This window comes from Manduca sexta, chromosome 5 (assembly GCF_014839805.1).
Source record: "Manduca sexta isolate Smith_Timp_Sample1 chromosome 5, JHU_Msex_v1.0, whole genome shotgun sequence".
Classification (NCBI taxonomy): Eukaryota; Metazoa; Arthropoda; class Insecta; order Lepidoptera; family Sphingidae; genus Manduca; species Manduca sexta.
Genome location: NC_051119.1, coordinates 6,343,856 through 6,488,034, shown reverse-complemented (window position 1 = coordinate 6,488,034; position 144,179 = coordinate 6,343,856). Strand labels below are relative to the sequence as shown.

Genomic DNA, 144,179 nt, shown 5'->3' with positions numbered 1-144,179 from the left:
ATTCCTCTTTCTTCTAGCGACAGTGTCACTTTGACTGAGGAATGCAAATTCCAGCTTACGTGATTCACGGCATCCTGAAAAAAGCTGCAAAATGCACAGCTAAAAGAACGCATCCAACTAGGCGTTCCTCTCAGTCGCCCGCCGAACGTCGTGGCGTACGCACGTGTCGCCCCGAACGCTGTATCGCCAATTTTCGAACGAGAGTGCGTTTTGAAATTGGAATTTTGCGGTAAAAGTGTCAAATGCGTGTTTACGGATTAATAGTGAAGTGTATGTGATTGTGTGTGTGCGTGTGACATGGTAAGTTGCGTTCCGTTTCTGCTTTTTAAATTAATTATTTCAGCTTTATGCATATGATTAATATGCCGTGCGATATTTCTCGAAGTTTTTAAACTTGGAACGTATGAGAGTTTCAAAACATTTCTGAAATGGGGCAGAAAGATGGATTCTTTTGTGCCTCGAAGAAGTGTTTAGGAAATTTATGGCTTACTAAGGAATGATGAAACTTACAGATATTTTAATGATAAAAGGATTGTCAGTATAGACAGTGTAATTACTGGCCATAAGAAGACTTAACATCTCACGTCTTAGGTAATACAATACTTTGTAATTCAAGGTGTTGGATGGTGTCTCTACTGTTTATGGGCTGTGGTATCGCTTACCATCAGGCGAACGGCAAGCTCGTCTCGTCATTCAAAGCAATAAAACAATGGTTGATGTCATCAGTGATAAGTTTTAATAACCAAAAATTATAGAACAAAATATACATTAGTAATTGCAATGAAATGCGAACTACAGTGAAGTGTCCATTTGAAACGAAGCGATTAAACAATTTCAATTTAATTAATATGTAGAGTCTCTATTATTTAGATGGATACAATAACACTGCCAAAATAATGATAATGATTTATTGTCAGATGTTTTAATTATAGTACTTAATACCTTTAAAATACTGTTTATTTTATAACAGTCTATAATTTATTGAGTGAATTTCATTTCATTGTTACATGTCAAATGGAATGAAGTCTTTTAATTTTATAAAAACAATTCGAAAATTACATAAAAATTAGAAGTGCTAACTTAAAAATAACCTGTCATTTATTTCTTATCCAATTAATCCGCATTAGTTTGTTTCTTTTATAAATACCCAAACATTTTATAGAATATTTGAACAATAGTCGAAAAGGAAGCAGTTGTAAGGGTTAAATGAGTCGAAAACGACCCGACGGTCTCGAAACTTCATTGCCGCATGCAGGTTAACGAAGCGCCTAGTGTCATTGTGGTCGACTCGACCCGGGCCCACTTCACTTCCTATCAATATGTTAATTTGACGGCCAGTGCCCAATTTGTGTATGCCCCATACGGTTAACATTTTTCGATATATTTTGAGCCAATATTGGATCAATAGTGCAGATTACGTTTATTCGGTGTATTAATCACCTAATATCAAGTTTGTGTGTTTGGATGTTTGTTAGGAGTAAACGGAGAAACTGCTGAACGGATTTGGATGAGATTTTGCTTACAGTTAAATTATATCTCGGATTAGCACTTAGGTTCCTTTTTATCCCATAAAAGTAGACAGTGGGTCTTTTATCCTGAACTAGCTGGCCCGACAGACGTTGTCCCGTTTTAACTATGAATTTGCAGCGCGCATTCTGTCAATAGCTGAAATTAACTTTTCTTCAATTTCCTAACGTTCCGCTTAACTTCCTTAATTTTTTTCTTTCGTAAGATCCTTCTCCTATAACAATAACAAACACAACAAAAAAAATTTGTGAAATCGGTCCAGCGATTCACGCGTGATGGCGTGACCAAGGGAAATAGGGATTCATTTTTATATAATATAAGAAAAATCAAGGCACTATTAAAACCGATGAGTAATGCTTAAACGTGTGTTGTTCAACTTTGTTGAATGTTGAGTCTTTCAGGTGTTACAGAACATATGTATAGCTTTGTTAGTAGACGCAGCGTAGGCAGGCCCCCCACGAGATGGACCGACGACCTGGTGAAGGTCGCCGGAGTCCGATGGATGAGGGCGGCCCAGAACCGCTCCCTGTGGCGCTCAATGGGGGAGGCCTATGTCCAGCAGTAGATGATTCCGCTGAAATGATGATAGATTTGTCTATTTCTGTACCCGGGCGTAGTTACATTGTACATTCAGCTATGAACTTAAACGTCTAATTTCTTATCAGTCATTATTATCATCAATATATATTTTTGTCCAGTGCTGGTTGGCCTCCTGTAATATGCGCCATTTTACCCTGTCTTCGTAATTTCTTATGAGTACAAGTACGATTTCATTTGGAACTTTGTATTTGAAAGACCTAGGATATTTACGATTAGTTGTATTTGCTATTGGGTAACTAACTTATCTAGTCATTATATTGTACATTCACCGACACAAGTGGTTGAACTAATTCATAATTTCAAATCGCCGCTTTTGTTACCAATTTTTTCTCAGTGAAAATCTTATTACTATTATAAATGCGAAAGTTTGTGAAATATATGGATGTATGTGTGTACATATGTATGTATGACTGTTCCTCTTTGACGAAAAAACTGCTGAACTGATTTGGATGAAACTTTACAGTAATGTTGGCTATACATCAGAATAAAACATAGACAATAATTTATAATAATTTTGTATAATTTGGCCATAATGTAACGATATATATCAAGTAAGTCGGATTTTTTTTTATCCCGTAAAACTCCTTCACGCTGGCGAAGCCGCGAGCAAAAGCTAGTATATTACAAGTATGTGGTTTCATTTAGTAACGCAATGTCAAAATAGCCCCTATATACGAGTTATCATATTGTCCAGCGGAGCAAATAAACTCTTGCAAAGACTAAAGTACTTTGCTGTATTTTCTTGGAAACTCTTATCATTTTCCAGTTACAAACATTCAGGATGTTGTTATAGTGATTTCGATTGGCGTATGATCTTTGTTTCAATATGTTAGTTAAATATATTGTGGTTAAGGTTTATTATTGTAGGATATAATAAAGTTTTGGGTGGAAATATTTGCTTGTGGTAGGATATTTGTATCCGCCTAGACTACCGTACACAAGGTGTTAAAACCCGCCATAATGGCCCACGTAAATGTGTCACGTTCCGGGATTAGCCTGGGTAATTCTGGTTCCAACAGGCCGGCATAATTGTGTCGACAATCAATCATCTCTTGTCAGTCGACATTCTACTGGACCCCACTTCATTTACCATCAGGGTCTCTTTGTTGTGCACCTATAAAAAATATAGCCACCGTACATATGGTATAAAAGCGGCGATAGCCTAGTTGGGTGTGAAACGGACTGCCGAGACGAATGTCCGCAGGTTCAAATCCCAAGGGCACACACCTCTGACTTTTTAAGCTTATGAGTGTATTCTTTGTGAATTATCGCTTGCTTTAACGATGAAGGAAAACATCGTGAGGAAACCTGCATACCTGAGAAATTCTCTATAAGAATTTTGAAGGTGTGTTAAGTCTACCAATTCGCACTAGGCCAGCGTGGTGGACTAAGGCCTAATCCCTCTCAGTAGTAGAGGAGGCTCGTGCCCAGCAGTGGGACAGTATATAATACAGGGCTGATATTATTATATTATATTACATATGGTATAAGACCTGCCATAGTGTCGGGTAATAATATAAAAAAACCGCGATAAAATCCAGAAAACAGTTTTATTTCAATATTGTAACATTCGCCTAAACATTACTATTATTTAAACTTAAAACCTTTAAGCGAAGTAAATTTTTTCTTAAAAGTGGGTTTTAAAGTCCATTAATTTTTTTGTTTCAATATTTTTTATCGAAAGTGTTCACCATTACCGTTGAATAAGGTTATTACAAAATGAAATATTTATTTTTTTACTTAACTTGAAATATTTTGAACTATTTACTTGAAATATTTTTCCTTCCTTCGTAATTCAAGAGGTTGTGGAAAAGCATTTATTCGAAGCATCCTTTGTATGGAGGCTATAAATAAGGGTGACTACACGTTGAGTTAATGCGGATATATTTTTGTATTTTGTTAGGTTAGCTTGTACCGAGGTTCTTTAACTCACGCTTTATCCCTAATAGGGTAGGCAGCAGTGAAAATGTAAAATTCACCGAGCTTTTTGTTGTGTTTAAGCCTTAAGCTTATCGACACGTTTTCTCTTCTAAGTAATGTTTTTTTTTTAATTAAACATCATTGCCTCATCTAAAAATTAAACCTGCCTATAAATGTACACTACGCCTTGCCATTGAACCAATAAACTTATTTGTACTATAACTGTAATTTGAATAATGAAATACATGCAAACGCTCGCGGCTTCGCCTACTTGAAAAGTCTTCTTCACTACAAATGTCATTAAAACACTGTACGATGCTCACGCCATCTATTTGAAAATTAGAATAAAAAATCTTATGGGAGAAAATTAGCGGGATAAAAAGTACCCTATGTGTTATTCTAAGACATGATCTACACGTGTGCTATATTTCATTCCAACCATTTAGTGGATTCTGCGTTTACTTCTTACAAACATCGAAACAATTTCACAGCTTTCGCATTTATAATATTAGTGCGATAAGAAGTAATATAAATTCCGACGTCCCTTTATTATGTGTTGCTCGTAATATTACTAAGTTTATTTGACGTGACATAAGAACATAAACTTGATGTAAGGAGCAAGGACTATAATTGTTTATACCAAATATGTTTTAACTTTTGTAGTTATAGCCTTTAAGTTTGTGGGTCAAGGATTGGTAATCAAGAATACCACAAGAAGTAATAACTACTGTAGATAAGGTTGTTTTGCTTGATAAGTTATTCTTATGCCAGGTGTTGTTTGAGTAGATTTTTTTTAACTTTTTATTCGGACACGATAATATTTCTTCACTACACCTGATGGTCCATAGAGTATGGTTTAGATAGTGTCGAAGGAGGAGAGATGATTACCCGTCGCTAGTCGAAACAATTACGCCGGCCTGTATGAAACTGGATATACAAACTGATCCCGGACACTTACGTGGACCAGTGTGTCTGCAACTGTTACTTTATCTATTTCTATCGCCAGACAACAGTGTAATTACACTGCTGTGTTTTGGTTGGAAGGACAGTGTGGGTTTTATTTGACATTATGAGAGTTATCATATTTTTTTTATTAATTAATAGCTCTGGATACATGTCCTTCTTCTGAAAACTTAATAATAACATGTATTACATTGTTGACTTAACATCTAATATCACAGGGTGGCAAGCGCAGGGCAATGACCAATTTTAGTACAGTTAAATGCTGAGATGAGCCGTTCACCTGACAGTAAGCGATACGACTGCCAATAGATAGGATCATTACCATACAGCGGCGAAACGTGAAATTTTCCGAACCTGACAAACCATATATGTGGTAATATGCATGAATGTGATTTGCAGATCTTTCTAATGATAATTAAATTCTATATAAAGGGTAGCCGGTACGAACGGGTTATATATTTTCGCCACTACCATATACAACTTTGAATTACAAAGTACTGCGTGGCACTCAACTGCACGCGTCATCCGAGACATAAGATGTTATCATAATGCCTAGTAATATAGACATTACGGTTGTATTTACTCAGACCCTTAATACGATACATCTACCACAAGTTCTGTGGTGTTGCTCTTATTAATGGGCAGTCGACTATTGGGTGACTGCCTCGGTAGCGTGGTTGTACTGCATGCGCGGTACGGCAGCGCTCTAAGGTCCTGGGTTCGAATTCTGGATCGGGTAGACTGATATTGGATTTTCCTGCTCAGTATCAGCCCGGAGTCTGGAATTTGTGCCCAATATGGCGATCAGCTCGCCCTTATTACATCATGAGATGGAACATGATTAGCGAAAAGTGGGTGCAATGGTTGTGCCTCTGCATACCCATTTGGGGATAAATACGTGATATTATGTGTGTGTGTCCATTGGGTGAGCGAATTGCTAATTTTTGAATTTGTTTAAACGCTATGAAAACACATTAAACACCACAAAACGCTTGAAGTTTGTCAGTGATATTTTTCTCCAAACACCCCTGAATAATTGCTTCATTTTAGAATTATTTATCTTCACTGTTCTTTGTTACTTTCGGTCAATAAACATTTGTAACCGTTGTGATTGATGTAAAAACTTTATGTTAAAGGTGACTTTCTTTGATTCTTTAATATTTGTTTGTTCTTTGAATACAAACGTTTGTTTTGTGATTACGGTGTTTACTTTTATGCATGGGCGCGTACATGAATTATTGCGTTGATTTTTCAATGTATCGCTATTTTAATCCCTAATGCTATTGTCTTTTGGTGTCATTATGCAATAACGTACAAATAATATATGTAATAAATATCAAGAGAATTATGGGGAAGAGATTTATAACTATTATCATTACTAATATAATTTGAAACTTATATTTTAAATAAATATTTTAATACATATATTTTTAAGGTTCATTTTTCAAAGCCCGTTTTAGGTAAAGGTGTCTTAACAAAACCTCAATTTATATAAAGGCTATTTTAAATGAAGCGAATACGCGTAATACGCGCATTTTATTTCACGATGAACGAACTAATTAAAGCTTCAATTTCGATTCATCGTATTGCAAAAATTTTGAATAGTCGCGAATAGTGTAATTTGGTATGGCATCGACGCGCGTTACTATTGGATTCGCTTCATGTGAACAAATATTTGCATTAATCTTTCAAATGAACAGTACGCGTTGGTAAATATATTAAGATTTGAGATATGAAGTGATGGAATTTTCGGCATTAAATAATAATTATCTTACTAATATTATAAATGAGAAAGTTTGTAAGGATGGGTGTATGGATGTATGTATGTATGTATGTTTGTTCCTCTTTCACGAAAAAGCTACTGATCGGATATGGATGAAATTTTACTGTAATATTGTTTAAACATCAAAACAACACACAGGCTGCAATTTATAACGATTTTGTATATAATAATAATAATATCATCCCTGTATTATATACTTGCCCACTGCTGGGCACGGGCCTCCTCTACTACTGAGAAGGTTAGAGCTTTAGTCCACCACGCTGGACTTGTGCGGATTGGTAGACTTCACACATCCTAAAATTGCTATAGAAAAATTCTCAGATTTGCAAGTTTCCACATAGATTACTATTAAGATACTGTAGGTACATTGCCGTGTAAATTACAATTATTTACAATCCCATAAGGCCCAAAAGTGTTTAAGTATCGTAACTCAAAGCAAAAAGATGCAAACTATTTCAAACCTTAATAACATGTAAATACCACACACATATCCACATTAACAATATCCATTTCTTTCATAAAGTAATCCTAAAATGCGAGCAACATAAGAGCTGTAATAAAACGTCACATAAAATACACATATTAGTTTTTGTCATACCTATTCACATCAGTTTGTGTAAGAGTTTTTACACATTCATACAACTAATTTTGCCGTACATTATAAAGGATAAAGCTGTGTTTTTGTAGAGCCATCTCAAAATTAAACAGATTCGGAAACCTTTTGTAAACACCGGCTGTGGTATAGGAAATTTGTCCCTGGTGTAAAATTCTCGGAATCAAGTTGCTTACATTTACGCCAGCGATTTTCTTTAAGTCCCGTCTTGTGATTCGACGTGGTTTGATTTGATTCAATGAATGAATGGTAAAGAAAATATGAAATATCTAGAAAGGTTTATCTTAATTATACGTATGGCTTTAGTCATCGATTTATTAGAATATGTTTAGTTTATATTTAGAATTCTACTTATGTATTTTTCGAATAATCTCAGAGTACAAATCTACGCTTGAAAGTCAATAATACCTAAGCGACAATCACTAATTTTCAGATTTAAAGTTTCGATTTTAATATAAAAATTCATAACAATTCAATTTTTTATTTTATAAAGATATAGCTTAATGATATTAAAATTGTCCTAGACCTACAAAACCTAAATCAAATGTGCAGAAACATATGGCGATTCTAAATATTTATAGAATGCATTTTCGTTATATTTGTCGCTTAGACATTATTGCCTTGCAAGCATCGAAATATATAAACAGTTTACTCAAGATATGTTATTTATTGACTTTGTAGGTAAACGAGCAAGCGGTCGGTCTGGTAAGCAGCATCAGCCGCCCTTTGCAATACCAGAGGCACAACCAACTCGTTGCTTACCGGGAAGTGAGCACTCCTTTTAAGCCTCGTTCAAAGAGTGAACACTATCGATTGTGTTAAATTCCTACACACAGATACATTTAATATAACATTTAATTTCTAAATAGTTTCACTAAAATAGGCTTTAATACATCGTGTGAAAATAAAAAGTCGTTTACACATTATAAAAACATCCATTAACTCAACGGCTCGAACCTTTTAAATATGAGTTAGATGTCAAATAATGTCTGTCTCGTCTTACATATCAAAGGCTTGTGGAATAAATGGAACGACTTTGAAGATTTTTTATGGCAAATAAGTGAGTTAGTCACGCGGTTGTAAGAAGTATCGCAGGGCCAGAGATCAAAAGATAATGGTCAAACTGGATAAGTAAGCTTGGTTGATTTAGGAATAGCTCTCATGTACAAAATATAATGTTTTTCAAACGTGGGCGGCAAAGGGACCCTACTGCACCTGATGGTAAGTGGAGTAGGCTCTAATAAATTGTCGTTTGACGAGATATGATTACCCCTCGGCAGTCGACATAATTATGCCGGCCTGTTGGAACCGGATATACGCACGCTCATCCCGGAACGCGACACTTACGTGGGCCACTATGGCGGGTTTTAACACCTTGTGTTTGGTGGTTGCTATCCGTGTGGATATAAAATATATTCTATCACCAGCAAACGTCTGGCTGGTTAAATAACATTGCGAAATCTATATCTGTCGCCAAGCATTGTTATAAAAGCGTTGTTTAGATTTGAATTCCAAGGTATCTAAGAACCATTGATCGACGAATTACTGGATTAACTTATTACTTTTAAACACACATACACATCACGCTTTTATCCCTACAGGTATAGTCCGAGATGCAAACACAACACAACAAACTTTTCGCTGTATTGTGTTCTACGTGATATGGCGTAATTTATTACTTTTTTACTGAGTAAAATGCACGCTTTATTATTTTCAATCTGAGATAGACATAAATAGTAAAGTATAAGATTTATTTACCGGTAAAACTCTGGAGGAGCCTGGAATTATTACGAAAATGTTAGATAGCATGCTATAAAGCGAATATGTCGGCTCTACTCGCTATCTAGGATTAGTTGACGCAAACATCCTCTACAGGAGAATATTGCATTTTTTGGCAGTGAATCGCCTTATGGTTTATAATAAGTGAGCTTTTGAACAAGTCAATGCGGCGATAGCTTAGTTGGGAGTGGAACGGACTGCTGAGACGAACGTCCGCAGGTTCAAATCCCAAGGGCACGCACCTTTGAATTTTCTAAAATTATGTTTATTTTTTAAAATATCGCTTGCTTTAACTGTGAAGGAAAACATCGTGAGGAGACCAGAAGCCCTTAGAAGTTCTCTATAAGAATTTCCAGTGTGGTGGACTAAAGCCTAATCCGTCTGTCTCTGTCTGTCAATCTGTGTGCCCGTGTCCAAGAGTGGAACAGTATATAATACAGGTCTGATATTATATTTATATTATGGTCAACTTTCTTTATTTTAAAGGTCTTTTTTACATTTTTACATATACATTTAAAAAAACATACATATAAAGATATAATAAAATAATGACCCTCCGATGGCGAAGCTCAAGACCCAGGCCACCGGCGGTTAGGGATTCAAAATGAGGAATCTCCTCACAATGCGCGCCGTGTCAAGCAATACTGCCTTCTGCATCTGGCCTCCGACCCAACGGCCAATTGAGAGCTTCCTAAGATGTTGGTCGAGGCTCTTTGGTATCAACCCATGCGCAGAAACGACAATCGGGACAATAATTGTGGACTCCACATCCCACATGTCGGTAACCTCATGTACCAAGTCTAAATTATATATTATTAAAATTTCTCCTATAACTTTTATGTTTACGAAGCAATTTAAAAACAGTTTGATTAAAATACATATTAATTTATATAATAAAAAATTCTTAGAACGTATTCCGACTAAGCAAATTGTGTAGTTAGTTATAAAAGACCGTGTCTCGTTAATTATCCGTATTTTAAATTAAGAATCGTATATACATTTTTGTGTACATTTGTCTTATTAATTGCGTGTAGAAGTTGCGTGTCGCGTCGGTTGAATAAGACTTTATATTTAAAATATTGTACATTTTATGTACATAGTAATAAGAATTGAGTATAATTAAAATAACTAATAATATTACTACCTTATTATTATTTTTAATACGAAAATTAGTAGAAATATTTGGATGTTTGTTATAAGTGAACGCAAAAACAACTGAACGTATTTGGATGAAATTTGGCACATCCGTAGAACAGGTCTTGGATTAATTTTATTTCGAAAATAATGGAATATTCTATTTTTTTTAAATAGATGATATTGCGTGGTACGGGAGACGCTGTGAATTACTTTCGTATTTTAAGGACTTTTGTAGCGAGAAAGGCTGTATACGGGGCGAAACCGCGAGCAAAACCTAGTATAAACTATATTGTTAAGACAAAAATATTTATGTGCGGGTATTTGTTGCGTGACTACTTTTTACTATAAAAATAATGAGCATATAATTGATCTAGGCAGTTGGTCACTGACTATCGCACCGGACCATTGGTCCTTTGTAAAAGTATTTTTGTAAATAAGTAGTTGATTTTATTGTTAAATAAGTAGTAGATTAGTCGATCTTTTTTAATTTAATCAAAGCTTTTGTTTCGAACAACATAATATATTCAGATTATTTCATTCTGGTGTATTACAGGGCGTGCATATTTTCTGTTCTGAGTCAATTTAAATACTGCGAAAAACCGATCATATTTTATTTGTGAAACTAAAGAACCCTGTTTATAGAATATGCAAAACGCGCAGAAACTTCTATGCAGTTATTATTCAAACTTATTCCCATTTAGCATATTTCGCAAAGAAATACATTTGCAAAACGAAAAGACAGATTTCGATAATGCGATGACTCCTTCATATTCATAATGCTCTCAACTGAGCTTCGTACTTACAATAGGTTAGAATTTATTTTCCACGCTGTACCGGCAAGCGTGAAAAATTGAATTTTCATTCAACATTTTTGAATTTTGCATTTTAAGGTATATGCGGGTTTTAAAGTTAATCATCTGAAATATTATTTCAAAAGTGGCTGTATAATACCTTCGCCTGAAGAACTACTGGTGGTAGGTCTCTCATATGTGAGAGTTTGTCTGAGTAGGTAACACTGCAATGTTTATTTCTGCCTCCAAGCAATGTGCAGTCAATGTTGTGTTCTGGTTTGAAGAATTTTGTGGCTGTAACTAATGGACATAATAAGATGTCTTAGGATGGAGAGCCCAGAGGAATACGAAGCAATACTTTGTAATTCAAGTTGTTGGATAGAGTTTCTATTGTTTATGGGCTGTCGTAACATTTACCATCAGGTGAACGGCAAGCTCGTCTCGTCATTCACAGCATTAAAATAAATAAATAAAAAGAATAGCCAATTTGGACTTCAAAGGGTCGAGTAAGTTTTGTCATAAGGTCTTAATTAGGTAAAAACTCTTTAGAGTTGGCCTTTTTAAATGCTTTTATGGTAAATTAGGACATTTGGAAACACTCGCTGCGTAAGTTTATTATAAGGTTGTCTGTCTAGATCATCGATGTATATGTACTACGTACTAGATCTGGCGTTCCGAACCTTCATTGTGTTCGACTCAATTGCACTGCAATCTGTACACCTGGCTTTAGTGTGATTTCAACATCGACAGCAGTGTTTATGTACGGAGTGGCGCTCATAATATAAGAACTCGAGTCTAAATGTAAACCTGGATCCGAATAAAAAATATTAGTCAAATAAGTAAAATTATTTGTTGTTCAAGTGAATAAATAGTTAATAACAGTGACGTTTTGGTTGTCATTTTAGTTCAGATTTTGAACAAATAGTTTATATGGACGTTCGCGTCTATAAAATATACGTCAATGTAATCAATCAAGTAAAAAATAAGCAAATATTAAATTTTTTTTGTTATCCACCAAGCGGAGTAAATTTCCCACCTCATTTTAAGACAATGTTGGATCTAACATACCAATTCAGATGACACGATTGCGCAAAATTGTTCATACAATAATTCACATCGCGTCGAGTTATTTATATGAGTTCTGTTGACATATTCACTTATTCGTGTTTTTTACGAGATATTCTTGAGAAGTTTTTTAGGTCACTGGTAACTCAGGTGTTACAGGTGATGTCGTAGTGTTCGCGATAATTTCAGCGTTATATTTTATGTTTGACGTTTGGAGTTTCAAAGTACGCTATAGTTGACGGTAAATTGAACTCAAGTATTAATATTTTATATTTGACGTTTGGTAAGGAGTTTCAAAGTACGCTGTAGTTGACGATTAGTTGAACTTAAGTATTAATGTTTTATATTTGACGTTTGGTAAAGAGTTTCAAAGTACGCTATTGTTGACGGTCAGTTAAACTTAAGTATTGTAATGTGGTGGGTAAAGGTTTAAAGTTTAGGATAGTTTTCCAGGGTCATTTTGACATTGCATTAGTAAATGTGCCAAAAATCTTCCATGAATTAAGTACAAAATATCACGCCAAATATCACGGTTTTGGTTTTTGATTTTTTGATAATTTTCTAGTTTAATGAGAATGTAGTAGTAGTAGTGTGTTAGTGTATTTCTGACTGAAAGTATGATATTGCTGCTCTGATAGTAAATTCATTTTGTGAAGGTAAATAGCCTTAGGGCATGTAAGATTAAAATTACTTTTTGTTAATATTTATTTTGTTCAAAATTTTCACTTTCTTATTTTACATCTATGGTTCGAATAACTTATGGTAAAGGATTATTTTAAGGAAGACAAGTATATGGTTTCATATTTTATTAATGGTTTCATTGTCAAAATGATTTTGTATGTAATATGGTCCTGAAACTACTAATTATTAATTGTGGCTAGAGGCTTCTCTCGGGTGAAAAATCGTTTCCAAAATATGTATGGGTCAAAAGTAGTCCATTTCAAACCGGGTCATGATGTATCAGTGTGTCAAATTTCATCCGAATTCGTTTAGCAGTTTTTACATTTAACTTTGAACAGACGTCCAAAACATCTTTAGACATTTTGACATTTATAATATCTTTACATATTTTAAAAAGCCCCGTGCCTGTATTTATATCTGAAAGCAATAATCTCAAAAACTACCGAACGGATTGTGATAAAATTTGGTATGGAGATAGTTTGAGACCCTGTGAAGGCCCATAGACTACTTTTTATCTTGGGAACATATATAGCGTAACCGATAACGTAACGATGCCGCGAGCAAAAGTTTGTGTAAGAAAATTTCTTTAATAATCAAATGAATATTACCTAGATTTAGTACAATATAAACAAACTATACGCACCACTGCTGGTAGGCTCGTTAGGCTCTAATATTGATTATTAATTACTAAATATGACATAAACTTGTTGCTGACGAATTTTGTATCTCAAATTGTATATAAATAAAATCTATCTGTGATTTCAACGGCTCAAATTTTTTCAACCTATTTGGTCATATTCCTTTTTTAAATGTCCAGACCAATTTTTCGATTTCTATTTTTTTAAACAAACTGTGACGTCACGTACATGTGTTTATATTTATTATTATCTATTGTCACGTAAACCTCGCCTGCATGGATAAAAGTTGACGTACGGAGCGACATAGTCGTGAAATAACGACCAAGCTCCTTAAATAAAGACAAAAAAAAAAAAAAACCTCGCCTTTCAGAACCAGTCGGTAAAAATCAAGTAACATTTAACATCAGGTGCATTGGGGTCACTTTGCAAGTGCACGCATAAAAATAAAATGCTGTCCTCTCTCACTGGGACTGTACCCGCTGATTAAACTCTATACGAATATTCTATATTTGCACACTCCGAAACCGAGAATATTTTTTTCTGTACATTTAACGAACCGTGACGCGTCACGTTTGTTTATCCGTTTGACTGGTTCTCATACATTAGTTAATAGTATATGACGTATCTACCGCGCAGTGTGAGAGTGAATTGGTTTCAGGTTCAATACATTTTAAATGTATTCAAATATTAAGGTCAATAATCGACGATAATCGATTTTAGAAAAATATAATAAAAAAATGATTTTGTTTGTTTGTTAATTGTGTGTATAATTTAATGGAAAAGTTTTTCTCAGGATGTTTCCCTTTATAATTAGCGTGGCCCGTAATGGTATAATTACACTTATCTTATAAGTCAATGGTGTTGTGAACTGGGTTTGAACCTGCAGAATCTTCACACTATGATATTAAAAAATGTAAAAACAGCTGCCTAGTTGAATACAAATTACACCCTTTCATAATAATTACACCAATAGAATTTACATTTACACGTTCTCTGTTCAAAATTGCGAACATGACTGAATTTTTTATCAGGTCCGAATAAGTTCTTGGTACCGGATCGAATAGTTCATACTAGTCTCCGGGCATTAATAGTAATGCCGGGATATACATTGCGATCACGTATCCGATGTTAGGAATTCTATAGCCATGAACTGCGGAGATTTAACGGGGGTCTATCCGAGGAAAATGTGTGAACTAAATCATTTTATTGACATCTCTAGTTTGATGTAGTGGTTGCTAATTTATGTGTAATATTGGTTTGTTTATCAATTAATTTACAACGAGATTTTATACCAAAGATGACGCGAGTAAGCTGCTTGGTGACAGAAATAGACTAGAGATTTTTGATAACTTTATATAAATTGTTAACGGGTACGGTTGGAAACGTTAGTTATTTAGCTCGCATTGAGCAATGTTTCTGGTCATTTCACCGGTGTTTTGTACCAAATTTATGCACAAACTAGTCTTCCTCTTTGTAGTTTAATATTAAAGATTTATATTAAATTATATTTAAATAGTTTCAACAGTTAACAGCAGTTATCAATAAGCGATCATCGATCCGAATCAGCGATCCCAATCTCAATCTTCAATCCGATTCCGAGAATCAAAAAACTCATGTGTAAGCATGTCAAATAAAACTTTGTTCTGATTGGTCCATTTTTGAGATAGATCGCAAAAATCGATTTTGATTGGTTATTGAATATGGCGGTTAGCCGTGAAAACGTTACAGATAGAATTTTTTAAACTTTTAAATAATATTTTTTTTGTTTATCGGACCCTGCAGTCAATCAGTCTACAGTACGGGGGTAACCGGCGTATGGGTTACTGGAATATCCCAGCTTAGCGACTGCAGGGCCCTGGAGGAAAGTTGGGAGAGGATATCTGGGGAAGAAAGTGTGGGGGAAGGAGAAGGAACCCTCATAGACAAGGAAATGTTCGCAAAGCCCTCATTAGCCTCAATGTGAATTGGCAACCATGAATACACACTTAGCTGTGTGCCTAAGGCCGCAAATGTCCCCCCGTGCATGGGCGTGCATTCGGTGTGGAGACCGGATGCCCAAGAATTGCCTCGGAGGGTTTAACCCTTATTAGTATAATAAATAATATCAGCTCCATATTATATACTGTCCCACTGTTGGGTACGGGGCTCCTCTACTACTGAGAGGGATTAGGCCTTAGTCCACCACGCTGGCCCAGTGCGAATTGGTAGACTGCACACACTATCGAAAATTCCTATTGAGAATTTCTCAAGTATGCAAGTTTCCTCACGATGTTTTCCGTCGTCGTTAAAGCAAGCGATAATTCACAAAGAATACACACATATTTTTTTAAAAAAGTCATAGGTGTGTGCCCTTGGGATTTGAACCTCCGGACGTTCGTCTCGGCAGTCCGTTCACAACCAATTAGGCTGTCGCCGCTTTTTATTAGTATGAATCTTTAGAAATTTCTCGAATGTTACTTTAAAAGCCTACATAACAAACGTTCTAGGATAATCTACCTGACATGATTTAACAAGGGACATATTCAAATTTATCATCATGTATTTAATATGGTAATTTCCATATTAATATTAAAATTAAATGTTGAGCGGCCATGTTGTTTTTATTGCGACTTACAAATTACAGTGGATTTAACAAGCGAGTAAGCCGATGGAAATCCATATTAACCGGGATTAGAAGTTGGTACGGGACTCTCCGGTTACAACAAACATGGCGGTTAGCAGATCCTTTGTCCGCGTTGTGTATTATTAAGTATGTATAATTAATAATTTCAACTTTTCTATATTTGATTAAAATAAAACTATTTTCGGATTCTATCGCGGTTTTTTGTATATTATTTTTTCACGACGTTCGGTGTCTTTTTTTTTATTATTTATTTTCTTTTACCTCGACAGTGAATAAAGTCCTTTTTACATCCTGGTTTTTAAATTTTTACACTTTATCATTTATCATACTGTTCCTATATAGAAGGATACTATTACATACTTAACTTATACATATACTTAACTTATTTCTAGTTGTTTACTTATGTATACAACTTTACTTATTTCTTGTATTTACGTCTTTTACTATTTTCTTACAATAAACTGTTCGGTGTCCTTAAATGCTTGTGCCGACACTGACTTAATAGCCTTTAGTATTTACACACGTTAAGTTAGATAGTTAATATAGCCTAGTTGAGTGTGGAATGGTCTGCCGAGACGAATGTCCGCAGGTTCAAAACCCAAGCGCAAGCACCTAACATTTTTTAAAAATTATGTATCTATTCTTTGTGAATTATCGATTGCTACCTGCACACCTGAGAAGTTCTTTATAGGAATTTCGAAGGTATGTGAAGTCTACCAATCCGCACTAGGCCAGTGTGGTGGAATAAGGCCTAATCCCTCTCAATAGTAGAGGAGGCCCGTGCCCAACAGTGGGACAGTATATAATGCAGGGCTGATATTAATATATATATATTATTTACAAAATACTTATATGGTTTTATTAAGTAACGCAATCCTAAAGCGACCCGTATAGGCGACATAAATAAAATATAAAAAAAATATTTTCAAACTATTTATATTAACTTATATTGGACTCGTTCTTAACATCTGGCGGACTTTCGATATAGACTTTCGTGCGCCATTTTTAATAAAACGAAATGAATTACGATTTACGAATAAAATGTTACACCTGCGTTGTAATATACTTGATATGTATTTTTATATATTTTTTATTGCTTGGAATGACGAGAGGAGCTTGCCGTTCGCCTGATGGTAAGCGATACGACCGCCCATAAACAGTAGAAACACGAACACCTTGAATTACAAGTATTGTTTAGTATTTCACTGCGCTCGCCATCCTGAGACATGAGATGTTAATTCATATTATCTCCAGTACATTGGCTATTGTAACAAAGTTTTTCAAACCTAAACACAACAGTATCTACACACTGCTGCTTGGAAGCAAAAATATACATTGTGGTGGTACCTACCCAAGCGGAGTCTCACATATGAGAGACACCTCTAGTAAAATATATGATATGTTCTTTGTTATATTAAAATGCTTGTTCTATCGCTTAAATTATCTAGTGGCATCTACCATCTCCCACATCTCGAGTGTTCGTTTATTTTATTCCTTTTCCCTCTTGCCTTTATTCTCAGTAACGTGGGCATTCATTCTGATTCCCTCTCAATCATTCAATTAAATATTCTACTAATTAACCACTGGAGTCAATAAATAACTCTTTATTGAAATGAAACTTCTTGAGAATCGTTGTGATTTGACAATCTTATTTTATTTTGATTGTTTCAAAAATTTATAATGTCTATTGTTTCGTTAATTTTATAATGAAAATGCCACTAAATTTGTTGATTATATGCATTAAAAAATACACGTCATTTTAATTTACAACCCTATTAGACAGTTTAATAAGGAATATTTTGGTATAATTCACAAAGATTTAAATTTTTTTTTAAGAAATTCTTCGTAAGCACTTCACATAATCGATAACTTGCAAGCCACCACGTATCAAACGAATTGCTCAAGGCCATTTGTTTCACAAAGGGCCTTAAGTAACTTTAATATAGACAATATATGTATGTATACAATGCTAATTATGAAGTTACGTATAGAAACATAACAATGAACATGGAGAAACTTTGTCAGAATTGTGTAGTTAATATAAGTTATAGAAGTACTAGTAATTTTAATTGTTTCAATTATATCTAATCCCTAAAGTCTGGTTTATGCGAAAGATGAAAATTATATAGATATCGCTAGATTTTTAGAAGATATAAATGTATATTTCTACTTTCATACAGGCCGGCATAATTAAGTAAACTGGCGAGGGAATCATCTTCCGTCAGTCGACGACTCTTAGGACCACATCCTAATTACCATCAATTGGACCTACTTATGCAAACAGGAACCAATACACACATGTGCCAAAATCGAGTTAAGTATGTAGAGAGCTTTCAAAATGTACCTTCTATCCTCTCTGTAAAGATCAAAATGATATGACAATTTTTACTGAACAAACCGTTTTCAACACAAGTTTACCAACCCACATAACACTAGTTGTTCAATAAACTAACAAGATCCAAGCCCCATGGTAACCGGAAAATCTAAAAAAATCTACGAAATTGTTTTGTTTTTACAAAGAACCATCCCATAAGACTCACATGATTTTTACGTCAAGCTTGACGGAAATGCAAATATAGAAGACGATCTGGAAGGTTTTTCGGGTCAGTCTGATTTTGAAGTAGAATAATATTTAGATTAAGTAATTTTTGATATTCCACAAAACATTTTAATATAAGAATTTTTATTTTACATAACTATTGTACTACGCTATTGTATTGGGTATTACCTGTAAAATAGTTGTATGTGGAAATAAATAAAAATATTTTTTCAGTAAAATATATTAAATAAATATGACATTTTATATTTTTATTATAGAATTATTCCAAGATAAAAAATTAACAAGAGATCAATCCACACAGAAATAGTTTTGCTAAAAGGAACCATTGAGTTATTTTTAAATTCCTTAATTATGTTAAATGATTTTCATCAATATTATATTTGTATAGATAGAATAAAGTATTTTTTACAATATTGTAAATATTTTTCGTCCAAAATAACAAACAATTGTCTTGTATACAAAAATTTGACAAAAACAGCTTTTTCTCAAAACTATCATTGTGTGGGTTGATTCCCTTTTGCGTAAGTAGGTCCAATTGCAGTGGGGTTTCTTTAGCGAGCCCGAAAAAAACATTTATTGGAAATAGGGTAACGATTGACGAGAGATTTAATTCGTCGCCAGTCGACACAAGTATGCCTTTGCAAACCTGGTATACGTGGGCTGATCTTAGATCGCGAATAACATTAGCCAGTATAGCAGGTTTATGGTACAGTCGGGTGAATATAAAAATCCTAACAATAAAACATCAAAAAATATCTGGCGATTTCAAATCAACCTTAAAGTTGGTAATGATTTAGGATTAGTTTGCATCACACACATAAAACACTAGAATAAACAATATCTACATGCAAAGGTATCACGCCTTCATCGATCGACTTTAAAGGTAGCCTATAAATAGTCTAGACTGAAAGGTGCTGCGCGATAAATAGAAACAAAGTGTTAGAATTTAAGATTTAAAAATACAGCACTAAGGTTTAAGTTGGGTTAATTGGTATTTGTTTTAGGCGAGTATTAAGGACACGAGGTCTGGAGGTAGCTTGTTTGAAGTATTTGCAGTGCGTCTACTATTTCTTTAAGTTCGGCGGTAGTCGTAATAAATAAGGTGAAATAATAAATAAGTAATAAATTTAGATATGACTAGCTTTTGCTCGCGGCTTCGCCTGCGTGAAGGAGTTTTCCTGGATAATTTTTTTTCTGGTTTACTTCATATGTATCGTTATATTATGACCAAATAATCATTATAAATTGTAGCCTATTTGTTACTCTGATGTGTAACTAATACTACTGTAAAGTTTCATCCAAATCCGTTCAGTAGTTTGTTCGTGAAAGAGGAACAAACATACATACATCCATCGTAAAAACTTTCGCGTTTATAATATTAGTAGGATAACATACTACAGCCTAGTGAGGTGTGGGATGTGGAATGGACTGTCGAGAAGAATGTCCGCAAGTTCAAATTCCAAAGCCACATAACTCTGACTTTTAATATTTTTTTTTGTTTTTATGTGCACGGGCTTTATTTGAATATTGGGCAATAAAAATACCTTATAAGTCATAAAATAAAATCAGCTTAACACATCCTTTTAATCGTAGTGCAAAAGTTCACTAACATTACCAGTTGTGCGCGTAAAACGTGCTTACAGCCAGCTCTACTTTACTATCCAAACTGCACCGTTCGGAAATCGATTATAATTTTAGATAAATTTTGCTACCGCCATAAATGAGTTTTTTAATATCGATAAAAGTTAACAACGCTTATCGATAATTGAGTTCGTGGTCTCATCTGTTTCTTGTACTTGTGTTAAGGTGACGGTAATGAGGTTATCATTCCGTTTATATAACTAGGTGTGGCCATTTTTTCGTGTGAATGTATTTTCTTGCAGGAAAGTAATGAAATTAAATATTTTGAACACTGCCTCGGTTTATGCTTGAGTGCGCGGTATGACCGTTCTGAGGTTTCGGGATCAAATCCCGGGGCGGCCGAAATGACATTGCGTTTTTCTTCTCAGTATCAGCTCGGAGCCTGAAATTTGTACCGATATGGCAATAGGTTCTTTCTTCTCAGTATCAACCTTGAAATTTGTGCCGATATGGAGATAAGTTTACCCACATCACGCCATGGGATGAAACACATACGGGAAAAATGGGTGCCCTGATGATGTCCTGCCTATCTTCAGGTTAAAGGTGTAATATATAAATCCATGTGTGTGTTAGCGTGTGTATCTCTCTCTCTCTCTCTCTCTCTCTCTCTCTCTCTCTCTGTCTCTCTCTCTGTGTGTGTGTGTGTATGTATGTGTGTGTGTGTTAGGTTACTGAGGTTTTTTAATTATGAAAAAAAAAATGACTTAAGTTAGTAGTTTCATGAATTAATCACATAACGAAATTTCGTTTTCTCTAATAATGCTTATGAAATGATAGTCTTCTTAAACAACGAAGAAATAGGTAAATTGTATCATAATCATTTGTAATGATTTAATATAATAATTTAAACACAGTGTAGACTTTATTAAATAAAGCGATGTAATGGAAACAGTGTTCAGGGAAAACACGAGAACCAAACAATATTTCAATATAAAATCGTTGTGCCAATATTTCTGAAACTTGCCATTGATAAATATAAATTGGAACTTGTTTTGAGCTGGCTTTAATCTTTATATTATTCGCATGAAAACATTTTCGATCGCATCACCAACTATTGATTTTTGCAGCGGCAAAATTCTATGCAGCATCTATACCATAAACTTGTTTAAATCCAAAGGTATGCACAGCCAAGAAAACTTTCAGAATCATAATAAATTGAAATTATCTGTACAAGAGAAAATACGTACAAATTATCTTTATGCAATAAACATGTTTAAATCCACCAAGAAAACTTTCAGAATCATAATAAATTGAAATGTCTTAATAAGAGAAAATACGTACAAATTAGCTTTATGCAATATACATGTTTAAATCCGAAGGTATCTGTGAACCGCCTAGAAAAATTTTCAGATTCATAATAAATTGGGAACATTTTTCGGGGCATCATCAATCATTACCATAAATCATTAATGACATTTGAAAATCACTTGATATTATAGACATAGTATAATACGTCGACTATTCCAAAACTACTATACTAACTACCACAATTAGTAATTTATGCGATCTATAAACTCATGACTGATGATATCGTTATGCCATAATGATGTACTCGTATTGGCATGCCGCCCGAATAATTATGGTTACAGATGTATCAAAAACTGATTTAGGTTACAATACATGGGTTTTCATTACCCGCTTCTTTCAGTAGTGGGGAATGGTTATTACTTGGTGTGATTAAGATTATTTTGAATTAAAAACTAATTTCCATGATGGTTAAAGAGATTTTTGGAAACCCTTTACGAAAAATATACTACAAGCTACCGCTACTTGCGTCAAAAGTATTTCCCGTTACAAATTTTGTAAAATAATGAAGGATTCCAGTGTCAACTATTTAAAATATTAGATTAAAAAATTCCACGATTTCCCACGGGAGAATATTATCGAAGTAAATGTAGCTTATGTGTTAATCGTATATGGTTTTCCTGTGTACCAAATTTAATCCATAGCCTTTCAGTTTTTTTTACATTTACTTTTATAAAATGTCCAAATATTCTCACCTATTTCCCCATTTATAATACCAGTAAGATTCTTTGTCTGAAATTGTTATTTAAAAATATATCATTACCGTAATTATAATTAAAGGGTTACCTCCTAAACACAAACAAAGCGGTATAACTACCTAGACCTTATCACAGAGAAATAGCTAGCAAATTACATTACTGACCACATCCAAAACACATGTTTTCGATATGAAACACACACATAATGCATAAACTAAACGCATAAATAATTCAACAAGGATTATCTATGATCAGGGCTGCTAATGGAAATCAGATGTACACGGATATAACAACGTCACACATAATTTAAAGATTTAAATGTATCACGCAGTGATTACCATTTTATCTTTACGTTCTAACATGGGGTTGACGTGAAATAATTTTTGTTTTAATATGTCCTCTGTAGTAGGCTACTTGAAGTTAGTCTTGCTAATATATTAATGGAAAATTTTATGCAAGATATGCTTTACAATAGGCTTTTTAACATCACTGTAGTTTAAGTGCAGTTCGAGGTACTTAAAACAAACTAAAATTCTGGTGAAGTGTAATGCAAGGTTTGCTGTGACAAGAAATATCAAAAATAGGTCGGGCTTCATAGAAAAAATCTATAATTTCTAACAGGGTTCAATGACGTTCTAGGGATGATAGATACTACACTAAACTCCTAAAACATTTCGAAAATGAGAGGCACTGACGCTACGTCGTTAGGTTAATCACTACTAATAAATCCTTGAATAGTTAATCATCTGTTACGGTTTGTACATCAGACGAAAAACTAGCAGAAACGCATACTACTGGTAGGTCTCTCATATGTGAGAGTCCGGCTGGGTAGTAACCGCAATGTTTATGTCTGCCGGCAAGCAGAAGTTTGTAGTCACTGTTGTGTTCCGGTTTGAAGAATACTGTAGCCAGTGTAACTACTGGACATAATAAGACTAAATATTTAATGTCTCAGGATGGTGAGCGCAGTGGAATATCAAAAAATACTTTGTAATTCAAGGTGTTTCACACACAACACCACGCATTTTATCCCCGAAGGGGTATGCAGAGGCGCAACCATGGCACCCACTTTTCGCCAAGTGTGTTCCGTCCCATGATGTGATAGGGGGCGAGCCTATTGCCATATCGGGCACAAATTCCAGACTCCGGGCTGATACTGAGCAGAAAAACCCAAATATCACTTTGCCCGACCCGGGATTCGAACCCAGGACCTCAGAGCGCTGCCGTACCGTGCATGCAGTACAACTACGCCACCGAGGCAGTCAAGGTGTTTCATCAGGCGGTATATTACGGACAATAATCTAGTAAGCACTAAGGACGTACGCAGACGGGGTATTTTATACGTGCCGATGACGCGCTGTTGCGATTAGATGATTGGCGATCAATTCGTAGAAACGCATATACAGTAGTATAGTAAGTAATAAGGGCGTACGTAGACGGCGCATTTTTATACGGACACGGATAAGTGACTTCATTACACCTGATGATAAGTAGAGGACGAGCTAGATAGAGTGTCGACTGACGAGAGATGTTTAAAGTGACCTTAGTGCACCTGATGGTAACTGGAATATAATGCAGTTAGAGTTGACTGATTAGATATGATTACCCCTCGCCAGTCGACATAATTATGCCGGCTTATTTGAAACTGGATGTGCAGGTATACATAGGCAAACATTTTGACATATACGCTCTCCGTGTGTTTTCATATAAGACACTCGTATAAAAGTACGCAGTTTCCGTGATGTCATTGATTGTGCGATTTAGTTGAGTCCGAAGAGCGTTGGTAGCGCTTAAAAAATAAAAACACGATATTCTATTAAACTATTCGAGACATACGACGTTTGCCAATGAATAAATTAATATTCATATCGTGAAAATGCTGTTGAATAATAATAGTCTACATGAACAGTATGAAAATATTAACAACCATCTTTTGCTTGTGATATCGCCTGAATAGGTTCTTATCCACACCATACCATACCATCAGGTGCATTGGGGTCATTTTACCGTGTACGTCTTAATAAAGCGATAATTCACAAAAAATAAAGTATTCGACTTTTGTTATAACTTTTATAAAATGTGGACCCCGTATAATTTCTAAAACAGATTTTTTACCGGATTGCAATGATTTCTCATTGAAATCTGGTGAAAAATCCACAACGTATAAGGCATTGAAATTAGGTAGTGGGAGTAAGTATCAAAAAACAGAAAGGGGATGAAATACTTGCATGTGACGTCAGCGGGCATTACAATGCGTGCGAAAGAAAAAGATGGAGCGATTTGAAATTTGAATTACTGAAAATAAAAATATTTAACGGATTTTTTCTCGGTTTTTATATTATTATTTTCTCAAGACACTGTGAGCTCATTCTGCGTAGATCGGACCGTCAACAGCAAAAATTTTAAAAAGTTATATATTTGTAAAATGTAGATATTGTAACTTTGACTTTACGGATGAACAACACCTCAGTCCCCCCCGTGGCCATGAAGGCTGCAAAGTCTTCGAAACGTTGGGAGAAAATAATAATATAAAACTACTGCCTCATTTCTTATAGAATTTAATGCTGTTTTCACGGAAGGACTTCTTTTTTGTATTTATTTGTATTACATATAAAAAATGCACCAAATTAAACATAGTTAGTCTTCTCTCCTGCCAGCCAGAGCTAGCTTATTTGTTTGCTTTATAGTTTTCATTTATTTTATATCTAATATAAATTGTCTTTAGTTTACATGAGCGATTTTAAGTAATAATTAAAGATTCTCATGTAACTTGACTTATAAGCGCAACTATGTTCGCCTACGTGATGAATACAGCATTTTATTTTATGGGCACATATCTTATACCCATAGAAAAGGAAAGTCAAAGGCGTGCCCTTGGGTTCTGAACCTGCGGTCATTCGTCTCGGTAGTACATTCTACTCCCAGCTAGGTTATCGCCGGGGTAAGCGGGCAACGTATCCACTAGCGGACCCTGCTCGCCCCCATCATCATCATTTCAGCCGAAATCGTCCACTGCTGGACATAGGCCTCCCCCATTGAGCGCCACAGGGACCGGTTCTGGGCCGCCCTCATCCATCGAACTCCGGCGACCCTTACCAGATCGTCGGACCATCTGGTAGGGGGCCTGCCTACGCTGCGTTTACCACTCGCCCCCACTTCACCTTTATAGAATCAAGAGCAACATCACTTTTTCACATAATTTGATAAATTCAAACTTACTACTTGGTCCACCACATCGACACAATTTGGGGGTGGGGGACAGACGTATCAAATAGCATAAGCCCCACTCCCAACAACTTCTGTGAAACACAATAGTGATGTTGCTTAAATAGTTAATCGATAAAAATATAAAACTTTAGTCGAATAATATGTCAAAAAAAATATGTTATCGCTGCTCAATCACTAAAGTACATGAATAAAATATAACAGTCAAAGTCAGGGTTTAATAAGATTCAGAGAAACGTCCTGAATTACATACGTAAGGTTTTTGAACTCGTATTTATTCATAGTTTCGTGGAATTGTAATGATCTAACTAGATTTTAACCACTGTAATGAAAATAGCTTTTTGCTGATTCATATTATCATAATGCTTTCCTAAATACATTTGAATTAGGCACCGCGTAGACGCTGTTAACTTGTTACCCTCAAACACTATTGTTAAACCGATAATTGCAAGTCCAATAATTACTGAGGTCATCAATAAGAAAGCGATAGAAAATAATCTCAACAAAATATATTTTAAACTAATTTAAAATAATGGAAACAGTCGCTTTTAAAATCAATCAGGTTATTGTATTTAATATATGATTTCTCATTTGACAATAAAGACTTGCACGTTATTCAGCAATTTTTGTACTAATTAAAATATAGCCACATCAATAATATACATTCAATATAAAAAAAAACCTCTACAAAACAGCTACAACCGAAATAAACCCGATTTAATTAACCCCGGGATCACTGCATTCTGTACCTACCCCTTTAGTACTTTTTCCACCAATTCGGAGTTCGATGGTTCCCGGCGCGAGATTAGCATATTAATGAAAGCAGCTCCGAAACTAACATTCGTAATTACTTTTGTCCTGAGTCGGCGAGTTACGCGAGTTTTTAACGTACATTATGAGAAAAAAAAATGTTAATTGAAAAGGGAACGTTCGTTTTTTAAATTTCGTAACGCATAAGGTTGCATGGTAAACTAGTGAGTTGTACGAGTTTCTAACGTAAATAGTGTGAGAAAAAAATGGTAATTGAATAAGATTTTTTTTTAATTCGTAATTTTTAACGTTGCATGATTATTATTTATTATTTGTTCCAAAAATGGAAACAAAATTTATTTATTTCATTAAAAATAGCTATGATATATAAATACTAAATGCCCATGTACACCACTTTGTATTTTTATATTCGCCCAGATAGCGACTACCGTTCATAAAGTGTTAAAACCCGCCATAGTGGACCACGTAAGTATATCGCGGTCCGGGATGAGCCTGTATATATCCGATTCCAACAGGCCGGCATAATTATGTTGGCTATCCAGAGGTAATCTCTCGTCAGTCAACATTTTAAACCCCATTCCGAGCATAGAGGTCGCTTTGTCGTGTCCCTATAAAAAAAGAAAAGCCCTATTTATACTTAGACTGACATCTCAACTAGTTTTGCATGATCGTTATTTCAAAGTACCCGACATATAGTCCAGCATATACCCAAAAAATATGTATATAAAATATATATTATGACCCACATTCCCCCGTACGGTGGATAAAACAATGCACTGACTCGCCACGTCCCGGACACTGCACGTGAGCGCAAAACCTAAAACTTAATTTAGATTCTGTACATACATCTCGAACGTGGTTAGCGAACTTGGCGCTATTTTAAACGTTATTAAAACTCGGGCTAAATTAAATACATGCTTTAATGCTGGCAATTTTTCATAGTCGCATAACAATTATATTAGGTCCTTAGTCTTACATATAACGATATTGGCGTTTTGTCGTACTGGCCAGTTTGGTCTGAAATATCTCCTCTTTGGTTAAGAATTTCAAATTCAAATTTATAAATGCATTTAACTGGCACATTTGAGTTTTGAAAACATGTATTTGTAAGGACCTAATATTTATTTTTACACAGTTCGTGTGAAGTATAATCTTGAGATTCAGTATCAGTGGATTTTTTATATGAAATGTAGATTAAGGCATCGCGTAGAAGCCATCAAATTATTGTTATTGAGTGGTCATTTCTTTTTCTTTATTATCTCTTTATTATATTATGCACTAGGTGTTTCTCGCAGCGTCGCCCGAGTGAAAAGTCCCTAAAACACTGTACGATGCCAGCGCCATCTGTCTAAAAAGATATGTGTAAAACATCCATTGTTTTCCATGGGAGCAAATTACCAGGACAAAAAGTAGCCTATGTGGTAATCCAGAGCATAGTCTACCCGTTTGCTAAAGTTCATCCAAATTCGTTCAGTTGTTTCTGCGTTTACTTCAAACAAACATTTTAACATGCTATCGTATTTATAATTAGGAGGATAAGTAAGCAGTGGCGGACCTAAACGAGGTGAAGGTTCAGGAGAAAGCAAAAAAAAAAGAACGCGAGGCCCCAGAGAAATAAATATTCCCCAGGTTTTACAGCTCCGTCGGTAAGATTGTAAAAAGAAGTCCTTCAAGGCACTGCGCGAGGCCCCTGTAAGCTCGGGGCTTGGACGGATGCCCGGTTCGCCTCCCTCTTATGCCGCCTTTGTAAGCAAGAGTAAGAAGGAAGATGTATAAAGTACATTAAAGGAGTTTAGTTTAGCAATTTAGTCAAGTCAGTAGCTTACCACCAAGTGACCCACTTACTAGTAGATTCCACTATAATTTACTTTTCTCATTTATTTTTGTGAAATTACTTTCCTCTCGCATTAATATCAGCGAGTCACGTGGCCACTTCCATCTCATAAAATAAAGTGCTTTTAGTCGGTTATTAATTTGACGTCATTTTATAACCGGCTTTTGCTCGCGGTTTTGGCTGTATAATCGCTGTATGTCGCATAGACCTTTTTGCGATAAATTATATTCGCATAGAATTTTTTTTATCATCTACCTGCGAATGAGTTTTGTCTAAAGCGGTTTTGTTATTTAATAATTAGATCAGATCCACAGATAAAAAAATTTTTTGATGTGAAGATCTGATTCATGTCATCCTAATGGAAAGCGATTAATTGTAAAATTAAGCAAAGTCGTTTCTACAATAAACCAGATAAATATATTGCGCGAACGTAATAATTTTGCGCACGGAGGTGTGAGAGAGTTTGTATAAATAAAACTCGTATAGAGAACAGAAAAACGAAATTTATGCATAAGATGTGTTACAAAGATATATAACTAGCTTTTGCTCGCGGCTTCGCCCGCGTGAAGGAGTTTTCCGGAATAAAAGTCCCGCGAAAAAAGGATCCGATTTAATTATATTTATGGCTCACTATCTTGGTCATAGTGGCTTCCACATAAAAGGTAGTCATATGCTGTCGCAGACTTTTATTTAGAACTATTTAAGACAAACAATCCTACGGTACATCATCTTTGTCTAACTCTTACGGTTTAGGCAGCGTACGCCAAGAAGGCAATTTTTTCCGACTTACTAGATATGTATGTATCGTTTTATTATGACCAAATTACACAAAGTCATTATAAATTGTAGCCTATGTGTTATTCTGATTTATAACCAATATTACTGTAAAATTTCATCCAAATCCGTTCAGTAGTTTTTTTATGAAAGAGGAACAAACATACATACATCCATCCTCACAAACTTTCGCATTTATAATATTAGTAGGATTCGACGGTCAAATTCCGAACATAAGTTTTTATATATATTTAAGTAATGACATATAATATTTCGAACAAAAAGACAATTTTATTTATTTGTATAGTTAAACAAAATTCAAATTTAGCCTTCACCGACATCCACCAAATCTCATTAAAATAACGCAAATAGTATCGCAATCACTATGCTAATGTCTAGACTCCATTAAGCACTAATTGAACCTAAAACTGAAATATAGCGTTTAGACTTCTTAGTCGAGATTTTTACTTTAATACAGAGATTTTCAACGTAAAAAGAATTGGTACTTAATAAGTACTATTATGCTAATTTATGAAGAAAGTGCTTTTCGTCGTAGCTTAGACATAAAAATTGGTGTATTAATATTGTTACGACTAGAAGCGATTTTGATAAATATAAAATATATCACTTATTTAAAAGGAATACTTTTACAAAGTTGGTTGGGCGTGTAAATAGTCCAACCAACGAGAAAAAAAAATGAATGATCGAGGGCCAAGGAAATGCAAGGCCGAGCAGGTACTACCTACGGTGTCCCCTCAAGGGAGGAGAGCAAGGGCTACCAGGTAATACTGCGCAAAAATTACTCACCGATCTTGCAGCCAAAGTCAGGAGGCGCACACCGCAGAGGAGGTCCGGGATACCAGGCGATGCTCCGGTTGCCGTCCACGGGCGATGTGGCAGGATGAGGTGCGAGGATCGATGAGGAAGGGAAGAAAATTAAAAGGGAATTAGGATTGATGTGGATAGTAGGAAAAACGTAAAATATTTGTGACGTGAAGAAATTTTCATATATATAAAATTAATGACAGTCGAATGCCCGTTTCGAACAAACGGAGCATAACGGCCAGTAATACATGCAAAGAGGCGGCATCTCCTAACTAAGCTACAAAGGTCGGATGAATAATTTTACGCAAACCGCACCCTTGCCCTTAGCTGATGTTGAGGAGACACCAAGCGGCTCAACCATATCACAATCCAATAGGTACAAGAGTTAATGACCAAGTAGTTGGATATGTCAAAGGGTCAGTGTTTTATAGTGTAAAGTATTGGTCATGCCACACATACCCACACAAAAATATTGTTATCCTAATATTATTATCTATATATATAAAAGAAAGTTGTGTTAGTTACACTATTTATAACTCAAGAACGGATGAACCGATTTGGCTGAAAATTGGTGGGGATGTAGCTTACAACCAGGTGACGGACATAGGATACTTTTTATCCCGTTCCCACGGGAACGGGACGTGACATAAATCGAGGTGTAACAAAACGGAATTTGGTATGGAGATAGTCTAAGACCCTGGGAAGGTTATAGGCTACTATCCCAGGAAAATATTCAATGGGACTTTTATCCTGAAAACTCCTTCACGCGGGCGAAGCTAGTAGATTATATAAAGTAGGATAAATATAAATAAGAGTAAATTCCGTTATGTTTCAGTTCAGTATAAGCATTAAGTACAGTTTAAATTGTCATTAATCTGTATTATAATATAATATAGTTTTAACATTGTCAACATTATAACTCATTTTAATGTTTTTTTCTTGCAATTCTAAGCATGCCGTGGCAACTAAAGGAAATGCTTTTAAAATTTTGTTACTGTTTTGTTGATTCTGTTTGTCTTTGAACAATAAATAAATATAGATGATATGTAGTTAGCTGGAGAGTTTGTTTAAACGCGCTAATCTCAGGAAATACTAAACCGATTTTGAAAACTTTTTCACTAATAGGAAGTAGCACTCTTAAGTGTTATAGGCTAGTTTTGTCCCGGATTTTTTACGCGCGTGGCGATGCAGGCAGAAGCCAGTTATGATTACAAAAAAAACGTTTAAATTATTTCGCTTGCAATATAAAATATTTTCGCCTCATAAACTGCACATAAGTCCCATGATTTTGGTCCCTTTTTTAATTTATCAATACCGAACTATAAACGCGTGCTGAACCCATATAGACGTGTCAAGGACATGAGGGTTCGTCAGTTTTTACATCGAAATAAAACGACAGGTACATGCGTACCTTTCATGAAGATTTTACGAGCGGCCGCTTTTCGCAAAATGCGGGGTCAATCGGTTTTCGATGAGGGCGAATGTCAAATCACTCGACTTGGTCTTAGATGAAAGTATGTTCGGCTAAAAATGGTGAAATCGTGCTTGTAAGAATATTACTTATTGGAAAACCTTTAAGACTTACTGGTGGTAGGTCTCTCATATGTGAGAGTTTGCCTGGGTAGGTACCACCGCAATGGCTATTTCTGCCGCCAAGCAGTAGTGTGTATTCACTCTTGTGTTCCGGTTTGGAGGATATTGTAGCCAGTGTAAATATTGGACATAGTGACACTTAACATCTCACGTCTCAGGATGGCGAGCGCAATGGAATAACAAACAATACTTTGTAATTCAAGGTGTCGGATGGTGTTTCTACTATTTATGGGCGGTCGTATCGCTTATCATTAGACGAACCGGGATCTCGTCTCGTGATTCAAAGCAATCAAAAAAATCTTTCTGGAAAGTAATATATTATACAATCACAAAATAAAACGAAGGCTTAACAATTTATACTAACTTAAATAAATAATTTAATAAAACAAATAAAGTGGCACAATTATTTGCACCCATTCCACAGCAGGTTTCGAAGCGACCGCCCTAAGCACTCTAAGTGTTAATCGACTCAAAAAAAGGAAGTAGTATTATACATGCAATTGTATGTATGTTTTTGTATATTCACCGAATTCTCCGTCAATTTTGGACCGATTTTGAAATATTTTTTTTGACTTTAGATTTTGGTACGTTAGTTTATAAAATAAAATGTTTCATTTATCGCGTAGGCAAACATAGTTGCGCTTATGATAAGTTAAGTACAATGAGAATATTTAATTATTATTGAAATTAAGTCGATCATATAACTACTGACATTTATATATTGGACATAAAATAAATGAAAGACTACAAAGAAATCAGCTCAGGCTGGCAGGAAAGAAGAAAAAAAAAGATTTATAATATAGTCTTAATTCTTATAATTATATATTTCCAACCTTTCCGAAGAGTTTCAGAACAAAAAAACAAAAAAGGTTTAACTGCGTGTTGGCTTATACGCGAATCAATATGAGAAAATTTAAATCATCAAACACTTCTCGATTTAAATAATTTTCATAGAATCCATTATCATCTTCAATAACTACCACAACTAACATTCAAATCTCCAAACCTCAGCCTCCTTCAAAATCACTCGTCGACTCAATACCTCTTATCAAACTCGAACAGAATCCACAATGGGACCTATTGATTAAATTAATGAAATCTGAACAAATGACTAACGCATGCCACGTCCTGTATTTACATACTGATTGCTTTTCAAGATTATGTCGGAGCGATTTCCTGATTATTTCCACGTACCGACTTTTAATTAGCTACTTATCCATTGTTATCTGTTTGATATAAGGGCTGTGCTTAATGGAATATATTTGTTCTTCGATTTTTATTGCATAAATGATGGTGAGATATCAAGCTTGGATAACTATGGGATTTTTGGTCTGTTACTTACGAAGAAATGCTGTATGTATATTAGCTTAGATGGTGACCATCGTGCTCAAGGCATATAACTTGTTGAAGTGTTTCGCGATCAGGGTCAGCCTGTTTATACCCGTTAAACACAGGCCGGCATAATTATGTCAACTGGCGGCGGACAACCATGTCTCATTAGATAATCTTTAATACAGACTCGACTCCACTTTTTAGTACAGAGAAGGTACTGCTGTGATTGTATTAGAAAGTAGTAATTGGGAATACGTACAACAAAAATGTAGATTAATTTCCAAAAAAAAAATATTTATTCTATATAGCGTGGAGGTTTGGTAAATGGCGATGACGTCACAAAGCAACCGGTAACATTTACTGACGTCATAAAAATAAAAATCCGTGGTATCCGGGAGAGCGTTTAATAAAACCGTGATGTGAAATATTTTGCGTACGTTTTGTGGTCAAAATATGATGCTTCTATCTTAATAAAGCAAAATACTTTTTCCTCTCATTGTGGCCAGTACTGTACTTTTATCTAAAAATATTTTCATACAAGCAATGAAATAGTCCCGTAAAATTTGGTTATGAATCTTGTTAAAACAAATATTACAGTGCACAAGTGTTTGCGCAATACATAGGTTCACTCTCTGTTCCTTCACTCTCGTAGCCCGATGAGACAGCAATCCGACATGACCGGAGAGAGATCAGGGGCATGTTCAACGGCTTTACTTGCTGTTCGAGGTACGGAGGTATCACACCGCCAACTTCCTGACTCCGAGCTGCGACTGACAAATTTTTAAGATAGAAAAACAGAGTCACAATCTTTTCTAGCTCGTTCTGCGATTCGAAGCCAGGAGCTCAGCATGGTAGTCGTCTGTGTACGATAACAACTGCGCCAGGCAGTCAGGAAGAGATATTGCCCACATTATACCAACCATATTAAGTCCCATATTTGCGCCTTATAAAAATAAACACACCATTTTTCAGACGCAACCCTAAGTGTTGCTGTCGTATCGCGTTTCACTTTACCGTACATTTCCCACTAAATCGAAGGAAACCGATCCTCGCCAGTAACTATTTATCTAAAACAACTCCATTCGCTAAACTAAGAAGGTCCGACAATAAATCGCTGTTGTGGTGTTGTATTTTAAACTGGTTTGACCGTTATGCGGGTCTTCTATTTTATGTACTTTAGGACTCTCTTGTCTTGGGTGGTTGAACCAAATTGTACTATGGAAGAAAATTCAAGCAATAGGTCTTCTTATATAATTAAATCTATTGATCATATCTGTTAATTTTGTTGAATATAACGGAGACAATTCGACATTAATTATTATTATTTTTTTCCGTAAAAGAGAAATAGATTTTTTTATATAAAGACCTACTTGCCCCTTATTACATCATGGGACGGTACAAGCATAGTGGAAATCTGGTTGCACCTCTGCCTACCCGTTTGGAGAATAAAGGCGTGATGTGTGTTTGTTTTGTATTTCTTTCGTTTCTTGACAAGGCGAGATCGTGCTCATTAAAAACTCCGATAGTTTTATTACCGTTTATGGGAAATTGTGATCATGTGCGCCGCCAAGAATACTTTTAGGGAGGTGCGTCTGTACATACTATAAGTAAGTACTAAATAATATATATTGTCGGTTGAAAGGCTAATTGACTTAAGTAGATTTATTTTCGAATTTTTTCAACTAGGTTTAAAAAACAGTAAAATGTGCTGTTTTTTAATTATGTATGAACTGATGGACGTTGGGGCGGAAAAGTTCTGGAGTGGCGACCTCGAACCGGAAGACGCAGCGTAGGCCCCCACGAGATGGACCAACGATCTGGTGAGGGTCGCCGGAGTCCGATGGATGAGGGCGGCCCAGAACCGGTCCCTGTGGCGCTCAATGGGGGAGGCCATTGTCCAGCAGTGGACGATTCCCGGCTGAAATGATGATGATGAAACTTAGTATCACAAAAAAAGGTCGCTTAAGTTAATTAGCCTTTCAAACGTCGATATTTTTTCCAAATAAAAATCGCGCTGTTATTTGTATATGCTTAACCATAATAAAACCTCTGTGTTCAATAGTTCCCATTATCATAATGATTTCTTATGTTTACACGAATGTTAGACATTAAAATTAAACTATTTTTCGGATTCTATCGCGAATTTAATGTTTTAGTTTTCTCCCGACGTTTCAAAGACTTTGCAGCCTTCGTAGTCAGGTGGTTCTTTAGCCCCCCCCCCCCCCCGTCCCCCTCCGTGACCATGAAGGCTTCAAAGGCTTCGAAACGTCTGGAGAAAACTAAAATAATTAAAACCGCGATAAAATCCGAAAAATAGTTTAATTTTGATCCCATTATCATTTCATTTTTGATTCGTTCCGGAGACGGGGCTACACGTGTACTCCCCTCACAAATGACTCACATGATTGTAATTATCAGACAAGCTTGCCCGTCTCGCCATTTATTTATACAACAACGTATAAGATACCATTGTCGCCGTTCAGGCGGGAATGAATACCGTATCACTCAGCTTCGCAAATAATATTCGAACGGATTTTCTCCGTCACGTGTTACGTAACTTGGGTGAGTATCGGATCACTTCAAGCAAATATACATGCCTCTTACCCATAAGGGTAGGCAGAGATGTAACTAATTCACCCAATTTTCGCCACGTGCATTCCGTCTCGAAATGTCTGTTGAATATAGATAGATTTCTTGGTTAGTAGCTCTATCGAATAATGAGTGGCAGCGAAAACCATATGGTACAATTCGCTTTTAACCTGCTATAAGAGAAAAGAAAAGGTCGACCTGGTGATATAACGGAGACCTCAATAAAGCCGAATTACTAGATGTGACAATCTAATATACAATAACCTTGCACAAACTAGAAACTAATCTTAAATAATATAAACAGTGTTGAACAAGAAGGTAGGTAGGTCTATTGCATAAGAATTGGTCGATCTATTTACTGTCAAGCAGTATTATGTTTTTCAGGTTATTGTAACTAAAGCTATTTATTGGCTATTGTAATTGTATCGTATTGCATGCAGTCTTCACCTATAATTACAATGGCACTTAGCTAGGCTGATCTATAATATTATGATTTAACTATTACTATGTATCGGTGTACATTATGTTGGAGATCAATAAAAAAAGTACTAAACAAAGATGTAACACCTTATTGTTAGAACGAAAAGTTCATAGCATTGGGCGTTAGAAATCTGGTGTAGTGTCTAACATTATAACAGATAAAGGTTGCACAAGTGCCGCAGTGACGTCATAGCATTACGGTTTTGGCGTGTGAGGGAGATAGAAATAAATTACTACGCTTTCACACTTAGTTCATCTAATATTTTAAATATCAGTTATAATAGGTCCGATTTTTTACATTTATGTTTATTTTTGAATCAATAAATAATAATGTACAAAATTAATTTATTGTACGGAAATAGGAGCATCGAGTTGTCCAAAGTACCTAAAGCGAGAAAATACCTTTCACAAATATCTAGTTTGAGTTATTTCAAATGCAAAGCAACATCTATTAGAGCTGTTTGTCTTTGTCAGCTCGAGTTAAACGTTCGCCTGGTATACAAAGAAGTTACTGGAATAACTAGAATAACTTTAGTTTATTGTTGCGAATATATCACTATCTTGCAAAAACGTCTCATGTGTGTCGTTTGCGCTTGGTTCAGTCGTTTATGAAGTAATGCTTTAAGATTAATGGAATAAGGATTGTTTTAGATAAGATTTTGATGATTTTAGACCTTATTAAAAGCGGTGGTGTTCAATTAGATTAGTCGTATCACATTAAAACTAACAAAGCTGTATAACCTTGTCGGATTCTACTAAAGTTTAGATTGAATGTAGTTAGTCACTTGTGCCAGAAAAAAACAATAATTACTTGCTAAAATTATTCTACAAAATGCTATTTTAAACTGTAATTGATGTTATAGTATAGATTGATGTAGTAGTATAGTATCGTCTAATAAATAAATAAATAAAAAAAAAATAGCATAGAAGTTGTCCAGAATGATCGAGTACGATTATTTCTGTACCTTTAAAATGTTTTGGAATATGAAGCAAAATAAAGTTTTAAGTAATTACTTATCCCTAAAAGACAACACCAAGATTAAGGAAACAGAACAGCCATTGAAACGACAAACATTACATCGTAGCGAGTATAACTACTGGATATAATAAGACTTATTTCATGTCTCAGGATAGCAAGCGCAGTGGAACACCAAATAATACTTTGTAATTCAAGGTATTGGATGGTGTTTTCTACTGTTTATGGGCGGTCGCATCGCTTACCATCAGGTGATCTACAAGTAAGTCTCGTCATTCGAAACAAAAACTGGATGAAAGTGGATGAAAGAGTCGGGAGAGGTCGACCGCACCGAAACTTCGAAAGTCAGATATCTGACATTCTTAGTAAAGGCCAGGTCAAAAGTACTCTCATTCGGCGGGAATGTGTGCAAAGATTGATGAAGGTGGAGGAAGTGAGAGAAGTATACCAGAATCGTGCAAAGTGGCAATCCATAGCCCCTACCTGCCCCTGTGGTATAGAGGCGTGATACTATGTATGTAACACCAAAATTAAGGAAACAGAACAGCCATCGAACCGACAAACAATCTGGTGAGAAAAGACCAGATAAAATGATTATCTGGGTATTACTAACACACTAATGGCCAGAATAATTTCAGTGAAGGCGGTATAGCTCGGGTTCTCATCTGAGCAAATCCGCACAGCCGCGTCCCACAAAGCAAACTTCATTAGTTCAGTCGCTCGTGCAAGAAAAAAGTACAAGAATAGTGTTTAACGCCGAGGGTTCCTGATAACAATTGGTTTTGTTTGCAATGCTTTTGTTTGTTTGGATGCCTTCGTCTTTTATACAGGATCATTTTGACATGTGTTTCTAAATTAAACGAGTTACGTATCTTTTTTAAAATGACAGTTTACAATAAGTTTTTCGAACCTTTAAACAGCAGTCTATATGTACTGTTGGGTTCCGATTGAAGGGCATTATAGGCAGCGGAATTACTGGACATTATGAGACTTAAAATCTTGTCTCAGGCTAACGAGCGCAGCGGAATGCCAAGCAGTACTATGTAATTCAAACTTCTGCATGGTTTTGCTATTATTTATAAGCGATCGTATCGCTTACCATCAGGCAAGCGGCATCCTCGTCTCGTTATTTAAGTACAATAAAAAATACACGTGCAATCGAGGAGTAACATTTGTTCTAGTACCTCATTAACCCGTGTTCACTACGAAGATAAAATGATGGAAATATCGATATAAATTGTTTTCTTATATGACATAGCCAAGGAGCATACGGTTCACCTAATGGTAAGTGATCACCGCCGTCCATGAACATCTGCAAAACCAGGGGTTATAGAGATGCGTTGCTAGCTTTGCCATAAGTTAATGGCAAGATGAAACTTGACGAGATGATACTTTTAGGTGGGACTCGGTCTATTTTTGAAGGTCACTACAGATAGCAATAAGAGCACAAAAACAGTTTTGTGCTCTTATTGCTATCTGTATCTTTTGAGGCACCTTATTTTCATCTGTTGGTAAGCATGAAAACCCATATTAACAGAAGATTTAGAAATATGTTAAGAAAAGGAAAGTTGATGGAATGAGAATGGAATGCAACAGGAATTAACAATAATTCATGTCGATTTTTTGTAGGCTAGATATAACTATGAAACGGCATGTTTTTTTTGGATATACCTTAATTTGTACGCTACTAATATAAAAACGGTGAAACGGCATGTCCTTTTTTGGATATACCTTAATGACAAGAAGAGCCATTTGCTCGTCTGATGGTAAGGAACTCGGCTGCTCATGAACTTTACAACTTGAAACTACAAAGCTGAACGTTACTGAATTGCTCCCGCCACCCGAGACATCAGATGTTAAGCCTTATAATCCAGCAATTACACTTGCTACAATATCTGTCAGAAGCGAACAAACATGCATAGTGCACACAACAAACATAATGCATACAGATGCAAATTTACAGCGGTTTTCAATAGACGATCCTAATCTGAATTATCAATCCGATTAAGGCAATAAGGCAAGAAAGCACTCACATATAATATAATACAATAATATCAGCCCTGTATTATATACTGTCCTACTGTTGGGCACGGGCCTCCTTTACTACTGAGAAGGATTAGGCCTTAGTCCACCAAGCTGGCCCAGTGCGGATTGATAGACTTCACACACCCTCGAAAACTCCTATAGAGTATTTCTCGGGTATGCAAGTTTACTCACGATTTTTTTCTTCACCGTTAAAGCACGCGATAATTCACAAAGACTCACTCACATATACATATATTACCTATCTAATATTGAACGTATTCTACCTGAAAAAATATAACAACTAGGTTCTTATCTTTTACTTATTTCATATCACATAGGACGAATATAAGCCGATGACATATTTTCTATCCGCTTGGATAGGGACCACTGTCCACAAGTTGTTAAAAAACCACCATAGGGGCCCACGTAAGTGAGTCGCGTTCCAAGATCAGCCTGCGTATATCCAATTCCAACAGGCCGGCATAATTGTGTCGATTGCCGACGGGTAATCAGCTCTTGTCATGATTTCTTTAGAAAAATGCTAGACATTAATATGAAACTATTTTGCGGACTTTATGCCGGTTTTGATATTATGATTTTCTCCCGACGTTTCAAAGACTTTGCAGCCAGTCCGTTCCGTGACCACGAAGGCTGCAGTCTTCGAAACTTCAGAAGAAAATGAAAATTTAAAAACCGCGTTAAAATAGTTTTATTTTAACATCTCTCGTTTATCCCTTGTCGTGGATAGGGGGAACGAGGGAGGGACGTAGAGTCCCTCAAAATATAAAAAAAAAAAAAAGAAAACATCTCTCGTCAGTCAATATTCATTGGACCCAACTCCACTTACCATCAGAGGCCGTAGGGTCTATATACCGTGCACGTACAAAAATAAAGGCATAATATGGGTGCACGCCTCTGCCTAACCAATTAGGGATAGAGGACTAAGTTTATGTCGATCGATAGTATTGAACTTTAGCAATTGAAGACCAAAAACTAGAACGATTGTAGAATTCGATAACGGAACCCTAAAAGTAAGAAAAATAGGAAGACCGTTTGAACGTTCCTTTCCATTAGGTAGACGGGCACACAGATAGAATTTATCTAATAGTGTTACTCTGTTTTATTGACTGTTTGATCGAAGAAAGTTAAATATATTGCGTGGAAGGAAAAAATTGTTTACTCAATCTATGAAATGAATGTTTCATTCGATATTTACCTTACAGATGAACTTTGTTGCTAAAAATATTTATTGAAATAATAATTACATAAAAAACAATATGCGAAGACCAATGAAACTTTTTTTGAAGTCAGTTACAAACATTATACTAACGTTAATGCATAATTATAGGATTTGAAGTTTACGAAGAGATTTAGATGTTTACAAGTTTGTGTATCTGAATAAAAAAGGAGAAACTGACAGGCCGATCTAATCGATCAACGCACAGTTGATGTTGCTAGAACCATCAATTTTTAAATACCTTATATGTTGTAATTAAACATTGAGAAGCGATTATTGGAAATATTACCCACTAGCTTTATACTATTTCGAAAAAAAATCGAGTCCATATTTTAAATTTTTCCTCCTTTTCCGACTCGGACTTTAAATCTGTTACATTTAAGTATTGTATTGTCGTTAGGTCAGTCAGATAATAAACGCTGTACTAAAAGCACGTCTTTGATTTGTCAGTTAATTGCTTTCTTTGACGGAACCTGTACCTCTCTGCCACTTCGAAAGATTTTGGTTGTAAATGATTCTGAAGGCTTACAGCTTGTACAAAAGTGATGATGGTTTTACTGGACTCACACACACACACATACATTTTTTGTTTGTTTTGATTTAAGTACCTATAGAAAGTTTTCTTTCTTCTTCTTCTTGTAGTGCCTCTCCAACTAGTGAAGATTGGCGGTCAGCTCGGCATACTTTCTCTTGTCCTTTGCAAGGCGAAATATTTCTTCAGCGCTTGCAATCCCCGTCCACTCGCGGATATTCCGTAACCACGATTTTTTCCTTCGGCCGATTTTTCTCTTACCTGCCAATTTTCCCATCATTATGAGCTGAAGGAAAGCGTATCTGTCATGTCTTAGTACGTGTCCCAAATTTGCAATTTTCCTTTTTTTGATAGTATTCAAAAGTTTGCGGTTTTGACCAATCTGCCGTAGGACTTCCTCATTGGTAACCTTCTGAGTCCAAGATATCGACATCAGACGCCTATAAGTCCACATCTCGAATGCTTCCAAACGTTTCCTGAGGTTTTCCTTAATGGTCCAGGCCTCACATCCGTATAGAAGCATTGATTAGAAAGTTTTCTTTACATTGTGGAATACAACTGTCGACTTTACGGAGATGGGCGTTAATACCTGCGACACAGTTACCCAACTAATGCAGATATTTTCGAACATTGTATTTTTAAAAAACAAACAGTATTATTTATTCCAAATAAAGATTTATTATTATTATCTTACTGGACTCGCTAAACTCGACAACAGTTCGTATGTTTCTTCGCCTAAAACGCAAGTCGTGCTGCGCAATACATCCACGATATCAATAATAGCATTAAACCAACAGGTATCGCACAAACTAATCTCCGCAGACTGATGGCCGATTAGATGGATATTCGCGATCGTAACTTACCGGCCTTATTTGGGTTTCAAGTATAATTTATTGTGTTCAATTCCAGTAGGAAAGGTTAAGTAATAAATCGGACGCAGCTGTGTTACGGGACGTTACGTCGGTATTAGGTAACAAAAGATCCCGATTTGCGGATGATACCCCGCGTTTGTTACCGGTTAATGTTTGTCGTTTTTGATGGTATCCTTTTTAAGCTTTTTTAATTTTGTATATTTTATTGTCGCTTTTATGGTGAAGGTAAATATGGTGAGGAGAGCTATATTACTGAATTCTCTATTAATATTTTGAAGGTATGTGAAGTCTAGGCCAACTAAGACCTAAATTCTCTCGGTAGAAGAAGAAACCCATGCCCAGGAATACGAGACTATGCAGAATTGGTTTTATTGCGAAGGTATGTGAAGTCTGTCTACCCGCATTAGGTCAACTGAGACTTAAATCCTCTCAGTAGAAAAAGAAACCCGTGCCCAGCAATGCGAGACTATGAAGAACTGGTTTTGTTACGAAGGTATATGAAGTCTGTCTACCCGCATTAGGCCAACTAAGACGTAAATCCTCTTGTAGCAGAGGCCCGTGCCTAGCAATGGGTTAGTATACAGAATTGGTTGAGTGAAATTTTTCATTTGGTACCCCGAGGTAAAAACAAATACCTTGGTTAACATTTCGCGGCTAATTTAACAGCATACAAAAACGAAGGAAATCTTAAATAAACCTAAAAGAGAAGCCGGTAGGAATCTGGTTGTATGGACGCTTCGCTACAGGTCTACAGAACTCGTTTTAGTATTATTTATAAACTTTATACCGAACTAGCTTTTACCAGTGGCTCCGCCCGCGTGAAGAGCTTTACTCACTACTAAAGTTCCTAAAACACTATAGGTATTTAGATCGCAACTATAACGACGCCAACGCCATCTATTTAATAAAAATAAAAACCCCATAAGGTCTATTATCGGTGTAAAAATTAGTCTATGTTTTAACCCAGGATATGGTCTATGTGTGTGCGAAATTTCATCCAAATCCATTCAGTTAGGTTAGGTTACAACAGTACTACCTCTGCCTACCCGTACGGGGATAAAAGATGTGTGTATCCTATTGGGCTTCCAAAAAATACACTTTTTTTGTTGACAATCTGCGTTATTACAATATAATATTCAGCAACATTTTCAGCCAGTTATCTATTCAAAAGCCATTCCTTTTAATAGACTGGCAGCCAGACCGTGTAGATATCATAGTCATTTGAATATAGAATTCTAAAAATAAAAAAAATAGAATAGTAATAAATTTTTACGTGTTCACGAATGCCACATTTGCCAGTCCAGAATATTGCATGAAATTTTAACGTGTATCAAATGCACGTACTGGCAGATATAAAATTTTAGATATATATCCGGGTCGCTTCGTACATAATTTACATGTATGAAGCACGTGGCAATATTGCTACGTAGCTCTCGTAGCGCATACCTACGTAGAAATCTCGTAGACGGACCGTAGCAACGTCTATTTCAACCGTCAAATAACATGAGTACTAGCGTGGGCGAAGGTTTAACCTCTCTCAGTAGTAGAGACTCATAGCCAGCAGTAGGTAGGATAATATACAGAGTATATCAGAGTGTGGAGCGCTGTGTAATTTAAAAAATATAATTATAATATAATAAAATCAGCCTTGTATTATACTGTCCCATTGCTGGGCACCAGCCTTTATTATTAAGAGGGATTGGGCTTTAGTCCACTACGCTAGCTTAGTACAAATGGGAGACTTTAAAAACCTTCAAAAGTCTTATAGAGAATTTTCAGGTATACCAGTTTATTCACGATGTTTCCCTTCACCGATATAGCGTGCGATAATTCACAAAAAATTCATACATATTTTAGAACAGTCAAATGTGCATGCCTTTGTGTTGTGAACCTGCGGACATTCATCTCGGTAGTCCGTTCCAACCCGAATTAGGCTATCGCCGCTTTTTGAGTTCAGTTTCTGCTACTGTTTCTTTGCAGTGTCGGTTATCATCAGATGAGATATGAAGTAATAAAAAATAGCGTCCTCTAAGACTAGTCTCTCGATTGAAAACTCACTGGCCTTTTGTATCAGGTATGTTCTATGCCGAACTAGACAACGATTACCGTATTGGTAAAGTATTATAGTGTCGTTTTTGTATATTATAGTGTCGTTTTTGTATATTATAGTGTCGTTTTTGTATAATCTATAAAACTTATGGATGGGTCAAAAGAAAAAAAAAACCTGACGGGTAAGCAGAATAATTGAGGGAGTGTCGACTGACGAGAAATATTTCCCAATCGGCACAATTATACCGGCCTGTTTGAAGTGGGTTTTTATTGCAACGTTGTGTAATAAAACATAAGTAAATTGATTGGTGATTTACATAAAGTAACTAACTATAAATCATCTGTCAATCATATTTGGATGAAAATGAAATAGCCTGGCGCCGCAATTTACGAACGTCTGCGCGGTGCTTTATTCTCGGAAATTTAAATTATAACGCTAATGCGTTAATAAATTAAATAGTGTTAGCGTAATATATTTTTTGTGAGGGTATTTGTGCCACTTTTTGCTATAAAAACACTGAGCTTTGACAGACCGGGCAATTGGTCGTTGACAGTCGTACTGGTCGGATGGTTGGTGAAATATTGGTGAGTGTTTCTGTAGTCGGTGATATTTCTTTCTATTTTAATCAAAGTAGCTTCAGTATCCAAACAATTTAACTATAATAAAGTGCATAAGAATTTCCGCTTCATACAGGGTCATTTTAACATTGCGTTACTAAATGAAACCACATACTCGTCCTCACCTTTGCTGACATTGTGCCAAAAATCATCCATTAATAACGAATATTTTCATCAAAAATCCTGATTTTATTTTTCTGTTATTTTTATCATTTTGTAATTTAATGCGAATATGACGTGTGTGTAAGTACATTTCTGACTGAAAGTATGATGTTGCCACTGCTACGAATTCTCTTAGAGTAGTAGTAGCGGCTTTAGAGAGCGTAAAATTAAAGTTACTTTTTATTAATATTTAATTTGTTCGAAACTCACACTTTTTTATTTTACATCTAGTATATTTGAAAACCGAACATGGAACAAGCTATTCCTTTTTTAAATCATAATATCTCGGCTTAAGTATCCAGGATACAGCTTCAGTCGAGCGGTTCATTAGAAAATTCCAGTGGATCTATAAAGGTTTTAAAATCAGGAGCGCGTCGCGCGGCGGCGCGGCTCGTTTCCGATAGCGGCCGTGACTTGGGTTAGATAGATGTGGCGCGTTTAGTCTAGCTGGATGGATTTAGTACATGCTGATAAAATAGGTGGCTAAAAAAATACAGGCACTTATGACAGGTCACAAATTAAAAAAAAAACGTAAATTAAAATTAAATGAATAAAATATTCAGCCACCACGCCTTGGCAAGTCAAAAAGAAACAAACAATGAAGTTGGGAATAAGATTAGAGAGTTAAAGCGGGGAGAAAACTGGTAATCAGTAAGATCGATTTTTATTATAAAATGTAAATATTCAACATCAAAACTTATACTTTTATATTTAGGCTATATTATTTTTAGTTTTTTCTTCGAGCCATATTTTACCATATTATTATTATATTATTATATATACCTATATTGTTGGCTGGTAGAGAAGTTCTCCGGCATTAAGTCCGCCCTTATACATAGATGTATAAAAAGTGTGTAAATGACTAAAAATACTTGGACATTATCTGGGATTGGATTTAGTCAATGTAAATAAGTTTACTACGATCTCATCATCAGTGGCGAAAGGTGAAATTTTCGGAAAGGGAGCCCGACACAACATATAGATACTAATATACATGAATGTGGTCTGCAAATCGTTCTTAAGATATATTTTTTAACGGCTGATCCTGCAGTCAACACCTGGAGGAACCTGCGAACGGTATACTGGTTCCCCCCAGCTTAATGACTCCAGGGGCCAGGAGGAAAGTGGGACGGAAGAATAGGGACAGGAGTGTGGGGGAAGGCAGAGGAAGTACTAGGATGGGCGGAGAGGAAAAGGAGGTGAAATGTTCAACGAGTCCCTGTCAGACCCCCCATGTGAACTTACAACCATGGGGTTGTAGGCATCACTGTTTGTGTGCCTAGGGCCGCGATAAATGTCCCCCCATGCATGGGCATTCGGTATGTCTAATGATAATTAGATTCAAGATAGTTTCTTCATTAAGTGAAGCCAAACAGGAATAGTGTTTTACGGTCCCTTCGGTGTACATAATGATTGGCATAAAATTGTCAACCAATGGGAGGCAAAACATCTCACTTAGGGAATAAATATCAACATCGAATTGATCTTTAAGCAGAGTACCAACGCCATCTATCGGAATTTAACGGAATCATCGAATCATGACGAAAATACATGTAAGCCGACAAATATAACATTAGAATACTACTTATAATTCAGTCCAGTGAAGCATTTAATAGGGTTTGAACAAAATAAGACGGAATGTGTTTGCCGGCTTCCCTTTCGCAATTTATGTAAAATCTAATTATCAGAACGATTTGAAGACCGCATTTATGCATATTATTAGTATCAAGTCATATCAGGAAAATTTCATCCTTCGCCACTAATACAACGCTTGATTCTGGATCCACTTTGGCCGAATTTTCACTCTAAACAGTGGACGCTATCCAACCAGGTAAAAATATTTAAAAAACTCTTATAACAAAGTAAGTTGAGGACTTGCATTGTTAAACTTAGCGTTTATACCTACATGCAGGTCAAGTGTTAAGTGGAGTAGTATTTAGTTCGTTCCAGTTGGTTGGGCGAGTTGAAATATGTTTAATGTTACTTAGCTATTAAATATGTGTTACATTTTTATGTCATGACTACTAGAAATGTCTTACTAAAGAAATATAAACGCGGGAATAGATAATATTCTCCTTTTTTGGAATTTAAAAAGTGTCATATCTCCCGAATTAATAATATCAGCCCTGTACTATACTACCCCACAGCTGGGCACGGGCCTCTTCTACTATTGAGAGGGATTAGGCCTTAGTCCATCATCCTGGACTTGTGCGGATTGGCAGACTTCACGTAAATTCTTATAGAAATCTTCTCAGGTATGCAGGTTTCTTGATTATGTCCCCCGTCACCATTAAAATAAGCAATAATTCACAAAGAATACACACCTAATTCAAAAAAGTCAGAGGCTAGTGCCGTGGGTGCATTTTGAACCTGAGGCCATTCGTCTCGGCAGTTCGTTCCTTCTATCTGACTGACACAAGGATAAACCATGTCTTAGATAACACATAGGATATAATAGATTCTAAAATCCAATTTTTTGACCTTGTTCGTTTTTAAAAGGCGTCAATCTTCAGAATTACTTCTCTAATTCATAATATATATATATATATATATATATATATATATATATATATATATATATATATATAGTATTTAATACAATAAAGCTACATTATCTCTAACTGCTACTTTGCATTAAGCTAGTCAAATAGGTCTGAAATATGAAGACGGAAAGTCTTTTTCCAATTTACATAATGTTACTAGCCTAACTAATGTGTGTTATCAAAAGTCCCCCGAGATTGCTAGAATGGGCACCCGGACGGATAATCTAGCGTGAAATTACCATTTTCAAATCCTCACTGTTGCTCCAAGATGAGACTATTCAGCATTGTTGCATTGTGAAAGGGAGTGATATTTTACTGGTCAAAAATTGTTTAATTTTAGAGTTGTACGTGAAATTATTATGTAATTTTAACTGTTATTATAGTTGAAATATAACTCTGTGGCGTACTTTGGGAAAGGCCTATGTCCAGTATTGGTCTGCAACGGGCTGATGATGATGATGATGGTGGTGGTGGTTATGATGATGATGATGATGATGTTGATGATAATTAATAGTTTAAAGCCTCAAAGAAGTAAGGGAAATCATTGTGATAAAAAAATATAGTTGAAACATTTAGACTGATGTTTTATAGTGAGGGCGTAAGACCGGTGAAAACAACAAAACCGTTCCACTCACCACCTAAGTAGTGGTAGTGATATACCGCTAAAAAAACGGATGGTAAGATTGGTTAATTATTGGACCCAATATATCATTTAGTGCTAGGAGAATGAGTTTAGGTTTACTAGTAATATTGACTTCAAAAATAAAGCTGGTAGAAACATACTTGATGGTACGATTGGTTAATTTTTGGATCCAGTACATCATTCAGTACATGATAATAAGTTATGGTTTACAAATAATATTGACCTTTGTTCCTCTTGGTTAAGTTACAAAATCATTTGAAGAATATTGGTTAATTATTGGATCCAGTACACCATTCCGTACAGGATAATAAGTTTTGGTTTACCAGTAATATTGACTTTGTTCCGTGTTGTTAAGTTACAAAATCATTTGAAGAAAAATTGCAATCATAAACCATCTAGATCATTCAATCATTATCCGTAACCAAATAAAACCCTTATTATTACGAATCAAAAAACTCTTTATACACTAAACTAAAAAGTCGACCATATTTCATTGTACTTGAAATGTGAATAATATTAAGCGGACTGCAAGGAAGCCTTTCATGGCACGAATTTCACCTCATTTCCTCGGCGAATGAATGGCGAATGGTTAAGGCCTGTGGCAAGGGGCCTTTATACGCGGTAAATTCCCTACTTTACACTCGCGCCGCGGGTTTGTTGGTTTTAGCACTTTTAAAAATCATAAATAGACCGTAAGGTCTGTGTATCATGGTTCTATTTAGAATTTTTATATATATAGTACATATACTATTATACATAGGTGTTATATCATAGCTTAGCTAACAGGCGACAGGATTTGCTGGTGGATATATTTTATATCCGCCCGGATAGCGACTCCCTTACACACCGTATACGACACTGTAAAACCCGCTATAGTGGCCCACGTAAGTGTGATGCTGTTGTCGGTATATTTCTGTTGATTGTCGAGGAGTAATCATTTCTCGTCAGTAGACATCTATTGGACCCCACTACATTGAACAGTGGTGCAGTGTGGCCATTTGAGTCATTCTACTTTCGAGTTTTAAAAATCGAATATATTTGTCAATTACTAGGTTCTTAGAGTCCGCGTAAAAGACGAAAAATATACGACTTTATTGTATGTAATGACAAGGTAGTCCAAGTTTTACACGCAGTAAACATTCTTCAAAAACATGTCCGTATTACGAAAACCTAACCTCAAAACCAAATCTTTAATATATCTATCAAACCCCATGTTTTAACCTAGTTCTCGAACGCACCTAATACATTGATATCTGGAAGCCAGTATTGTACGCGGTTCAGTCAAGCAAGGACAATTTTTTTAGATATATAGATTCAATTAAGATAATGTAATCCAATATCAGATATGAAAGAAAGCGTGGCGAAGCATTTTTTTGGGTACGATGGTGCGAATATTATATATTGCTCGACAGAAATATTTACGGACACGATGCCTTTGAGATTTATTTCTTAACTATTTTGTACTATTAATAGTCGACAACGTAATTAAAACAATATTTAATCTGTGATGAAAAAGTGAGATGTAAGGTAGTAGTATTAATGTATGTTTTGTTGTTTTATATTATGGTCCTCGGTGGCGTTGCATTACGGTACAATTGCAATGCTAAGGTCTCGGGTTCGATCCTCGGATCGGTCAAATATTGAATATTCTTCTCAGTATCAGGCTGAAGTCTGGAATTTGTGGCCGAAATGGCGATAGGCTCCCTATCACATCATGGAATACACACGGCGGAAAGTGGATGCACCAGTTGCGCCTCTGCCTACCTTCAGGGATAAAAGGCGTGAATATATGTGATCATAAAAATATGTAAAATAAATTTGTGGAAATTAAGGTGACGTCTCTTGCGTGTTAAAGTCTAGAATGCTACTATAGTATTATTTTTGCCGCTCAGGCGTACTGTTAGCATTATGTTCCAGCTTGAAGGTAATTGTAGCCACAGTAATTACTGGGCATTACGAGACCATATTATATTATTTTTCCTCCATTTAAAATGTTCGTAGTTGCACTATTCTTATAACTTGCTTTGACGTATCATAAGCGCAACTTTGTTCGCCTACGTGATAAATCAAGTAATGTATTTTTACGTTTATATCTAAGGGTGACGAATGCAGAGAAGTGCCATTCACTATGCACTATTTTGGATTGTACTACATATATATTGTCCTGCATTATATATTGTCTCCTGCTGGACATAGGCCTTCTCTACTATCGAGAGGGATTAGGCCTTAGTTCACCATGCCCTGTGCGGTTGGCAGACTTCATATACTCTCAAAATTTCCATTGAGAACGTCTCAGGTAGGCAGGTTTCCTCACCATGATTTCCTTCACCGTTAAATTAAAATAATTCTCAAAAATACACATATAATTATAGAATAATCAGTTACGTATCCTAGGGTTTTGAACCTGTGATATCCGTCTCGGCAGTCCATTCCACTCCCAACTAGGCTATAGTTACTTTACCCGTAGAGCAACTATTATAGTAAAATTGCTAAGTATAGTTACTTCTAAATACTAGAGAAAAATCAGAGTTACGTGTCCTAGAGTTGGAATCTGTAGATATCCGTCTCGGCAGTCTATTCCACTCCCAACTAGGCTGTAGCTACCTTACCCGTAGAGCAACTATTGTAGTAAAGTTGCTAAGTATAGTTACTTCTAAATACTAGAGATACCACGGCTTCTATAGTCAGGTTTGAACTGACTACCAACGTAAACTCCATCAGTGTGAACTCGCGAGGAAAAACTAATTACCTACTTCCATTCGAATCTAACACATTGCGCAAACTTTTTGTCGAAGAAATTGCTAAAACACGAATTTTGTAGCATATGTTAGTGTTTAGTTAATAATTAGCCATCTGCTTATACGGAATAAATGTACTACAGATCCATAAAGAATTAGGGTATATTCAAAGTGCAAAATGATATAAGAGAAATCCAAATGTGTATCAAATGGCAGTACGAGCGGTCGAGTGTGCGCACGTGATGTGAATATTGCTGACTTTCTGGAGTTGCATGGCGGGTTAATGTTTTGTCATTACTTATTGCAGTTCGTCTTCTACATGGTAATCTTAGGCAGATTACATTGTTTTAATATTCGTTGGAAGCTGCACAAGCCTGGGATCCAGTTCTAAATTTAATTAAATCGGAACCCAAAAGACCGGCTGCCAGACTTCAAGACACTGTGAGCTCATTCTGCGCAGATCGGACCACCAACAGCTAAAAAATTTAAATTGGTATATTTGTAAAATGTAAGTAGATATTGTAAATTTGACTTTGCGAATGAACAACACCTCACCCGTGACCATGAAGGCTGTAAAGTCTTCGAAACGTCGGAAGAAAACTAAAATTATTAAAATCGTGATAAAATCCGAAAAAATAGATGTTTAAAATTCGCGTAAACATAAAAAATCATTACATCTGATTTTAGTTGATGCTATTCAATTCAATTTATTGCACTCCACAATTGTTGAAATATAGGTTTTATAAATTAAAGAAAGTACATTATCGTTGATCCTGCAGGGCACGGCAACATAGAAGACAGGGAGAAACTTTTCCTTCAATAAAATATGTTGTTCAAAGAAGTTATTTATTTGTTTCTTTTTAACCACTAATATAAAAAATAAAAACTATGTTATATAGTAAAATAAATGCTAAAATCATTTGTTTATGAATATGATTATTTCCATACCCAACTAGGCTATCGTCGCTTTTTTTCGGTCTGCCGAGACGAATGTCCGCAGGTTCAAATCCCAAGGGCACACACCTCTGACTTTTCTAAAAAATCATTTGTGTATTCTTTGTGAATTTATCGTTCGCTTTAACGGTGAAGGAAAACATCGTGAGGAAACCTGCACATCTGAGAAGTTCTCTATAGGAATTTCGAAGGTGTGTGAAGTCTACCAATCCACACTAGGCCAGCGTGGTGGACTAAGGCCTAATCCCTCTCAGTAGTAGAGGAGGCCCGTGCTCAGCAGAGGGCAAGTATATAATACAGGGCTGATATTATTATTATGATTATTTATTGAAATTTTACGTGCACGGGAAAGTAACCCTACTTCACCTGATAGTATGTCGAGTAGGGTGCAATAGAATGTTGACTGATGAGAAATGATTATTCCTCGGTAGTTGTTATAATGCGGGCCTGTTGGAACCGGATATACACAGGCTGATCCCGGAACGCGACACTTACGAGAACCACTATAGCGAATTTTAACACCTTGTGTACAGTAGTCGTTATTCGAGCGGATATAAAATATATCCTACCACTAGCATATCATAAATATCTATATATATACATACATTGAACGCATATAGAAGAAATTTGGCGTACGCGAAAATTCTTATCATCGAACTCCTTTTAATCTCAGAAATATATCCAATGGGGATTTATTCTAGAAAATATAATTCAGATGGGCGAAGTCGCTTGTTCCTAGTATTAAATAACCATAATAAGGCAATATAAAAGACGCAATGAATCCCGCCATTTAATAGTCGGACAACGCAAAAATTTCCCGCGGTCGCTGCGCAGTGGCCGTGTGTCCGTCACGCATTTGTCTTCATTAATAACGAGTTTTAACTCTATTAACTAAGCCACAACATTCAAATTCCTCGCAATCAGACAACCGCGACTGCGTGGTTGACTACGCGGTTTCAATGCCATTCTCCCGCGCTTGCGCCAAACTGAATAAACCGAAATGGTAACATATCTTCATTTAATTTTGAACAGTTTCTGAGTAAATAGATCATATTTTACTATATAGATACGTGTAGGACTTCGTGGAGTGGCCGTGGCGCGATTTGCTTGCTGTTTTCATGTTTCATGCCAAAGAAACGCACCTTAATTAGTGTCTTCTTAAACTGTAAAAGAAAGAGCATTAGCTAAAAAATCATAAGAATTTAATTAATACTGACGTCATAATTTGGACAAAGTAACAGTAACCTTGACTGCTATTATCCTTAAATAAACTAACTAATGGAGAGGCTAGTTGGTGGAAAGCATTAAAATAAACCTAAAATACACAACAGCACTTTAAAGTTTACGACGCAATAAATACGCGCATAAACATATTAAAAACAGTGCATTACCCATTCGTCGCTCGCTCCCCATTACCGCACGAACATTAGCTCCAATTCATTCCATTATCATTCGATACTCGTTACCCAAACTCCGCTTTTAAACTGTTTACCCGTACAAAATTGAATTCCGCCCAGTTTATCGTCGGCAACATCTTTCCTGCGGAGTGGAATTGAACGGCGTACACACGAGAAATAATACGATTTTTTAATTTATAACCGTACGTTGATTTAGGAGTGGGTTTTGTTTTTACTTACGCCAAAGGTACTATGGTATATGTGGTGTAGAACAAATTTCGATCAACGGGAGACGTTACCTTTATAGATGAATAACCAGAAGTACCTATTTAATTATTATATTCTATTTCGTGTAAAATAAAGCACGAAATCTATCCAAAAATAAATCTAATCGTTTGAAATCAGACGAATGCGTACTGTTCAATAACGCAAAAGAGACACACGTACTTATTCGTGACGTACAAGGCATATCGATGTCGACATAAAAAAGGGATGGCAACATTTCAACAATTTCGCGCTCAATCTTAGTTGATATTCAAAATAAAAATTCCATTTCCCATTAAATGATAATTATACTGTATTCTCAAAAGGGTTTTTTTTTATTATTTACTGTTACATAAAAATAAATTAAGAAATCAGATGTTCATTTACCTTTACGCTTGGCTTGCTAGGATATATTGGATACAAGAGGACTTCGGACGTAACTTCCTAAAATTAACTACAAAAGCGAGCTACTAAGATCGAAATTCATTTGACTACAAAATATTTCAAGTACACCTATCAGGTACAAAATGCATCTATAAATAGTAAATGGTTGTTGTAAATATAATTCATAGAGAACTGCATTCCGGCTCGACTATGAATATTTGAGTATGTTGCATTATTTCTTCCGCGAAGTCTTTGAAAATGCGCTTTAACGCAATGTAAAATTCAAAACAGTGTTTACAAACGAAAATATTGGTGAGGATTTTTATTATTTGCGAGAAAGAGTGTGCCAAGTTGTTTGACTTGTATTTTCTTGATGATCCTGATGAAATGAATTATACTTGCAAATTGTTGAATAAAAATTAATTCTTTCTTCTTTTCTTACTTTTTGTCTGGCATTGTTGCTACTTGGTGCCAAATCTTGTGTTTATATTTACTCTCGTCAATTATTCTTCGAATTTTTTGGAAGTTGGACTACTTGCCTTATAATCTTAATTTATATGTATTCTTTATAATAAAAAAGCGGCCAAATGTGAGTTGGACTCGCACACCAAGGATTTGTACTTTTATGTTGTTAAAGTATGTACTTAATCTGATAAACGTAAATATGTATTTACGGTTATTAGATTTTTTCCTTTATATGTGCTGTTAGCCAAATTTCATGATTCTAGGTCAACGGAAAGTATAGGTTTTGATTCCTTTGTGAAATCACAAATTATGCGTAATTTTTTTATCACTTCGACTGATAGTGTCATTTATTCATAGCTGAAAGAGACCATAGATCAGAGTATTCGATATAAATGCCTTGACAAACAGAAATGAACAACAAAGTGATCGTATAGGCGTTCTTTTTGAAGTACGGAACCCTAAAAAAGTCTGAAAGATAAGACTAACTAAATTATCGCTTTATAATAACAATACGTCATAACAACTCCTACCTTTCGAATGTCCCAAAAAAACTCGACTCGTAAGTCGATGTTTAATTTTGATGTTTGTGATTGGTCGAGAGACCAATGCGCCAGTCACGTGTTAGGCTCTCAACCAATCACAATAAAACGGCACGGAATCATTTTTTGCCACATTCTAAGCAAACAGAAATTGGATCAAATTTTCAACGGATAACACTATCGTTGCAAACATCATAATGCCTACATACATTACAGACATGCCGTGACCCATGCATGTAAAACACCTCCAAATCTGGAGAGCATCCAAGAATCGTGCAAAATATCGAGTCCGTAAATCCTTAACCAATATGAAACATTTGATCAAATTATTTCATTTTGTTTCAGGAGAACTTGGACTGGCGCGGCGTTCGAAACATTAAGTAGTGCTGATTGGAAATTAAAACGATATTATACGATACTGAAATTGTTGATAAAAACGAATTGGATTTAAATTTCGAATCGTACAAGTTTAATTATAAAATAATTCGATCGTAATGAAACCGACAGTACTATGGAAGTATTTACGTGAATTATTAATTCCAAAATTGAAATGAAGTGTCGATCGAATGTTGTGTTAGAAATTGACTTAGGATTTAGACGTGGCTATAATTAAATGTATTGGAAAAGAAAATCGTGGAAAATGCTGATAAAAATAAATAACAGACACAATAGAAACTGATAATAGTTTTCCTTACACACAACGTAAAATATAACGAGTCAATTGCAACAGCAAAAATAAAATTCAAACATAAAACAAAAATAATCCGATCACAAATGTGAACGCGAATGTGATTAACCATACAGAAGTGAAAATAAATGAAGTGGTATTTAATAAAACTTAAAATGTACAATGAGTTGCAACTGATCGCGAAGTATAGGAAGAAGACTGAAGGCATATGATCATGATGTCGCTACTTCAGATGCTGTTGATGTTCACTGCGCTTCTGTTTATGGGTAAGTCATTTACTAGGTTATTAAAGACATTAGTATTATAGTATTTAGTATTCATTTGCTGGTGGTAGGTTATATATATCCGCTCGGATAGCGAACACCGTAAAGAAGGTGTTAAAACCCATAGTGGCCCACGTAAGTGCGTCGCGTGCAAGGATCAGTCTATGTATATCCAATAAACCGGCATAATTGTGTCGACTGGCAAGGGATAATCGTCTCACGTCAGTCGATACTATATCTGGGCTCCACTCTGCTTACCACCATATATAGTGGGGTCACTTTTAAAATAAATATAAGTACTTATTGGTCCACTATGATGCGTTCACAGGCGACTTAGATGATCGGTAAGTTTGTTGCAACACACAATGATAGAAATGTGTATAGGTTATTTCATCCACTGACTGCCTCGGTGGCGTAGTTGTATTGCATGTCCGGTACAATAGCGCTCTGAGGTCCTGGGTTCGAATCCCGGGTCGGGCAAAGTGATATTTGGGTTTTTTCTGCTCAGTATCAGCCCGGAGTCTGGAATTTGTGCCCGATATGGCGATAGGCTCGCCCCCTATCACATCATGGGACGGAACATACTTGGCGAAAAGTGGGTGCCCTAGTTGCGCCTCTGCATACCCCTTCGGGGATAAAATGCGTGATGTTATGTATGTTATATTATTTCATCCAGAAAGATACGCACCATCACTTTTTGAGTAGGGGTGTTGCTGTGTGTCTGAGTGGCCTCGATGCTATCCATCGTAGTGTGCGTGTGCACTCATGCTGTTCACGCATACTGTAAGAGGTCAGAGAAAGTAGTGTGGCGCGTCTTAGTGAATGTGGATGGATGATTATTTTATAAACCAATGAAAAATAAACTCTATCGCTCATTCATAAACGTCTTATTCTAATTTGAAGTTTATATAATCACATTTAATTATAATTATCAATAATATATGGAAATTCTATTTCAATATGTTAACATAACAGCATAGTAATTCAAATTCTCAGCCAAGAGGCCAAAGGCAAACCTTGAAATAAAATACAATTAACTTTGACAACTGCGTAATACTTGAATGCCAAAGAATCATAAAGTCAGATACCTATGTATATCCTTACAGATAGGTCAGATAGTATTCTAAAACATACTGAATAAGGTCACATATTCATTCTTATGTAAAACACACTGCCGAAACTCATTCGCTTATTACTTTATTTTCGTAGTCTGCAAATGAAAAAAGCCACATCTTCAAGGAACAAACACACTTACTATGCTTCATAAACATTGTTATTGCTTTGTCAGTCTTATTAAGGAAAGAGACTGAAAGCATATCGCAATAATGGCAAAGTAGATATGTAGAACAAACAGTTTAATAGTATGTTTGATTTGGATATTTTATCATTGCTAGTAATATTTGTTAGGTGGAAAGTATTGTAGTTCAGCGAGCTATGGAAAGGAATATGTTTGGTGTTTTTCTATGTGATCGAAATTAGGAGATCCTTAAAGAACAGAAAGTTTGTTAACACTGTTTTCTTCTTTATTTTTCTAGTTAACTCTTGAAATTTATAATGGATTCACAAAAATTAAGTAAACTCCTCACGCCACAATTTTGACATCACTTTTTTTAAATCAATTACATTCTCATTTGGAAAAGTTAAGAATCCGATCTCTTCATAACATTATTAAATTACGGTTTCGTTTAAACAAAAACGAAGCTAGGACAGACGAAATAATATTAATATCCAGTTAAATAATTTCTGCGAACATAAAACTTATCAAAGTAAACAATGAAGATGTTTTCGCGAGACACTCTTCCTAATTTAATACAACGCCCAAGGGTATACTTTCATAAAGAAACGTACGGGAATTACGTAAATAACACAAATGAATACCGAAACTGTAATGAGGTACCACAAGATTGCGATAGAAGTTAACAACGAGATCCCTCGTTAAATAAGAAAACAGCGTAAAAAGAGTTACGAATATAATTGTGGATAATAAAAAAGAATTCAAAAGACCTGGTAGCTTCTGTATATTCGGTTCCAACAGGCCGGCATAATTGTGTCGACTGTCGAAGGGTAATCATCTGTCAGTCGACATTCTGTTACAGCTCACTTCACTTGCTATCAGATGCATTGGGGTCACTTTGCTGTGTTTCTATATGACTTTATTCATTTAAAACAAAATTATATTTGTGCAGTACAACTTTTCTTTTTCTGTAATAAATGCATTTGTAAAGGAGGGTCAAAAGGAACAAAACAGATGATTTGATCATCAACGCCAAAGAAAAATCATTTAAAATATTACAGGAATAAAGGTGTGACAAATTCGACAAATTGAAAGACACGACGCTTTATAGCTTATACAAATAAACATTTCCAAATAGATAAAAACTTAATGCTTCAATTTGACGTACGGCTAAAGCCAAAAAGTGCTATAACAAATTTAATCAAGCACACTATGTATTTTTGTTAAAATTCATCTATAAATTTATCATACACATTACACACGCTCACACATTTTATCACCCACTTTCCGCCGTGTGTATTCCGTCTCATGATGTGATAGGGGGCGAGCCTATCGCCATATCGGGCACAGATTCCAGACTCCGGCGTAACCCTGACTACAAAAACCCAATACATTGCCTTATCTCCAGTCGTACTGTAACACAACTAATTACCAGTAGCGAGGGATCCATATAAACCGATTCCTACCGGCTTCCTTTTATGTAGAATCTAATTATCATTAAAATGATTTGCAGACTGCATTGCATATTACCTATATGTTGTATCGAGTTCTTTTATTAGTTCCTATATGTTGTATCGGGTTCCGTTTAAAAAAATCACCTTTTGCCACTGCTACTTACGCCACTTAAGTCTTATTTATCAGAATATAATTTTGACCTATCCAAAAACAACCACACAATAACAGCAATATCAAAAAGTAATTATTTTGTTTTTAGGTTTCGCGGAGAAAGTATCTTATTACTACCGTCCATTCTTCATGTGGGGTGACTGATCGGGTATGTTGGGATCACCGTGCCTTAGAGATTGCGTTGTCCGGGGAAATAACGTCAGGAGACCGCCGGGCTGAGTCCTTAACGCTATATTATACACGATATGCAAAGCCTATCAACTAAAACTTCGCGGTGGCCGTCTTCGGCGCATTAGAGACTGCGGGCTTTCTTCAACTAGGGTCTAAGTTGTTGCTGTTTTTTTTAGGGAGAGAGGGGGGGACTCCGAAGCCCCCACGCACCCAAGGACGGCTTAACAGATTTTATTAGAGTTTGAGACCAAAAACAGCTAGAACACCCAGATTATATCATCGGCGGAGCGCAAATTTATCGTATTATCTTTAATGGACCCCTAATGCTCCCGTTTAATCTGATTTCGCGTCGAGGTTAATAATAAATGAACTATGGAACTTTCTACATACACGTCCCCTACTTTAGACTTAACGTTTTATATAATTTAATATTAATGAGTAGAATGTAAAGTAACAAAATTTCCATAAATCTAAGGTTGGAAAATGCACGTTGTATTTAATTGTTTTCTACATACTCTTATCCCAGTGTGGTAGGGTCGGCGCAACAGATTTTTTATTGGTAGAAACGATTTAATTACGTTCTATAGTCCATTATTATCTAAATATATAAAAATGAATCCCTATTTCCCTTGGTCATCGCATCACGTGTGAACGGATGGACTGATTTCATTATTTTTTTAGTGTTGTGTTTGTTATTGTCAGGAGAAGGTTCTTATGAAATAAAAATTCAAAAATTTGCGCGGAAAATTTGAAAATTTAAGAAAACTTAACGAAAATATTAATTTTATATAACTGTCAATTGTTTGAAATAGCTGACAGCGATTGACAGAATGCGCGCTGCAAATTCATAGTTAAGACGGGACAACGTCTGTCGAGTTTGCCTTCAAGCCTCAATCCCGAGTCAATCAAGTTAGAAAACTCGTACAAAATTTTGCTCATTCTGGGAATTAAAACTATGATGTCCCAGATCAAAGGCCAGCCAATAGACCAAGAAGGCGAAAATAGTGCCATTTAAAGTGTACATCGCTTCCATACAATTAAGGGCCAATTTATTTTGATCATCAGATAAAAGTAATTCGTACGATAAAATGAAACTCCGCCCTGTGGATTGGGTGCGTTTGGAGAATTCCACCACGGTGTCTCCTGTCTGTCATAAAAGGCGACTAATTGGGGCCATAAGGGGCTCGCGGGCGTGTGGCAGGAGCCCGTCTGCCTATAGTTTATGGTGACCTCTGGGATCGACGGCAACGTGGACGGTAAACCTCAAGCTGCTCTCGACGCTGAGAGCGTTCTTCGGTGCGCGGAGTTTTAAGCACTACCCGCGAAACCAAAAAAGGGATAAAATGAAGCTAATGTAATTATATAAATAAAGTTCAATTGTGGTAGCGTGGAAGGTAGGCTTCATGCTAATATCAGCCATCGAAGCTGACAGCGTTGTTCAGTGTGTGGAGACTTCTGAGCACTCCTCGCTAAACCAAAAAAATGGATAAAATGAAGCTAATGTAATTATATAAATAAAGTTCAATTGTGGTAGCATGGAAGGTAGGCTTCATGCTAATATAGGCCATCGAAGCTGACAGCGTTCTTCAGTGTTTGGAGACCTCTGAACGTTCCCCGCGAAACTAAAAAATGGATAAAATAAAGCTAATGTAATTATATAAATAAAGTTGATCAATTGATTTTTTTACGGATATCCGCACACATACTCAAGCCTTTTATCCCCGAAAGGATAAGAAGAGTAACTGGTGCACCCCCTTTCCGCCGTGTATATTCCGTCCCATGATGTGATAGGGGGCGAGCCGTCAGTTTTTTTCCGTCAGGTTATGATTTATTTTACTGATCAAATTTAAGTAAATGTTGAAAAATGAGTCCCCTACCATAAACAAATATAAAAATTTGGTGCTAAAATTGCGGTCATATCTTTCGGGCTAGAATCGGTCTGATAAATCGCAATATAATATAAAATATCGTACCTCGCAACTCCAACGAACATTACTTAATCATTTCACGTAGATATCAATTGTCAATGATGATTGCAGCAACAAGGCTTTCACATAAACAAAACTTTGCAAAAATATTTGTACAACAAAACAATATTTTATTCTCTATAAATTGTGTTTCGATAGCTCCAACAAAATTAGTTTGTATTTGTAAATCCGTTGTTTCGGATTTTATTTTAAATGTATCGGATTGCCCGGCTAGCTTTACGTTGTTATGTTGTTTTAGCTAATGGTTTGAGTGGCGAATAATATGTACGTAATTGTATTAAAATGTTAGTAACAAAACGTAACATTTGGTAAAGTGTTTAGTCCTATTTTAACCAGACCTAAATAGAATGATACGTACAGTGAGTAATAAATAAACTTCTAGACTAGCGTGTGCTCGTGGCTTCACCCGCGTGAAAATGTATTTCCGGTTTAAAATTAAGCTTATATTTTAAGTTAGATTTCTAGCAATACATTGGTGATAACTACATTTAATTTCATGCAGTAGTTATTAAATGATGCAATTACAAACATACTGACAGTCAAAACATCTTCAAAATGTATTTGGCTTCTATTCTTTTAATAAAGACGCACTCATATTAGTTATACTTCAATAAAATGTACAGACATCGGCCTGTAACAATTCTATTACATGTATAGATTATAACAAAGGACTTACAACACATTGAAATGTTGCGCGAGTGTAGTGTCTGTGAATAAACTACGTCAGTAGTCATGGCAACGCACTAACAGTCAATACTCACGCATTAACAGGCTAGAAATATAGCATGATGTTTTTTTTTATTAATTATACTAATATGTTTTTTTTAACATATTGTGTAAAAATTGTGCGACCGCGCATTTTATGTGCAGTAGTATATTTTTGAATTATTACCTTAAGTAAGAGACAATACAAACTGGAGATATTTTCAATCGCTAATGATGATCCACAGATGTAACGAAAAACAACACAGTCAAGCCTGTATTCTAGCTTGACCGCGCAAAAGTGTGTGTTTAAAAACGTCATGCTCACGGCAGTTGCTCTTTTATATAAAAGGTTTTTATGTTTGGCAAAAACTTCTTTTCATACATAGAATATAATACATCGATTCACTTCTGACTTATTTTGCTATCCGTACCAGAAGTAAGTTTCTTATACAAGAATTAACTCAGATTTTATGCAGACCATACCCTATCGTTTTATCGTAATGGAATATCAAAATATCTTCTCTTTTCTATACTTCAGAGATATTCTTGAATCTATATTTTTTGCAAGCGATAGGGACTGATTTCGAAAGCTCCTGATTTTTCTGCTAAAAATAAAACCGTTTACAATGTAAATTGCGTTTCGCATATTTTCGAAAATTTTTACATTTTGTTTTATTTTCCTGTAACCAGTATATGGTAATACACTAAACTGCGAGGGATTAGGTCTTAGTCCACCACGCTGGCCTAGTGCGGATTGGCAAACTTCATATTCTTATATAACATTCAATATTATTATAGAAAACTACTCAGGTGTTCAAATTCTCACAATATTTAACCTATACCGTTAAAGCAAGCGATAATTCACAAAGAATACTCACATAATCTCAGAAAAGTCATAGGCGCGAATTCTTAGATTTAAACCTGCAGACAATTGTCTCGGCAGTCTGTTCCACTCCAAACTAGGCTGTCGCCGCTACTTTATAACTGAAAGTGCTATACGACAAATTACCGAATACAGCAAAAACTTCAGTTAATTTCTTTTGGTTTCAATACAAGCTGAGACTCGTTCTCACTTTTTAGCTACTATAGCATGAAAGGCACCCGTGTATCCATCAATCAGAATGTGACACAGGCGATACACATTACCGTTAAGGATGACTAGCATCAATATTATAAGTGCAAAAGTTGGCAAGCTTTTTTTGTATCAGAGTAGTCAACACCGGGAGAAACCTGTGAATGGGATACTGCAATCCCCTGGAATAGTGGCTGCAGGGCCCTAAAGAAAAGTTGGGAGGGGACATCTCGGGAAGGAAGTGTGGAGAAAGGAGAAGGAATCCTATTAGGATGGCAGGAGGGGATAAGGCCAGAAAATGTTCGCGAGCCCTCATAAGCTTCAATATGAATTGGCAACTATGAGGTATATACACTGGATTGTGTGCCTAGGACCGCGGCAAATATCCCTCCGTGCAATGACATGTATTCGGTGTGGAGACAGCGCGCATAAGAATTGCCTAAGTTTGTTAGTAAGTGCAGAATCTACTGAACTGACGGAATGCGGCACACAGACTAGTATGTCTAAAATTGACTGTCCTAGGATAAAAAGTAGCCGCACTCAAAATAACAAAAAATATTGGGAATTTATTTATTTCCGTTAGGTAGTCCAATTTTGTAAAAAGGTGGTCAACCCCTTGACAACTCGTGATAAAAACCACATAACGATTTAAAAATAGAATCAAAAACATCTCAGTCTATACAAGTAACTAGACAAAACAGGTGATAAAAGTTGAAAGTATAAAATAACAATTTCGCTTTCCAACTGTTAAAGTGCTAATGTAATATTTAAAATAATGTATTTAAGCTCCTTTGTTAATAAGATATTTTTAATATGTTTTCTATTTATATATTTAGTCAAACAAGTGATCGTTTTTCAGTCTTGTCAATTGCTTTGGTTACTCTTGTAATAAAGTTGATATTAATGAGTAGTCCATTGTTGGCACATTAATCTAATTGTCTTTTAAAAACAATACTTGATGTGTTATAGCTGTATTTTGTGCTCTTTTCTTTCTTTCTTTCTTTCTATTATATTTTGCTGAACAAAAACCGGCTTTAATATTTCACCACTAACGGTGCTGATCGTGTGTCACGTTTCTCTAGAATTTGCGTGCTTTTTACGACGTTAAAAACGCTTTTCTAATACATTTTCGGCGTTAAGTCTCTTTTTTTCTGTCATTTGTCAATCTTTATTTATCGTTAAAAAGCTTTCATCGTTTATTTAGTGATACGTCTCGACGTCACAACTAAATTACATAAAATAGAAGTTAAATTAAAAATGCAGGATCCTTTTAAATTATTCTTTGGAAATCTACTATTACTTTTTTATTTCATTAATCAAGGTTTTAGATTTAATTTTTATTTGATTAGGGTATTGGAGATTATATCCAAAAAAAATTGTGAAGTCAATAATAATAATTTTAAAAATCTGAATTTGGCAAATATTTTTACATACACTTACAAATAACATTATACTAATTACTACAAACGACTAAATTTAATTTTGATTTAAACTTCGAAAACAAAGCTATAAGCAGTGTTGGCCTACTTTTTGTGGGTAATCAAGCATCAAATAAACGACATTTACACTTCATTCAATAAAAATCTCCTATCCATAAGTATAAACAATAAAAATTGATCAAACAATAGGCATTCAACACAAAAAAATAAACCAACATTTAAAACCGCAAGCAAAAAGGTCGGCAAAGCCATAGAACAAAGCGAAAGATCAAAGCCGGGATCAAACACGGGAAAGCCGAAAAAAATAATTCCATGTATTAGCGAAATTTAGTGCTGATATAAAAGCAGTATGTCGCTGACCGGGCGAACCCATAAATCCACCTCCTTACCATAAATCAGTTGGATGAATCGTTAGTTGGATTCGCGACGTCGGAATCCATTCCAACGTGAGGAAGTCTTCAATAAATAATACACGTTTTTATTGACGTTTTTTTATTGTTATTGGATTGCGTTGAAACTCGAGGGCTTTTGATGTCGTATCGTCCGTTTTGCTCGACGATAAAACGGTTGTGTAATAGAAAAGTTAACTGGAAGTGGAAAAAGATTGTTAACGGCTTTGTTTTATTTCTTCACCAGTATTGGAAATGTTTAAGCTAGAGTCTGATAGGTTTATAGGTTTTGAACTTCCGCTTTTGCGGTAAGTCGTTAAGAATTATACATATATTGTTGCCAGGATATTGTTGCTAATGTAAATTGGGCATTATGAGGGTGGACAATATCTTAGAATTACAAGTAGTGTCAGTGCTTTGTATATTTTGTTGCTTTGTATTTTTTGTTATGCTCTTTTATGAGCAGTAGTGATGCGTGCCACCAGGCGAGTGGCTCGCTCGTCTCATTATTAAATTGTAGATAAAAAACACAATTATATATTCGCAAGACTGAATAGAAAATATTATAGCTTACAAAAATTACAATTGTATTAGTAAAGGCAAATTATTTTAACCATTAAGCTGTTGAATTAATATGCATAAGAGCGTTTAATATTACCCAAAACATTCTCTGGTTACTACAAGATCTTACGTAAATTTTTACTTATGTAAGAAAAATAAGATTTTTTTTCCTGTTGGTAAAAATTTGTAAAAACAATTCATGGTTCCCCTGTATTTATCTTGCCGGTTATTTGAGAATCTCTGGTATATTTTTCTGTACCTTTCTTATATTTAAATAAAGATTTTCATTTTTAACTTTTGCATTTTATTGTATTTTTTCTGCAAGACATTGAATAATGTTCTATATATTTCAAGCAAAAAATTTAACATCCTTGGTCCTTGTAATATTAACCCAGCGAATTAAGCGTTTGATCAAAATTAACTACTCATATACATTAACACGGTGTCATCACTAAACGCTTATACAGCTGAGCGTAAATTATCAGAATTATTCAGCCTACCCAATTCTACGCTGACAAGTCACCTTACATCGCTGCACGGCAGTCTGCCGCAAAACAGCAATCCTGCTTTAGTTCTGCAATTATTGGCAGGAGTTCAAATGTGTTGTGACAATAGCTAGTGTTATGTGGCCTTTAGCGATATAGGTATAGGTGGTAAAGGGTCATACGATTTCTACTGATTTGCCTTGTAAGACTAGTAAATGCTATGAATTAAAATCCTATGTAAAAACTATGTGTTTGCATTATTCATGTACCTGATTGAATAAAGTAAAATAAAATAAAACTAGGGATTGTTGCACGGCCAAGTGACCCCGCTGCACCTGATGGTAAGTAGAGTGGGGACCAAAAAATGTCGATTGACGAGAGATGATTACCTCTAGGCAGTCGATACAATTATGCCCGCCTGTTGGAATCGAATACACAGGCTGATCCCGGAACACACAATTACGTGGGCCACTATGACGGGCTTAAAGACGTTATGTATAGTGCACTAGCAAAGTTTTGCTCGCGTTAAAGCATTTCACAATTCAAAATTTTCTAAGTCATTGTAGCGATCCATTGCTCCATCGGAATGACGCTATCTACGTAAAAAATATAATATATTTAAACAATTCCTACGAGAGCAAATTACCAGGATAAAAAGTAGTCTATGTTTTTATCCATTAATAGTTACATGGTCTATCCGTGTGCCAAATTCCTTCCAGATCCCTTCAGCGGTTTCTGCATTTACTCCTAACAAACATCCACATATTATCACAAACTATCACATTTAAAACAATACTAGATTTTGCTGGCGGCTTTGCTCACGTGAAGGAGTTTTCTGGGATACATATTTTTTCCATCTTACTTGATATGTATCGTTATATTATGACCGAATTAAACAAAATCATTGTACATTGTAGCCTATGTGCTATTCTGATGTATAGCCGATATTACTGTAAAGTTTCATGCAAATCAGTTTAGTAGTTTTTTCGTGAAAGATGAACAAACATACATACATCCTCACAAACTTTTGCATTTATAATATTAGCAGGATTAAGAAGATGATAATATTTGTCAGTCTACGCGGCGCCTTGTCCACACCATCCGACATGATGGAATATGTTGACATTTCAATAATGTTCACATGTAATCAAGTAAGAAGGGGTTTCCAGAACGTTCGCACTAATAGAATTGAGTGGTTATTGCTACCGACAAGGTTTACGACTGTCGTAAACCCGATTAGAATATTAATACAAATATGCATAAATAGTTTGCTTTGTTGCTAACGTTTGCGATTCGTCTAGTGGGAATATAAAATATTAACGTCAGGTTTTTGGGACTGATAAGACACAAAGAAAGGTATTTGTTGTTGGAACTGTTGAATACATGGTACGATAGACTATTGGAATAGAATGGACTGCTGAGACGAAGTTCCGCATGTTTAAAAAGCACACACCTCTGACTTTTCTAAAATGATGTGTGTATTCTTTGTGAATTATTATTTGCTTTAACAGCGAAGGAAACATCGTGAGGGACCTGCATACCTGAAAGTTCTCTATAGGAATTTTGAGGGTGTGTGAAGGCAACTTATCCGCACTAGACCAGCATGGTGGACTAAGGCCTTAACCTTCTCAGTAGTATAGCTCGCGTCTAGTATTCAGTACAAAAGTTCCGCGGTTTCACCTACAAAAAATAATCCAGAACGTGATCTATTTGTGTGTAAAATGTTATCAAAATTCGTTCACCAGTTATTTCATAAAAACAAAAGTTGACCAAGATTAAAGGAGAATGCCCATTTTTGTATGAGAGTTGGGCTACGCTTGCGTCTGTACAAAACCTTCACAAAACTATAGGGAATATATCCTAATTTTTATACAAATTGAAAACAATTCGATATTCGATGGGAGTTCGGAGTAATCAGACTTTTTATAGCGCGGTTATTTTGAGGTTAAGTATGGACTGCAATAATGTAAGGTAGAAAGTACCTACGTGCCTGATTAAGTTCAATATTGCAGTACCTACTTGTTATTGCTATAAGCGATTAGTGGACGGTCTTTTCACCTAACTTCAATTGCCCTCATAAGAACTGATAGATACTAACATACCTGATAAGACGAAACTCCAATAAAACTTCAACATAGTATGGCGGAATATTAGTTTTTTCACGGAGCATAAATATGTTACTTGACCTTTTGTGTATATATTTTTCTGACTTACGACTTATTCTATTACATGGATTACCTAATCCTTATTTCCACCTACCATTATCTCACTCCAATATGGCGTCAACACATATTATAGAATAGATTCAGCTTAGTTTTTATGACCGGCCTTATGCCTGACGCCAACCATTTGCAGGATTCCGATCCCAGGCAACTTATGCTAAAAATACCGAAATAAAATGTTGCTTGGCCTGGAAATCGAGCCCAGGAACTTACTTCACAGCCTTATTAGGCTAATAGTTAATTATCATAGGGAAAGAAAAATACAGCCAGAAATACGAAATCCGATGCATATTTTTATATAGATGTATATATTTAATAGAGGTATATATTCTTGGCATCCCAAAATAAAAACAAGAATTTAATATAGCTGCAGCACGTTTATATATACTCCTGAAGTGAGTGAATGACTTCTTGCAGCGCCGGTCGGGTCATGTCATGTTGTTGTCTGTGAACTCTATTAGCTGACCTCCAGCAGGCAGCATAAACTCATTCCAGCCTTGAAACCTAAAATATAATGTAGAAGTTGAGTAAACATGTTCAGATTATGATTATTGTTAAACTGTCATTTTTAACTTTGGCAAAATATTTCCCACATTGTGGGTATGTTAATAATAATCTACATAACTTACAAACTAGACAGCTCGTCCAAGGAATATACTTGTCGTTGCTGTGGCGCCGCAAAGGTGCAGTCAATACACCGCCGGGATATGCCGTCTCGATTAACTGTCCTGGGTCTAGGCTCTAGACGACATTGTGTTGCTTACTAAAAGCCTTCCGTCTCAAAGTTCGAAACGCATATTATACACGTTGTTTTTAACAGAGGATTTTTCGACTCAACATTAAAATACATAAGAAAAACACTCCGATCTTGAGTAAGATAAAATATTTTAATGATTTAACATTCAAACAAATCTGAAGTGTCAAAATGTCATTAATTTCAGTTGCCAGTGTAATAAAAATCTGTACCCATATATTAATTAATTAAAAATAAAGTCCAGACATGTTTTAGCTGACTATTGTATTTCTGTCAATGCAAGTACAAGTCGCCTTTTGTTTGTTTTTGGAACAATTAATATTTTCTCTTTTTTTTACCAGCTATTTGGAGTTTGGTCATAATTATTAAGTAAAATATATTATTTTATGACAATATATTTGAGATGAATAATATATTTAATACATATATTATAGATTCAAGTACGGGCATATTTATTGTACTTAATATTTACTTTTTATTCCATTCAAAAGGGAATTTGTTATGAATTGGTAACAATTCGCCATAATGGCAGTACATTATCCGGTGTTTCATTTGCAACAATTAAACAACATTTATTTCCATATCTTTTAAACCCCCATTCGCTTATGACTGAAATAAATACAAATGAAGTAATAATTAAAATGATGATTTTTCGTGGATATTTGGTTAAGACGCATGACTGACGCAAAGATAGCCTGGTTTTGGGCATTGTCCTTTGTGGCAGGCAACGCTATTAGATTATTACATCATGTTAAGGAAATGAATATAGATGTCAGTTTCGTCTGCTTACTACTCGCCCCGTAATAAGAGTAGCTTTTGCCTTTGACTCCGCCTGCGTGTAAAAGTTTTTCCGGGAGAAAAGTAGCGCTTAGCTCTCCGGGATAAAGCCTATAGCACTAAGAAGTAATGTAGCTTCCTATTAGTGAAAAAATTATCAAAATCGGTTTAGTAGTTCCAGAGATTAGCCCCCCCAAACATACAAACCAACAACCTCACAAACCTTTCCACTTTATAATATTAGTCTATATACCTTTTAAAATCGACTTATATAGGAATAGGTTTCCCCTCGAAATCGTTCAACCGATTTTCTTGTTAGCTTGAATCTTGAGAAAGATTATTGAATATTTTTGCTGTTGAAAAATATTTTTCACGCAAGAAGTGCATGTAATACGTCAAACATGTTAAGCTCGGTTCACATCATGTCAGTGAAGTTTTAACATTGCTTAAGTAGAAATAAATAATTTTTCGAATTTTATCGCGGTCTTTTATATTCTGATTTTTCCGACGTTTTGAAAACTTTGCAGCCTTCTTGATCACTTGACTGAGGACTAAGTTATTGAAAAAAAAAACTCAATAAAATCCGAAAAATAGTTTTATTTCTATGTCTAACATTCCTGTAAACAGAAGATATCATTATTGCGTAAGTTTTGTTTCACTCATTTTACTTTGAAATTCGAATAGCATAATATGAACTATAGTTGCAAATTTTCTTTTTCTCTTTTCATCCGTGTAGAATTTATACCATAATAATTAAAAATAAACTAGGCAAAGTATAACAGTATTTTTTTTTTACTTTTTTCCGTAGTATTTATTACATAAAAATAAAAATACTTTTTATGAATCAGTTGCGTATACTTTTTCACAACAATAACCTTATTTAAAAGAACGGCACAAATACGAATGCAGATTTATTTTTGATTACAAAAAAGAAATTTATGTTTTCTTTTTACGTTCCAATACTTAATACGATACAACATTTAAACAATACGATAATTCGCATAAAATCGTATGATAATGAGACATATAACCCCAGCTTTAAAAGTGATAGCTCGCCCTAGTTCACTTGGTAATTCAATTAAAATATACGTATTTTGTAGCGCTATTTTCAAGTTAATTTAGCTTCGCATAATATGGTTAGGAACAAACGTCGTTATAACAATCCAATGATGAATAATTTAATTTATTGTATTATTGTTATACATGTAATATAAACCGCTATATTGTATAAATTACTGTCTATACTAATATTATAAAGTACAAAAGTATATAGGGGTCACTCTGGAACTAAGGAACTAAGTTTGAAAATTATTTCTTAATACAAGGCAAGCTTACTGCCATATTAGACAAAAATTCCAGACTCCGGGCTAATACTGAGTAGGAAAACCCATATCACTACCCAACCCGGGAATCGAACCCCACACCTTAGCTCTACAATCGCACTAACAGTCTAAGAAGTCAAAAATCTCAACAATCTAGTATAAGAAAATAGGCTAAAGATACAAAAAACTTTTCAAACTCAAAATTTTCCCGACCCGAAAACCGAGACTAGAACTTTCCACATCCCCACTAAACCCCTATTCCCTTTACGAGTACCACTAAATTCAGCTAAAGCTTTACAACTAAGATAAACAAGATATATTATCCGGCACGTAGTAGTGGTTTGAAGCTATCTCAAGCTGGCGACGTCATAAAAAACTAATTTACTTTCTAAGATAAAATTTATGCTCTATAAAAAACGAATAAACATTGTAAGGGATGTCTATTTTTATCTTACAAATAAACTACTTAAATTTATAATTAACCTAAAAACTTATTTATTATATATAAATACTTTTGTTCGCGGCTCCGTTCGCGTGATACATATTCCACTCTTAATAAAATAATGTCCTATTTCAAAATTGTTAATTTGTGTCGTTAGAAAACTAATTTTTGTTTGCTACCGTTTTTTTGAAGTTGCTATAAAATTGAGCTGATTAAAGATAGGTTAAAAATTAAACATATAGCATGAAAAAAGGGTAAAAACTAAAAGGTTGCAAACAAAAATTGGTTGTTTGACGATTCCCACAAATTGGTAATTTTAGAATGGATCATTATTTTATTAAGAGTGCGATATTTTCTTTTTCAGAAATACATATTTTCCGTATAAATAGTGGTCTAGCATTCAGGAGTAATTTAGCTTCCTATTAGTGAAATAATTTTCTAAAGCGGTTCAGTACTTCAAGAGATTTGCCCTTACAAACAAACGGTTACAAACTTTTCTCTTTATAATATTAGTATAGGTCATTTCAACATTGCGTTACTTTAATTTTTACATTAAGGAATTTAATTGAAGCAACTCTCAAATCTTCCAGTGTTTATTAATTTGGAAAACCTAAAGTCTATGGATATGACGATAGGCTCGCCCCCTATCACATCATGGGACGGAACACACTTCGCAAAAAGTGGGTGCCCTGGTTGCACCTCTGCATACCCCTTCGGTGATAAATGCTTGATGTGTGTGTTTAAAACCTTCAGGGAAGAACAGTGGTCCGCAATGGACTTCCTATAGCTGATTTTAGTACTTAATATTGTCATAATAACCTGCCAATATACCATATAAGAGGACAAATCGATCAATTATGAACTATATTGAGGAAACTCAAAACCAATCAATCAAAAAGGTTTCACGATGCATTCAAATGATTGCGAACATTGAGTGTGTTGCCATTTGTCCAACCGTATCATTTTGAAACGCACCAAATTATTGACGGCTTGTTACGAGGTAATGAACAATTTATATACACATGCATATGGGTAGTAAGTATTAATAGTTCATGACTGTTTTTAACTTACTAGTCAGTGGTCAGGGCACCGCTCGCGTTATAAAGTTTTTCTGGAATAAAAATCCCGCTTTTCATTATCGCAGGATAAAATGCAGCTTATATTTTAAATTTGATCTCTATCAATACATCAGTAAAACCTGCATCAAATTCCATGCAATAATTTTTGCGTGATGCATGTACAAACATACTGACAAAAGTTCTAAAAACTTTTGTTTTGTCTTCTGTTGCTCTAATAAAAACTTTCCATATTAGTTTTTATTCATATATAATGTACAGACATCGGCCTGTTAAATTTTATTATATGTAAAGATTTTAGTTATTAGTAATTTGTATTTTGTACTGCCTACTACTTAGCACGGGTCTCCTCTACTACTGATGGGTAGGCCTTAGTCCACCACGCTGACCTAATGGTTGCCAGAATTCACATACCTTCGAAATTCATTTTTTCGTTATTATTTTTTTACTGTTTCCTTTTCTTTTTATACGTGTACATTTTGATTTGTATTTAATTTTTAACTGTTTCGTATTATTCTTAAATGATGTACAATTAAAGACAGTTTTTCAAAAAGCATCTTTTTGCGTACTTATCTAATTGTTTCTTTACATTCCCTATAAAACCCTGTCTCAATATTGCATTTAGAAGGGCGTCTTCGGCGGGTATTAAACTCGCATCCGTATAAACCTTTAGTATAAATGATAAGGGGGTAAATATTTAAAACTCTTTCTAGATTTTAGAGGAAATCCGCAACCCGTTGAGAAGTCTTACTTTGATTGCATTCGATTCAAAATGAAACGTTTTAGCGCTGGAACGTCTGGAAGCTATCTGAGTGCATACGTCTGAACCATTTCTCTCGATAAGTGAACGCACTTGAGACTTGTGGGCTCTTCTTGGAAAAAATACAATACATGGAAGTTAAAACAATAGCGGTATTGAAACAATAACAATTCAGTGTGTTTGGTCTGTGTGATATTTTCGGGTAACTTTAACAACAAATACTTATGTAGCTTCAGATTATTTGTACATAACTTTCATATCTGTATAATTGTTATTTTTCGTAGATCAACGTTCTAGATGCTAGTAAATTTCTATTAAAACTCGTGTGACGTGAGTCAGGACTGCTCAAAAACTGTAGCAACCTCGAAAAACTTTTATAAACAAAATTATATTTGGACCACCACAAACGTTAACACGCTAGATTATTACCGAAATCTGATATATGTAAGACTTAACAATGCTATTATATCAATAAATACTGCTTGACTAACTGGAGAGTTAAAGGTACAAAGTCTAAGAAATGGTGAAAGATCAGACGGGTGTAAAATAAAGGCAGCTGTCTTCGAAACGTCTGGAGTAAAAAATTTACAGAAAACACGTAAAGTAATTTAATTTCAAAGAATAATAAAACTCAAGACGATTACCCAAGTCGTTCAGAACTAACTTCATCATGCCAGAAACAATTACAGCATGACAATATACCAGACAGTGCAACAGCTGCACTGTCCCAAGTCCTGATCGACACTCTGATTAATGCACTCAACTTCCCAGGTTATAAAACTTTCAAATTAATTGAGTTTTACACTTCCTAGACAGACATTACCCTAACGAGGTCCAAGTTCAGTAATACAAATTGCGTTTCTTCAAAGTAATCCCAGTTCATTTTTTCCATCCGTAGATGATTCTTATTCCTTTGTTGAAACTGCACCGTGCACAAAGATAGTGGCTTGATTGAAATTCTACGTTTCACCAAGAAAAACTTTATTGAATACCGTACCTGGATAAAATCGATACTCTAGATGGTAGTAAGCATTCCAATATACGCTTTGGATTCCACAAAACAAATTCGAATAAAACATTTTGTATTGGGGCAGATATTTTGTAAGATATCACGTTAGGTCTGTTACGATATTAATAATGGTGCAGGCTTCTGGAATTATTATTAGTTATATTCGTGAGTGTTGTGTTGTGCTGACGCTGTTAGCTAGGTGCTGAGAAATGGAAACTGATGATTGATTCTACAATTACCATCAGTTTTTTCAGTATAGTATTTCCCGGCAACAAGTTGGCTGTTTGCATTATGCTTTAATGTACAGTCACCTATATAAATAGCTGAACAAATTCGAAACTTCAATTCGCCTATACACTTTTGTGTACTTACCAAAAAAGTTTTTCTTTATAAAAGGGATTTATTCTACTTCACGCAAAGAAAATATAATGTTCTGTATGTTTCTTTTTATTTTTTCAAGTACTTTTGTAGCTACGAATATTATTATAATCATGAAGTTCAAAGCTTATTCGATCGACTTACGAAATTCGGTTATTATTATTTCACATCTATAGATATTAGATACGAAAACGAAAGGGAATGACATAAAAAAAATTAAAATCGCATTGAGAACCTCCTCCTTTTTTGAAGTCGGTTAACATAAGCACTACTTAATTACGGAGAAATAAACTACTTATCAACTTCTTCAACAGCATAACTTATTGAGTTTAACATTTCGTATTACAAATATCAGACATTAAAATCACTTAAAGCTAGAGATAAAATGAAATCTGTATTGATTTGCGACCCAGTAACGGAAGGTACTTCATTGAGAGCTACGCGGCACACATGTCAGATTGACTCATAACCGGGTTTTTATAGAATGTATGAAATTCATTCTGATTGATGTTAAAACTAGATACCACGTCTCTCTTATACGGAATTTAATGTACTGTTTTCCTGAAACATATGTCAATATTACTTCTTAGTAATATTATAAATACGAATATCTGTGAAATTGTTTGGATGTTTTTTTAATGCTTTGTATGACGAGTGGAGCCCGCCATTCGCCTTATGGTAAGCGATCGACGGACCGACCGCCCACAAACAGTAGAAACACCTTCAATTACAAAGTATTGTTTGGTATTCCTCTGCGCTCGCCATCCTGAGACATGAGTCTCTCTATGTCTAGTAGTTTCACTGGCTATAACGTCCTACAAACAGAAACACAAGAGTGACTACACACTGTTGCTTGACGGCAGAAATAGATATTGCGGTCGTACCTACCCAGGGGGACTCTCACATATGAGGGACCTACCACCAGTCGCCAGTTGTTAAAAGTAACGTAGAAATAGTTAAACAGATTTGGATGAAATAAGCACACGGATAGATGTCCTGGGTTAACACATAGGTTACTTTTTGTTCCGGTAATTTGCTCCCATGGAAAATAATGGAATTTGGTATAAATAGCAATGGCGTCGAACGGACAGCATTCATGGATACATTTTTTAGGGACTATAGTAGCGGGAAATTTTTTCACGCGAGTGAAGTCGGTAGCAACATCTGGCAGATATTAAAACAATTCTGTAGCGTTTAGAAAGCAAAAAATCACAACAATTAGAGATATCAGACGTTTTCTATGACATGTAATTTACTTCATGCCGCCTTGTATATTTTTTGTATTTTGCAATGCAGATTTATTGTACGAGTATATTGTTGACAGAGTACATACGTTTTAGTAACAGTGAAATAAATGAAAATATTATAAAATGCTTTATTCATCACGTAGGCAAACATAGTTACGCTTATGATAAGTCAAGATACATGAGAATATTTAATTATTACTTAAGCTTATAGCTTCAGGTCCATTTTTCATACATTTTGTTTCACCTTTAATCTGGGTAAAATTTAATACGACGAAATTTTAAGGCCGAAATATCCATGCATATTAATTATTTTTACGTTTTTCTTCCAACTGCGAGAACTAATCACTAACTAGACGTGAATTTAAATTCTTTACTTGTCAATACTTGTTTAGTTACCCAGATTAAAGGTGAAACAAAATGTATGAAAAATGGACCTTAAGCTATAACCTTAAATAAAGTCGTTTAATTCCACTCTGTATAAGCGACTAGATACATAGTTTTGTGCACCATTGTGAATAAATTGAAAGCATCTTACATCCACTATTAATATTATGGCTTTCTTATGTCTGAAAATAACAAGCAAACTGCACAGTACAACTTTGTAATACAAAGTTTTGCATGGTGTTGCTAGTGTTTACGTGTTCAGGTGAGCGGCGTCGTCTCAACTTATTTCAAAAGTCGGTATTACACTAAGCCAATCCTAATGCAAAGTAAATTATTTACCTGCACGTTAAACACCTGACGAAATTTAACACAATTTATTTTTATAATAGACTAGTTTTTGCTTGCGGCTTCACCCGCGTGAAGGATTTTTCCTGGATAAAAGTCCCACTATATATTTTCCCGGGATAGTAGCCTATAACCTTCCCAGGGTCTTATATTATCTCCATAACAAATTTTGCTTTCTTATACCACGTCTTATGTCACGTTCCGTTCCGGTGGGCTACGGGATAAAAAGTATCCTATATCCGTCTCCTGGTTCTAAGCTACCTCTCCACCAATTTTCAGCCAAATCGGTTCATCTGTTCTTGAGTTTACTAACACCACTTTCTTTTATATATATAGATTATTTTATCCACGAAGACGCGCCCCACTATTTTCCTTAATCGATTACAGTACGATGCATAGCTTCGGGGCAAGTGCTTGAATCACTCACCTCCCTTAGTTCCCTTCACATAGTCCCCTTACCCCGCGACACCCCGCAACACCCTGCTCAAAAGGTGGTGGGAAGCGTCTTCGTTGATGAAATTACCTATACCATCATAACAAACGTAAATGTCATACCTTTTATTTTTAAGCGAGACAAAAATCGTAAGTCTTCCAAACGGAAAGCAAACCTTCGCTTCCAGATTGCTAATTTCGTAACAGTCGATTGAATTACGAATATTATTTCTGTCTGATTGGCTCTAATCTGGAGGCGTTCAGAATTTCCATTCCGAGAATTCTTACGTCTTTAAAAATTGCCGAAGGAAAGACTTAATTGGTACAAATGTTCCGGTCACCTTTTTATGGCGGAATTAATTTTCTTTCTCAAGTGACAAGTGAAATTGCGTAAAAATTAAACAATTATGGACATTACGAGAGATGTAATGGTTAGTTGTTAATATTATACGATCAGTTGTTATTTCTCAAGGAGTTAAAATTAAAACCTTGAACAAACATTGCCGGCTCCGGTAGTTGACAACTTTTTTTAAATACATTTATCAAACATGTATTTCATTCAAAACCTATCGGAAAAAGAATTTTCAAAAACCACGCAATAACAAATAAGTTATAAAACTTTGAAATTTAGTGGAAAAAGAAGCTGTCAAATGACAGTAATAGTGAAATGTGACGTCACCCAGTGCCACCGGCCATAACGTTGCGTGGGTGCGAAAATGACAGCGCGATAACCCTACCAAGCCCCTACTTTTGCTCACAACAATATTTCTAATATGAATAAGTGCTTCATTTTTCAACCAATTCTGATGCTTATTTTACAAAAGAATTTCATATAATCTTCTGTTCTAACATATATAAAATAATAAACTAAATCAAACATCGGAAACTACCTTATTACGGCCTGTAGGTCATTATCATCATCATCATCAGGTACATTAAGTCCACTACTAAATATAAGCATTCCCTAAAGACTTTCAGATCGACCTGTTAAGCAGCCTGTATCCACTGAGTTCCTTCGAACTTTATCAGGTCATCTATTAAAATAAGTTCATTTTAGTTCAAAAGCACACATATAAAATACAATTTAAAGAACGATTTACCCTCACAGTACGACGTCAAAGTATCCGTACTAAAACATTTTCAGAATTTCTCCTACATAAAGTGCTTACCGCAAACCCCAAGATATTATCCTTTAAAATGTCCCGCGCACGTACGCTTTTTACGCTTAAACGTACGTTCGCGGCGGTTTTCTCAAGTGAGGTCCGGCCCATTATTTTCCGAAGGTATCCTGGCATTTAGAGGGTTTAATGTCGAGGTCCGAGTAATGGACACTGATGACCACGTTTTAACTCGTGATAAATGAATTTCCATGTGAAAAATAACAATATCCTTGCTAAGGTATTTTATGGCGGTGTTTTCCTGTTTTCGTCGTTCCTTTGTTCAATTGTGTAAGGTTTGTGGTGAGTTCGAGATTATCTTTATCGATGCTTTTTGCGATATTGGACGATTCTGTTCGATTTATATCAAGCCATTAATCATACAAGTCCATAAGTAGGTACAACACTTCTTGAAAGAATTATACTCTATTTGAATCTGGTGAATGAACACAAAACTGTCAAATTCGAAATTCAAATTAGCATAGCTTTTGTTTTTTCCGAGACAAAGACACTTGAATAAACGGCCACAAAAAAACAAAACAAATAATTACTCCATTATAAAATAGGCGCATAATCTAGTAAAGTTTGAAGCGAAAAACTCTGCTGTTGATATTGCCGACGGCTATAAAACACGAACGCTCCCGTATCATGTGTTTACACTCTAAGCGGCAGTTAAACTTCTATGACGTGAGAGGCACCCTCTCGCTCGTATACAGGGCATTACAAATGGATGACAATTAAACGCGAAGGTATATCGTTAAATTGTTGACAGGCAATGTGGTTTAGTTGGAATACAATTGTCTTATTTTGAACAGCCTCTTTGCTACAAGTTATTCCTCCCGGCTTCCTTCGTATGAAAGAAATAATTGAATATAACTTCACCGTTCAAATATCATACGACTGGAAAAAATACCAAATCGGAAAATCCTTAGATCGGGTCCTAATCGATAACTTATTTTACCCAGAAGATAAAATATTGTGATCATTTTGTATCCTCACATTCGGGAACGCGAATTCCCAATTGCATCTGTGGTAGTGTTACAAGAAATGGAACGTCATCGATCGTTGTCACGAATCGCAGATTTGTCATACGAAATGTCTATCGATTCTGCATTGCTATAACAAGATTTGTCGAACGAATCACATCCTACTAATATTATAAATGCGAAAGTTTATGAGGATGGATGTATGTTTGTTCCTCTTTCACAAAAAAACTACTGAACGGATTTGGATGAAATTTTATAGTAATATTGGTTATACATCAAAATAATACATAGGCTACAATTTATAATGATATTGTGCAATTCAGTCTTAATATAACGATACATATCAAGTAATTCGGAAAAAAAATTATCCCAGAAAGCTCCTTCACGCAGGCGAAGCCGCGAGCAAAAGCTAGTTTATAATAAAGGCACAAGTCCTAAGAGTAATGGACGCAGTCGCGTATGTACAAATTGAATGGAAATGTATAGAAGCTGCATGGCACATATAAGCCGTAGACAACGAGCGAAACATTTATAGAGAACTTCTCAGATGTGCAGGTTTCCTTACGATGTTTTCCTTCACCGTTAAAGCGAACGATAAATTCACAAAGAATACACACATGATTTTAAAAAAGTCAGAGGTGTGCCCTTGGGATTTGAACCTGCGGACTCTTGGCAATCGATATTCCATTTGATCATGATTCCATTTTCATTAGATATTGTGCCCGTACAAAACGCTATCTATCTCTTCCTCTACACATCTTTGCCCACGTATTCTAGATACAAACGAGACAGTAATTATTTGATCCTAACCACATAACAGTACAGAACGTAATACAAATATAAAAAACAGTAATTTAAATTGTTTTCCTTCGTCCGTTTCACCACCTTTTTGTACTTGACAGTAATAAATTGTAAATAATCCCAGGTTTAAATGTACCCCTGTTTTGGCACGGTTGCGTCAAAGACTAACAGGTGTAGATATGCCTGACTTAGATTTACAGAATGGACAATAGAGAGTGTAATAACATCGCTAGTTATTTTTTCAGGCTTGATATATAACTATAAGTAACGGCTTACCTTTGCGTGAAGTAACTATGTGTTATAGCAGTTTGATTGCGATAAGACTGGATTCTGGATTTAAAAACCAAGCCGATATAAATCTGATAGTTTAGATATCCATTTTTAAAGCCTTTATTTATACCGGCTTCACCTGATGGTTAGAGGTTAAATAAATAAATAAAATACTTTATTTATCACGTTGACGAACAAAGTTGGACTTATGATATGTGAAAACAATGTATAAGAATAATTATTATTATTTCTAAATAACAATTAAAATTATTTACATAACTATGCAGTTAGGATCCAAATAGACTCGACTGATGAGAGATAATGTAGACACAAATATCCTATTATTATAATTGGATTACATTTTAGTCAACACACATAATACGTACCAGTATTTTACTGTCAACAAGTCGTCGCCGCACCAAATAAAAAATTTCTCATGCGTAAATCTCATTTCCTGGTTTTGATTTGACGTTGAGTATGAAATTCCGAGGAGAGAAGTTAATGTTGAAATCATTTTTTTTATTTTAATAAACGATAATTGAAGTCGGTCTCGTAGACAAATATTTCGACGAGTAAATCAAATTTGATACCTTTCTATTGTGGACGGAGGCACGAGTCGTGAGCACACTTGTGATTGGTCAGTTTGACGTCATTCAAGCAGACGTTTGTCACGATTGGTTGCATCGTTGTGTATAGGACTTACATGTTCCGTGCAGCTACTATACTTTTGCTGGTGGTAGGATATATTTTATATCCGGTCGGATAGCGATCACCGTGCACAAGGTGTTAAAATCCGCCATAGTGGCGTAAATGTGTAACGTTCTGGGACCAGCCTGTGTATATCCGGTTCCAACAGACCAGCATAATTGTATCGACTGTCGAGGGGTAATCATCTCTCGTCAGTCGACATTCTATTAGACCCACTCTACTTACCATCAGGTGCAGTGGAATCAATTTGCTGTGCTAGTATAAAAAAATACGCTTTCGTTCCATTTGTACATTTGCTAGCTCGTTCTACCATTTTTCATTTGTGCTCATGCCTTATGCCGGTTATTGCGCTAGGAACTCATATAAAAATGAACATCACGTTTTTTAATATTAATTGACATACGTTTCAATAGTGGACGTCAAAATCCAAGTGATTTTATTTAAATAAATACACAATAATTAGGCATATCAGTCTGTTTGTCGCTACTCTGTGTTCACTTAAGCTAATTTGTCTTAATTTACTCTTAATAATGAAATTTTCCGACGGACTCGCGCTGTTTACGATTGTAAATTACAAAATGCTCTCAAAGGGATGATCATTTTTCATACTTTATCCATTGACTTAGGAATAAATGGACTTGGGTCCGAGCTCAAGTGTCCGCGCTCAGAGTTGTTACGCACAATGAGTTGTAATAACAAAACATCCTTCTTTGATAGTATGCATCGATATGTACTACGTACTAGATTTGGCGTTCCGAATATTCACTGTGTTCAACTTTATTGAACTGCAATCCATTCAAACTGACTTTAGTGTGGTCAATAACGACAGCTTGTTGTGAAAACAATGGCGCTCATGATATAAGAACTCGAGTCTAAGTGTAAATCTGGATTTGAATAAAAAAAATAGTCAACTAAGTAAAATAATTTGTTATTCAAGTGATTAAATAGGTTATAACAGTGACGTTTTGGTTGCCATTTTAGTTCAGATTTTAAACAAATAGTTTATGCGGACGTTCGTGTCTATAGAATGTACGTCAATGATGGATGAGACTAATGAGAGACTGTTCACTGGACTTCGTACTAGTCGTCTTCTTCGTGATCTGCGACATTATAGGTATAGTATCATACAGATACAACATATTCTACTTCTTATATCACTGATTACTTGTATTGCTTTGAATAACGAGACGAGCTTGGACTTTGCCTGATGGTTAGCGATACGACCGCCCATAAACAGTAGAAACACCATCCGACACCTTGAATTACAAAGTATTGTTTGGTATTCTTACTATGTTAAGTCTTACTATGTTCAGTAGTTACATTGGCTACAATGTCCTTCAAACCGGAACACAACAGTGACTACACACTGCTGCTTAGCGGCAGAAATAGACATTGCGGTAGTATCTACCCAGACGGACTCTCACATATGAGAGACCATCAGTAACGTACAGTACTGTTACTTGGCGACAAAAATAAAAAATTAACACTAAGCTCTTACTATACCTAATAAATTTAAAATAAACGCAAAGGATTCTCAACTCTCATTCATACTAATGCCCAACATAATAGCCTTAAAATCAATACGCACAGGGTTCAATAAACAAGATTGTACATTGTAAAATTGTCTAGTTCCTCACGACGTTTCTAACAAAGGCGACGTAATTCAAAGACATGTACAATATCACGTGACGGCAGATAAATGTAAGGGTCAGAACACAATGGATCAACATCTGTTAACGGACATAATAGCACAATGCTGTACACGGCTTATACTTGTATGAAGGTAGTAAAATAACAATTTATGTTTTAGTTCTTATACGAAGTATTGCACAAAATATTGATTCGATTTTTATTTCCAACTTCACAATTTTTATCTTGTCAAGTTGATATTGATAGCTTACTATTGTATATTAACTGGACTGCCTCGTTGGTTTAGTTGTGATGCATACTCGGTACGAGTACAACTACCACGTGAGGTCCTGGGTTCGAATCCCGAGTCGGACCTAAAAAATAATTATGACTGGGTTTTTCCATCTTAAAAATTACTCATCGCAGCTCGAAGTCAAGAAGTTAGCGTTGTGATACCCACGTGCCCTGTTAAGCACGTAAAGCCGTTGGCTCTGCGTCTGATATCTCTCCAGTCATGTCAGATTTCTGGATTGCTGTCTCACTGCACTTTGACGATGAAGAAACAAAGATTGCAATTGTGTATTGCGCACACACTTGTGCACTATAATATGTCCTGCGTGCTTGGCTGATCTCCGTTGCGATTGGCCGCCGTGGCCGAAATTCAGCTAGGAAGGATTCGCTCATTAATTCATATTAAATGATACGATAAAGTGATTTTACTGAATTCGAAATTATGTAAAAACAAACATCATTTAACATTATACCACAAAACAGAATCCAACTTTCCCATAATACGTTTATTACTAAATGAAAACGATAACATTGATTTCAATCAGACTAATGCGTAGATTGCAAGTTGCCGATCACGGCGAGTTTTTCTAATACCACCAAAGCCATCAATGTAATACGTCTATGGAAGGTTTCAGCTTATTGGCTGGCAGTAAATGAAATGCACTTTTGTGGCTCGCCTTTGAGCTCGGAAATGAAAAGTTCATGAATATCTACTTATTTTTGCCCTATGAACTGATCTGGTTGTTTTTATGGGTTCTTTTTAGTCTACGGCTTTGATATTTAATTATTGTTCATTCAGTTATTAATATCTCATTCTTGCTTGTTGAGGTTTAAGTTCATCTTTGTCATTAATTTGGTCGTGAACATCTTCACGGTAATACTTCGTAGTTTCATTTATTTCATTAACGGATCTACAAGACGATAGGGGTAATATTGTCGAATTACTGATTTCCCGAAGACCCACTCTTTTCTTTTAGTAATCAATTTATGAGGATGATTTTGCATTTCATGCTGTATTAAGGGTTTCGAAAATATAACTATTTTGTATTCAATCAATTGTAGCAAACTCCTTCATATTACCCCCTGGTGCTTGCCTATGGCTTCGTCCACATGAAGAGTTTTATATTTCTTCTCTCTCCAGTGGATCCCTCATTACTGAGGATCGTGACTCTCAATTATCTTCATTCTGATATTTCTCCATCGGCTTCAGTCTTTTGCCTGATGAAATGCTGTATGAATGGAAATATTCAACGTACTGGAAATCTGGATAGAATCCTGGTCTATCTTTTGGGGTTACGTCCTCGTCGATTATATTTCTTATTCCAACCAAATTCTATCAAAATCGTTTCAGATATTTAGCTGTAAAGTGTAAGATAGCTACTTTCCATCTATATATGAATGGATTTAATTAATAGAAATCCAAAGTATAACAATGGGTAGAAATGTAATATCTCGTCACAGTAAACCAGAAGCCACCCTCGTCCCCGATGTACGCTGACACGTAAAAACGCAATGGGAATTAATACTACTGTATATCCAATTAATTTGTGAGCCGGTGTTGATTGTTTGTGTATCGACCTTTTTCGGGATATGGAGTAGATTACCACATACATGAAAAGCATTGCCAAAAGAATTATTTGAAAAGTCAACATTACAACATAATAAATATATATAATAATCTGTATATACTGTCCTAGTGGTGGTCACGGGCCTCCTCTACCATCGAGAGGCTTTAGTCCCTCACGCTGGCCTAGTACTGATTGGCAGACTTCACATACCCTCAAAATTTCTTATAGAGAACTTCTGAGGTATGCAGGTATTGAGAATTTCTTAAGTACGCAGGTTTCCTCATAATGTTTTCCTTCACCGTTAAAGCAAGCGATAATTCACAAAGAATATACACATAACTTTCGGAGACAAGTTTTTACTTGCTTTTTACAAGATGTGTTGGAAAATTTGCAATAACAACCTCATATATGAACAAGAAAAGCTCTAGAAGATAATGATCAACTAGACTAAATAAAGAATTTTGGCGCCCGTACGCCCCTTCAACGCTATTTACAAACGGACAAAGACTTCCAACTACAGGCAAAAAGAACTCTTCGCGAACGAAGTACACGGATTTTTTAAATCCTTGTTTAAGGTTTTTCGTATCTTACGGATTTATTTAGTAGATTTACTATCTTATGGTTTAATAGATGCAAGTTAATTTCGTTCTGTAGTGCGACGCTGAGACACAGTTAAGATACTGGCTGTATCTTAAGATTGTCGGTATTTAATAAACAGATAACTAGATTTGGCGTTCGGAACATTCACTTTGTTCAATTGAATTGAACTGAAATCCATTCAAACTAACTTTAGTATGGTCAATATTGACAGCTTGTAGTTGTGTACGGAGTGGCGCTCATGATATAAGAACTCGAGTCTGAGTGTAAACATGGATTTGAATAAAAAATATTAGTCAAATAAATAAAATTATTTGTTGTTCAAGTGAATAAATAAGTTGTAACAGTGACGGTTGCTTGGTTGGTTGCCATTTTAGATCAGATTTTAAACAAATAGTTTATATGGACGTTCGTGTCTATAGAATATACGTGAATGTTTACAGCTAAGTTTTGTTCATTAAATACTTCAATTAACATCTACTTAAGATCCTACTTAAAGATGAGATTGAGATATACTGTCCATAGTTTAGTTGACATTTATTAAACAGCGAAGTAATTTATATAAATTAAATTCTGAAATTTTATTATACCCTAGCTATAATACATTGATACCGGTTTATGTTTATGGTTACAGTTTTAGTATTTGCGACAAACCCGACCTCGCTTAGTACGATAACAAAACAGTTTATTTAGGCACTAAAATGTTAGGTTTATTTAGGATCATCAACGTATAATAAAATGTAAGAGAAACCGCGAAAACAAATTTCAAACTCGACTTAATGTCTCATAGTAAATAGAAATATGATAATCAAACATTGTTGGGCATGGGCCTTTATTACTGAGAGGGTTTAGGCCTTGGGACGGTATTAATAGATGCAGCTCAGTTCCACTCTGAAGTATGGTATCAGCTGAGATGCTCTCAAATTAAAGTGGGCATCTTAAGATAGTCAATCTATATATATAAAAATGAATCCCTATTTCCCTTGGTCACGCCATCACGCGTGAACGGCTGGACCGATTTCACAAATTTATTTGTTGTTGTGTTTGTTATAGTTAGGAGAAGGTTCTTATGAAAGAAAAAAATTGCCCAGAAAATTAGAAAATTTAAGAAAACTTAACAAAAATATTAATTTTTATATAACTGTCAATTGTATGCAATAACTGTCAGCGATTGACAGAATGCGCGCTGCAAATTCATAGTTAAAACGGGACAACGTCTGTCGAGTCAACTAGTATTTTATAATAACATCTGATATGATGTCTCAAGTGTATATCAGCATCAAATTAGCATAATATAACGAATTTTGACACTTGAGTTTTGTTTATTAAATACTGACTCAGCTGCGAAGAAGCCCTTAAATGACAAGTCATGCTTTGTTTTTAAAATAGATCAATGTATTCAATTTACTTAAGGTGGTAGCTCAAGGTCCATTTTCATACATTTTGTTTCGGCTTTAATCTGGGTAACTAAACAAGTATTGGCAAGTAAACTAATCACTAACTAGACGTGAATTTAAATTCTTTACTTGCCAATACTTATTTAGTTACCCAGATTAAAGCCGAAACAAAATGTATGAAAATGGACCTTGAGCTACCACCTTAAGATCCTTTGTAAAGAAGAGATTGATGTGTTAATACGGCCCTTAGTCTACCCCATTAGCATTGTGCTGGTATGCAGACTTTACATAAATTGAAGCTGAGAGCGTCCTTCGGTGGGCAGAGGCTTCTGAGCTTTCCTTCCCCTCCCCTCTCTAGGAAGCATCGCGCAGAGGCGCCCCCGGACTACAACCTAGACGATTCCGTCGCAGGAAGGCCGTAGTCGTCTCTAATACGTCGAAGAGGGCCACCATGGCAAGACTTCACATACCATCGATATTATCAAGGAGAATTCTGAGTTTCCTCTTAAGTATTCCTTCATTGTTAAAGCGAGCGGTAATTGATAACTTATAAGATGTGTGCATTGGGTTTTGAAGTTGACATTCTCAATAGTCTAAACCATTCTTAACTACACTCAAATAGAAATATTGCTCTGACAAAAAATAAAGACTAAGTCGAGTACAAAAACACAGCGAAGTTGCCCAACTTTCTGAGGTCACCAAATGGTAACGCAGAGATCTTGAGATAAGCTGAAGCGCATTTAAACTTAACAATGTGCTAAAGTTAGCTAAGCAGGCCAGATAGTGTGCAAGATACTGTCTGAATTAATTCGGTGTACGTTACACCACTGTTTTGCAAAATTTGCTTGGAGAAAAATTTTTTGTTTAAAGAAATTCGCTGGGTTTATATTTGAACAGACTATTGTTTGAATAACGAATAAGCGTTTGTCTGAATTTGCTTTTTGACGCCTTAAAAGTACAATATTTTAATATCCTACAATGGAAGACCATTGTAGGATAATGAAGACATTGGGGCCCTAAATTACAGACTGATCAAAGTTGCAAGGTGTATTGATGGCTGCCACTTTTTGCCTATGTGGTTACGCCTCATGAAGTCCCATAATCATGAGAAATGGTGATCACAAAATGCAGCAAAATTCACTTCAAAATCACCAATCAAGTAAAGGTAACAGCCAGTACTAAAGAACCATTTGAAAAATTACCGAAATGTTCGACCATGTAAGATACAAGTCCACGGAAATTTAGTCTTTGTTACTAGGGATTTAAGGGCTATGGTAGCTTATGTATTTCAGACACTCGTTGATATTCAATTGCAACTGGACGAACAATTTATGCAACGCTTGAGCTTCGTGTCATTTGGAGATCGGTTGGTGTCTTTCAAAACTGATGGGTTTAACATCAGAAATGACTTGCTTCGTCTATTGTAGAAGAGTTAAATATTTTCCATAGAATATTTTACTACATTATGATTCATTTAGTTTAAAATGTATTAAATTTGGCTGCAGGTTTTAACATGTAAAATTCTGAGTATATAAGAGCCTAGCTTACACTCTGAAGTCTTATAATTGCCAATTAAAGTTCAATAAAAATCGGCTCAGTTGTTACGAAGATTATTCCAAACATAAAAGCAGACAAAAGTAAAATTACTGTTGAGATTTTAGTATAATAAATACCACTTAGAAAAAAGGATTTGTTTTAAAATCACTAGAATTTTATTTATTTGATCTCGTTTCTTAAATTTTTCCATAATCACTTCTTTTAAGTTTTAATCTTACCTACAACTTCTCTGACATGAAACCGAAGAAGCAGTTATTTATTTATTAAAATCCACAGCCCTTAATACTAAAGTGCTACAGTCTGATAGATATATCTTAAGGCAAATAACGGATTTACATCTTGTTCACACAAGTAACAGTCAAAACTGAGATAGTATTTTTAAGAGGAGTATGTGTGTGTATGTATACGTGTGTCTGTGTATGTATGTAATTATAACTACATACCTACATTGTCATAATTAACACTCCGATCTGTCTCGATTAAAGCTTACGTAACCGAAAAAGAAATTAGAAAGCAGCTCACAACCGAAACGATCGTGGAGCGCGTGCCAAATTCCACCAAATTTGCTTAACTAACATACTCTTTACCGGGTATCATGTATTCCAGTTTGTTACTCGATTATACTTCGCAACGTCTGTACGTATTGCGATGTACGCTTATTGATTTTGGCAGCGGTTCGATACTAAACTTACGCTGTTGAGTTTGCTCATCAATATGTGGCTACACAAAGAGCGTTCCGTACCATGTGAATTGTTACAATCCGATGTTCTGGTGTTTTGGTTTTACAATCATAGTTTTAGTTTGATGGGTCTTTGTAGTCTATTGTGAGTAGACTGTTTAGGTGGTGTGCGATTGTAGTGCTGATGTCTTGGGTTCGATTGCCGAGTCGAGTAAATTGATATTGTGTTTTTCTACTTAGTATCAGCAGGAAATTTGAGGTTGGGTAGTAAAGCTTGCCACGAACACTTGAAGTGATGACCATGACAGCACTGTCAAGAGTGATACCGGCAAAGAAGAAGTGATTTTGGGTTTTTGTAATCTGAGTCTGGATTTCTTTCCCATTATGCTGATAGGCCCTTATCACTTCAAGGGACGAAATAAATACGATGGGAAATGGGTGGACCAGATGTCCCTCTGCCAACCTCTTTGGGGATTAAAGGCGTGTCTGTGTGTTAATGAGTACAGTCTCTTGATAGTAAGAGAGTATTTTTAGAAAGGTCTGAATGTTGAGAAGTGGAATTTTTAGTCTCCAAACTCAGTGACCACGCAAAAGACAACAGAAAATTGCTTTGCGTCGATTTTCAACAAGATTGTTGTACGATCGGGCAAGCCAACTCATCATATTGTCAACTAAAATGACAGCGTTTATATAATCAAATATTTATATAACAATTAAAGTGTGATATCTATTAATAGAATTCATACTCTAACCCAATAAACTTATAACCTCCACATCTCAAACGTAAATTAATTTTAACTTTCAACTCGCAATACAGCTAACCAAAACTGACGCTTCACAATTAATATTCAACAAAAGCGCGCGAGGCCATCACACGAGGCGCTATCCGCCCAAATTACGTAGCCCGTTCCAATTCAACCTCGTATAGAATTTAGCTCATATTTAATTTGGCAGCGTACCCGCTGGAGACCACCCAGATTATTGTTATATGTTAATGTTGTAATTGCTTGCGTTTTCTTCGCGCGAAAGTGACATAATATTTGATATTTTAGTTTCATGAGTTAGTTTAAATCACTGGTTTCTTGAGCATGTATTTTTATAGTATAAGATATTGAAATAAAACAATAATTCGGATTTTATCGCGGTTTTTTATATAATTATTTTCTACCGAAGTTATATAACGCACCCTTAGAAATAAGGTGACCTAACTATAAAGACGATTTGTCATAAATAAAAAAGATATGAAAACAATATAAAAGACAGTGAATTGGGCGGTCACGGCGAAATGGAGAATCAGTTTCTATTCTACAATTTTGTCTTTCTCGTCATAGGGTTATAGAGCATGCTTTGGAAGGTCGTGTTTTAATGAAAGCAGAAAATATATAAATTGTGAGTTAAGTCACTTTAGTTCTAAGGGTGCGAATTATCGATTATAACAATATGAGTTAATGTAATGACTCTTCCTTCAACATTAGTTCTCATACTCTCCTTTTGAAAACAATCCTAGAGGTGGCCGATCTGGTTTAAGGGCAGTAAATATTTTATAAATACAAATAGATTTCGGGAACCCAAATGCGTATAGAAACATACGTCCTTAATTGAACTACAAGCTGCACATTGATTTATGCGTACAATACGACATAACAGTGCGTCTTAGTGCCAACAATTCCATTGTATCTTGATACGGAAGACATTCAGCATGAGATTAGGAACTGTCTCTTGAGGTGTTGTGAGACGATTATTTATTTATCCCCTTTAACTATAGATGCAAGGAAATACGTGATATGTTAACAATATTATATAATACTAATATTATAAAGAGGGAAGGTATGTGAGTTTGTACTACATAATCTCTGAAAAGAGACTTAAAATTAGAAGAAAATACATAAACTAGTGACATTTTAAACTGTTTTGTGGGCGTAGTTGTACGACTGCAGTACTGAGGTCACGGGTTCAATCCCGGGTCGAGCAAAGTGATATCGGATTTTTTTACTCAATACTACCCCGGAGTCTGGAATTTGAGTCCGATATGAAGATAGGCTCGCCCCCTATCATGGGACGGAATACATTCGACAAAGTGGGTGCACCAGTGGCTCCTCTGCCTACCCCTTCGGGGATAGAAGACGTGAGTGTAGTGAGATTTAAAATGAGAATCATAGAGATTTCGTGACAGACTGATACTTTTTTATTGCCTTAGTAGGCAAAGCAGCAATCCGTCCGCCTGACAGTAAACAGTATCTGCCGCTCATGGTCTAAAGCAATACCAGAAGCACACCACCATCCGCGGCCCAAAGACTCGAGCAATGTCAAAGGCAAAGCTAAGCGGTTGCCTACTGGGTATACATGACTTACATACATACATACATAACATCACGCATTTATCCCCGAAGGGGTATGCAGAGGTGCAACTAGGGCACCCACTTTTCGCCAAGTATGTTCCGTCCCATGATGTGATAGGGGGCGAGCCTATCGCCATATCGGGCACAAATTCCAGACTCCGGGCTGATACTGAGCAGAAAAACCCAAATATCACTTTGCCCGACCCGGGATTCGAACCCAGGACCTCAGAGCGCTATTGTACCGGACATGCAATACAACTACGCCACCGAGGCATACATGACTTAGTCCACAAAAGGCCCTGAGAGTACATAAAAGAAGTTCTAACTACTAATAATCTAATAAACTGTGTTGGCAGCAGTTTCCGTTCACGTAACAACACTTATTTCACCAATTTACAAGAACGAATCACGTAAAAGCAGCCCCGGTCTCTAGTGTGCTATCCCTACACATTTATTTACTTCAAACATCTGAAGTTATAGGTTGTAGCGATTGCGTATGGCTTCTTTATAGGCTTTTGGACTGGCTACAATGTGAACTGAATATTACAATGGAAGTTATTCGTTGAGAATTTATATAACCCCTTGTTTTTGATTTTTTGCTTCTCTAAATTATCTTTATAGGCTTTTGGACTAAATATAACTTAGAAGAAAATTATAAAAAATGTATAATATTTAATTTTTGGCTTCTCCAATTTGTGTATAGTAAATATAGGCTTTTGGATAGAATATAACGTAGAAAAAATAATAATATGTATTTTAGATTTTTTGGCCTTCCCTATTTAATGTTTTTTGGTATTTTAGTGAAGTTTCGGAGCTGTTTTTAACGTTGTGGCCGGAACCAACTAGCATTATTTTATGTGTGTTTACTTAACTCATTTTCTCCGTCACTTAGACGATGTTATTATCATATAAATTGCAACATTTAACGGAAATTATAATATACATAAAAGTAAATAGTTTATCTAATTCATTATAACAATTATCCCTCACATCCCTAATCATTCTACGGCATTCTAGAACCTACTAAAATATATACAAACACATCAATGTACAAATGTTCTCCACAACTAATCTCCGGAGACTTAGACCACCCAAATCCCTCACATATCTCGTCCGGAGTCCAACACTCGAATCAACGCTTACAAATTGCTTGGTTTATCACCAATATAAAGCTGTCTTGAATAAGCTCTCGCTTCGATATATACCTACATACGCCTATATAGCGGTACTAATTTGATAGTAAACAAGATTCCGGTTACTATATAGCTTATTAGTATTATATTTATGCTAATTTATATGATTTAGAAACTGCTGAATAGTTGATGAAATTTTACATACCCATAAAGCATAAAATCTTTGAATAAGTTATAAGATGTAGTAGTATGTGCAATTTTATTCCGAGCAAGGATTTTCTCGCAGGCGAAATTCAACAAAATCTAGCTTGATAAATGGCCGGATATTTGATTACATTACAAAGACCTAGTTTTGTATATACAATGCTCTTTGTAGAATACTTGTATTCGTCCGGATAGAGACCACCGTACACAAAGTGTAAAACCCGCCATAATGGCTCAAGTAAGTGTGGCGCTTCTAGGATCGATCTATGATTGCGAAGGCCGGCATAACTATCTCGACTGGCAAATTACTTACTTCTTGACAGTCATCTCATATCTCATATCTCATCAGTCAACATTCTATCTAATTCCCATTACACTATCAAGTTTAAAGGGTGATTTTTTCGAGCACGTATAAAAAATAGACTATCTTTTGTCGTATTTAATAAAAAAAATACAGCTTTCAAAAACCACTAAAACCAAAAATAAATTTTACCAATTTTGGAATCTGTGACTAATTAAAATTGCGAAACGGAAATAAAATTTCCGTGTATTTGCTCATTTATTTATCTAGCGTAGCTAGCATTTTTATTTGAAAATTGCGATTTACGAATTGAAAACCTTCTTTTTTTTTAAATTCGGATAAAATACATCCTAATGTCGACCTTTCCGATCTCTTCAAAAATATAGGCCTATGATTTCATTGAAAACATTTTTCAATTGTCACCCTTTTCAGTCGGGAATCGAAGGGAAAATACAAGCACTTAATGTGTTTATAATATAGCAGGAGAGAGACATTTTCGAGCACATTACAGAGCGTATCGCTGTATCAAGCCACCTTAATGCAAGTTGCTTTTAACCTACATCGGATGAAAGCGGGAGCATTGTAATGCCGGCTTTAAAGTGGCAAACAAGACCTTTTGTTACACCGTAACCAAATATTGCGGGTTATTTTTGCATAACGCTGCTTCTATTTTAGGGTTAAGTTTACTAAAATATGGTATAGTGTATTCAACTTAATAAATAAATGATAATGCAGTTCAGATTATTATCAATTATTTTTCCTGAATGTTGGTAAAGTCCTTGAGCAAAAATTTATGAAGATATGGCATAATGTGCTCTCATGTCTCATATAAGTTTTATTTTTTGGGTATCGGATCCCGCAGTCAACACTGGGGGAAACCCGCGTATGGGAAACTGGAATCCCTCAGATTAGCGACTGCAGGATTTGGATTTGGAGGAAAGTTGGGAGGGGATAATAATAATAATAATAATAAGAAAAGCCTTTATTCACTGGCCAAATGTACTACAATTTTTAACTTATTCTACAAGAACCAGTTAATGCAAAAAAAAAAGGGAGGGGATAGCTGGGCATAAAGTGTGGGGGAAAAATAAGGAAACCTCTTAGGATGAGAGGAGGGGAGAAGGCTAACAACTGTTCGCGAGCCCTTATAGGTCTCAATGTATACTGGCAACCATGAGGTATATATACACACTTAACTGTGTGCCTAGGGCCGCGACAGATGTCCCGCCGTGCATGGGCGTGGATTCGGTGTGGAGACCGGGCGCGCAAGAATTACCTAGGGGGCGTCTCATGTAAGTTAATAATAATAATATCAGCCCTGTATTATATACTCGCCCACTGCTGAGCACGGGCCTGCTCTACTACTGAGAGGGATTAGGCCTTAGTCCACCACGCTGGCCTAGTGCGGATTGGTAGACTTCACACACCTTCGAAATTCCTATAGAGAACTTCTCAGATGTGCAGGTTTCCTCACGATGTTATCCTTCACCGTTAAAGCGAACGATAAATTCACAAAGAATACATACATGATTTTTTAGAAAAGTCAGAGGTGTGTGCCCTTGGGATTTGAACCTGCAGACATTCGTCTTGGCAGTCCGTTCCACACCCAACTAGGCTATCGCCGCTTCATGTAAGTTAACTAGTAAATAATAATGCACTTCTGATTATTATCAGTTATTTTTCTTGGCTGGTGAATAAATCTTTTGAAAGTAATAAGGGTGTAAGCACTGTTGGATTCTAATTTGTGCGCCATTGATTAGGAGAATACAGGTGCTATGTAAAATTTCAAATAAATAAATAGTTATAGCTTAAGTAGAATCAAACACGTAGGGCCATGTTAATAAATGAATCCCATCTTTGAACATAATCTCAAGTAGATATTTAATATATTGAACTATTTAATAAACAAAGCCTGAGTTATCACTTAAGAGCTTAATCTCAGCTGATTCTGTTTTGTCTAATAACAAATCTCAGCTGTCAAAATCCATCATACGCTGTAACTTAAGATATCATTTGAGATTTTGTTAATATTTCTTTATTAAATAGCGACAACCTTCAGATGCCGACTTAAATTAAACAGCATCTTAACTAAAATAGGGAAACTGAGTTGTTTGTTTTAAATAATTCTAATTTAAGTCCGCCACAACATATAACATATGTGGAAGGTTATAAGCTACTTTCTATCCCGGGAAAATATATAGCAGGACTTTTATCCCGGAATCCTTCACATGGGCGAAACCGCGAGCAAAAGCTAGTATATTATAAAATGCATACCACACCAGCTTTTAGAAACAAGTAATTTGTCGTACATATCTACAATATTGTATTAAAGATGTGATTAATCATTACGGACACTGAGAATCCTTTTCAATCAAAATTTTCTCGTATAATATTCGTTCAAAAATCAACTTTATAATATCCATATGATTAAGGTGTGTACGGTGTGATACGGTCGAAAGCTGAAACACATCATACGAGCAAAGTTTACTTTGCATATTCATTAAGCTGTTCATTTAAGCGAGCACCTCTGTTAAATTCATTTTTGTGCCAATCTTGTAGGGAATTAACTTCCCTTTAATATATCTCGTGATGTCTTTCTAAGCAACATTGCACGACTTTTGTTCTGGTTTGGGATTAGAGTCAGTGTCATTACTGGATATTATGAGACTTAAGATCTAATATCTTTTATTATGGCAGTAGCGTACTTACTATTCTGACGTCTCAAGTTTGGCATGGCTGGGTCAAATTTTATTTTTTTCTCATTATCATCGATAAGTCTGCTATTAACGGGACCTACTATACTTGGAGAAATGTTAGTTACAGCTCTACCTACCTCTAAAAGAGGCAAAAGGCTTGATATTACATTTATGTAAAATGCTTATACATCTCTCACTAATAAGCGCTGCATAGGTCTATTGTAGTTATACAATTTTTTGTCTCGCTTCTGCTAATGCTGAATGTTACACTATATAGCAAAACAAATCACTGTACAACTATAACAAAAGTCTATAACGTTTCTTAAGGCCGGATTAATAGATAGCTCTCAGGTCTCGCTCTGAAGTGCAATATCAGTTGAGACGGTGTCAAGTTAGGTACAGCGTCTTATGATCGACGTTATTTAATGAACAGATATTAAGAATATCTCAATTGCTATTTTAAGTCTCAGCATGTGACGAATTTTGACAGTTGAGTTTCGTTTATTGTACAGGACCAACTCGGCTATTAACACGCGCTTAAATAGTAACTCAAGTTGTTAAATATTCAATACCATAAACGTCTACTTAAGATACTACTCAAAGGTAAGATCGATTTATTAATATCGATTTAGTAAGGCGGGTTATCCGAAATACTAGCATATTTAACCCAACGCTACATTGAAAAGATTCCAAAAGACAAGTTTTTAGGCAAAGTAAACTTGAAATGTACTGCGAACACTTTACTTAACCTGTCAATGAGTCGAACAGTCTCCGGCCTAAGCCAGTTCCAAACAATTCACAGCCGATTTATTTGAAACCTTAGTGAATTCCCTGTACGCGGTAGGGATGTTCCAAACGTTTGTAATTAAGATACATTTTTGTTTACGTTTTTTTTTTTATATAGTGCAGTGTAGTAATTGGGTTTCAATCAATGTTATAATATTGCTGAATGTAGGTCTTGTCTAGTGAGAGGCAACCATCCCGATTTTTGTTTTTATCGGAGATCGGCAAAGTAACTGCCGATGTTAAGCGAAGTCAAGCCCAAAGGAAGTACCGACTGGCTAAAGATACATGGGCACCGTGAGAGGGTGCAAGAGGGTGTACGTGCACCACCTGTCCGGAACAAATTACAATAAATATAACTTAATGACAATAGGAACTATCGACTTCAGAGCTTTTCATATGGTTTAGCATATGCAAATACCCACGAGATTTTAATTTCAAAAAAAAAATATGTACTACTTATGTATGCAGATGCACCTTCTTAAAAGGAATCTTGGCGACGTCCATGGATACAAGCATCTCCGGACGGTCGGAACAATTATATAATTTTGAAATAATATAGTACAGTATGGTGAACAATGTAAAGTTATAACCGTCAATTCCTGAAAATAGATCTCTCCAAGTGAGCGCAACTGTTCCGGTTTTATTATAATAGTACACACACACTCATGCGTTCTAACCCGAAGGAGTAGGCAGAGCCGTCACTACAACCACTTATCGCCATAATGTAATAAGGGGCTAGTCTATGGCAATATCGGACACAAACTCTAGACTCCAGGCTTTTAATGAACAAAAAAACTCAATGTCTCTTTGCCCGACTAGGGACTTCAACACAGCAGTCGCACCGTAATACAAATACGCCACTGAGCAACTATATAACAGCATATTATACTAATAATGTATTATAATTAGTAAGTCTCTTGTCTGAGAGAACTGGTAGATATCTACAGTTCGTTATATATTTCTGACACCAAGCACAGTATGGACGTTGCTGTGTTCCGGTTTAATAGGCATTGTACCAGTGTTTTTAAAATTTATGTTAAATAACACGATGTCAAGCGCATTATTTAATTGTTAGTTCGAATTTCAAAATTGTGTTCACATTTATGGAAAATGTTAAAGAACTTAACCATGTTGTTTTTCATTACATAACAAATTGTTGTTTATTTGAATTGTAAATAATTTTACTATGCTCGTTCCAAATTCGAATTTATCGATGCATATTTAAATTGACTACCGTACGGTCTCAAAATGGGTCATCGAATTCTATAGTGTTTTGCTGAAATTCCGAAAGTGATATTTCTCATGGCCTATACGAAGATATTATATTACGTATACTGTTGAAAGTATTGAGCATGTATATATAGATTGACGGACTTAGAACAATAAATCTTCTTGTATAGCTAGCAATCATTTAGAAGCAGCATCTAACACTACTTTATAGGCATGCGGAACAATAATTTTCTCAAAGTACAAGGTAATTTTAAAATTAAACTAGTTCCGGATTGTATCGCAGTTTTAGTATTTTAGTTTTCTCCCGACATTTCGAAGACTTTGCAGCCTTCGTGGTCACGGGGGGACGGAGGTGTTGTTCATTCGCAAAGTCAAAGTTACAATATCTACCTACATTCATTCGGAACGTCAGAAGAAAACTAAAATATTAAAACCGTGATAAAATCCGAAAAATAGTTTAATTTTAATATCTAACATTCGCCTAAACATAAGAAATCATTATAAGGCTACTGTAAGAGACACACTGTTAGCTTTTATGCGAAATTTTCGGCTTTGATATCAAATACGCTCTCTAACATTGCATCTACCAAATTGCGTTCCCTTCCAAGCCACACACGTAATCAAAATCCCAACAGATCTAAAAAATTCTCCACATTCCTGATTACTATTCCTCTTCATCAAAATATGATAAGCCACCATTAATTGACAGTACAGTTTCCATGTTTGAATAAGATCACCTACCATAATCATCAGGTCATCTTATTTCCCTTAACAACAGTTTCAATAGATAGCCCCTCCTCCCTTCTAATCTTCATCAATCATCAGCATCATCATGATTTTCTAGACAGTTTACATGATTGAATAAGATCATCGACCATCATCATCAGGTCATCTTATTACCTTAACAACAGATTTGACAGTTACTCCCTCCTTCTTTCTTATATTATATTCTCATCTACATAAATAATCAGCAGCATCATAATTTGTACGATTTGTACGATAAAGATCACCTACTTTCTCATTCACCAACATTTCGCTAAAAAACACCCCAAAATATTTAAACGATAAACAAAGGGGCAACACTAATGCTCTTCTTTGGTAGTATCAAGTCTTAAGCCCGTATTTACTGGGATTTATTGCCTTCTACGATATTTCGGCAACTTCCCCAGTTACTTATACTGTTTCGTTTTAGTTTCTTTTGAATGTTTTCACAGTTAAAACAAAGGATATTGAGATATTTAATGGGTCATAAAGTATGTTAGGAGACTGTATTTTTAAGAGTTCTTCACAGTCGCTTATCTTCTAGATCCTCCTAGATTGTTACAATGGCAAAGTTAAATAATATATTTATCTTAAATCTTTTAAATAAATATGTTGTTGGTAGGGTATATTGTATACCGGCCCGGATAGCGACCACCGTACACAAGGTGTTTAAACCCTCCATAGTGGCCCACGTAAGTGTGTCGCACTCCGGTATCAGCCTGTATATCCGGTTCCAACAGGCCGGCATAATTGTGTCGACTGTCAAGGGGTAATCATCTTTAGTCAGTCGATATTTTACCCCACTTTACTAACCATCGAGTGCAGAAGGGTCATTTTGCCGTGCACGTATGAAAAAAAAAGAATTAATACACATATTATTAAGTAGCCAATATCATGACGTAGAACTGAACTTCGGTTTATAAAGATTATCTCGTTACGAATAATCGCATTTCGTAAGCGATCCGTATCTTACCAAGGGCGAATGAGATTATGAATTTCATTTTAAGATTAAATTCTTAACAAAATTAGGTTGCCAAAAAGCCTTATTGCCTTTCTATAAGTTACAAATTAACATAATTCATCGTGATGCCTCGGATTTTAGGCAATGAAATAATATTGACTAATTTGGGTGGACTGATTTTGATGATTATTTTTTTATTTGAAAGCTGGTGCTTCCCGTGTGGTTCCATATAAATTTCATTGTTGTTGGACCTTTGACTTCGGAGATACATTAGAAAACTCTTAAAATAATGTCGTCAACTATGATGTTTTCCACATATAGTGATTTTTACTAAGACAAAAAGTAAAAAACAAAATATTTTAACAAAAGATTATACCGCCTTCAATTTCAAGTTATCGTATATTTATCATATACCATAACTAGCAATTTTAATTAGTCACCGCCTCCAAAATTGGTAACCAATATATTATAGGTAATATAAAATTATTTTTTGGTTATAGTGGTTTTTGAAGGCGGAATAATTTTTAGTTAAAATGTTTTTTTATTTCATTGTAATTCTTTTATGCGTACTTATGTTAATGAGTTTGCTTTTTTCTTATAATTTCCTTTTTTCTTAATTTTTTTTTGTATCATGGTATTGTGCGAATAAATGATTTATATTCTAACAGAAAACATAAATTAATAAAGCATATAAATTGAAATGAATTCAAACATGCAAAAGGTTTTAATAAACAAGTTGCTAACATAGCTGAACGTGGCCGTCGTTAATGCGACCATATTATTATCGCAACCTGCGCTCTGTGATCCAGCCGACGGCTATGGACTAGTGATGTAAGCATATCTATAAAATTAATCGATAAATTTTCATATTTATAAAAGTTTAAAAATTAAATGGCGGTCTCCAGTTCGAGCCATTAGCAGCTAAAGAAATAATACAATTGTGGTAATTATAGAAATTCTTTAGTAATAATAAAAATGTACATTATTGTACAAGATTATTGGAATAAATGAATAGGAAATGAAACACTAAGCAATATAAAATATCAGTATAAACAAGTATATATTTTTGTGACGATAAAATATGATACAAGCTAATCAATCTAACCCTTATACTATTGCATTTATGAATAAAAATATAATTACGAAAAGAACCAAGCAGATCACTACCCGACTACGGAAAAAAACCTTGCTAATAAATGAAACAGTAAATGTATGTACCGATATTCTACGTTTATTATAAAGCATTTAATATGCAAGTACTTAGAAACATGATGGAAATGTACACCAATTTCTTATACGTAAACCAGTACATTACATATTCTGTTAGAGTTAATATTGAAATTTTACAAGTAATTCCGTGTTCTACCTTCCACCTTCCCCACCCGACCAGACAGTTTCTTTGAAGATGTTTTCATGTGGCGCCATGTTATATTATGTTTAGTTTTATTAGATTTTATCCTGGAGAAATGAAAAGAAAACCCCCAACGATAAATATCATCACGCGCGATTCCGCGGGTAACAAATGAGGACGTTTGTGAAAATTTGATCTCTTGTAAGCAAAAAATTCAGACCTTTTCCTCTCAGACGATGGGTCGACGACAGAGAAAAATGGTTCTTAGTTACAATGTATAACGTTTCAATAAATTAGCACTTATTTAAGTTGATAAATAGAATACTTTATTTAAAAATCGAACTGTAAAAATATGTATAATATTAAAAATTACTAAGCTCACAACAAAAGAAAAATGTTAAATAGAATCTCATTAAATCTCAGCGAATTATTTATTAAAAAAATCTAAGCAGTATTTTATTAATTAGTGGATACCAGATAAATATCTCTGAGAACAGTAGATAACCACATTCAATATTTTGCGGCTGTACAAACGTATAAAGTACATCTGGTTTTCCAATCTCGTACCTCCATTACAGACAAGATTACTTTTCCCTTTAATAATATAATTTCTATGTACCCCAATTACAACGTTTTGTAACAGCCGAATCCCGATTATCTCTAATTACAAAAAAATCGGGTTTCGATAAATCGACAAAACTTTTCACAGCCCTATTACGGTCCGGTCCGATAATTGCCAACGTATTCGGGGCCGTCCACTAAATATAGATGTCAGCATTTCCCGGCTTATTTCGAGCTGTCTTCTTTTTAAGTGTGCAAGGAGCTGTTAAGTTTGGAAACTTATGTTGGAAAGTATGCTTGACCGCTTTAAATGGAGGAAAAATTTAAAATGATTATTATTATTATTATACAATAGAATTTTTGGTTGAACGAATTAGTGCAATAATTATTTTACTACATTTCCAATGGTTTCAAACTTTTGAAATATACAAGTAAAATAATTTGACAGTATTTTACATAGTAAAGTTTTTGGTTATCCAAATCGTAATAATTTTATTAAGTGCGCAATTAGTTTTTGCTGTCCGCGTGTGTTTTTCTGGTATAAAAGTTCCGCTTTATATTTTCCCGGGATAAAATGGACCCTATATTTTAAGAAGACCTTTAGCAACACATCGGTGAAAACTGCTTTCAATTCCATGCAGTATTTTTTGCGTAGAGCATGTATAAACATACATACATAGAAAAAATCTATTTAGGCCTATATGTTAAAAAGATTTGAAACTAACATTAACCTGGCAAATTCATCAGTCTTGCGAACCCTCCCCGACTGTCCAAGAAAATGTTTAAGCAAGTGCAACCTCCGGTGCTGTAAATACAACCAATTAACAAACTTGAATTGCAAATTATATAACCAAAGTAATGCAGGAAGGATAACTTTTATTATAACCACAATTTGCAAACATAGCATTCCAACTTGAAGATATTATAAAACTCGCGTCTTGAGGCTTTCATTATTCATGAGAGACCATGACGTCTTGATTAATGCTTTAAACAAAGTTGAAAATTTTATTTCTTAGTTGAAATGGGATGCTTAACTCTCACAACTATTATTCATTGCGCGAGCGCTCAACGCGTTATTTTAGTAATTGAATTAATATTTGAATATTAATCTTCAAGTGGATCATGGCCTTTATTCTATTCCCCTTTTTTCAATGTTGATTTTTTTTTTATGCGCCCATGGCAAAGTGTTCCCGCTGCACCTGATGCTAAGTGTCCAATAGAATGTCGACTGACGAGAGACGATTACTCCTCGACAGTCACAATTATGCCGGCCCGTTGGAACCGGATATACGCAGGCTGATTTCGAAACGCGATACTACGTGGGCTACTATGGCGGGTTTTAACACCTTGTGTACGGTGGTCGCTATCCGGGCGGATATAAAATATATCCTACCATCAGTAAAATGCGTTGTTAAAATTACAACTTTAAATGACTTACTTTAAGCAATAAAATAAAATATCTCATATGTTTAAGTATTTTAAAATTTACGATCAACATTCCAATATTTTTACCAAGCAACATCTATTCCTCAAAAAATATAACAAATTTGAAACTTAGTTGAAGATACCCCGGATTAGCAAAATGAAGCGACAGTGGCCATATGTGCCTACCGAAATGGAGTGTAGGTAGAATTAATGAGGGACGCGTCCGAGATAAATGGAGCAATGACCTGGCGACAGCTGGGGCTACTGAGCAAGACGCACCAAAAATCCACCACGACTTAGTCAATCTATTTAATGAATTTGACTCACTATCGGCAGATTTTACTTACTATTGTCAAGCAACTGCTAGACTTAAGTGTTTTGGTTTGAATGAGATTATAGCCAGTGTAATTACTGACCATTATGGGACTTAACATCTCATGCCCCATTGAAGAATGCAGTGGTAACGCAGTACCTTGTAATTCAAAACTCCGGGATAAATGGAGCAATGACCTGGCGACAGCTGGGGCTACCGAGCAAAACGCACCAACAATCTACCACGACTTAGTCAATCTATTTAATAAATTTGAAATACTATTGGCAGATTTTACTTATTACCAAGCAGCTTCTATAGTTGTGTTCTGGTTTGAATGACATTGTTGCTAGTGTAATTACTGACCATTATGAGACTTAACATCTCAAGTCTCATTGAAGAATGCAGTGGTAACGCAGTACCTTGTAATTCAAAGATCGGTGTAATGTTCTTGCTTTATATGGGCAGTCGTTTCGCCTACCATCAGGCGAGTGGAATGCTCGTCTCGTCATTCAGTCGCAATAAAAAAACTGGACTAGTGCAAGTTGAACTCGCGCACTGAGAAATAGTTTTTTTTTTATTAATGTACATATTTACTGTTACCATATTTTTTTTTACTTGTGCTGTAAGATTATATTGCTTCTAGCCTAATTGTGTGATTTAGGTCAACGGGAAGTACCATTATAGATTTAATAATCTTATGGACTCGCAAAATATGCAATATAAACAGTCATATCATCTTTTAATCTCGTAGATTTACATTTGATTTATTCATAGCTAAAAGAGACTGTAGGTCGAATATTTGATATAAATACCAATTTGTTACCTCTACGTGTTCATGAGAAAAAGGATCTTGACAAACAGATAGACGGACAACACAGTTTTCCAAAGGCTTTCTTTTGAGGAAATGTAAAAATGTTTAAAAGAATTAACTTGACCTCTAAATTAATCACATAAAGTTATTTTAGGCCAAACAAAAAGTAATCCAACACAATCATAACAAATAAGGCGTCGTAAACTTCATAAGAAATATAATAACATCGTTAAAATAAAGCGAAAACAGTCAAAACAAAAGCTTTAAAGTCTATTCAGGCTTAAAACAGTGCGAATGGGGCCCTTAACACTCGTAATTATGGAAACAAAGGGGCAAAGCCTCAAATGGTTGAATGTTTTAAACAATGTGCTCTCAAAAGTGTCGCGTTCTTGAACGTTGTTATTAAAGATTACAAATAGGCTAGAGGTAATTGCTTACTAATTTTAGTAGTGGATTTAATTAAGATTTGCTGTTTATCGCATAGTCTTCTATTGTAGAAACTTCTTTATCTATTTAATCCTTATTGGCAAACTCGGAGCTGTTAGTTCATTTGTGTTTAGTGGCTGATCAAATGCTGGCTGTGGCACTAGACTTTGCTTCTCTTTAAAGTCTTTTCTTGGCTTTTATTACTAGGCGACCGTGTAGATTATTAGTGAGAATGTATTTTTAACCTGTTCAAGGATTAATTAACTAACAAACTCACTTCTACCTTTCTTCTAAATAACATTAGAAACTACATATTGCAATATATATTTACAAAATTACTTTGAACTTGGACCATCACATTACTTATCTTTTTTTTTAATCCTTTGTCTGACGAGACGAGCATGCCGTTCGCCTGATGGTAAGTAACACGACCGCCCATAAACAATAGAAACACCGTCCAACACCTTGAATTGTATTGTTTGTCAAAAGTATTGTTTGTTATTCTACTGGGCTCGCCATCCTGAGACATGAGATGTTAAGTCCTATTATGTCCAGTAGGTAAACTGACTACAATGTCCTTCAAACCGGAACACAACAGTGACTACACACTATTGCATGGCGGCAGAAATAGAGATTGCGGTGGTACTTACCCAGGCGGACTCTCACATAATATATGAGAGATCTGTCACCAGTGTACCAAGGACTAATTAACTAATAATTCTCTTCTACCTTTCTCCTTTAAGTATAATATTAGTAACGATAAAAAATAAAAAATAAAATAAAATACTTTATTTATCACGTAGGCGAACAAAGTTGCACTTATGATACGTCAAAACAAAGCATAAGAATAATAATTATTATTTCTAAACAACTATTAAAATTACTCATATAACTATGGACATTTTAAATTAGGGATAAAATTTATAATAAAGACAAGGTACAAACCGAAGTAACCAGCACGGGCTGGCAAGTAGGGGGAAATAGAAGTGTAACGCGTCGCGATCCACACCGGCGAGGACATGAGCCCTAACCTAGCTAACCTACCAGCCTTTCACTAGCTGTATGTAACAATATATTTTTATTAAATTACTTTGAACTTGGACCATAGCATTACTTATCTAGATAACTGCATCGCAGTGGCGAAGGTTCCATATAACCCAATTCCTGCTGACTTGCCTTTCCTATTTTATGTAAAATCTAATTATCATTAGAATGATTTGCAGACCGCATTTATGTATCTATATTATGTTGTATCCGGTTCCATTTCAACCACTGATGCATCATCATATCCTAATTTAATTGTTACCAGCCATCACAATAAACACGTCTACCTCAACAATAACAAAAATAATAAAATTCACACCAAAACTGAATCGTAAATTCTGCTCTCATTCATTTAAGGGGATAAAAATTTGAACTTCTTTACAACATTTATCAGAACGTCACGCGCAAAGCTTTTGAATAATAAAACCTTCGCAAGAACTCAAACGACACACTTCCCCGTTTTTATAACTTTATTGTTGAGAGTAATTTCTTACATTTATTATTATTGTCGTAATCTCATTTATCATTATGTCAGCACCTTGATAAATAGTTGTGTTTGTAACGTTATAAGCTATTTTTGTTTGGAGTTTGATCATTTGGTACGTATTAGTGTTCGTCATTGGGTATAATGTTTTGCAAATCTCATACAAATTGGCGAAGTCTTGAACCTTTAGATCAGTATGGAAAAATGTTGAATTTGCTTATCAAAAAGGTGGGTAAAAGGCGTGTGAATTGAAATGAACCAGCTAGATAGGATCAGTGTAGTTGGAGAATTTTTGTCTGCCTATCAAAAAGTTAGAAGACATTTGAATTGAAAATACTGGGTGATTACGTAATTAAAATAAATATGGTTCCAGAAGCATTGGAACAAAATAATTTTCCCAGACGTTTTATTAGACGTAATTAAAAATTCGATTTAGAAGACCAATTTTCTAAATAAATTTCTCTATATCCACGAACCCGTCTCACAAATTAAAATCGTACGCTGGATCTACATAATTCTCATACCTAACTCGTATAAGCTGATACAATATCTCTTTGTTTCATAATTTTACGCGCAAACAATAAATTGCCACACATCTAACGTAACTTGGCCTTTGTGTGAAACATTATCGAAAACTTAAGTGATTAAGTGTGGCAAAGTTACGGTTTGTGAAGCGATGTGAGCACAATGGAAAAGTTGCCGCGATCCGCATATTTCGGTGCGCTAATGTGATATTCTTAGGGGACACTGATATTAGGCCATGATTGGTTAATATACGGACTGAGCAGAATTTTATTTATGAACAGACATGACACGAATATATAACTTTTTAGATACATGACTTTGCTTTACTGGTAGGTCTTTCATATGTAAGCGTCTGCCTGTGTAGGTAACACCGTAATTTCTATTCTTGCCGCCAACCAGCAGTGTGTAGTCACTGTTGTGTTCTGGTTTGAAGGACAATGTAGATAATGTAACTATTGGCCATAATAAAACTTAATATCTCATGTCTCAGGATAGCGAGCGCAGTGTAATTCCAAACAATACTTTGTTATACAAGGTGTTAGATGATGTTTCTACTATATATGGGCGGTCGTATCGCTTACCATCAGGCGAACGGCAAGCTTGTTTGTCATTGAAAGCAATAAAAAACGAAATTGTCCCTAAATATTTCTACCTACTCCAGTAACAAAATGATTCACCTCCTTCACAATGATTTACGTACTTTGTCATTCAAGCTGAGTTATTGTGTTGAAATATTCTGCAGAATTATTTTAAATATGAAAACGTACGTTATCATTCCAGCTACCTGCTTGGTGTGAAGTATTCTAAAATAAAACATAGACCATCTAGCTCACCTTTAAAGCCTCACTTTTAAGCCTTAGATCACTACCGTATATTACTGGTTAATCTCTTTACCATCTAGCTTATTTATGAAGCCTCAATTAGTATCATGGTCAAATATTACTGGTTAATCTCACAAAAAAGATTTTAAAAGCGGCGATTGCCTAGTTGGGATGTGGAACGGACTGCCAAGACGAATGTCTGTAGGTTCAAATCACAAGGGCACACACCTCTGACTTTTCTATAAATCAAGTGTGTATTCTTTGTGAATTTATCGTTCGCTTTAACGGTGAAGGAAAACATCGTGAGGAAACCTGCACATCTGAGACGTTCTCTATAGGAATTTCGAAGGTGTGTGAAGTCTACCAATCCGCACTAGGCCAGCGTGGTGGACTAAGGCCTAATCCCTCTCGTAGTAGATTAGGCCCGTGCTCAGCAGTGGGCAAGTATATAATACAGGGCCGATATTAATATTATTATTATTATTATAATCTCACAAAGGGACACTTCTGGTTTCGTCATCAATTATGGACCCTATAAAACTAAACGGAAAGAAGTAAAAAAGATCTTATATCGGGCAAACAAAAAGAAATATAGGGACCCGCGTAAAAGAACATATAGCTGACGTGAAACACCGACGCTCGACGAAGTCTGCAGTCGCTGAACACTCTGAAGGAGGCGCCAATCATTATCTGCGACTAGACAAGCCACAAATCCTCGCCAAGGAACACCGATTCCTGCCCAGGATGATTCGCGAGGCTATTGAAATTAAAAAACATCCTAATTTCAATAGGGAAGATGGTTGGAAGCTTGCACAAGCCTGGGATCCAGTTCTACATTTAATTAAATCGGAACGCAAAAGACCGGCTGCCAGACTTCAAGACACTGTGAGCTCATTCTGCGTAGATCGGACCACCAACAGCTAAAATTTTAAAATTGTTGTATATTCGTAAAATGTAGGTAGATATTGTAACTTTGACTTTGCGGATGAACAACACCTCAGTCCCCCCCGTGACCATGAAGGCTGCAAAGTCTTCGAAACGTAGGGAGAAAAATAAAAAACAAAAAACCGCGATAGAATCCGGAAAATTAGTTTAATTTCAATGTCTAACATTCGCGTAAATATAAGAAATCATTAAGTAAAAAAGATATTGGAAACATGACTGCAGTAATCGTACTTTCCCGTCACAGGGCGGGAGAAGAGATTTTACCTACAGTGGTCATTAACGACTTTTATAAATGAAAATACAGTTAAAGCCATTGGTTAAAGCAGTTTCATGGAGTTTATTCCAGACATAGAAACCGCTGATCTGATTTAGATGATTTAAGGCATCTGAAATTTTCGGATTAACATAATATGGGTCATTTAATAACAATATTTTAAATTTGCTAGCTGATGCTGTGGCGTAGTTGTATTATGGCACGACTGCAGTGCTGTGGCGTAGTTGTATTATGGCACGACTGCAGTGCTGTGGTCGATCTCGGAGTCAGGCAAAATGATGGATTTTTCTACTCAGTACCTATTTGGCCGGAGTACAGAATTTGTGCCTAATATTTCGATAGATTGGCCTATAACATCATGGGACGGAATATACACGGCAGAAAGATGCATCAGTTGCTCTTCTGCCCACGCCTTCGTGAAGGCCTCTTTCGTATGTAATTTAAAAATTAAATTATAGTGACAACATTAAATTATAGCGAAGTAACTTTGACGTGTAACAATACTGTTAGATTAATTCCGGGTAAGGCTAATAATACGAAGCCACACGCAAAACACACATACACATACGAATTTATATTTTAATTTTACACACAAAATACTTCACTCAAGTAATTACGGAAAACATTCGAGCAAGAAAAAAACTCGTTCACTAATGCTATACCAAAACAAAGATCCGAATAGATTGAAATAACTCGGCACAATCGTAAAGACAGGAAGTAAATGGGGCGGATCATCGCAGCGTTTAAGTAATCGGAGTGGAAGGCAGATAAATTGGGCCGGACCACTCGGGACCGGTGCGTTGAACACGAGTCTGTTATTGTTAATGTTATATTTTATTATCATTTTATCGCATTATCGGTGTATTATATTCGAGTCGTAAAGGTTTTGGATACGATTCACAGTTCAGTAGAATATGATTATCTGAACTTGAAGTTTATGCTGTACTTTTACTCGCAGCTTCCGCGTAAAATATTTTTTAGGATAAAAGTCCTGTTTTATACTTTCCCGAGATAAAATGTACCTTATAGTATCCTGAAGTAATGTAAAAAAAAAAAAATGATTTAGTAGTTCTTGAGATTAGCGGGTTTAAACAAATACTTCAATGCTACCATGACGAAATCTCTTATCTATTTAGTACAAAGGTACCCTATATACGAACCTATAGTATCACGCCTTAATCCTATAGTGGTAGGCACTATAGATTGCCACTTAACTCAATATTAATACACTTCTACTTCGTCCACTTCTACATTGAAATATGCATATATTTTCTGCGGTACGAAGGTGGACAATAAATAAAATTAAACGAACGTGCCACAACGAATGAACAAACCGCAGCTGTAACCCGAGGCGCCATCGATTAATGCTCGACCAAACTATTGTTCAATATCGCAGCTCCACCACACGACTCCGTGCGAAATTAATTAACACTTACGGTATTGCTTTTTATACGAATGAAGAGACAAGTCTGATTGGTTATAAACCATTTGTTTGTCAAACTTTACGTTTTTATCAAACAACCAATATACGAAGTCCAACTTGCCCGTAGCTGTCTTTTTTTAATTGTGACGTGACGTTTTTTGTCGAGTGATTATGTATCTAATGAGTAATAGATAAAGTATTTTTGGCGTTTTCTGGTACTGTGTATTAAGACGACGACTGAGACATTGTTTGGCAAACATCGCCATACACCTTCAAACTTGTTTGTCAAACACGTTGTCAATCAAGATTTCGGTCAATGACATCAAACACGTAGAGTGCTTGACAAACGTATCAAACAAGGATACTGTCAAATAATTTGACAAACAGTTTGATCGTTTACAAATTACTTCAGCGACCCAACTGTTTATGTACTGTTGATCAATAACAAAATTATAAAGCACTATACAGGTGGAAATTGACAATGCTTACATCATCGCCCTTAAAATTCACATTTCTAAAATATTCGTGGATGTTTTCTAGTTTTAACGGTAATAGGAATTAGAAAAGAAGGGAATCGTTAGACCTCCAGAACTCACGCGCCATACGAAACGCTAAAGCTTGCCATTTTTTTACAAATTGCCACTACCCCATCTGAGCTCATTTATGCTAACAAACATTTGACCTCTTCAAAAACCCGCTTTTCCATACAGCGTGCTACTGTTGCCAGCGTTATGGGCACCTTTGCACCAGGTATGGTCCTTGGCGATCTCTTCGATTATGTTTTAAAGTAATGTGTATGTTTACAATTAGTTAAAAATAAACCTGCAGATAACTTTGTATATGAAATACAAACCACATGCCAACATTAAATATAATTACGTATTTTCTGTATTCATAATGATCTTAAACAACATTGAACAAGAACAAGGGAATAACAAAAATGTTTTCACATTTAAAAGCCCGCATGATCTCCAACAATAACACACTTGGAAAAGCATACGAAAAAACCGTGCAAAAACCATACAAGCCTGCCGAAAATAAGGCAGCACAAACAGCGTTCCGAAAAATTCTTTTCTGAGCTAATCAGTAACGGAACTTCCTGTGTGGAGGCAGTTTATCACAACTTCGCAGCAAAATTTCTCTTTTGTGACACTTGTCGTGGGGTGGATACATTGTACGAGTTTTTAGGATTGTTATATCCCAACTTCTAATTGGCGTTGAACTTTTAATCTGCGATTTTCGCTGTTCGAATTGAAACTGGAATTCGACGTGTGCTTTTTTTAATACTAATGATGTTGATTAGGTATATTTCATTAAATGAGGAGATAAATGAATGAGAAAGTTGTTAACCCGGTATATAATTACCACCGCCTCTTATTTGTTTCTATAGTTTTGTGGCTTTTATTGTTTTATTTGTGTTTTTTTAGGTCGTGGATAATTTCTCGCTTTTTAGAACCGATATTTATATTTAGTACTTGTGTGATTATGATTTGGTTATTATACGTCTATACTATTAAAGACGTGTTTAGCCGAGATTTCTTCGTTAAGTATTACTTAAAATCCTATTTTTTATGAACATGTATGAACATTTATATTTAATGAACATTATATTTTATAAAAAGCGCACCAGACCTTAATTACACGTGGATCCATTTCATTCCATCTGATATATAATTAATCCTTTACCCAACTGTGAATTCGAAAATCCCGCTTTTTTTTTAATTAAAACGGATATCACAACTCAGTTTCTGTTTAACAACCTAATTGTTATTATACCCGGATTATGATTATCCTTTAATTCCCAGAATTGCGTCCACCCGAACAATGAGCCGGCGTACTAACAAATAAATTGTACAAAAACTGACACACACTTCCTGCGGGCTTATAATTAACGTGACGCGAAAATATTGTCGGCAAACTAGCCGGCAAGACGTCGGATTACGTCTGGTGTTGTGAAATTTTTATCGACGTCTATAAACGGTCTTATGGAACTAGTGGTTGCGTCTTCGTTAGTTTTAGGTGTAACATGGTGAGAAGTTGATGCTGCGACTACAAAATTTGGTGTTTTTTTTTAAATATACAAGCATGACACTACATCGGATGGTAAATAGAGTGGGGTCCAGTAGAATTTCGACTGACGAGAGATGATTACTCCTCGGCTGTCGATACAATTATGCCGGCCAGCTCGAACCCAATATACACGGAACACGACACACTTACGTGGGCCACTATGGCGGGTTTTAACACTATGTATGGTGGTTGCTATCCGGGCGGATATAAAATATATCTTAACCAGTCAAGGTGTAGTAAGATTTTGTGTTCAGTTGAAATTTTCTTGGATTTCAATTTGTACCGATGGCACGCCCGTTACCATTTTTATATCACTAGCTTTAACTCGCTGTTTAGACCGCATTAAATTTGGTTCTTGCAATAAAAATATTGCACATAGACATAACGTTGCCTTCTATTAGTGCAAATATCTTGAGTAGGTACCAACAATTCCTGAAATTAACCTTTTCCAACAATAGCTACGGTTTTGATTAGGCGTAAATTAAAGCATTTACATCTCATGGTCTTATTCATAATAAAACCCTTATCGAAGGTATAAATCGCAAATAGTTAAAACGTCCTCTAAGCTTATCGAGCCTTCGATAAAATTTCTTATTCATAATGGTTTCGTAAACCTCCGATAACAAAAAGGCCTTTAAATGTGCACAATGTTGCCATTTCGTAGAAAAAAATAATTTAAATAAGTTCTACCAATTACTACCAAGTCTTGTCTCTGGAAACAGACAATAAAAAAAAATTGTCTAGTCATTGTCACAATGGCGTTTGTCAAAAAGTAAATAAAATAAATACAGGAGGAAGATTTATTTGACGTTCTCTAAATTCTTTGTAAAACTTGGAAGAACGCAGGCAGCAAATTGCGATAAAATGGAGAGAGATAAAATAGAGAAGTGAAATGTAGTTGGAGGAAGACAAGGTTGGTGCAGCTCTTTTCTGTATTTGAACGTTTGCGCTATGCATTCCTGCATTACTAACTATTGCTTTTTTTACAAGATTTTGTTGAAGTAATTGATTAGGGACCGGGTATGAACCCGCTCCCTAACCAAAACCCTCCCTAAAAGAATATGAATTCTTGAACGTGAATGTCGACACGAACTACAATTTCATATAGATGTCGTAAATTCATTTGGGGAGCTGTGCTAACTGAAATGAAATATTGCTACTCTTGCAATACGCACTATGATAGCCACTCTTAAAATATTCATATAAATAAAATATTTGAATAATATACAATAGTGATTATGTACCCTGGTGGCATTTAGCACAAATAATAAAGTTAAAACAGCACAATTAAATATAAAAGGAATAAATCAATTTTATTTTTTAGATCATGCTCATTGTACCTCCTCAGAACCCACTTCCAATAGAAAATATAAAGGAGATATGTATGTATCCATTTTATGCTATAATCATGTAGGACATTGTTGTTTTAGGTAGGTCATAAGTAAAACATTTTTGAGGTCTTTATTAGTTAAAATAACAAATAAAATAAATAAAAACCTTTATTTATCATGTAGGCATATATATAAAAGGCTCTTATGACAAGTCATCATATAATCAAATATGATTTACAATTTGTAAAGTACACAGATTAAGGCATGCATATGATGCATTAGTATACTATACTCGTAATCCACCTCCACCTGGAAATATAAGGGAGGTATTAACAAATCATCATTAAGTAATTTATAATTTATACTATAATCCTGTGGGATACTACTGTTATATATTTGAATAAACATTTTTTTATTTCAAATTATGTTGAATTCTTATACATTGCATAATTTCAGGTTTGTCCCACATCTGCAGAATAAATTGTAACAGTAGAAGTGCAACATGCTATTCAGATGGACAATGAGCACCAGTGAAATAAAAAAATCAAAATTGATATATATTAATAAAAGAAAAATATACATTTTATTAAAATAAATGACAATGACTAACTTTAATTATGTTGTATAATTAGTTACCTTTCAGTGTGAACAACTTTAATCTAGATTTTGGTTCAATGATGATAATAATTGATTCTGACACCTCTTCAATATTGGAAACATTGTTCTGTGGCATATATTTCTCTTTGAGCAATTGCAATGTTGTGCAACACTGCAAGAGCCACAACAGTAGTCTTCACATTGCCAAATTTAAGATATGCCATGTTACAGACATTGAAAATGCTGTTTCCACACACCAAAGTTCTTGTTGCAATATCCTGGAGTTATGAGTGCTGCTTTGCCATCTAACAATCTCTCTGATCTGAAGATTAGCATCACAAGTCACCTACAACAAACCTTTAAATCTTATGAACAACAACATTGAGGAAATAATATCCTTTTCTATATAATATTAGGCTGCATCACAAACCATATTTTTTATTGTATATGGGTGTAATAAATACAACCAATTATAGATGGGAAGTCTTTTACGTGGTGAAATTCCAGCCTTAACAAGGGTTCCTCTGAAAAGAAGTGGGGCATAGTTATAATCTGCAACATGTTATAAGTACAAGCGCACGCTCCACTTTGCTACATATACCACTGGTAGTGGCTTAAGATAATCCATAGAGGTCTCCAACATCTTACATCTATTAAAAAAACTAATCTAAAAGTAGCTCATCATTAGGTATACGTATTTACCGAAGTCTGTATAATATGGAATAGAATTAACTTACTTCATGACGATCGCAACATGTCAATGCAGTTAATTAATACTTGCAATTCTGGTGATCTGCCACAACCTATACGGTGAAGCTGCAACTCTTCGCGGACTATCAGTCACTTATAAATGCAGCCGTATGTTTGGAAAAATAATACCGTTTACGGAATTCATCATTATCCAGAGAAAACCGATCGAATTTCTGACGACACATTTTTTTACCTAAAGCAGCCTGGCTTGCATTTTTAATACGTAACTAAATAAAATTACTACTTGAAACGAAAATGATCGAAATGTTGTATACTTCTAAGTACACACTGACTTTGGCAACAAGCGTCAAACACGAAACAGCTGACCGACGTCAACCATTTTTTTTGCTATCGAACGCTTAACATAGGTGTAAAGACGGGGGTTAGGCTCGATAAATTAAAGCATCTTTATCGGAGACTTTTAGCGCAATTGAACCATTATGAATACCAATTTTTTACATGCCTCCGATAACGCCCAGATAAACTTCCGATAATTCTAATAGTTTTATTATGAATAAGACCATCAGTCTAAATTATTAGAAAATGGAAGAAGCTATTTTTAGTACAAAGAAGCTGGTACGATCAGCAACAAAAGTCGATGAACAAATACTAATTTACAAAACACCTGAACATTGAAACGGACCACAAATCACTTACCAAAGACGAGTACAGATTAAGGTTATCATTTCAATGTTACAAAAGTCGCTAAACATTTTATAACTTGACAATGCATTAGTTGATGAATCTCAATATTGAATCTATACTTCTATACTATTATATAAAGCTGAAAAGTTTGTTTGTTTGTTTGACCGCGCTAATCTCAGGAACTACCGGATTAGACTGCAAAAATATTTTTATGTTGGATAACCCTTTGTTAGTGGAGTGCTATAGGCTATATTATATCATTACGCTATGACCAATAGGAGCGGAGCAGTAATGAAACATGTTGCAAAAACGGGCAAAATTTATTAGTTTTGAGAGCTTCTGTTGCGTGCGCTGCTTAAACGGTTAAAGTTATGCAATAATGATGTATGACGGGATTGTTCCTCTTAAAAAGTTCTACATAAATATATAATAAAACAAAGTCCCCCGCTGCATCTGTCTGCCTGAACGTGTTAAACTCAAAAACTACCCAACGTATTAAGATGAAATTTGGTATGGGGACAGTTTGAGACCCTGGGAAGAACATAGGCTTACGGGAAAATATATAGCGTGACTTTTATAAGGGAAAACTTTAGCCCGAAAAACTTTATATCGCGGGTGGAGCCGCGGGCAAAAGCTCGTACATCATTAAAAATATGAAAAATAAACTGACGTTTACGTTGAAACCTTCGAGGAGAATCTCCTGTCAGAATAATTTTGAATTTACACATTTGTTTTTAAACCGGCCAGTGCTCTATAAAATAGGATGTTTAAAATGTAATTAACCTATTTCTATTAATGTTATAATATTACTTTCTAATATATTATGATGTTTTGTTCATACTTAAAAATTTATAATTTTGGTTATTAACTTCAATATATACTATTATATAAACCTAAAGGGTTTGTTTCTTTGAATGCGTTAAACTCAGGAACTACTTAACTGATTTTGAAAATATTTCACTAATAGGAAGCTACATTACTCTTAAGCCCTACACGCTACTTTCTATCCAGGGTAAATATAAAGCACGACTTTTATCTTTGAAAAACTTTTTCACGCGGGCAGAGTAGCGAGCCAAAGCTAGTATGTTATAAAATAACAATTTAAATAACATCCTGGACTGTTGTATTTATTCGACAATGTTTTGATAGTAAAAAACGCGGTGCGCTGCGCTTCGCGATATTGGTGTCTTGAAGCTTGATGGGTTTAATTTAACGAATAGAAAAAAAAGCTTGTATATAAAACAAAGAATTTGCTAATTTCAGCCACATTTGTATATATTACAGATCATAAAAATTGTCGCTAGTAATGTTTAGCAGTTAATGGTTTGACAGCGTTCAGCTACTTTTGTAGTTCAATTATGACAAGTTGTTTTGTTTTTAAATTAATCAGCAACTTATGGTAAATGATAATGATTAGGAAATATTGGAAACAAATTATGTTCAACGACTTCTGTTGCTGACTGTACAATGTTGATCCGACCAACGTATTGGGATGTACAATAACAGCAAACGCGCCGTAACTCGCAACTAAAATAACAAAACGTGTGGAAAACTCCTTTCCTCACAAGTAATGGTTAAACTATTGCTTTTGTTCGCGAGAAATTACAATCCTATTTCAACCGTGTGAGATGTTATTTTAAAACGTTTTTAAAGTTGCTGTGTGTCTGTGCCGTTGGTAGATAATTAAAAAAAAGGATTTGCGGATATGCTTTTTGCGATTGACGAGCAGTTTTTTTTAAGAACCTTAAAAGTAACAGCTAAAGTAAGAGTGATAAGATTTACTACTATAGCGTCAATAAAAGAGCTAGGAGCTATCACAAAATATAATAATGTAAGAAATAGTAACAGTAACATTTTGCCATAACAGTTAATTGACATAGCCGTAAACTGCTATTTAATATAATATAAAAAATTATATGATTTAAAAATGTCACTGACAATAAAACTATAAATTGGGACTTGAGCGAGAGTGCCATAACTCGACAGACGACATAATTACAATAGAATTCTTAAATTACAACTATATTTGTCAATTTTGACAGGAGTATCAACTACGACTAGAACGAGGATGATTTAGTCATAATAAAAAGTAACATTAAAATATCATTTAAATTTATTTTGAACCATGTGAATCAAGAAAGTGGCGATAGCCTAGTTAGATGTGGAACGAACTGCCGAGTCGAATGTTTGCAGGTTCAAATCCCAAAGGCAGACGCTCAGACTTTTCTAAAATTATGTGTGTATTCTTTGTGAATTATCGCTTGCTTTAACAGTGATGAAAACATTGTGAGGAAACCTGCATATCTGTGAAGTTCTCTATAGGAATTTTCGAGGGTGTGTGAAGTCTACCAATCCGCACTGGGCCAGTTTGGTGGACTAAGGCCTAATCCCTCTCAGAAGTAGAGGAGGCCCGTGCCCAGCAGTAGAACAGTATACAATACAGGGCTGATATTATTATTGTTGTTATGTGAACCAGCCATGACTCCTGTTTGTAGCACTGCCTTATGACACGAGTCAAAAACTAACATTTGATAGCTAAGGAGAACTCTCTTAAGATTACGCAAGCCATCCTAGTATCCATCTATTTAGATTTACCTGCGCTCGGGTCATAAAAAAAACTTTATTGCATTTAAAACTACATTTCAGCATGTTAATGAAGAAAAATGTGACAACCATAGTGAATAGGAAGAGATTTTGCGAAGTTTATTCCAGGAGATTATTCTTGGAGAATTTAAAGTTTTTTAACGTTTCGTAAACTAGAAGAAATGGCTTATTCCGTGGTGGAAAATCTAGTTCAGTGATTTTGTATTTTGAAATGATATTACTAGGTTTGAATAATTCTGCGCAAAAAAATCAAGCACCAAATGGACTGGAAGTAATCGGAAGCATTTACAGATCTAATTGCATATAGAGACATCTAATGATCTATTTCGTTACTTTAAGTTTGGTATATTCTTAAAATCATCCTAAAATATTTCCCCGAAAGGAAAGACTATTGTAAAAACAATTCAAATGATTCGATATCAGTGAGTACATTTAATAAATTCCGTGTATTAATTAGTCAGCATTGTCACGAAATAATTTAATAAGAATTTCGTAGTTATATCATCATCAGCCCCAAGATGTCCACTGTTGAACATGGGCCTCCCCCAAAGATTTCCAAATCGACCTATGCTATCCTATGCTATGGATGCGGGCGGCTTAACGCCCGCATCCAGAGACCTCTTGCCTTTTTTTATTAATATATAATAATAATAAAAACTAATCGGTATATGAATTCTGTGAACCTCCACAAAGCTTAAATAGAAGTAGAAAACCGACAGTAGAACAAAGTATAACCAGAGTAGGTATTATTACTATTGTCAGCGATGAAAATAGCATAACACAACATTTAGCTAACAAGGAAAATAAAAATGAAACTGCCGTACCAGAAGTTCGCGGCTCATTTCACCACCCATACAATTCTATGTAAATTGTGATGTGATCTTGAATAAGTAGAATTTATAAGTTGCGTCACAAAATACACGTTATTCCAAACAATAAAAAATTTTACTGAATTATAATGAATATAATTTTTCGTCTGTTCAAAGTTATTGTGGGGTTTCTATAGATATGATCTTGAATAGGAAATTGTCATATATTGTGTAACAATACGAAATTGTAACTTTAAACAATACACAATAATTTATAGTAATAATATTATAATATCAGCCATGTATTATATATTGTTCCACTGCTGGGTACGGGCTTCCTTTACTACTAAGAGGAATTAGGCCGTAGTCTACCACGCTGGCCTAGCGCGGATTGATAGACTTCACACACCCTCAGAATTCCTATAGAGAACTTCTCAGGTATGCAGGTTTCCTTACGAAATTTTCCTTCACCGTTAAGGCAAGCGGTAAATCACAAAAAAATCACACATCATTTTAAAATAGTTAGAGATGTGTGCCTTTGGGTTTTGAACCTGCGGACATTCGTCTCGGCATTCCGTTCCACTACCAACTAGGCTATCGCCGCTAATCATAACTTGATATTTCTTAATAACAATAAGTAAATTTTTGGTCTATTAGAAAGAAGTCGTCAGATATTGTGTGGTCTATTTTTTTACAGTGTCAAAGAATGACATTTTCTGAAAAGGAACTCATCACATCGTAAGGTGCAACTAATTGTACATAAATGCAGTGTGAAAATCGTTCCAATGATATGATGAAAAGGAAGGCAGTAAGAATCGGGTAACATGAAACCTTTTCCACTGGTGTATTGTACCTTAGATATTACTGTTGGAAACGGCTATAGTGTACATTCTTACATCCCTGAGAATATTATATACATGACTGATATTTGATTTGCATAACCTCAATTAAATCTCTCCCTTTTTAAGACCCATTCCTTTTTTATAGACTGTCAAGCATTGATGATTCTACTAGTACTGTGTGTATTTAAACCCTCAAATTCAATTTACTAAATAAATATGTTTTCAGCTAAAACAAAATGTCTATATCATATCGTAACAAAGTAAAAACGAAAATCATCTTTATTATCCTAATAACAAAATTCAGTTTACAATACAGTCACGGATAACGTCGATACGCAAACAAAATCTCATACAACGTTAGTAGCATTACAAAACGAGTGAAAAAAAAATCCTAAACGAATCCATCAGGCCGTCGCCACTACACCGCTGACAATACGCCGAAACACCGCATCAATTTTAACGAGACTTAGTCCGAGAGCCAAGCTATGTGTTGCACTGTTAGAATAATTTGAGTGAAATAAATCTTTATACAATTGCTTTACAAGAATTTGAGGCATTAATACATACATACACTTCACACCTTTTTACCGGATAAGGTAGACAGAAGTGCAATCAGAAACCCCACTTTTCGCCACTAAATGTAAAAAGCAAGCCTATCACCATATCGGGTATAAATTTCAGATCCAAGGCTGATTTTGCGCAGAAAAAAGGTTCCAGGTTCGAACCAAGAATCTCAGAACGCTATCGTATTGCACATGTACCTAATACAATTATGCCACCGAAGTATTATAGTATTATTATCAAGAATATTACATACATTACATTATTATACTTGATAATAACAGTAACTTCCTCCACATATTGAAATAATCTACAATTGAATAAGCTTTTGCACCAAATAGTACAATAGTCATCGATAAATATCGATAACAGATGTTTTATTAGTTTTTTGTTGTTCTGACATTCATAAATAATCAAGTTAGAAACAATCTCACATATTTCTTGCAAACCGAAAATATCACATTAAAAGTCCTCTGACACACACAAATCAATACGTTATAATAGAAATTACACACCTCCGTTAAGTTCTAATCAAGTTAGGAATCAAGGTCCGTAACTTACGCCAATATTTGTCTTTCAGCATCGAAATCCCATGAGAGCAGAAGTCCCCAACTCCGCGTCTATTGTCAAATCAGAGCAAAACAAATGTAAACGTCACACGGCTCAAAAGTGGAAACCAATTTCGCGTCGCCATGCGCGAACCGAAACTCGTTGGAGATACAACTTTTAAAATGAAAACTAACAAGCTGTTGCGTTTTCAATCACATTTCTGTTTGTCGCTCCGGTCGGAATTGGAAATAAATCATGTGCTGACATGGTTTGGGATTGGAATGTGAAGTTTTGATCGATAATGAGTTGGTATGTTCGAAAAAGGTCCTTTAGACTTCGCTTTGAACGTTCGTAATAAGTTCTGCAGGATATGCTAGGCTTTATAGCAGTCTCGCTGAACATAACTAGAATTTACCATTTTACCTTAGTCACCATTTTATTTCATCAATAGTATAGAAGCATATACTAATAATATAATAATAATAACTTTTAGGTATAAAAGTATTCTTGAAAACGTAAAAAGTAACCGATACGTTAATTCAGGACAGTCAGTAGATGTGGTCAATTCATCTAAATCAGCGCGTTTCTGCGTTTACTTTTACCAAACAGACAGATCTTCTCAAAATTGCTGGTGGTAGGATATTTTATATCCGCCCGAATAGCAACCACCGTACGCAAGGTGTTAAAACCCGCCTTAGTTCGTTTCGGGATCACCCTGTGTATATGCGGTTCTAACAGACTGGTCGACTGCCTAAGGGCTAATCATCTCTCGTCAGTCTACATTCTATTGTACCCCACTTACCATCACGTTCAGGGGGTCACTACGCCGTGCAAGTATAAAAAGAAATCGCAATGTAATATTATTAAGGTTGATTTTTTAATGACATCTAATCCCACGATACGAAACATTTCCACTCACTACAAAATACAAACATTGCTAAAGTAACTCGGATAATTTTTCATCAAAAGCCGGCACTTTGAAAACGTAAAAACGTTGCAAGATTTATCTTGTTCATTTTAAAATCCACAGATCTTTGTTTTACTCTTACATCAAGAGTTTTCGGTTCACTGGTGTGCAACCGAATTATATATCTCGATTGTTACTTTATCCTCATGTGGAATCCTTTTATTCATATTATTTTAACTTAATCAACCTCGCTGTTCAATTGGTTCCTAAGAGTCTATAAATAATATTATCAGCCCTGTATTATATGAAAAAAATGAATCCTCCTAGCCGAATTTCGAATATGGCGGCCAATCTAATCAGAGATCAGTCAAATACACAGGAGATATAGTGCACAAGTATGTGCGCAATACACAGGTGCACTCTCTGTGCTTTCATTCTCATAGTCCGGTGAGACGGAAATTCGATATGACCGAAGAGAGATCAGGCGCAGGACCAACGGCTTTACGTACTTTACGAGGATTGGGCGTATCACACCGCCAACTTCCTGACTTTTTTTAAGATGGAAAAACCCAGTACCAATTGAAATTAAACTAATTTTCGGATTCTATCGCGGTGTTAATATTTTATTTTCTCCCGACGTTTCGAAACGAAACAAATGTCTAACATTCGCGTAAACATAAGAAATCATTACCCAGTACCAATTATTTTGACCCGACCCGGGTTTCGAACCCAGGACCTCAGCGTAGTAGTCATACTTGTACCGTGTGCAATTACAACTACGCCAACGAGGCAGTCTGTATTATATACTTACTGTCCCAATGGACATGGGCCTCGTCTACTACTGAGAGGGATTAGGTCTTCTACTACACTGGCCTAGTGCGGATTGGGAGACTTCACACACTCTTAAAATTCGAGTAGTTGTATTCCGGAACAACTGCAGTGCTGAGGTATCAGGTTTGATCATGGAGTCGGAGGTAAAGTCATATTGAGTTTTTCTACTCAGCATCAGCCCGGAGTCTGGAATTTGTGCCCGATATAGTCTTGCTCCCTATTGCGGCATGGGACGGAATACATACGGAGGAAAGCGGATCCACCAGTTGCGCCTCTGCCTATACTTTTGGGAATGAAAGGCGTGAGTGTGTGTGTGTGTGTGCATATAAGCGATGAAAATTACTTAATATCAGGTTTACTATATTTAACTCGTTTGTTTGTCTAAGCTGTTAAAATATACAGCAAATAGATTAATATTTATTATGCTATAATAATACGTAATTGTTAATTATATTAAAACTTTACCAGTATATTGGTGTATTCCCACGCTGTAACCAAGTACTTAAAATTGTATATTATTTCCTATGATTTACCAATATGCGTTTTTGTGACAGAAATATACAAGAACACCCAACAACCAAACAAAATTCCACGTCAAATTTCAATACATTATTTAAATATTCAAAAATGTCAGCAATATTTACAAAAGAATCCCGATTCAGCGCCATAACCACATCAGAAATGTAGAGTTCCGTCGTAAGCTTTTACGATACTGTACATTTTTACCCTGGGAACCAGGTAAATATCGAGTTTATGACACCTCGTTAGAACTTTTACTGTAATAGTACCAACCTTTGCTTCAAGTCTCACATTAAATACTTTTGATATAGACTAGTTCGTGACTCGGGCACAGGAGTGATTCTGGTAATTCCATTTACTCCCCCCTTGGGGGTTGTAAAGCTGAAAATGTCGTTTTACTACCTTACTGTTTGTTCGGGTTTTAAATGTTACTCATTAAACGGAAATTAATCTTCACCAAACGATTCCATCTTTGTTCGAATTGGAATGTTTGTGGGTACGTTCGTATTAATGAATTATCTGCCACTAATCCTTTTTACTTATGTTATAAAAAAAGTATTATTTATTACATACTAATAGAGAATCACGCCTCTATTACATAGGGGTAGGCAGAGACTATGGATTACCACTTTGCACTATTCTGGCATATCTATTGCTTCCTCATTCATCAATCTTTCCATACCTTTGAATTGGACTTTTCTAAGAATGTCAGATTTATTTATTTATTAATACAATCAATACAACAGATATATTAATACAACAGATATATTAATACAACAGATATATGACAATCAAAAGTATTATCTATTATGTGTCTTTATACATTAACTGCTGAAAAAATCATAAAAGTATATAGTTATTATTGAAAACTATGACATAGGGTCTGTTATAACTCATTACTTTCAGGTAGATAATGATCAAAGATTAAGTAATATATAACTGTATTAAAAAGCATATACTTTAACAGAAATGATTGTAAAAATATCTTAGTTTTATATTGAAAGCATCGCAACTATGCATTATAATTCAGCCGCATTGACGAGTATCACTAATGAGGATGAATGAAATATATAAAGTGCGAAGTAATTGAAATAGAACTAAAAGGTGTTCCCATTATGTTACTGGCAGTACGAGGGGAAAACCCTTGAGGAAATAAAGTTTTTATTAGTATTATTATTATACTAAAGGTGGAATAAAACTATTTTTCGGATTTCATCGCGGTTTATTTATTATAATTTTCTCCCGACGTTTCAAAGACTGCAGCCTTCATAGTCATAGGTGGGACTGAGATTATAGTCGTCCGAAAAGTCGGTTACAATGTCATTTCACAGTTATACAAAATGTTTTAATTGTTTTAAAATTGGCCTGTCTAATCTATGCAATCTGGCAGCCGGTCTGTGACTTCGTCTTAGAACTTAGATCTATTTGAGCTTAAAAAGTAAATGTAGTTTAAAGTAAATTGCAAAAATTAAAAAATTACGATACTTTCCCATATCCTGTATTAAGCAAACAAAGCCTATATTCTACTCTTTATTAATTCTTTTTCTACCTGTAAAGAATTACATGAAATTTCATTCATTAGTTTTGGAGATGTGCGCTAACAAATAGTACAATATAGTTTAAAAAATCGCTTTGCGTTCTATTACTCTTGTTTAGATTCTCTTTCTTTTTATTAGTTTTCATTCAATTTACAGGTACACCGTTTCCTGCTGTTTTATTACAAGTAGGTATAGATCTCTAAACAAGAAGGTGGAGTCACCTGATATTAAATTTTCATTCCAAAATATTCGCGAATACCGTCATTAAAGAAAAGGAATACAGATAAGAAAAATAAGTTCGCACCTAAGGAAATCAACATTTGCAATAGCAAGCTATCACTTTATACCGTGATACAGCGGTACATTTGAACCGACCTATTCATTCTGTAGACAAGTATATTTACATAGTGTTTAAATAACCGAGTCCTAATGTAATAACAAAAATAAATAGACGTCGAATTAACAACCTCCTCTTTTGAAGTTTTTTTTTTATTATTAATTTGAATGCCGAGACGACGTTGCCGTTCACCTGACGGCAAGCGATACGACCAATCGTAAATAATAAATAAACCATCCAAAACCTTTAATTACAAAGTATTGTTTGGTATTCCACTGCGCTCGCCATCCTGAGACATGAGATATTAAGTCTTATGTCCAGTAGTTACACTGGCTACAATATTCAAACCAGAACACAATAGGGACTACACACTGCTGCTTGGTAGAAATAGACATTGCGGTGGTATCTACCCAGGCGTACATTCACATATGAGAGACCTACCACCGGAATCTAATTCTCAAGTCCTCTCAATATGTAAAATGTGTGTGCAGTGCAAGTGAAGTCAGTCATAAATAAAAAAATGAAATATATAATAACTCTGATTTAAAACTAAAGATATCCAAGATAAATTCATTGTTACCGTACGAAAAGCCAGCAAAGAAAACATAACCGTTATTGAGGTATGATATTTTAAGCGGCACTTTTATATTCAACACCCGATATTGCCAAACAGCCAGCAAACAAAGAGATAAAAGCTTTTAAATCTCAAAATTTATGGTCTGTTTGCGCAAACGGAATACTATTTTGTAAATCCTGGATCACGTGTTCCGTATTATTTTAATGGGATAGGTGGAGCACACTTTATGCCCAGTCACGTTTGATCGCTCCAAAAATTTGGACGAGTGTTTTTATTGCATACGTGTGAACTCCGTTCGAATTTACTTAGATGGGGTCGCAGTGAAATATTTTTTATAAACGGAGTTCGGACGCTTAATCATTTATAGTGATGTTTTTTTATGTATGGATTGATTTTAGTCTTTATTCTTTTAGTATAGAGTTGTTGTTGAATTTTTCCGGAACTATTGCTCCATTTTTTACAACTAAATAAAAAGTCATACATTATGTTAGGAATCACATTCCGCCTTTTGCATTTATTAAGTAAATTATATTAATTATCAGTTAGTATATCTATAATTACGTAATATTTTATATTATAAAGGTCAGGGGACCCTATTCCGATGACAGTTTCTTTTTGGCGGACAGCTTGGATAAGCTTCAGAATAGTGAATTTTTGACTCTTTTACCAATAAGTCTTTAAAAGCTATCCTTCGATTAGAACATCTGTAATTACAAAAAAAGGATGCTTCCCCAGATAGCAAAGGGCCCTCTGATTTTACCTTAAGTTCATAGCTATTGAAGTTCCTATTATTTTATAGGATTTGAAACAAAACATGTCAATCATGAAATGATTCCAATTAAACCTACTAAAAATCGTAAAAAATCGACACTACTTCTGAACATCTTTACTTGTCTGTTTACACTACACTTACATTGTTTTATTTCTATACGTTGAAGGTTACTGGTTGAGAATACCTTCGACATTTAGTCTATTTTAAAGAAGTATATAATTATGACCACAGTGAAAGACCTAAAATGAACAAAACATCTCTTTGTATCGCAAACGGTTCAGTACTGGTAGCAAGATACGTGACAAATATCCTTTACAAAGTATTAGCTATGTCCAATGTTCTGCAGATTCGAGCTCGCAGTAAAAAATTATTGAAATAGTAAAACTTTTCAGTTATCTGCTTTATAGGTATATTTTCAAAGTCCATTTTTGTGACAAACACTTTTGCCGTGTTCTCTTTATTTTTTGTAGGCACTTTCATAAAGATATTTAAAGTCTATATTCTAGGTTGCAGACTTATTAAAATTTGTGAGAACCAATTGAAAATATTGTCACATATTTTAAAATCACAAGCAAAAATTGATATTTTAAGATTTCTACAATCAGCGAAATATATAAAATACTAGTTAACCCGACAGACGTTGTCCCGTCTTAACTATGAATTTGCAGCGCGCATTCTGTCAATCGCTGACAGTTATTTCAAACAATTGATAGTTATATAAAATTAATATTTTCATTAAGTTTTCTTAAATTTTCTAACGTTCCGCTCAACTTCCTTAATTTTTTCTTTCATAAGATCCTTCTCCTGACAATAACAAACACAACAAAAAAATAGTGAAATCGGTCCAGCCGTTCACGCGTGATGGCGTGAACAAGGGAAATAGAGATTCATTTTTATATATATAGAAAAGCAATGGTACTTTACTGAAAACAGATTACTCATTTTTGAACTACAGCAAGACAAATCAATCACAATTGTGCAAGCCAAGACAAAAAGTACTTTAAATCTTTAAATAAAGTTTCTTTCGCAGGTACAGTGAACACACTCAAGTCCCTGCAAATCCACGTTCCCAAAGCGGTGCTGACGGGAAGAGACGCAGAACTGATGTGCACATACGAGCTGGAAGGGGCGCAGCTGTACTCAATAAGATGGTACAAAAACATGATTGAGTTCTATCGGTTTGTACCGAAGGAATCGCCAGCGACGAAGGTGTTTCCAGTGGCCGAGATCAAAGTTGATGTAAGTGTTTTAATGTTAGTAACTTTTATTTATTAACCGAATTAAAAAAAGCAAATGTAATCAGTCTTTTTATTGAAGTTATATTTCTTTTGGCGCGTTAGGGAAAAATGATGACAGATTTTATTTTACTGATGCACGCGCACACCGTCACCATGAAATTAGCTAGTCATTAGTTAAATTATTACATTATTATTTGATAATTGTACAACTAAATTAATAATAGATACAAATAATAAATATTAAATGCCGGAAAAATAAAATTATTTTATGATATTTAACTAGCTAATGAGTTATAATAAAATTTTCTTTTAATGTGTTAAATACTAGGATTTTTATCTTGTTACGCCAAAGTATAACTTCTTACGTGCGTACAAAATTACACAACCGTTTTTTTTTTATTTTCACGTTTTCTTCTGAGATTTGTTAAGTGATTTACGTGATTCCTTTTTTGTTTATTAAAGGAAGTTCTGGCGGTGGTCCCATTAAGGAGATATTTTTATGTGGTGTTTATTTATAAAGTTTGTAACTAAAAAAGTTTCAAGTAACTTATAGCGTATAATAATAACAATTGACACTTCTAAATGCTATAAAGATGGTTGATGCTTATAATGCTGACTACAAATATATACAGTGTAAACTAAATACATTTAATACATCACAATATTATATAACATTGAATTAAATTATTAATATGAATACAATTATATAAAATTGAGAACAATTCGAAAGTAGGAATACAACAAATTTGTCCCGAGTAAACAAAATAGATATTAATTAATATTAACCAATTTATATTGGAATACATTTTCACTTGAAATGTAATTTTATATGCAGATTTATGAATAAAATAAACTTTAAGAGCGACTTTAATTATCCGCGTTCAAGTATTATATTATAAGTTAATATTTGAAATGAACAGCCTTAGGGACTTAAAAGCGAAAAAATTATTAATAAATTAAATTATCAATAGATTTTTTTCCAGTCAAATTATACTGAAGATAAGTATCCTTATTTTAAACAGCATAAGAATCAGTTCTGACTTTTATTTTGGCATTTCTTTTATCTAATTTTATATCATATTATAATATAGAAGATACGCATCCTTATTGTATTAGCATAAGAATCGATTCTGACTTCTGTTTTCGCCCTTAGGTAGCAGCGTCAGATCAAAATCGCGTGGTCTTAACAGAAGTGGACAGGACGTTGACTGGAGAATATCAGTGCGAGGTTTCGGCAGACGCACCACTCTTCCATACAGATATCAAGTCGGCAGAAATGGTTGTTGTCGGTGAGTGTAATCCGTGTGTTGTCAGTGCCTGTCAATTTTAATAATCTGTATTAATATACAGGGTCATTTTGACATCGCGTGACTAAATGAAACTACTGCTTATCTACTTGAAAATAACACTTTACAATAAGTTACTTGAGCTGAAGATGTAAAATAAAAAATGTTACGTTTCGAACAAAATAAATATTAATAAAAAGTAATTTTAATTTTGCGCGCTGTAATATCAATACTACTATTCTAAGAAAATTCGTCGCAGCGGCAGCATCACACTTTCAGTCATAAATAAACTCACGCCCACGCCATACTCGCCATATACTGCAAAATGATAAAAAAATTAGAAAAATAAAACCAGGATTTTTGGGTGTAAATATTCTGAATGATTTTTGGCACAATGTCAGCAAAGGTGAAGACGAGTATGTGGTTTCATTTAGTAACGCAATGTCAAAATGACCCTGTATAAAACTGAAGATATTGTTTGAATGCGCCTATCTTAGGAACTGTTAAACCAAAGACATTAAACAGAATAGTTATATACCAGACATTAGAACATCATTTATGCTCCAAAAGTTATTACCATTTGATAAGAAGTCGCTGTCTTGTTTGAATTGATCGTGTAACAAGATGTCATAGCGTCCCTAGATATTAATACAAAAATAACATATTTACAGATAATATACTAATGTACTATTAAAAACGTGTAAATCACGATATGGGAATTATACATACATAACATCACGCATTTATCCCCGAAGGGGTATGCAGAGGCGCAACTAGGGCACCCACTTTTCGCCAAGTATGTTCCGTCCCATGATGTGATAGGGGGCGAGCCTATCGCCATATCGGGCACAAATTCCAGACTCCGGGCTGATACTGAGCAGAAAAACCCAAATATCACTTTGATGGGAATTATACGAAGTGTTTTACATTGGTGTTTTGCTATTTGACGGTAGATTGTGTACCCGTTGCATGAGCGCAATATTTTTGCATGGCAATCTTGCCAGTGTCTGCTCTATATAATCTTAGAACTCTTTGTACTCACTGATTTAATATGTACTACGTACTAAATTTGGCGTTCCGAACATTTACTGTGTTCAACTGATTTGAACTGATATCCATTCATACTGACTTTAGTATGGACAATATTGACAGCTAGTGGTTGTGTATGGAGTGGCACTCATGATATAAGAACGCGAACCTAAGTGTAAACTTGGATTTGAATAAAAAAATATTAGTCAAATAAGTCAAATTATTTGTTGTTCAAGTGAATTAATTGGTTATCACAGTGACGTTTTGGTTGCCGTTTTAGTTCAGATTTAGAACAAATAGTTTATAATATGGACGTTCGTGTCAATAGAATATACGTCAATGTTTGTACTAAACGGATTTTATCACTTTTTTCACTAAGCTACATTACTCCTGAGTGCTATGAGCTACTCTTTATCCCGGAAAATATTTATCCCCGAAATACTTTCTTGCGGGCGGAGCCGCAGCCAACAGCTAGTGCTTATCGACAATCTTCACTTGACTATGCTTGCAAAGCAATCATATCTAAGCGACAAATACACCGAAAATTAATTATATAAATATTTCGAATCGCCATATTTTACTGCGTCATTTGATCTAGGTTTTGTAGGTCTACAAAAATTTAAATATCATTACGCTGTATCCTTATAAAACAAAAAAAATATTTTTAATATTAAAATCAAAAGTTTAAAGCACTCTACTCAAATATTTATTGATTGTCGCTTAGATATTATTGCCTTTCAAGCGTCGTTATAAAAACACAGGACAAAATATTCAACTCAGTAGAGTCCAACCTAGACATTTTAGTATTGATTTTATTTTTACTGAAACCGTTTAATAGTCTATATTAATAATGAAAATATTTCGTAATCTTCAAAAAAAAATCATTTTAACAAACATTTTGCATGTAAAATGCTTCCAGCGTCGATTTAACGAATATTGTATTTTGATTCCCTTAGGTATTTAATAAAAATACTCACTAGCTTTAATTAATTTCGGTGAAAATATTCTATATTGTAAGTTATTTACACTTTCAGGTGTTGTGAACAAATAATTTATTTAAGTTAATTGGGCTGAAGAATTAAGAAATAACTATTTTAATAATAATATAATAAATTAAAAAAGATAATTATAAAATTTTGGCACAATAAAACTAACACTAAACACTCATAGTACCTTTATTAGTTTGGAGATAATATATTATACTTTCTAATCATAGGTCCCCTCTTTCTAAGTTCTCTAAAAGAATTTTAAGGTTATGTAAAGTCTACGAATCCGCATTAGGCAGTGTGGTGGACTAAGGTTTTCTTTCTGCCTTTCTTCTTTGAGTAGTTGTGGCGGTACAATCGACGCATACACCGCCATCTCGTCAACATCGCCGGAACTGCAAAGTGATCGATGCAGTGACACAACTGTCGTGATATCACACAGCAATCACGATAGATGGCGACATCGATCCTGAATCACGCTTGCACAATTTCCCAGTCAGGCGCAACATTTGCCTGACTGGGAATGTTCCCCTTCCATAGAGGAACGTAACCATCTGTTCCTCTACAGCGGCGTCAACCTTTACGCCGCTACATAGTCATCACTTAAGTAGCTAGTGAAACGCTGGTAGGTTGATTAGGTCAGGGCTTATGTCCTCGCCGGTGAGGATCGCGACGCGTTATCCTTTTATTTCCCCCTACCTGCCAGCCCCAGCTGGTTACTTCGGTTTGTACCATGTTTTCATTATAAATTTTATCCCTAATTTAAAATGTTCATAGTTATATAAGTAATTTTAATAGTTGTTTAGAAATACTAATTATTATTCTTATAAATTGTTTTGACGTATCATAAGTGCAATTTCGTTCGCCTACGTGATAAATAAAGTACTTTATTTTATTTATTTTAAGGCATAACCTCTCTTAGTAGCAGAGGATGCCCGTGCCCAGCAGTGGGATATATATTACATACAAAAACTATGTAATTCATGAATATATTTTGTCACAAATAAAATGTGCATTGTAAAGTTCATTATGTATGACTATCGCACGTACACAGTTGTTATTCATCACAGCGCACTCGCCATCTGCTCGCATGCCAATATTTTCACCCTTTGCCGGAATCTTTTATTAGGATCGGTGAAATATTGCATATTCACAACGCATATGGTATTTTGTCTCGCAAAAACAAACCCTTGCGATTCCACGCGCTCCTTTTCAAACGTGGGCTTTGTTCTAATTTTTGGAATTTTCAAAATTGGCATCTGCGTTCGAGTTGACACGATACACGGTCGTTGCGAAGTTTTTATTAAAAAAAACTGTTCATTCCGCGCGTAGGTTTGTTCTGGTGTCGCTTCAATTACAAAGGTTGCTTTTATTCAATTTTTAGGATGTCCACGACGTTTGTTTGAAAAAATCGCATTATTTTTGTTGCGCGAATGTGGAGAAAGCGTTTGAAGGGTTTATAGTTGAATATGCGCTTCTGCTTTGTGCTAAGAAATATTTAATGGCTAAGTAAATAAAGTTTAATTAAATATGTTAATCGCCGCAAAAAAAGCGGCGATAGCCTAGTTGGGTATGGAACGGTCTGCCAAGACGAATGTCCGCAGGTTCAAATCCCAAGAGCACACACCTCCGACTTTTCTACAAAATCATGTGTGTATTCTTTGAATTTATCGTTCGCTTAAACGGTGAAGGAAAACATCGTGAGGAAACCTGCACATCCGAGAAGTTCTCTATAGGAATTTTGAAGGTGTGTAAAGTCTACCAATCCGCACTAGGCCAGCGTGGTGGACTAAGGCCTAATCCCTCTCAGTAGTAGAGGAGGCCCGTGCTCAGCAGTGGGCAGGTATATAATACAGGGCTGATATTATTATTATTATTAATGTGTTAATACATAGTCTGGAATATTCTATTTTCTACGTGACAGATAATAAATAGGATTTCTTACTTTTTTACCTATACGACTATCAACGCTGTCCATAGATTAGTAACTGTAATATCAAAAATACGAATATTGCCCATGCCCCTGTTGATGGAATATGGCTCCCTGATTTTACATTTTTAATACAATTATATTTTTTTTCTGATGCAAAAACTAACAAAACGTACCGCTTTGCCCGCGTGAAGGAGTTTTTCGGGATAAAATTCCTATTATATATATTTTGACGAGATAGAAAGTAGCCTATAACTCTCCTAGGCTCTTAAAATATATCGAACAAATTTCATAAAAATCCGTTCAGTAGATTTTGAAAAAATCGATCACATACACAGACAGAACAGCGAAATTTGTTTTATAATATGTATAGATAAATTGCCTCCTTCAATACAAGGTTTCATATTTAAAGTACCAAAATCGTCAATACCAAATCAAATAACATGTTTATATTTAAAGTACCAAACACTTCAAATCCAAATCAATGAACATGTCAAATCCAAACCAAATCAATTTAACAGAGCCGCCGCTCACCGGGCCCAACGTGACGTCAGATCGTATGTCGTACGTCGGTGGTGACCACATCAGAGCGAACTGCACCTCACCACCGTCGCTGCCGGCTGCCAACGTCACGTGGTACGTCAACGAGCAAATGGTAAGAGAATTCTATTTAATTAATATTCAAGTATCGATATATGTACTACATACTAGATTTGGCGTTTCGAACATTCATTGTGCTCAACTGAAGTGTACTGCAATCCATTCAAACTAACTAGTATCGTTGATATTGACAGCTTGTTGTGGTGTACGGAGTGGCGTTCATAATATAAGAACTCGAGTCTAAGTGTTAACCTGCATGTGAATAAAAATGTTAAATAAATAAAATTATTTGTTGTTCAAGTGAATAAATAGGTTATAAAATTTTATAAATAAATATGTAATATATAGGTTATAATTTTGGTTGCCATTTTAGTTCAGATTTTGAACAAATAGTTTATATGCACGTTCGTGTCTATAGAATATACGTCAATGTATTCAAGTATACTAGAAGGGTCACGTAGTACGTCAATGAAAAAATGGTTATATTGGAAATGGTAATTCTATTTAATCGCTCGTGTTTGTAAGAATACTAGAAAGTTTTGAACAATGGATTCTGGTTCAACAGAAATACTGTGAATGTTAAAAATGCTTAGACAGGAAACTATTATTATTCAGGATCATTTTGATATTACGTTAAGAAATTAATCCACATACTTTCTCATCTTTACCTCTGCCAACACTCTTCCAAAAATAATCTATGAATAGCCAATTTTTCCACCAAAAATCCCAATTTAACTTTTCTAATTTTTTAACCATTTTGTAGTTTTGTGCAAATATGGCCTGTGCGTCAGTATTTTTCGCATCAAAGTATGAAGTGGCAACTGCGACGAATTCCGTAAGAGTAGCAGTGGCATTGCGTCGCGTAAAATTAAAATTCCTTTTTACTCTTTTTTTATTTCACAACTATGGTTCAATCTGAATCAATCTTTGGTATTGTAGTGTTATTATCAAGACAGCCCTTCAAAGAGATAAACATGCAATTTTAATGAGTAACATGATGTCAAAATGACACTGAAATTGAATGTCTTGACTAATATTATATTATCATAAAATCTGCTCCAAAATAAAATATTAAAAAAGTAATAAACAAAATCACAGCGCATAAAAATAGAAAAGATAAATATGCCAGCTAATTAATTTCAAAGAGATCTTGAGTATATGTTTGTTGACTGTATCAATCTAATCTTAACAGGTGCCGGGCCTCACAGCAAACCATGTGTTAAACTTCAGCAACGGGTACGCATCCAGCTTAGCAACTTTGGAGCTGGAGGCAGCCGTGCTGTCACCAGTGCCGACGCTCATGATACGGTACGCGATATTGTTTATAATATCAAAGGACTAAAGTCGAGGATTACGTGCATCATCTGATGAAGTTGCTGTTAACAAGTTTAATAATGTTTAGAGAGACATAAGGAGTATTATCGCAACTTTAGAAATATTTATAGAGGCTGATATTATGTCAGCTGGTTTTCGCACCTTTAGAATTACAATGACGCATACAAATAGCAGCCGAATAATATCAGCCCTGTATTATATACTGTCCCAATGTTGGATACGGGCCTCATCTACTACTGTGAGGGATAAGGCCTTAGTCCACGACGCTGGACCAGTGCGGATTGGTAGACTTCACACACCCTCGAAAATTCCTATAGAGAACTTCTCAGGTATGCAGATTTCCTCACGATGTTTTTCTTCACCGTTAAAGCAAACGATAATTCACAAATACTATACACTTATTTTTTAGAAAATTCAGAGGTGTGTGCCCTTGGAATTTGAACCTACGGACATTCGTCTCGGGAGTCCGTTCCACAACCAACTAGGCTATCGCCGCTTATATGACAATATTGATATTATACAAAGAACGTCGTGTAATTACCCGAAAGTAATTTAGCATTCGATAGTTTGACACTTTTAAAATTTTGTCGATTATAAAGTCAATTTAATGTTTTTTTCACTTCCGTTATTATAATTCTAAAAGTGCGCTCTATTAATGATAGACCGGCTGTTCACGGAACGCTAGTTTTTTTTTTAATAACATCCCAGCGAGCTTACCCCACCTGATGGTGAGTTGAAAGGGCTTCAAATAGCCTCGACTGCCGAAATTATGCCGGCCTGTTTGAACAGAATATAGACAGACTGATCTCGAAATGCGTCATTTATTTGGGCCACTAAGGCGGGTTAGTACCTTGTGTACGGTAGTCGCTATCTGGTACAAAATATAACGTATCACCAAATAGCTGATGGTACGATCAGCAACAAAAGTCGATGAACAGATACTAATTTACAAAACACCTGAACATTGAAACGGACCATAAATCACTTACCAAAGAAGAGTACAGATTAAGGTTATCATTTCAATATGGATACTAAAGTAAAGGATTGGCTGAAAAAAATATGAAAAAGAAACTGACGTTTTCGTTGAATCCTTCGAAGAGAATCTCCTGCTAGAATAATTTTGAATTTACACATTTGTTCCTTAAACCGGCCAGTGCTTTATAAAGTAGGATGTTTAAAATGTAACTAACCTATTCCTACTAATGTTATAATATTACTTACTAAAGTATTATGATGTTTTGTCCATACTTAAAAATGTATAATTCTGGTTATTAACTTCAATATATACTTATATACTATTATATAAACCTGAAGAGTTTGTTTGTTTGAATGCGCTAAACTCAGGAACAGCTTAACCGATTTTGAAAAAAAATCACTAATAGGAAGCTACATTACTGTTAAGCGCTATACGCTACTTTCTATCCCGGGTAAATATAAAGCAAGACTTTAGTCCTTGAAAAACTTTTTCACGCAGGCGGAGTAGCGAGCCAAAGCTAGTATGTAATAAAATAACAATTTAATTGATATTCTGGACTGTTGGAAAAAAAGCTTGTATATAAAACAAAGAATTTGCTAATTTCAGCCACATTTGTATTTATTACAGATCATAAAAAATTGCTAGTAATGTTTAGCAGTGAATGGTTTGACGGCGTTCAGCTACTTTTGTAGTTCAATTATGTCAAGTTGTTTTGTATTTAAATTAATCAGTAACTTATGGTAAATGATAATGATTAGGAAATATTGGAAACAAATTATGTTCAACGACTTCTGTTGCTGACTGTACAACGATATCCGGGTAAATACAAAATATACCATATGATCAGCTAGACCATGGAACAAGGCATTTTGAAGGTTTCTCATCGAGCAGACGTATGCTATCCAGCATATAACATATTCAGTGCCTACCAGCTCTCCTCAACACTTCAACTTATATCTTGCATATTCCTTATAAATTGGCACGCATCTTGATGCTCTAATTTGCAAATGCACGTCTCAACCAAACACTATGATTTCATAAGATACGTTCTAACTTTGTGCTTAGCTTTTCATAAGCATTTACATAAGCATAAACTTCAAAACGTCAATACTACAAACTTGTTCCTGAATTTATGGTGAAATCCGTCATAGTTATTCCATTCGTCTTCTGCGATTTGTAGACGGTTATTTTTGAATTTGTAGTTAGCGACAAAAATATCTATATAAATTTGAAACTTAGATCGTTTATAATAATATACTTTCCTATTAACTCTTCTTTTTCTTAAAAAAATCAAAACTATTTTATATAAGAAAATATATTATTTTCATTAAACTTTAAATGCAGGGGTATATAGGCAAAATCATTAAATTTGTCTTACTGACACTGAAGAAACTTATTAGATTGCACCTTTAAAATAACGCCTGGTGAATTTTTATACATTGTCATTTTACAATGTGCCATATTTATTTGGATGTAAGGTTGCAATTATAAAAATAGTGTAACAACGAGATGTAGACAAGAATTGCCGTAATCAAAAATTTCAACAATTCATTAGTACTAAAAATGTATTTGAAACAATAAATTACGGTACAATTAATAATGAATATTAAAGCAAGATATAATGGTTTAAATTTTGTTCTAGATGTGAGGCGTCCATTTTTGACGTGTGGAGAGCGACCAGCCACACTCTAGTATTACGCGAACGGAATGCTAATCCCGCATCTGCGTTAGGAAGAAGTTTCACAGGTAAATAAATACTAAACTTAGTGTAGTGTTTTTTTAAGCAGATAATAATTTCAATGTCTCTCAAGATACAGGCTTGCCTAGTTTGAGAGGCAGGGTTAATTAATTGTCAATCTAGAAATATTAGATTCTTCTACTATTGTAACAACGAGTTGTGAATCTTTGTTTTTCTATTTTCACATGGTCCTGTACCTAATCATTAAGGAATGATTAAATAAATAAATAAATTTAATTTAATAAATAAATTCTCGTACGATCTGATTAAAAAAAATGTGGATGATTAGTAACGCAATGTCTAACTTACCCTGTAGAGAAACTTCAGCACCTACCTCGTGGTAACAACACAGTAAAACAATAGTATGACGTCATAGTGGTACCATTCGTAATTTCGTTCGTGCGTAACTCGGCTATCGGTGCAGTATATTTCTTATTAACACAAAAAGCGAAAAAAAACTTTTGGGCAAAAAATTTTACTGCCTTCAAAATCCACTATAAATCAAAAATAATTTGATATTACCTATACACTGGTTATTAATTTTGGAGCATATAAAGTAGGTATATAAATGACAAAGCTGTGACGAGATAAAATTTTTGTTTGTTTTTTTTTGTCATTATGTCTTCAATAACGGTACCTAACTACTATTTTCATAAATAAAGACTAATGTATTTCATTTATTATCTCCATATTCCATTCATGTGCTGTCAAGTTTCTGTCAAATAAATTCCACTTCAACTCATACAACTATTATACTCAGTTTATTAAAATTCAGAAATATAAATGAAATCCCGGATTTTTATTTGTTTTTTTATTGCTTTGAATAACGAGACGAGCTTGCGTTCGCCTGATGGTAAGCGATACGATCGCCCATAAACAGTAGAAACACCAACACCTTGAATTATAAAATATTGTTTGGTATTCCACTCGACATCCTGAGACATGAGATGTTAAGTCTTATTATGTCCAGTAGTTACTGGCTACAATGACCTTCAAACCAGAACACAAGTGACTACACACTGTTTGGCGGCAGAAATAAACATTGCACCTACCCAAGCGGACTCTCACATATGAGAGACCTACCACCAGTAAAACTATTTAAGATCGCGAGTATATGTTGTTGCTATGCACATCATAACTGGCAATAAATGCGAGATTGCCACACAATACGCAGAGCTTTAACAGAAGCGAATTGAATGTTTGATGGTCACAAAGAATCTGAGATGAACGCATCCGGTTGCGATTTTCGCTCCATTGTGATTCTGATGTATACATTGTTTGTGCCAAGTCTTTAACTTCTTTATCGGGATATACTTAATGTTATACGAGTGTGATATTGTCTTCCTTATTAAATGGATTTGAATCATGATATTTTTTCACCAGTTGACTTGTTGTAATGATATACAAATATTATTATCGCCCCATAATTATCATACTAACATATTAAATATAAGTATCGTTTTCTTACCCAAATGAGTTTATGTTACTTAATATATAAAAATATCATTCTAGGATCTAGGAAATTTTATAAAAGAATTTGTTTAGTTTTGCTTAACTTTGTAAGCGCACTATCTCTCGGACATTAGCATTGAACTAATAAGGGGTTAATTATATTGTCCTTGTTTAGTCACCATTATCAGCCAGATTAAGTCCGATATAGGCCTAACCTACAAATTCCCAGACGAACCTGTTTATTTCTCAAAATAAATACGTAACTAAAAAGTTTTGACGAAATATATTTTTCCAAATTTTTCACACTTCTTTTTTTTGTTTTTCTGAATACATTTCTTCTATAAAATAATATATAGAACGAATGTATTAACAAAAAAAGCGACAAAAAAATCCCAATACTATTTCGTTACATGCAATTATTTTGGGAAGTACTTACCTATCAAAAGCGACCTTTTTATAACGAAATATCTTTGTTTCAGGTGCGGGCACAGAAAAATGTCTACCAACCATCATGGTGTTACTCCTACAAATATTTTTACAATTCCTATTACAGAGCTACACTGAGACTTCTATAAGATAGCTGACGCGGTTCCTTCTTTAATTATATAGCCTTTACTTTAACATTTAATCGTTCTGAATTTAATGTTTGATACGTTTGTAGCTATGAATTTATACGCCCAATAATAAATCAACCTTATCAGAAATTAACAAATAAGCTTTCAACTGATGGTAAATTATTATCATCGCCATTAACACTCACAAAACCAGAGATTTATACATTTATCTATATAAGGCAACGCGCAGACACGTATAGATGGTAATGATCATAAAATAATTATTATTGTATTTAAACTTTATTTTTTACCTATTTTGTCAGTGCCTCGAAGCGGCAATATTGCAAAGTTCCATTTTTAAATATTACCATATATTTAAAAATCGTTCGAATTTTAAAAACCATGTCCAATAAGAATGAATAAAAACGGACAAATAAGATTTATATTGGGCGTATATTTACAGCAACGAATAAAATAATCAAGAAATATATAAAAATCGAATTCAATGTTTTCAACGCTTGACAAAACATTCCTTGTTATTCCTAAAACTCAAATGAAATTGTAGAAATATAATACGAAATTAAAATGGATACGTTAAATTTCCCTCTTTAGGTTAATTGTTAATATAGACTGATTACATAGAATAATTTGTGTTGTAAATAAACGATGAATGTTTGTAAGAATACAAACAAAAATGTTTGTACTAAATAGTATAATTGTTAGTGTGAGTAGAATTAAGTGAAAACGTTCCGATATTTATTTAGTTTAGTATTAATGAGGGGAAATTTGAGCCCTAATTACGTCTCTGTATTGAGAACAAGTATATATGCTCTTATAGTATCACAATGAGAACCTTAATATACATATTAATACGAGCATATATAGCATATAAATGACCCTCAAAATCGAAAAAAAATTACGTAAAAATATCTTCAATTTGTTTTTAAATTGCATCACAATTATTTAAGCAATAAATCCTGTGATTAAACTCTTAAAATATCACCAATTACGCCAATCAAAAATAAAGAAAAATTAATAGTTTTCAATGTGAAAGGCCATTTAAATGAGCATTCGATAAAAAAAGAGATAGTTTCATATTTAACTACAAAAAATATCATTCTATTCATTTATTTACATAAATCAGATTAAAAAATACAAATCATTAGGGAAACGCGCAAATTCTACACAAACAATAATTCAATTTATACCAATTAATTTCATACGCATTTAATTACCATTCGAATAATTAAATCACGGATCATTTTCCACTAATCGGTAATTTATTGACATAGACTAAAAATATAAGCTCGAAATAGGATAACGATTCGAAAGACATGTAAAAAATTGTTACAACAGTCACTCCATTTAGGCTTACGTAAGCCGAATCAAAAGGAAAGAGTGCCATATTTCCTTATTTACAGACAAGAAGGGTAGACGGAACTAAGGTAACAAGAATATATTTTCGTCTCTCAAGTTGCCGTCGCTTTTTGAAAATCTTATAGTTCACATTTGTCTCTGAAGTTATGAACCCTTATATAATTTTTGTGGCTTACATCCGCACAATTATGATTATACTTATGGAGAATTTCTTTACGTTTAAGTTAAGGCTCTCTGCGCAATAAACAATATTACAACTTGGACAAGACAGGCTAAAAAGAGACAACTGATGGACAGGCGTTCCGTCCTTTATCGGTTTTCTATATGAAATGTTATTGCGTATTTTTTGTTTTATTGCGTATGTTTATACAAAATAAGCCCTTATCTATAACAAAACACAAAAGATAATCCTAAATTCTTTTCTTGGTTTCATAGACAGTATAATAGCCGCAATCTGGAATTCGTAGTTTAATACACAGGTCAATGGCTCCTAAGTAAACTGTCGTATCTGAAAAAATAGCGATTTTTTGCGTTTCGTTAAATAGGTAGGTTCAGTTACCCATTAAAAAACGTTAACAAATTAAGATTTTATTTACTATTTACTCCCAAATTCATAGAAAAAATAATAGATTTTTTAATGAGTTTCATAGTAAACAGTACTAAGATAATGAAACGCTAAAAAATGAAAATCATTATTTTTCTAGATACGATAGTTTACTTAGGAGCCATGGAGGCTTTAACGAGCTGACTGAGATTTCTTCTTAATCAAGTTGGCTAGTGTGCGGAAGCCATAAATTTGCAATACATTCCACAAGAACATTTATCCAATTTGTCATATAAAATGCGTAAATATTTGTAAATTTTACCCAATGATAATTGTCATGCTATAAAATTGTATGAGTTTAAAATCACGTTGTTACTGCAAAATATGTTATTTTATTATTGTTGACAGATAAAAACTTGTACCTACATTTTTAGCTTAATAAAGTTTGGTCACACACTCACGTGCAGGGCCCGGGCCGTGGTCCAACCGCGTACAAATAATATATTATTTAACTTGATTAAAATTAGGTAAAATTGTGAAGTAATTTTATTAGTAATCCTCATACCTCTTCTACATGCTGGTAATAGGAAATTTGTATCCACTCGAACAGCGACTGCCATATATAAGCTGCTAACCCGCCATAGTAATTAACATAAGTGTGTTCCGAGATCAGCATGTATTTCTCGACTTCATCAGCTGCCATAATTATGTCTTCTTGCAAGGGGGAATCGTCTCTGGTTAGTCGGCGCTCTATACGAACCCCACTCTATTTACTATCAGCAGGTCATTTAGTCGAATAAAAAAGTCCGACAGCGCATCTATCTCCTAATGTTGTACAAGTTAATAAACAATTACTTAACTTCTTACTCGATTCATGCTTTAATCACACAAGACCGACTTCACACCATTTCAAAGGCATGCTATTGTTTATTCATATTTGCTTTTATTTACATCAGTGAGATTATCTGAAGCTCGGTAAATCCCCCTCTTTCTCAATTCTGATAGCCCTCCTTAAAGGCCAGCAACACATTCACATTATCTCTATGTGGATATTATTGACCGTGACCTTCAAAAAAACACCAGAACAAGACGTGTGAACTGGCTTTTATTAATAACATATTTATTTGTCAACCCTGACGCAACACGTTCCACTGCACTGACACTGCACGTCAATGTGTAATCAAAGCATTAAGTTTTTTAGCTACATTTATAATTAAAAAATGATGGTGCATTTACATGAATATATTCGATAATAATGTTACATGTTATAAAGTTGTAACTATTAGAATAGTACATGTATATATGTAAGTTACTATGTTTTTAATTGTAAGTAATTTTAAAATGTATACAGATAACACGTGAGATGACGTAAATATAAAGGATTAATGAACGTTCCGGTCATTTGTACTGAATTTAGCCGAGTCCAGAGTTATTTTGAGCAAATAAATCATCTAGCATTAACTAATCTCCTCCACCGATAAATGCTTATAATTCTAGAAGCACAGATGCATGGATTATATTGAAGGAAAGGAATGAGAATCAAACAGGCTTCCGACCCTGAGACAATGAAACGAAATCTATTTATTTTATTTCCAATCAGTAATATCTCATTACTAATCAAAATTGTTTTTAATTATTTTACTGTCAAACCATTCAATTTAACATACCATTACGCACGTTTTGATGGCCAGTATTATTTACCATGGAGGGTAATGAGAAATTATGCATTAAGAAATTGTATGCGATGGTAATGAATAAATACATATAACTATAAAATATTTTCGTGTATAACTCTACGCTCGGCTTAATTTGTTCAATGACCGTACAGAAATAATAATTTCATTTAATAACTACTTTTAATTTTTAATTTCTTTTTTAAGTATAAAAAAAATTAGGCGAGTCATTTTGTACATTACACGGTTGACTATGTCGATATTATTTAGATAATTTAATGAAGTTACTACATTTGAAACTAATCGTTATGTATACGATCTTAATGACGACGATAGAACGCATTTCATAATCAGGAATAATTGGAAAATTTATCATTAATTGTTTTGTGTAAAATCGTCTGCAATACTCTCTAAAAATCAACAAATTAAATAAAATGTACTTTATTGCGTTCTTTTTAAGATTTTTTTTCGACTGTTAATACTGGAGATATTTTACTGTTAGTTACTTACTAATTATATTTGCCTAATTGTGCATTAAAGCAAGAGTGATTTTAGTTCGTAACATATTTGTAAACGAAAAATTTAAAATAAAGAGGTAATAATTGTATTTGATGTTTTATTTAAACACTAACTTTTGCCTGCGGGTTTACCCGCATGGAAAAATGTTTCCGGCACCAATATTTTCCGCGATAAAAGCACTCAGGAGTAATGTAAGTTCCTATTATAAAAAAAAATCGGTTTAGTAACCTGAGGCCAGCGCATTCAAACAAACAAACTCATCAGCTTTATACCATTGAGTAAGTAATGTTGCTTTCTATTACCGACAAAAAAAATCAGTTTCGTATTTTCTGAAATAAGCGCATTCAAACTCCTCATCTTTATATTAGTATTGATTTTAATAAATTTCATCAGTCATGAATCTTAAATTTTGACAAATGCTTTCTACAACATACTTGAAAATATGTTGCGTCGACCCTAAATGGCTTATGTGCCATGCAAGAAAAGATCGTGAATAGTCTGTCTCAAAAAGAATCCTGTTTTGATTGTGAGATTTGAATATCTCGCCATGTTTTTCTTATTACCTTGACACCATGCAATGTCGCTGTAATTATGATAAAACCTTGGAGGGATGGAAGTGAGGAGAATAAGACCTCTACTATGAAGCTTATTAAAAGGTATAGTGGTATAATGTTCCCGAATCAAATTTATAGAATACTAATATAATACACTTTTTGATAAAAAATATTAAACCAAAGCATAACTATAAACCAGAGACATTGACTAAAAACACAATATTTTTGGAAATGTAAAATGTGCCTTGTCATTGGGTACAAGATGCGTATTACCCCAAGGTAAACCGTAAATGTATGGCATAAAGACTCCTTCAAACATAGCGGTCGATTCCGTCCAATGCGATTATGCGACAAAAAAAATACTTTTTATTGCACACACACGGAAACACACTTATGCCACTTATGTTTTTACGACGTAAAGGAATATTATTTTCAAAATTTTACAAAGGTTATATTAAAATTCTGATTATACGGTTATATATAACCGCAAAACTATCCTAAAAAAAAGAAAAGAAATTGTAAAAAAATGCCTAAAAGAATTTCTAAAAAATGATCTATCTAACAATTACAGTTCTATTAAAATCGATTTAGCCATTATGGAGATCATGCCAGTAAAACTGACATTAAAAAAAAACAATACGTTATTGTAGGTTCAATTTAGTAGGTTTTATTCCTTAAAGTTATGTTAAAATTAATATTTATCTTACATAAAAACCAAAGTGAAGAATAAAATAAATAAAATTGAGAGCGCTTAACAAAATATATCCTTGATAAAAAATGGCAGTCATAATAAACGGTTTGCATAAAATGCATCCACATTTACAACTCTTTTTGCAGTACATCTGATTTACAATTTGAACGCTTTAATAGAAACGTTCTAAGACTGGAAAATACTTCAAAAAACATTCACACAAAACCTCTTTTAAACGCGTCACGTTCAAAAATTCAAAAAGAGAAAACAATGGCGGGCATTCTAAATTCAAAAACGCCACTTTTTGTCTAAAGAAACAAAACACGGTCGGAACAAATCACGACGCTTGCGGCCGCCCGCGGAGCGCCTTTTGAATTATTCATAATTCACCGGAGCAATAATGGCGTACAGGTGAAAAATATTTTTTTTTTCATTTTTCGTACGAGGTGCGTCAGTGAATGGAGTGCTGCGAACGAGTGATAATAACTCATCGATTGTTTACTAGCTAACACTGGCTATGAATAAAGCTGTATGGAGGTTTTATTCGTTGATTAATTGAGGAGAAAAATGAACAAGGATCGAGGAAGGTTAACGAGTTTCATAGATTGTTTTTTTTAGTTTTAATACTTTTTTTTGTTTTAATTTTTTTAATCGGATAAAATGTTAGTTAGCTGGTCTAGTGGTTGCGTAACATCGAATTACCAGATACTAGGTTCATATCTAAATTCACATTACATAAAGTTTTTAGAATGATTCCTTAAGATCAAATAGACTTAAGAAACTAATATTCAATTTTCCTGACCAAGTAGGTACAAAGAAAAGGAGCCTCTCAACAATTTACAAATTAGAAACATCATCACGACCATACACGACAAGGGTAAACACACTCAAAACTATGAGTAAGCACTATAACTGGGATTTTCCGGGCTTAGTCAACCTCACCGTAGATCAAAACTGCTGAGAGATGTTTCCACTTGACGTAAGGGCAAGTACACAACAATAAATTTCGGAGCCACGGCACCGGAACACTATCTCGGCGTAGCGTCCTATGTCAAACTAGAACGTGCAATAACCTGATTCGCACATTCA

General features: G+C 34.9%; 1 protein-coding gene and 1 long non-coding RNA gene across 2 annotated transcripts; both read left to right on the top strand.

Annotated features, from left to right (window-relative positions):
- The first annotated feature begins 54,496 nt into the window (after positions 1–54,496).
- Positions 54,497–141,694, top strand: LOC115451334. The gene is made up of 7 exons (XM_037444773.1): positions 54,497–55,099; positions 125,639–125,847; positions 127,000–127,135; positions 131,599–131,732; positions 132,870–132,985; positions 135,631–135,734; positions 137,658–141,694. The coding sequence occupies exons 1-7, from the start codon at positions 55,042–55,044 to the stop codon at positions 137,756–137,758; spliced, it is 858 nt and encodes a 285-aa protein (XP_037300670.1). The 5' UTR covers positions 54,497–55,041; the 3' UTR covers positions 137,759–141,694.
- LOC119191028 lies at positions 111,207–112,323 on the top strand. Its single transcript, XR_005113346.1, has 3 exons — positions 111,207–111,352; positions 111,764–111,821; positions 112,227–112,323. It is a non-coding gene; the product is annotated as an uncharacterized LOC119191028 (long non-coding RNA).
- Positions 141,695–144,179: the final 2,485 nt, after the last annotated feature.

Coding starts and splice junctions, on each gene's coding strand:
- LOC115451334 (XM_037444773.1), top strand. CDS start 55,042: ATGATCATGATGTCGCTACTTCAGATGCTGTTGATGTTCACTGCGCTT. Junction 125,848..126,999: donor TGGCCGAGATCAAAGTTGAT/GTAAGTGTTTTA, acceptor TTTCGCCCTTAG/GTAGCAGCGTCAGATCAAAA. Junction 127,136..131,598: donor GGCAGAAATGGTTGTTGTCG/GTGAGTGTAATC, acceptor TCAATTTAACAG/AGCCGCCGCTCACCGGGCCC.